Genomic DNA, 144,179 nt, shown 5'->3' with positions numbered 1-144,179 from the left:
ATAAGAGCGCTTCTGAGCCCGGGCAGCTTGCAATCCACATGCAGAGAAGGGAAGGGGGGGGGGGAACACACACTGTGGACCCCGAAACACTGGGGCACGAACGTGGGGATGTTGATTTTACCTCTGCATTCAAGTCTCTTCCAGCAACGGAGAGGGGGGCGTGGTGCCATTAAACTGGCTTCTCTTCCAGCATCCCTAACACGCCTGTACTATCTCTGCGAGCCAAAAGCGGGGCAAAATCCCCCTCTTCTTCCTGCACTACGACCACCCCCACCTAATCGGGGGTCCCCCTTTCACTCCGGCGGCCTCCCCGCATAATGCCGTGTTTCACAGGGGCTGCCGGACAAGGCGCACACATCTGTATGAGGAGCGGCAGAGGATAGAACAAGGGGCCGTTACATACATTCATTAAGTCAGGTACACACAATTACTGTCTAGACAGTCAACGGGGAAGAGGCTGCTGCCAGATCCCGCAGGGAAAAGACACTGCTGTCCTATATAGCTGCAACTCAGCCATGCAACGCCTGCTACAGCTCAACGCGACTCGCCCAGACACTGCCATCCCTCTCCGGGTTTTACGCTGCTGCGCCACGTGCTGTCACCAGTAAACACAGATACACTGCCTGCTCTCTAATTCACCAGATTGGCTCTCATTATTTATTAACATCATCCATTTACACAGCGGCGAGGCTGTGCAGTCACTTGCCGATGTCAGGCAGGCGGGTACAAGCTGTCACCGGCAGCCAGCGCGCTTGCCTGAAGATCATTCAGTCACAAAGGTATTTATAAAAGGCACTGACAATGGAATATCAGGGCCAGCCCGCTGAAAACGCAGGCGGCCAAGTGGCAAGCTGCCGCTTTATTTACCGAGTCTGAGGAACCTAACAATCATTGACAGAGGCGCAGTTCTTTTGTAGGAGCACCGATACGTCCAGTGCCACCCCCCCACCCCCACCCCGGGTGCGCCGAAACACACCCACATCTTGTTGTCGGGATCTGTCGCTGAATGATAAGCCTGCTCCATTGGCGGAAAGAGGGTAAAGCGTCGCTCTGGCGTCCTGCCCCCTGCCACTACGGGACCGCCCCGTTCATTCATATCACTCGTACGGTTTTATCCTGCAATACTGCACGTCATAGCCACGGTGATGCCTCCAATTAAAGCACGAGGCTGAGGAGACGATTGGACGGGTGGCACTTTGTGTGGTTGAATGTTTTGTCTTGTATCGGTCAACGTGCCCGACAAATGCATTCTCCTGTATGATCTATAGCAGAGGTTCTCAAACTCGGTCCTCGGGGGCACACACAGTGCATGTTTTGCAGGTAACCCAGCAGGTGCACAGGTGTATTAATTACTCACTGACACATTTTAAAAGGTCTACAGGTGGAGCTAATTATTTAACTTGCGATTCTGTGAGGAGACCTGCAAAACATGCACTGTGTGGGGTCCTGAGGACCGAGTTTGAGAACCTCTGATCTATAGATATAATGAAGTTGTAATTTGTGTTTGTCTGTTGGTTTCGGCATCATGCAGAAACCATGGGATGAATTTGGATGGCGTTTCCATTATTGTATAGCTTAGTGACTTAGTAACATCCACGCGAGTGAAGCCGCGGGAAAACGCTAGTGTCACATATATATATATATATATATACCATACTGTACCGTTAAAGCGGGGCACACACGGAATACACAGCTTCTGGGGCTGATTATAATCAGGTGAGATGCAGACTTGAAGTCAGCCAGCCACAATACCTGTGTAATGCGCCCCTGGATTGCATTGCTTTATCACTGCGTGACAGATGGCGGTATACGCCATTGCCAATAGTGCATAATTTCCGCCTTCTAAAAGCATAACCACGCTAAAGCATAATTCGGCGCACGTAAACCCAAGTGCCTAAATGTATACACCTGATAACGTAACCAAGGGCAGCTCCTGTGTAATGTATTATCTGCGGGAGGATCAGCTAATCCTGCACCGCCTGGGGCGGCACCAATGACCCGCACGGTGCGTGCATTAATAACAGTCTGCGGAAGGGTCGCTCGCCTCGGTGCCAGGAAAAGCCCTGACTTCTAAGGGTTAACTGAGAGTTTCATCGTTATTTTCCTCCAAGACGACAAGATTACAGCACAGTAGCGGGAAAGCAGATAATGAGTTTCCATAACGGGTTGAGAATTTTTATACTTAATTAGTTGGGGGGGGGGTACTGTATAGTAAGGGTGGTGCTGGGCTGATGAAGGGTCCGTTTCTGCTCCCGCTCGGAAAAGCATTAGGCAGGAGTGTAACGAGATACTCCGTATCATTACACGGTTACTGTCCTGGGAGGGGAGGGGGGGGAAGACACCTGCCAGGTTAATTTACTCTGACGCTGCTGGAATTCCCTGTGAGACAAGGAGGTGACAGGAGTCCTGGATAACATGGGGTCTCTGCGGAGATCCACGCTGTGCGCTAACAAACACAGGTGGAGTCTGGGTGTCTTAAGGTGGAATAACCGCGCCAGGGCTTAAAGTCTGTTTCCTTGTTATACACAAACCTAACAGGTCCCGGCGACGTAACGCAGCCTGAAAAACACCTGCACAAGGCTATATGGGGCTCCTGACGTCAATGAGCAGCTACAGAAAAACACAGTGGGCCTGATGTTGTGTCGCACCAAACGGGGTGGCAATTCCGTCCGCTTTGCGCCATCGAAGCCCCACTTGAACACCGCTGGTATTTAGAGTCAGAGGCATCTGTGCGGCCGCACCGGACCCTAGCCCAATGCTTGAGATCGCTGCATACGCAGAGCTCAGAATAACCCACGGCACATTTATACAGCGCCACATTGCCACCCAGTAACACCCATCCCGCCGCAAGCAAACAGCGGCCAGGTGCGTACCCCTCAGAATCGTTCAGAGGTCATTTAAGATGCGTCACCTGTGTAGATTGCTCCAGTCCATTTGGATTAAAGACCTATAGAAATAAAATGATTATTCTGTTTTATCACTGAGGTCACCTACTGCAAAACTACAGATGGAGCCATGCTCATCTTGGCCTCTTTGCTGCACCTAGGTGCACCAAGGTTTATTAGCATAAGCCTTTCATCTATTGTTCTCAGCTGCAATACAATACAGAGAGAACAATACAGCAGGGGATTAAGGGCGTCATTCCGAGTTGATCGCACGTAGCAATTTTTTGCTGCCCGTGCGATCAACTAGACGCCGCCTATGGGGGAGGGTTTTTTGGCATAGCAAGGCTGCAAACGCTTGTGCAGCTGTGCTATGCAAAAACATTTTGTGCAGTGTGTAGCTTTCAAGTTACTCACCCGCTGCGATGTTTTCAGCCTGTCCAGTACCGGAACTGACGCCAGACACCCGCCCTGCAAACGCCTGCGTTGGGACTCCCCACTCCCAGAAAACGGTAAGTTGACGCCCCCAGAACACCTTCCTCCTGTCAATCTTCTTGAGATCACTTTCTTCGTTCTTCTTGTTGCTGCCCAGCAACGAAGCGCCTGCGCACTGCGGCCGCCGCGCATGCGCAGAACTGACTCGTTCGCACCGCTGTGAAAAACAGCAGCGTGCGAACGGGTCGGAATGACCCCCCTAAATCAGTTAATCCTATTAAAGGCATTGGAGGGCTTCATCTGTATAGAACATTGGTGGCCGGTGGCCATCCCCAAGCTAGGCCACCATCAACAGTGGTACACAGAATGGTATTTGCTCAAATCCATTTGTTAGTCCATCACAGGTGCATGCATTGCACACTCCAAAGACCCAGGAAAAGAGACATACATCCTACATGAGAGTAGCATTGCAGAGATCTCAGATACATACATATGAATACATATGATAAGCCACCAGCCACAGCAAGGCGTCTCAGCTCAGGTGGTCTTACGCTACAAGATTATAACACCTGCTTGGGTCATACATTTATGTATTTCTAAATCGAGAGAAAAATCACCTAGAGACACCCCAAAATCCTCCAATATGGCACTACAAGTATCAGCATACACATTTTAATGACCTGTCTATGGGGGTCATTCCGAGTTGTTCGCTCGCAAGCTGCTTTTAGCAGCTTTGCACACGCTAAGCCGCCGCCTACTGGGAGTGAATCTTAGCATAGTAAAATTGCGAACGAAAGATTCGCAATATTGCGAAAAGACTTCTCTGTGCAGTTTCTGAGTAGCTCGAGACTTACTCTTCCAGTGCGATCAGTTCAGTGCTTGTCGTTCCTGGTTTGACGTCACAAACACACCCAGCGTTCGCCCAGACACTCCTCCGTTTCTCCAGCCACTCCCGCGTTTTTCCCAGAAACGGTAGCGTTTTTTCACACACTCCCATAAAACGGCCAGTTTCCGCCCAGAAACACCCACTTCCTGTCAATCACATTACGATCACCAGAACGAAGAAAAAACCTTGTAATGCCGTGAGTAAAATTCCTAACTGCATAGCAAATTTACTTGGCGCAGTCGCACTGCGGACATTGCGCATGCGCATTAGCGACTAATCGCTCCGTTGCGAGAAAAAAATAACGAGCGAACAACTCTGAATGACCCCCTATGTAAGGCGACTTCCTATACGTATTGTTCCTTCACAGGCAAAAATCTCTTTCCTAATTCTCAGCATGGTTTTGTTTGAGTGTATCTAATCCTGCAGACAGATAAGTAAATACGTGTGAGGGGAATAATACGGCGACCCCCGCAGGTCACATTACCATGAAAAATAAGAAAACTTTTTTTTCCTGATAGCGTGAATTCTAGTATTACTAAATAATATCAATAAAACATTCTCATATATAGCGTAAAAAAACCAAACAGGTGACAAAACAACAGTGCAGAACGCTACCACCTCTCCTGGGATTGGGTTCCGCGCGCCCACTACCCTCCCATTTGTTATAATTAAATTCTATACGGCTCCTGTGAGAACAAAGGTTTCTAATTTTATTTTATTTTTTATTTCTTTTTAAAATCTATTTAGCATTCAGCACAGACGGTGGACACGATGAGGAGACGGACGATGCCTCTATTTGCAGACGTGTTGTACATACTATTTAGTGCAGCCCTCCTTAGGATCCTGAAACAACTTTTAATCACACAGGCTGGAAAACAATGATTTCCTACGAGAGGAAACAGCATCTGCCGTACACAGTCACAGGAGAGAGGGCCCTGCGCCCCCCCCCCCCCCCCCCCCCATCCACCCTTTAACCCATCCGCTGCTGACAGGCAGATCACTGTGGGGACAAATCTTCTCATGCAGATTACGTAGAGTCCTGCGGGGGGGGGGGGGGGGGAGACAGAGCGGAACAAAGGACACAAGGGCCTGGTCCACAGGGGAGAGCCCGGGTGCAACTTAGCACTGCCTAGGCTTTGCTGTATACTGGTAGGCGGAATAGTTCAGTATACACAACTGATGCCATAGCCACAAACTGCATGGTGTGTGGGCGCAGAAAGAGCGCCGGATGCGACCAGAATCTAGTTGGGAACGCTCAGATGGCGTCCAGGACGGGAAAACAAGCAGGTGCGGTTACTTGGTGCAGCCATAGCACATACATCTGCGGTCTGTCTCCCTGACACCGGTACCGGCACAGTCCGTGTCCCCACTACTGGCAGCCATAGCACATACATCTGCAGTCTGTCTCCCTGACACCGGTACAGTCCGTGTTCCCACTACTGGCAGCCATAGCACATACATCTGCAGTCTGTCTCCCTGACACCGGTACCGGTACAGTCCGTGTTCCCACTACTGGCAGCCATAGCACATACATCTGCGGTCTGTCTCCCTGACACCGGTACCGGCACAGTCCGTGTCCCCACTACTGGCAGCCATAGCACATACATCTGCAGTCTGTCTCCCTGACACCGGTACCGGTACAGTCCGTGTTCCCACTACTGGCAGCCGTAGCACATACATCTGCGGTCTGTCTCCCTGACACCGGTACCGGCACAGTCCGTGTTCCCACTACTGGCAGCCATAGCACATACACCTGCAGTCTGTCTCCCTGACACCGGTACCGGAACAGTCCGTGTCCCCACTACTGGCAGCCATAGCACATACATCTGCAGTCTGTCTCCCTGACACCGGTACCGGTACAGTCCGTGTTCCCACTACTGGCAGCCATAGCACATACATCTGCGGTCTGTCTCCCTGACACCGGTACCGGCACAGTCCGTGTCCCCACTACTGGCAGCCATAGCACATACATCTGCAGTCTGTCTCCCTGACACCGGTACCGGTACAGTCCGTGTTCCCACTACTGGCAGCCGTAGCACATACATCTGCGGTCTGTCTCCCTGACACCGGTACCGGCACAGTCCGTGTCCCCACTACTGGCAGCCATAGCACATACATCTGCAGTCTGTCTCCCTGACACCGGTACCGGTACAGTCCGTGTCCCCACTACTGGCAGCCATAGCACATACATCTGCAGTCTGTCTCCCTGACACCGGTACCGGTACAGTCCGTGTTCCCACTACTGGCAGCCATAGCACATACACCTGCAGTCTGTCTCCCTGACACCGGTACCGGCACAGTCCGTGTCCCCACTACTGGCAGCCATAGCACATACATCTGCAGTCTGTCTCCCTGACACCGGTACCGGTACAGTCCGTGTTCCCACTACTGGCAGCCATAGCACATACATCTGCGGTCTGTCTCCCTGACACCGGTACCGGCACAGTCCGTGTCCCCACTACTGGCAGCCATAGCACATACATCTGCAGTCTGTCTCCCTGACACCGGTACCGGTACAGTCCGTGTCCCCACTACTGGCAGCCATAGCACATACATCTGCAGTCTGTCTCCCTGACACCGGTACCGGTACAGTCCGTGTTCCCACTACTGGCAGCCATAGCACATACATCTGCGGTCTGTCTCCCTGACACCGGTACCGGCACAGTCCGTGTCCCCACTACTGGCAGCCATAGCACATACATCTGCAGTCTGTCTCCCTGACACCGGTACCGGTACAGTCCGTGTTCCCACTACTGGCAGCCATAGCACATACATCTGCGGTCTGTCTCCCTGACACCGGTACCGGCACAGTCCGTGTCCCCACTACTGGCAGCCATAGCACATACATCTGCAGTCTGTCTCCCTGACACCGGTACCGGCACAGTCCGTGTCCCCACTACTGGCAGCCATAGCACATACATCTGCGGCCTGTCTCCCTGACACCCGTACCGGCACAGTCCGTGTTCCCACTACTGGCAGCCATAGCACATACATCTGCGGCCTGTCTCCCTGACACCCGTACCGGCACAGTCCGTGTTCCCACTACTGGCAGCCATAGCACATACATCTGCGGACTGTCTCCCTGACACCGGTACCGGTACAGTCCGTGTTCCCACTACTGGCAGCCATAGCACATACATCTGCGGCCTGTCTCCCTGACACCGGTACCGGCACAGTCCGTGTTCCCTCTACTGGCAGCCATAGCACATACACCTGCAGTCTGTCTCCCTGACACCGGTACCGGTACAGTCCGTGTTCCCACTACTGGCAGCCATAGCACATACATCTGCGGCCTGTCTCCCTGACACCGGTACCGGTACAGTCCGTGTTCCCACTACTGGCAGCCATAGCACATACATCTGCGGCCTGTCTCCCTGACACCCGTACCGGTACAGTCCGTGTTCCCACTACTGGCAGCAATAGCACATACATCTGCGGCCTGTCTCCCTGACACCGGTACCGGTACAGTCCGTGTTCCCACTACTGGCAGCCATAGCACATACACCTGCAGTCTGTCTCCCTGACACCGGTACCGGTACAGTCCGTGTTCCCACTACTGGCAGCCATAGCACATACACCTGCAGTCTGTCTCCCTGACACCGGTACCGGCACAGTCCGTGTTCCCACTACTGGCAGCCATAGCACACACATCTGCGGTCTGTCTCCCTGACACCGGTACCGGTACAGTCCGTGTTCCCACTACTGGCAGCCATAGCACATACACCTGCAGTCTGTCTCCCTGACACCGGTACCGGCACAGTCCGTGTTCCCACTACTGGCAGCCATAGCACACACATCTGCGGTCTGTCTCCCTGACACCGGTACCGGTACAGTCCGTGTTCCCATTACTGGCAGCCATAGCACATACACCTGCAGTCTGTCTCCCTGATACCGGTACAGTCCGTGTTCCCACTACTGGCAGCCATAGCACATACACCTGCAGTCTGTCTCCCTGACACCGGTACCGGCACAGTCCGTGTTCCCACTACTGGCAGCCATAGCACATACATCTGCGGTCTGTCTCCCTGACACCGGTACCGGTACAGTCCGTGTTCCCACTACTGGCAGCCATAGCACATACACCTGCAGTCTGTCTCCCTGACACCAGTACAGTCCGTGTTCCCACTACTGGCAGCCATAGCACATACATCTGCGGTCTGTCTCCCTGACACCGGTACCGGTACAGTCCGTGTTCCCACTACTGGCAGCCATAGCACATACACCTGCAGTCTGTCTCCCTGACACCGGTACCGGCACAGTCCGTGTTCCCACTACTGGCAGCCATAGCACATACATCTGCGGTATGTCTCCCTGACACCGATACCGGTACAGTCCGTGTTCCCACTACTGGCAGCCATAGCACATACACCTGCAGTCTGTCTCCCTGACACCAGTACAGTCCGTGTTCCCACTACTGGCAGCCATAGCACATACATCTGCGGTCTGTCTCCCTGACACCGGTACCGGTACAGTCCATGTTCCCACTACTGGCAGCCATAGCACATACACCTGCAGTCTGTCTCCCTGACACCGGTAACGGTACAGTCCGTGTTCCCACTACTTGCAGCCATAGCACATACATCTGCGGTCTGTCTCCCTGACACCGGTACAGTCCGTGCTCCCACTACTGGCAGCCATAGCACATACACCTGCAGTCTGTCTCCCTGACACCGGTACCGGCACAGTCCGTGTTCCCACTACTGGCAGCTATAGCACATACATCTGCGGTCTGTCTCCCTGACACCGGTACCGGTACAGTCCGTGTTCCCACTACTGGCAGCCATAGCACATACACCTGCAGTCTGTCTCCCTGACACCGGTACCGTCCGTGTTCCCACTACTTGCAGCCATAGCACATACATCTGCGGTCTGTCTCCCTGACACCGGTACCGGTACAGTCCGTGTTCCCACTACTGGCAGCCATAGCACATACACCTGCAGTCTGTCTCCCTGACACCGGTACCGGCACAGTCCGTGTTACCACTACTGGCAGCCATGGCACATACATCTGCGGTCTGTCTCCCTGACACCGGTACAGTCCGTGTTCCCACTACTGGCAGCCATAGCACATACACCTGCAGTCTGTCTCCCTGACACCGGTACCGGCACAGTCCGTGTTCCCACTACTGGCAGCCATAGCACATACATCTGCGGTCGGTCTCCCTGACACCGGTACCGGTACAGTCCGTGTTCCCACTACTGGCAGCCATAGCACATACACCTGCGGTCTGTCTCCCTGACACCGGTACCGGTACAGTCCATGTTCCCACTACTGGCAGCCATAGCACATACACCTGCAGTCTGTCTCCCTGACACCGGTACCTGCACAGTCCGTGTTCCCACTACTGGCAGCCATAGCACATACATCTGCGGTCTGTCTCCCTGACACCGGTACAGTCCGTGTTCCCACTACTGGCAGCCATAGCACATACATCTGCGGTCTGTCTCCCTGACACCGGTACCGGACTGTCCGTGTTCCCACTACTGGCAGCCATAGCACATACATCTGCGGCCTATCTCCCCGACACCCGTACCGGCACAGTCCGTGTTCCCACTACTGGCAGCCATAGCACATACATCTGCGGCCTGTCTCCCTGACACCAGTACCGGCACAGTCCGTGTTCCCACTACTGGCAGCCATAGCACATACATCTGCGGTCTGTCTCCCTGACACCGGTACCGGTACAGTCCGTGTTCCCACTACTGGCAGCCATAGCACATGCACCTGCAGTCTGTCTCCCTGACACCGGTACCGGTACAGTCCGTGTTCCCACTACTTGCAGCCATAGCACATACATCTGCGGTCTGTCTCCCTGACACCGGTACCGGTACAGTCCGTGTTCCCACTACTGGCAGCCATAGCACATACACCTGCAGTCTGTCTCCCTGACACCGGTACCGGCACAGTCCGTGTTCCCACTACTGGCAGCCATAGCACATACATCTGCGGTCTGTCTCCCTGACACCGGTACCGGTACAGTCCGTGTTCCCACTACTGGCAGCCATAGCACATACACCTGCAGTCTGTCTCCCTGACACCGGTACAGTCCGTGTTCCCACTACTGGCAGCCATAGCACATACATCTGCGGCCCGTCTCCCTGACACCGGTATCGGTACAGTCCGTGTTCCCACTACTGGCAGCCATAGCACATACATCTGCAGTCTGTCTCCCCGACACCCGTACCGGTACAGTCCGTGTTCCCACTACTGGCAGCCATAGCACATACACCTGCAGACTGTCTCCCTGACACCGGTACCGGTACAGTCCGTGTTCCCACTACTGGCAGCCATAGCACATACACCTGCTGTCTGTCTCCCTGACACCCGTACCGGTACAGTCCGTGTTCCCACTACTGGCAGCCATAGCACATACATCTGCGGCCTGTCTCCCTGACACCGGTACCGGTACAGTCCGTTTTCCCACTACTGGCAGCCATAGCACATACATCTGCGGCCTGTCTCCCTGACACCGGTACCGGTACAGTCCGTGTTCCCACTACTGGCAGCCATAGCACATACATCTGCGGTCTGTCTCCGACACCGGTACCGGTACAGTCCGTGTTCCCACTACTGGCAGCCAGAGCACATACACCTGCAGTCTGTCTCCCTGACACCGGTACCGGCACAGTCCGTGTTCCCACTACTGGCAGCCATAGCACATACATCTGCGGTCTGTCTCCCTGACACCGGTACCGGTACAGTCCGTGTTCCCACTACTGGCAGCCATAGCACATACACCTGCAGTCTGTCTCCCTGACACCCGTACCGGTACAGTCCGTGTTCCCACTACTTGCAGCCATAGCACATACACCTGCAGTCTGTCTCCCTGACACCGGTACCGGCACAGTCCGTGTTCCCACTACTGGCAGCCATAGCACATACATCTGCAGTCTGTCTCCCTGACACCGGTACAGTCCGTGTTCCCACTACTGGCAGCCATAGCACATACACCTGCAGTCTGTCTCCCTGACACCGGTACAGTCCGTGTTCCCACTACTGGCAGACATAGCACATACATCTGCGATCTCATCAATCGGTCTGATTTAGATATGTTCCCAATGCTTTAGCAGCTGAACGCTTATCAGCCTATGACGCACGTGTCTGAGTCTTACTGCGCATATGCCGACAGTCTTGCGTCAGTGGTCGTAGAGAAGTTTTATTTGCAAAGTGATTGAGAGCCTGGGACTGCTTGAGGGAGGTAGTGGGGAGTGGCGGCAATAACGCAGAGGTGCCACAACCGTTTCTCAGGGCGTGTCTCAGCCTGCGGCCCGCAACCGGGTGTCACCCACCGATGGGTGACACCAAAATGCTGACTCCTGCTCAGTGACAGCAGCCGAGTGAGGCACTGTTACATTATGTGCAGCACTCGGCTCCTGTCACTATGTAGGAGCCGGCACTGCCGAAAAAGCTCTCTGTGGGAGGCAGCACGCACCTCCCGAACCCCACCAGTGACGAAAAACGGGGGTCGGAAAGCGAAGCCCCACCTGCCCTCTCATGAAGCTCTGCCCCCTCTCGAGAAGCCCCACCCCTTTTTCTGGCAGCGCCGCTCCTGGTGTATAAGGCGTAAATGACGCCTCTGACTCAAAACAATGACACACTGACACCTGGGGACCCAGCACAATGACACACTGACACCTGGGGTCCCAAAACAATGACGCACCGGCACCTGGGGTCCCAGCACAATGACGCACCGACACCTGGGGTCCCAGCACAATGACACACCGACACCTGGGGTCCCAGCACAATGACACACTGACACCTGGGGTCCCAGCACAATGACACACTGACACCTGGGGTCCCAGCACAATGACACACTGACACCTGGGGTCCCAAAACAATGACGCACTGGCACCTGGGGTCCCAGCTCAATGACGCACTGACACCTGGGGTCCCAGGGCAATGACGCACCGACACCTGGGGTCCCAGCACAATGACGCACCGACACCTGGGATCCCAGCACAATGACGCACCGACACCTGGGATCCCAGCACAATGACGCACTGACACCTGGGGTCCCAGCACAATGACACACCGACACCTGGGGTCCCAGCACAATGACACACCGACACCTGGGGTCCCAGCACAATGACACACCGACACCTGGGGTCCCAGCACAATGACACACTGACACCTGGGGTCCCAGCACAATGACACACTGACACCTGGGGTCCCAGCACAATGACGCACTGACACCTGGGGACCCAGCACAATGACGCACTGACACCTGGGGTCCCAGCACACTGACGCCTGGATCTCAGGATAATGACGCTCTGACACCTGGGGTCCCAGCACAATGACGCACTGACAGCTGGGGTCCCAGCACAATGACGCACTGACAGCTGGGGTCCCAGCACAATGACGCACTGACAGCTGGGGTCCCAGCACAATGACGCACTGACACCTGGGCTCCTAGCACAATGACACACTGACACCTGGGGTCCCAGCACAATGACGCACTGACATCTGGGGTCCCAGCACAATGACGCACTGACACCTGGGCTCCTAGCACAATGACACACTGACACCTGGGGTCCCAGCACACTGACGCCTGGATCTCAGGATAATGACGCTCTGACACCTGGGGTCCCAGCACAATGACGCACTGACACCTGGGCTCCCAGCACAATGACGCACTGACACCTGGGGTCCCAGCACAATGAGAGAAAACTCCTATAACTACATTTCTAGTGTTCTCCCTGAAGCTGTGTAACCAGCTACCTCACTTATGAAACCAGTTGAATGCAGCTCAGTGTGTCTCCTCCTGGACACTTAGCACATCACCTGCAGGTAGGAGTCCGGAAAGCAGCACATGTTATGAATAGATAGGTAGTATGGTATACATTGCAGGAGCCAGCACCAGGGTGTGCAGGAGGCAATCTGCCAAGGTTACAAATATGGAGCCAATTACCACTGACAGCCTGTTTCCTCCGCTTGGACATAGAACATGGACGACCGTCACGTGACCAGAAAGCGAGCGCAATGCTCCATCCATTCCACCAGATCTCTGCTTTGCATGGCTACAAGTGCTGTCGCTATCTTCTGACCCGTTATCAGTAGGCTACTGTGCGGCCCACGGTGCCAGATCGGGTACAGCATAGTGGCTGAGACTGGAAACGTCTTCGTCGCTGGGGCTGGAGGGCGGGACTGGCCATACGTGATGCAGTAGCTGTTATCACTTCAGCGGGAGGGTGTAGATATTCTATAGGGAGCTAAAGGATTTGCAAGGTTGGTTTTGCCGTGCTAAAGATTGCCGCTTTAAAGACCAAGGGGGTGGGGACTTCTAGAGGGCGACACGAAAATGCTGGCTCCTCTGCAGTGCCCGGTAGTCGGGTGCTGCACTTTGACATTATCAGGCAGCGTCCGGATTGTCACTGACTCAGATACCATCACTGGTGGAGACCGGCATATAATACAAAATAGGATTTTACTTACTTTCCAGTAAATCCTTTTCTCGCAGTCCGTAGAGGATGCTGGGGTCCACATTAGTACCATGGGGTATAGGGGGTCATTCCGAGTTGGTCGCTCACTAGCAGTTTTTAGCAGTCGTGCAAACGCTAAGCCGCCGCCCACTGGGAGTGTATTTTAGCTTAGCAGAAGTGCGAACAAAAGGATCACAGAGCGCCTGCAAAAATAAAATTGTGCAGTTTTAGAGTAGCTCCAGACGTAGTCCTAGCTTGCGATCACTTCAGACAATTCAGTCCCAGATTTGACGCCACAAACATGGCCTGCGTTCGCCCAGCCACGCCTGCATTTTTCCTGGCACGCCTGCGTTTTTTCGAACACTCCCTGAAAACGGTCAGTTGACACCCAGAAACGCCCACTTCATGTCAATCACTCTGCGGTCAGCAGTGTGACTGAAATGCATAGCTAGACCCTGTGCAAAACTACATCGGCTGTTGTGAAAGTACTCGAGCGTGCATATTGCGCCACATGCGCAGAAGTGCCATTTTTTTGCTTCATCGCTGCGCAGCAAACATTTTCAGCTATTGATCAACTCGGAATGACCCCCATAGACCGGTCCACCAGGAACCATGTGCACTTTAAGAGTTTAATAGTGTGGGCTGGCTCCTCCCTCTATGCCCCTTCTACCAGACTCAGTCTAGAAACTGTGCCCGAGGAGACGGACATACTTCGAGAGAAGGAAATACACAGATAGTGGTGAGATTCATACCAGCTCACACATAACAAGGTAAACCAGGCCAACCAGCCTGAACAATCTCAGCAACAGCTGAACACAGCACTTAAACAAGTAACAACACAGTACTAAAACCAAGTAACAAGGCAGTACTGAACCAAAGAATAACTGCAGGATAAAGAAGCGCTGGGCGGGCGCCCAGCATCCTCTACGGACTACGAGAAAAGGATTTACCGGTAGGTAATTAAAATCCTATTTTCTCTTACGTCCTAGAGGATGCTGTGGTCCACATTAGTACCATGGGGATGTACCAAAGCTCCCAGTACGGGAGGGAGAGCGCGGAAGCTCCTGCAGAACCGATTGACCAAACTTTAGGTCCTCAGAGGCCAAAGTATCGAACTTGTAGAACTTAGCAAACATGTTCTATCCTGACCAAGTAGCCGCTCTGCAAAGTTGTAAAGCCGAGACACCCCGAGCCCAGGAAGAACCCACTTTACGAGTAGAGTGGGCCCTAACAGATTTTGGACACGGCAAGCCTGCCGTAGAATAAGCATGCTGGATAGTGAACCTGATCCAGCGAGAAATCGTCTGCTTAGAAGCAGGACACCCAATCTTGTTGGGATCATAGAGGACAAACAGAGAGTCTGACTTTCTGTATCGTGAAGTCCTCTTCACATAAATCCTCAAAGCCCTCACAACATCAAAGGACTTTGAGGTAATTGAGGAGTCAGTAGCCACTGGCACCACAATAGGTTTGTTGATATGAAAGGCCGACACAACCTTTGGAAGAAACTGCTGACGCGTCCTGAGCTCAGCTCTATCATCATTGAAAATCAAGTAGGGGCTCTTGCAGGACAATGCCCCCCATTCAGACACATGCCTAGCCGAAGCTAATGCCAACAGTGTGACCACCTTCCAAGTGAGAAACTTGACCTCAACCTCCTGTAGAGGTTCGAACCAATCCGACTGCAGGAACTGCAGCACCACGTTAAGATCCCAAGGTGCCGTAGGAGGCACAAAGGGATGCTGGATGTGCAGCACCCCTTTCAAGAAAGTCTGAACCACAGGGAGGGAAGCCAACTGCTTCTGGAAGAAAATGGACAAGGCCGAAATCTGGACTTTTAAGGAGCCCAAACGTAGGCCCACATCCACACCTGCCTGCAGGAAGAGGAGAAGTTGAAACTCCACCGTAGGAAACTTCTTGGATTCACACCAAGACACATACTTTTTCCAAATGCGATGGTAATGTTTAAATGTTACTCCTTTCCTAGCCTGTATCAGGGTAGGAATAACCTTTTTCGGAATGCCTTTCCGAGCTAAGATCTGGCCTTCAACCTCTATGCCATCAAACGTAGCTGTGATAAGTCTTGAAAAGCAAACGGCCCCTGCTGTAGAAGGTCCTCTCGAAGAGGAAGAGGCCTCGGATCTTCTAGTAGTAGCTCCAGAAGATCCGCGTACCAAGCCCTTCTTGGCCAGTCTGGAGCAATGAGGATAGCCTGAACTCTTGTTCTTTTGATCATTTTGAGAATCCTTGGGATGAGCGGAAGTGGAGGGAACACACACACTAACTTGAACACCCACGGAGTTACCAGGGAATCCACCGCCACTGCCTGTGGGTCCCTCGACCTGGAACAATACCTCCAAAGCTTCATGTTGAGGCGTGAGGACATCATGTCTATTTGAGGTACGCCCCAAAGACTTGTCACCTCTGCAAACACCTCTGGGCGGAGGCCCCATTCTCCCGGATGGAGATCGTGTCTGCTGAGGAAGTCCGCTTCCCAATTGTCTACTCCCGGAATGAAGATTGCTGACAGCACCACCGCGTGCTTTTCCACCCAGAGGATGATTCTTGTTACCTCAGACATCGCAGCTGTGCTCTTCGTTCCGCTATGTCGGTTTATGTAGGCCACTGTCGTTACATTGTCTGACTGAACTTGAATGGCCCAATCTTTTAGAAGATAAGCCGCCTGTTGAAGACTGTTGTACACGGCTCTTAGTTCCAGAATGTTTATTGGAAGGCTGGATTCCAGACTTGACCACCTTCCTTGGAAGTTTTCCCCCTGGGTGACTTCTCCCCAACCTCTGAGACTTGCATCCGTGGTTAGAAGGATCCAATTCTGAATCCAAAACCTGCGGCCCCCCAGTAGGTGAGAAGTTTGCAGCCACCAGAGGAGCGAGATTCTGGCTTTCGGTGACAGACCTATCCTCTGGTGCATGTGAAGATGAGACCCTGACCATTTGTCCAGGAGATCCAGCTGGAAAGACTGTGCATGAAATCTTCTGTACTGTAGAGCCTCGTAGGAGGCAACCATCTTCCCCAGAAGGTGAATGCACTGAAGAACCGATACTCGGACTGGCTTCTGGACATCCCGTACCATCGATTGGATCACCAATGCTTTCTTCACCGGCAGAAACACCCTCTGCACTTCCATGTCGATAATCATCCCCAGGAAGGACAGTCTTCTCGTCGGTTCCAAATGGGACTTTGGAAGATTCAGGATCCAACCATGATCCCAGAACAGTCAAGTTGTGAGAGCAATGGACTGCAACAACTTCTCCCTGGACGATGCTTTTATCAGCAGATCGTCCAGATATGGAATTATGTTCACACCCTGCTTGCGGAGTAGAAGCATCATTTGTGCCATTACTTTGGTGAACACCGTTGGTGCCATGGATAGGCCGAATAGCAGCACCTGGAACTGATAGTGACAGTCCAACAGCGCAAACCTGAGATAAGCCTGGTGTGGCGGCCAATAGGAATGTGAAGGTATGCATCCTTGATATCTAAGGATACCAGGAATTCCCCCTCCTCCAGACCTGAGATAACTGCTCTCAGAGATTCCATCTTGAACTTGAATTCCCTCAAATATGGATTTAACGATTTGAGGTTCAATATTGGTCTGACCGAACCGTCCGGTTTCGGCACCACATAAAGGTTTGAATAGTAACCCTTGTTTTCCAGGTGAGATGGAACTGGAACAATGACATTTGCCCTTTCTAATATTTGAATGGCTTCTTGTAAGATAGCCCTTTCTGTCAGCAAAGCTGGTAAGCCTGACCTGAAAAATCTGTGAGGTGGGAGCTCTTGAAACTCCAGTCTGTACCCCTGAGATACACTATCTTGTACCCAGGGGTCCAGGCCTGAGGACGCCCAGACCTGACTGAAATTTCGTAGACGTGCTCCCACCTGCCCTACCTCCAGGCTGGGAGGTCCACAGTCATGCTGAGGATTTTGAGGAAACAGAGCTGGGCTTCTGTTCCTGGGAACCCGTCGGTGCAGGTTTTCTGGATTTTCCTCGACCACCTCTGAAGAAGGTGGCAGGGGATTTGGACTCCTTAACCTTTGCAGTCCGAATTGTAGACGCAGAAAAGTATTTCTTTGGCGTCGGAGTGGCTGAGGGAAGAAAGGTTGACTTACCCGTGGTTGCCGTGGTGGTCCATGCATCCAAATCCTCCCCAAATAGAGCCTGACCTGTGTAGGGTCGGTTCTCCGCACTCTACTTGGATTCAGCATCTGCAAACCATTGGCGTAGCCAGTGGTCCCCTTCGTGCCGACAAAGCCATGGAAGACGTCCGTGCAGTCAGATTACCAAGGTCCTTCATGGCCTCCACCATGAAACCCGCAGAATCCTGATTGTGACGTAAAAACATTTCAATGTCACTTCTATCCATAGTATCTAATTCCTCTAGTAACGTGCCTGACAACTTTACTATGGCTTTAGAAATCCATGCACAAGCAATAGTGGGCCTAAGCACCACGCCTGAAGCAGTATATATGGATTTGAGCGTAGTCTCAACTTTGCGACCTGCCGGTTCTTTCAAAGCGGTAGACCCAGGGACAGGAAAAAACACCTTTTTAGACAATCTAGAAACAGAAGCGTCTACAATAGGAGGGTTTTCCCACTTTTTCCTATCCTCCTCAGGGAAAGGAAATGCAAACAGAACTCTCTTTGGGATCTGGATTTTTTGCTCTGGGTATCCCCAGGATTTTTCAAATATAGCGTTTAATTCCCTAGACGCAGGAAAGGTAAGGGAGACTTTCTTATTGTCAGTAAAATAAGCCTGCTCGACCTGTTCAGGAACTTTGTCAGTAAGGTGTAAATATTCTGTTTTCATGCGATAATACATGGGGTCAGGGATAAGTATCGGAAACCCATGTGTTTTTTCGGCTCTGAGAGCTGCTTATTGGGTATTGTGCCTGGGGCACCCCAAAGCATAATGAATACCTCCCGGCAATTCAATTAGCCTCAGTAAATTACCGCAGCTAATGGAATAGTGGCCCGTGTCCGAGTCTATCTCACCCACCCACTCTATCCGCTGCACCGCCCCACTCTGTCCCACCTAACCCGTTCTCTGCCTTCTGCTCTGTCCGGCTCAGCCCCCAGCTCTGTGTTGCCCCACCACCCTCTAATACCCTACCTCTGCTCAATCCTGCCCCCATGCTTACTGCATTCCCAGCAGCCTCACCTGCTAGGCTGGGCTCAGTCCCATCACCCTAGCCGCTGGACAGGCGGGCACGTGACCCGGCTCCCGCAGAACATGCATGCTGGAGATTAGACAGATTATAGCAGATTATTGTATAGACTAGTAAAGGGTCCATCCATTATACCCCCCCTTCCCCAGCATGCTCTCTGCCCGGCACCGCCCCTCTTTTTTGTCGTCTGCATTGGACCCACTTGCATGTTTGCCCTTACTGCCAAGTCCATGCCACCCCTAGGCATAAGTAGCCTCCTATACCATATGTAAGTGGGTAATCATTGCCTGTAGACGCTAATTGTTCATCCCCTATAGCTTAAACACCTCTCCGACTCCCTAAACACAGAGAAGCTCATTACTGGGGTATTAACGCAGCATGGTGGTAATTTAACCCTTGCACTGCTGTCCACAGTGCCTATTACACGGGGCGGCCATTAGTGAATGATGGTTACAATTTGCGTAGACAGTTAATTGAGAATGGCCAATCCCCAGTGGACGCCGTTACAGAACAGGCAGAAAGCGAGACTCAGCGGGTGGAAGGACGGACAGTTATTCCTGATGAAGCTGAATGGCGTTTATCACCTAAAAGGCTGATAGTTGTGCACTATGTCGAATAAAGTTGTGCGAATGCGAAGTCACACCGCGCACGCGTCCCAACTGTGTTAATACGGAGGGTCGTAACCGCAATATCAAACGCGCACGGAGACGGGTGTGGTATACAGTATTTAGGTCACGTTGACCTTAAGTCAACTTTTTGTACCTGTCGACCATATGGTGTCAACCTATCGATCAACTGTCGATCTATCATCCAGATACCAACGGAGACGTACCCTGAAACTGTGTGGCGCGTTCCTGTGCGGTGAGCAGGGAGTGCGTATCAGACGCACAGCGATGGTCCGTGTTCCGGGCGTGTTATTTGAGTGTCGCTGAAGCTTTTGCATACGCAGGCACTTAATTGCTCACATAGGACGCCATAATCAGGCAGAGACCCTACATCCTCCACAGGGCTGGCGCCAGGCTCCATGGCACAGCCGATAGTGGCGCCATAATCAAATGTCACATTTACTCTGCTCCTAAACCGCAGCTTGGTCTGCCCTGACTGACGGCTTAAATGAATCGTGTGAGAGAGAGGGGTTATTGGGGTATCTTTATTGGCTTGCCGTCAACATGACGACATTGAAAGAGTCGACAGTTATGTCAACACAGTTGAAATGTCTATATAAAACATGTCGACAACTGCAGAATGTCAGCGTGTTTACAATGTCAACGTCTGAACAGTCAACACGTGAAATGCCGACATTCTGCAGAATGCTGACATTAGGGTTAGGCTGTGGGGGGAGGGTAAAGGGCTAAGCTGCGGGCAGAGGGTTAGGGATTAGCAGTGTAAATACAGGAGACACAGGAAGGCAGTCGCATACAGGCGTCAGCCCTGAAAGGGGCACACCGACCTCCATTGCCCAGGTTCAACATGATTTTGTCATGTCGACCAATCATACGGAACCCTCTTTATTACGTACAACACTTTTCATGACATCACTGGGAGCACGCTTATAATGAGAGACCTCCAGCTCTCAGCTATATTATACGGGGGAGGGGGGGGCACAGATTAACCTTCTCCGCACTTTTGCTCTCCCGCTGTCCGACTCCCCCGCTCAAACCTCTGCCGCTGTCTCGCTCTATGATCCCACGGTAGGTCCAATGCAGCTATCGCACTGCACACTTACCACCAAAGTGCCTGATGATGTCACTGGCCCCATGGTAAATTGACATGCTGCCAACTCAGCTTTGGCAGCCGGCACTGCAGGCGGAGGGCTGGCATTGCCTGAAGGCCAGCCTAGACTGTAAGATGAGACAACATTGACTGGAAAAGGGGATTTCTGACAAAACTTCAGAGTGCAATGGCTACTGATGAGTAAGTGGCAGCAGTGTGCAGATGATGTCAGCGTGGAACTCTGAGGAGATGACTTCATCAGCGGAGGACAGCGGTGGACAAAAGCACATTATGAGATCAGCGCACTCATATCTAGTGCGAGGAAAGCAGAGCGGCGAGGGAATAACAATTAACTGTTTATCGTCAGAGTGTGCCTGGAGCTCTCGCACCGACTGCTCGGTGGCCTACATTGCCCAGGTGTCTCTGGCTTACGTCAGTCACATGGAGAATTAGTTGCCCCTTAGCGCACACAGGTTTACAAGCCTTGGCTGCGGGCCTGGTGCGGACACAGCCAATTTACGCACCTGGGTCCAGTAATAAGGTGGGGGAAAACTAAAAGGTCTGTAATTCTATTCATTTCATGAGGGCAGGAGGAGGTGCAACCATGCAGCCCAAACAAGCCCCTCAAATCCCATCCCACCCCTTATTCCTCCAATATCTGTAATCCCAGACACTGCTTCACCTCTGCTCTCCGATGTGCCCCGCGTTCCCCTGCACCCCGGCCCGCTGTGTCTCCCACAGGTGCACCCTGAGCCTGGATGTGCAGACGGAACGCAGAGCGTGCCTCCTGCACTGCAACCCCCCCACCTCTCCTCACTAGCTGACGCAGGACCTTCACCAAAGAGCAACAAGGACAGCGCGGTTGGTGCAGTGGTTAGCATTACTGCCTCACGGCACTGAAGCTTTGATTCCCGGGTGTGATACAGAAGACAGACGTTGTAAAGGACGACAGCATTAGGTCAAGAGTCAAATGGTTGACGGGGTCAAAAGGTCGACAGAAAAAGTCAAATTTTATGATATTTTGTGTTTTTAAACATATTTCACCCAAATTTGTGAAATGCGTCCCCTCGCGGCCTCGCCACAAAGTTACTGCGAGTAATAGTTTGTGACACGGATAGTGAACGCAGCAAAAGTTGTAATAACATTTTTTTTTTTTTAAATCTAAAAAACATGTGTTGACCATATGTGCGTCGACCTTTTTCATGTTGACCTTTTGACCCTGCCGACCTTGTAACTATCAACCGCCTCCCTCGATTCCTACTATGTTCCTATCTGTGTGGTGTTTGTATGTTCTCACCATGGTTACGTGGGTTTCCTCTGGGTACTCCGGTTTTCCTTCCACATTCCAAAAATATACTGGTAGGTTATTTGGCACGTGAAGCGCATGTGATGGGGAAAATAGATTGTAAGCTCCACTGGTGCAGGGACTGATGTTCTCTGTAAAGTGCTGCGGAATATATGATTGCTATACAAATAACTGGTAATAAAGTAGATAGATAAACGTGGATGACGGCTAGATAGAGTGGATAGCCTGACGTGCTTCATCTTACCCCCTTACCTTCTGCGGAGGCTTGCTTCCCCGTGAATTAAAGCGACCACCAAATTAGTTCTCATCCAGACGCTTCGCACAATGAATCTGCGGAACACCCCCTGTTGGGGGGTGGGGGGGGGGGCACAGAAACACAGCTGTGGGTCTCAGGAGACAGAGTGATACTACATGTACCAGGAATTAGACATGAGGCACCATAACGTGAGCTATGGAACTTCCAAACTGGCCCAATGCAAAAGGTTTCTCCAATCTGTACCGCTCCGTGGTAATACGGACGCAGGGCCTGACTCAATGCGTCTATACACCAACGTATCCTATGAGGTTCCACTGTCCCGGTCCTCCTTCATCATTATAATTACACCTCCCCCATGCCAGGTTCCGGAGATGCGGCTGAGTTTGGCGCCCGCTGTGTACTGATGCCGCCCAGTAACACCCATTCAGCTGTTGCGGAGAAGTGACTGAGATGTGTATGACTCTGAAGCGCTGGTATGTTCCTAAGGATGTGCATGTAGCCTCAGCCTTGCTATCAGTGACTGCATACTGCTGCATCCGGTCTTCTGTGCGACACACAATCAGGACCACAGGGTGCCCCAAGTCACCGCTCAACTCACACAGACAGGCAGCTCCGTCCCCTGGAATACAGGCGGTACTCTTACCCGAAGGGCTGTGCCCAGACAGCAAGAGGCTAACACCCCATTATCTCACCTGACGAAATCACCCAAACACAACACAGTGGCCCCTCATATTACACTATCTCTCCGCCCGCCGCACTATGCTTACACAGGACACCCCAAACTAGCTCTTATCTCGCAATTCTCCCTCATAGTATACACTTGGGCGCCAATCGCTCCCCCAAATCTGCATGCTAATTCCCCTATTACCTAACGTACATACTACATCTGCTTGTAGTACCACCATTATGTCACTTGTACTGTATGACGATCCTGGAGTGGTCACTTGGATGTGGTCAGTACTGTACAGCAGTCACTGAGATGCTATTTTACTGTACGGCGGTCAGTTGGATTCTCTTTGTACTGTAGAGCAATCACTGGAATACCCTTTGTACTGTATGGTGGTCAGAGAGAAGTTCTTTATACTGTCTGGCAGACACTGGGATGCTCTTTGTACTGTATGGCAGTCACTTGGATGCTCAAAATCCTGTATGGTGGTCACTAGGATGCTCAATGTCTCATATGGCAGTTACTTGGATGCTCTCTGTAAAGTATAGGCTAGTGCTAATTGTCTGCCCACCCCACATATATGGCCCCGCCTACAGATGAATTAGTCCTGCCTACATGGGACATATTTAGAAGATTTTCCAGGGTCACTTCAAACTCCTAATCTGCCACTATATCTTCAAACTAGTCTTCAGTTTTAGCAACTAACCTTTCCATACGTAACTCCCCCCAATTAACACCCTATCACCTCAAGTACTTTCGGCATCCATGTTTACTCATAATAAACTATCACACACAGACCCCTCCCCCATGTTACACCCAATCCCTCAAATACCACCAGCATCTATATAAACACCCTATTTAAATGAAACTACCCCACATTTTCCTAAAATACCGCATGTGACATAACATACCTTTCAGTGTACTTACCGGCCTCCAGGGGGTTGTGAGAGCTTCCGTGGAGGCAAGGTTGATTCTATATCGGAGTGGGAGAAGGGACCTTCTGACGTACCTAGGTGAGGAGACCCGTCACCAGGGGGAGGAGCTACGGCCGAACAAGGTACCCGAAAAGTACCCTCGCGGGCTCGCCACGCTTCGGGCACGGTGGCTCGCTTCGCTCGCCACCTAATTACTAAAGGTAATAGTTGGTGGCGTGGATACTAGAGCAACTGTCCCGCTGGCGTAGCTCCTCCCCCTTGTGTCGTGGCTCCTCCCCCTGATGGTAAAGGTCCCTTAGGCCACTTGGATCAAGCCTCAACCATGGAGGCAACTCCCGGCCAAATCTTCACTGGAGCTGCCATCTTGAATCTAAAGCCCCGTACACACTGGGTGAGCTCCCCTAATTAGCAATCAGCTCTATATCGCTGATCGTTAATTAGGGAAGACCACCAGAGCATACACACTGAACGATATCGATAAACGATATCGTACAGTGACGTCATCATCCTCCACTCTCCCAGAACACGCAGCTCAACGATGTAGTTAAAGCTGAGCTGCAAGTTCGGTAGATAACGCCTGAACGAGAACGATCCGCGGGTGCGAACTTCACTCAGGAATACACGCTAGACGATATGAACTATACATCTTTTATAAAAGACCATTATTGTTCATATCGTCTAAAGTGTCGCCCCGTGTGCACCAGCCTCCATGTATACCCTCACCTCATAATAATCTGCCCCATACACCCCTCATGTATTGCCCATCCCCTCACATACTGCCAGCCTCCATTGTTACCCCCAACACCCCTCATGTAACACCCCATGCCCTCACATACTGCCAACCTCCATAGTTACCCCCATCACCCCACACACCCCTCATGTGACACCCCATCCCCTCACATACTGCCAGCCTCCATTGTTACCTCCAACACCCCACATGTAACACCCCATCCACTCACATACTGCCAGCCTCCATAATTACCCCTATCACCCCACACACCCCTCATGTGACACCCCATCCACTCACATACTGCCAGCATCCATAGTTACCCCCATCCCCTCACATACTGCCAGCCTCCATAGTTACTCCCATTACCCCACACACCCCTCATGTAATGCCCCATCTCCTCACATACTGCCAGCCTCCATAGTTACCCCCATCACCCCACACATCCCTCATGTAATACCCCATCCTCTCACACACTGTCAGCCTCCATAGTTACCCCATCACCCCACACAGCCCTCATGTAATGCCCCATCCACTCACATACTACCAGCCTACATGTATACCCTCACTTCATAATAATCTGCCCCATACACCCCTCATGTAATGCCCCATCCACTCACATACTACCAGCCTCTATTGTTACCCCCAACACCCCCCATGTAACACCCCATGCCCTCACACACTGCCAACCTCCATAGTTACCCCCATCACCCCACACACCCCTCATGTGACACCCCATCCCCTCACATACTGCCAGCCTCCATTGTTACCACCAACACCCCTCATGTAACACCCCATGCCCTCACGTACTGGCAACCTCCATAGTTACCCCCATCACCCACACACCCCATCCCCTCACATTCTGCCAGCCTCCATAGTTACCCCCATCACCCCACACACCCCTCATGTGACACCCCATCCACTCACATACTGCCAACCTCTATAGTTACCCCCATCACCCCACACACCCCTCATGTGACACTCCATCCACTCACATACTGCCAGCCTCCATAGTTACCCCATCACCCCACACACCCCTCATGACACCCCATCCACTCACATACTGCCAACCTCCATAGTTACCCCCATTACCCCACACACCCCTCATGTAATGCCCCATCTCTCACATACTGCCAGCCTCCATAGTTACCCCCATTACCCCACACACCCCTCATGTAATACCCCATCCTCTCACATACTGCCAGCCTCCATTGTTACCCCCAACACCCCTCATGTAACACCCCATGGCCTCACATACTGCCAACATCCAGTTACCCCCATCACCCCACACACCCCTCGTGACACCCCATCATCTCACATACTGCCAGCCTCCATAGTTACCCCCATCTCCCCACACACCCCTCATGTGACACCCCATCCACTCAAATACTGCCAACCTCCATAGTTGCCCCCCATCACCCCTCATGTGACACCCCATCCCCACATACTGCCAGCCTCCATTGTTACCTCCAACACCCCACACACCCTTCATGTAACACCCCATGCCCTTACGTACTGGCAACCTCCATAGTTACCCCCATCCCCTCACATACTGCCAGCCTCCATAGTTACCCCCATCACCCCACCCACTCACATACTGCCAACCTCCATAGTTACCCCATCACCCCACACACCCCTCATGTGACACCCCATCCACTCACATACTGCCAGCCTCCAGTTACCCCCATTACCCACACACCCCTCATGTAATACCCCATCCTCTCACATACTGCCAGCCTCCATTGTTACCCCCAACACCCCTCATGTAACACCCCATGCCCTCACATACTGCCAACCTCCAGTTATCCCCATCACCCCAAACACCCCTCATGTGACACCCCATCCCCTCACATACTGCCAGCCTCCATAGTTACCCCCATCTCCCCACACACCCCTCATGTGACACCCCATCCACTCACATACTGCCAACCTCCATAGTTACCCCCATTACCCCACACACCCCTCATGTAATGCCCCATCTCTCACATACTGCCAGCCTCCATAGTTACCCCCATTACCCCACACACCCCTCATGTAATACCCCATCCTCTCACATACTGCCAGCCTCCATTGTTACCCCCAACACCCCTCATGTAACACCCCATGGCCTCACATACTGCCAACATCCAGTTACCCCCATCACCCCACACACCCCTCGTGACACCCCATCATCTCACATACTGCCAGCCTCCATAGTTACCCCCATCTCCCCACACACCCCTCATGTGACACCCCATCCACTCAAATACTGCCAACCTCCATAGTTGCCCCCCATCACCCCTCATGTGACACCCCATCCCCACATACTGCCAGCCTCCATTGTTACCTCCAACACCCCACACACCCTTCATGTAACACCCCATGCCCTTACGTACTGGCAACCTCCATAGTTACCCCCATCCCCTCACATACTGCCAGCCTCCATAGTTACCCCCATCACCCCACCCACTCACATACTGCCAACCTCCATAGTTACCCCATCACCCCACACACCCCTCATGTGACACCCCATCCACTCACATACTGCCAGCCTCCAGTTACCCCCATTACCCACACACCCCTCATGTAATACCCCATCCTCTCACATACTGCCAGCCTCCATTGTTACCCCCAACACCCCTCATGTAACACCCCATGCCCTCACATACTGCCAACCTCCAGTTATCCCCATCACCCCAAACACCCCTCATGTGACACCCCATCCCCTCACATACTGCCAGCCTCCATAGTTACCCCCATCTCCCCACACACCCCTCATGTGACACCCCATCCACTCACATACTGCCAACCTCCATAGTTACCCCATCACCCCACACACCCCTCATGTGACACCCCATCCACTCACATACTGCCAGCCTCGTTACCCCCATCACCCCTCATGTAATGCCCCATCCCATCACATACTGCCAGCCTCCATAGTTAACCCCATCACCCCACACACCCCTCTTGTGACACCCCATCCACTCACATACTGCCAGCCTCCAGTTACCCCCATCACCCCACACACCCCTCATGTAATGCCCCATCTCCTCACATACTGCCAGCCTCCATAGTTAACCCCATCACCCCACACACCCCTCATGTAATACCCCCTCCTCTCACATACTGCCAGCCTCCATAGTTACCCCATCACCCCACACAGCCCTCATGTAATGCCCCATCCCCTCACATACTGCCAGCCTCCATAGTTACCCCATCACCCCACACACCCCTCATGTAACACCCCAATCACTCACATACTGCCAGCCTCCATAGTTACCCCCATCACCCCACACACCCCTCATATGACACCCCATCCCCTCACATACTGCCAGCCTCCATAGTTACCCCATCCCCTCACATACTGCCAGCCTCCATAGTTACCCCATCACCCCTCATGTGACACCCCATCCCCTCACATACTGCCAGACTCCATAGTTACCCCCATCACCCCTCATGTGAAACCCAATCCCCTCACATACTGCCAGCCTCCATAGTTACCCCCATCACCCCTCATGTAACACCCCATCCCCTCACATACTGCCAGCCTCCATAGTTACCCCATCACCCCTCATGTGACACCCCATCCCCTCACATACTGCCAGACTCCATAGTTACCCCCATCACCCCTCATGTGAAACCCAATACCCTCACATACTGCCAGCCTCCATAGTTACCCCATCACCCCTCATGTGACACCCCATCCCCTCACATACTGCCAGCCTCCATAGTTACCCCATCACCCCTCATGTGACACCCCATCCCCTCACACACTGCCAGCCTCCATAGTTACCCCATCACCCCTCATGTGACACCCCATCCCCTCACATACTGCCAGACTCCATAGTTACCCCCATCACCCCTCATGTGAAACCCAATCCCCTCACATACTGCCAGCCTCCATAGTTACCCCATCACCCCACACAGCCCTCATGTAATGCCCCATCCCCTCACATACTGCCAGCCTCCATAGTTACCCCATCACCCCACACACCCCTCATGTAACACCCCAATCACTAACATACTGCCAGCCTCCATAGTTACCCCCATCACCCCTCATGACACCCCATCCCCTCACATACTGCCAGCCTCCATAGTTACCCCATCACCCCTCATGTGACACCCCATCCCCTCACATACTGCCAGACTCCATAGTTACCCCCATCACCCCTCATGTGAAACCCAATACCCTCACATACTGCCAGCCTCCATAGTTACCCCATCACCCCTCAAGTGACACCCCATCCCCTCACATACTGCCAGCCTCCATAGTTACCCCATCACCCCTCATGTGACACCCCATCCCCTCACATGCCAGCCTCCATAGTTACCCCATCACCCCTCATGTGACACCCCATCCCCTCACATACTGCCAGACTCCATAGTTACCCCCATCACCCCTCATGTGAAACCCAATCCCCTCACATACTGCCAGCCTCCATAGTTACCCCATCACCCCACACAGCCCTCATGTAATGCCCCATCCCCTCACATACTGCCAGCCTCCATAGTTACCCCCATCACCCCTCATGCGACACCCCATCCCCTCACATACTGCCAGCCTCCATAGTTAACCCCATCACCCCACACACCCCTCATGTAATACCCCCTCATCTCACATACTACCAGCCTCCATAGTTACCCCATCACCCCACACAGCCCTCATGTAATGCCCCATCCCCTCACATACTGCCAGCCTCCATAGTTACCCCATCACCCCACACACCCCTCATGTAACACCCCAATCACTCACATACTGCCAGCCTCGTTACCCCCATCACCCCACACACCCCTCATATGACACCCCATCCCCTCACATACTGCCAGCCTCCATAGTTACCCCCATCCCCTCACATACTGCCAGCCTCCATAGTTACCCCATCACCCCTCATGTGACACCCCATCCCCTCACATACTGCCAGCCTCCATAGTTACCCCCATCACCCCTCATGTGAAACCCAATCCCCTCACATACTGCCAGCCTCCATAGTTACCCCATCACCCCTCATGTGACACCCCATCCCCTCACATACTGCCAGCCTCCATAGTTACCCCATCACCCCTCATGTGACACCCCATCCCCTCACATACTGCCAGCCTCCATAGTTACCCCATCACCTCATGTGACACCCCATCCCCTCACATACTGCCAGACTCCATAGTTACCCCCATCACCCCTCATGTGAAACCCAATCCCCTCACATACTGCCAGCCTCCATAGTTACCCCATCACCCCTCATGTGACACCCCATCCCCTCACATACTGCCAGCCTCCATAGTTACCCCATCACCCCTCATGTGACACCCCATCCCCTCACATACTGCCAGCCTCCATAGTTACCCCATCACCCCTCATGTGACACCCAATCCCCTCACATACTGCCAGACTCCATAGTTACCCCCATCACCCCTCATGTGAAACCCAATCCCCTCACATACTGCCAGCCTCCATAGTTACCCCATCACCCCACACAGCCCTCATGTAATGCCCCATCCCCTCACATACTGCCAGCCTCCATAGTTACCCCATCACCCCTCATTTAACACCCCAATCACTCACATACTGCCAGCCTCCATAGTTACCCCCATCACCCCTCATGACACCCCATCCCCTCACATACTGCCAGCCTCCAGTTACCCCCATCACCCCACACACCCCTCATGTGACACCCCATCCCCTCACATACTGCCAGCCTCCATTGTTACCCCCATCACCCCTCATGTGACACCCCATCCCCTCACATACTGCCAGCCTCCATAGTTACCCCCATCACCCCTCATGTGACACCCCATCCCCTCACATACTGCCAGCCTCCATAGTTACCCCCATCACCCCTCATGTGAAACCCAATCCCCTCACATACTGCCAGCCTCCAGTTACCTCCATCACCCCTCATGTAACACCCCATCCCCTCACATACTGCCAGCCTCCATAGTTACCCCCATCACCACACACACCCCTCATGTGACACCCCATCCCCTCACATACTGCCAGCCTCCAGTTACCCTACACACTCCTCGTGTGACACCCCATCCCCTCACATACTGCCAGCCTCCATAGTTACCCCCATCACCCCTCATGTAACACCCCATCCCCTCACATACTGCCAGCCTCCATAGTTACCCCCATCACCCCTCATGTAACACCCCATCCCCTCACATACTGCCAGCCTCCATAGTTACCCTACACAGCCCTCATGTGACACCCCATCCACTCAGACACCCTGTCCCCCTATAAGAGTGTCCCCGGACAGCTACATCCCTCGCAGCACCTCAGCCTAGCAGTCTCACCCCACAAGCTAACCCCCCGCTCGGCCACCAGCTCCCCGGGAAGCCGCGCTGCCTCTTTCCCAACTTCTCCTCACTCCTCGCTGCGCCGCGGACCCTCCCGCACGCCCCCAGGACAGCCCCCGCCGCCGCCGCTGTCCGGAACTACAACTCCCGGCGTGCACCGCGCCGCAGGGGGATTTAAAACAAAAGAGCTTCCCTCCTCCTCCAGCCCCGCTGCCGCACGCCGGCTCGGGCCCAACCTCTGCCTGCTGGCCGGGCGTGGCCAGGGTGCCGGGGATCCGTCTGGAGATCGTGTTACAGAGGCAGAGAGGGGCCGGGAGGAGGTGGGCACAGGAGGAGGAGGAGGGCCGCCGCTGCTCCCCCCCATCCCTCCCTCTCTCCTCTCTGGTTCCGTCTCTCTTGCCCCTTCTTTGTTCCCTAGCCTTTGTTAGCCATGCCTAGCCTGGTGGTATCAGGGATGATGGAGCGGAATGGGGGCCTGGCAGATCTCACCAAGGAGCGGGTGCTGGAGGACGACAGAGCCCTGCAGATCGCCCTGGACCAACTCTGCCTGCTGGGGCTGGGGGAGACCGGCGAGGAGGACTCCAACAACAACAACACTGGGGGCAGCAGCACTGGGGGCAGCAGCGGGGGCAGCGGGCACCCACAGAAGGGCGAGAGCAAGCTGTGTGCCCTGTACAAAGAGGCAGAGCTCCGGCTGAAGAGTTCCAACACCACGGAGTGTGTGCCAGTGCCCAGCTCCGAGCACGTGGCTGAGATTGTGGGCAGACAAGGTGAGCAACCCCCCTACCCCTCCTCCCCCCCACCCCCACCCATGGGCACTGCCAGCATGCCATGCACCACCTGCCCCCTCCAACATGGCACCAGGGGGGCACCCCATGGGCACTGCCAGCATGTCATGCACTCCCCTTACCCTTGTCACCCACCCCCAGCATGGCACCAAGAGGGCACCCCATGGGCACTGCCAGCATGCCATACACCCACCTGCCTGGAGTGATTCTGGGGGTGCCCCCTTTGTCTCCTCGCCCACCTCCCCTCCATGCATGCACTTTTATAATAACAATACATTTGCACCGCCTGTGATACATTGTGTCCTGATTAATATTTCATAGATTGCCCTCTCGTTTCCTGCTGCATATCACAGAGGAGGAGGGGGGGGGGGGGGTCTTTGTTATGTACCCCCCCCCCCTCCTCCTCCTTATATGCACCCACTCCCCCCCACCAAAAAAACAACAACAAAGGGACACAATCAGGTCTGCCGGCTGCAGCAAACTTCAGAGCCCCCCAGAATAAGTGTGCCTCTGTGCAGCCCCTGCTACCTGCCCTGGCTCCTTTTGTTTGGGAAGATGGGACGTTGTCGCACACACCCCCTTCACCCCCACACTGATGCTGGGCAGCAGCGGGCTCGCACATGTGCCAGTCTTCCTTTGTGTTCCTCGGAGGGGATGTGCTGGGGGCTCTTAGGGTTGTCTTGGAGGGGGGGGGGGTGTTTTGGGGAGAATGTGTGTGCCTCGTGGAGCGGCCGCCGTGCTCCTTTTGTTGTCTCCAGCGCTGTGTTGTGTTCTCTGCTATTGTCTCCTGCATGTAGGCACTTCCTGGGGGATGATGCTGCTGCAGGAAAGTTTATGTGAGGATACCCTCTGCAATCTGTGGTTGCTCCTTCCCCTGCTGTAGGCTGTTTCGTTAATGCATAGTCTGTATTTACAGTCTGTGGAGGATTGCAGCCTATGCCCCTGTGCTGTGTGTCCCCAGTGCACCCCTTCGGAGTATGTTGGCGATATGCGGATGAGCACTGGCAGCTGATTGTTGTCTTTGTTTGGGTTGTGAGTCATGTGGGTGGGTGGGGGGGTCCTGGTGGTGTCCAGGAAGGGGATTCGGTCATGGATGGCTTTGGGTCCTGCAACAACTTCCTAGGGTATCATGTGATGTATCTGGGAAGAGTTGATGGGAAAAGTTGTGGTTGCATCGCACCGCTGCCCGGTGGTGATTTTGGAGCCAGGCTTTTGTTCTCGGCTGTAGGGATTAGGGGAGGACCCTGCAGGGGTAAAATGAGATACCACACCCACTTTCCTTGCACACCAGCGTTCCCGGAGATCAGTTTAGGGATGTATGTATGCTATTAGTATTGTACTTACTGTAAGGGGGCCACATTCATATCACCCCCCACCCCAAAAGACCCTCAGAGCTGGCTAGCTGTTGGGCAGCTGACAGATGATTTGAACAGGACATCAGCATTCTAAGGCAGAGTCTGTTCTTCAGAGCTTGCAATCTGTTATACCGGAGTGTGACGGTGACCTTAGGAACTGGTCCGTATGAACCCAGCCCTCAGGAGGACAGTGAGGTTGTAAAAATGCAGAGAGGTCTCTCCCGTGTGTGTCCACAGGTAACTGTGGACGAGCCTCCATCGGCAGGTCTGGCAAATAAGTTTTCAGGTGGGTGTGTGCGGGGCTGCTGTATCTGCAGCCTAAATGTGATCTATGGCTGGGGAAGGGGGACCTCTCGCTTACTCCAGACCCATCCCAAGTGTCACAAAGGAACACCTGCCCCGGCCGGAGAGAGCGAGAGGTCATGTCCAAGTTTAGGAGATGTTGTGGGCATGGGGCGTGCCAGATGGCTGAGTTGGTGTAATGTATATGGGTACTGCATGGGGGTATAGCTTGGAGTAGGGGGTGACATCTTGGCAGCTTCACAATAAAGTGAGGCTGCGCTGGTTTTTTTTTTTTTTTTTAAAGTAACCTTTGCCCTCTGCGGATGTCTGTAGGATGCGCGCTGGGGGCTGCAGTTGCGAGCGCTGGGTTTCTTACACCCCCAATTTCCGCCAATGAACTGCCCTGTGTGCGATGAGTGACATGACATCATCACTAATTTATTCGCATTGTCCTGAAATCGATTCTGTACAATTGGTGTATATGGGTGTTTAAAAATTGTGGGGTGGGGGGTTAAATTGGTGTTGGGGTCTTTGTGAGGCTCCGTCTTTGTGCTGATGCCTGGAATGCAGTTTTGATTTGAGACTTTATCTAGTGGTGCCCTTTGTAAAACCTCTGTCAACCCCCTTAAACCTCTGGTCCTTCATGACCCCCTCCCCGAGAAACTATAACGCAGAAGTCTAGTCCCTTATAGCTCCGTGTTTCAGCAATCCCCAGCGTTAGCTGCCTGAATTATAGCCCACAAGAACTGTCAACTTGGGTCTTTGTTCCGTGTGGCGCACGTGTAGGGCGCATTGTTGTGAATAAAGTGCGCTGGTTCATACGAGCCAGCCTAGCAGCAGCAGCAGGAGATGTTATGGCTAGACTGGTTATCTAGGTCCTCGGAAAGAGATATCCAATCATCGGGCTCGGTTACGGCAGGGAAGTAAGAGCTGCGGAGATGGCGCTGGGTACCAAAACACAGATTTATTGTCCCCAACATGTGCTGCACAAAGAGCCCCTTCCGTCAGCTCTTACAGTTTGTGTTTTCGGGTATTGTCGTACAGACAGCTTGTCAGGACGCAGTCGAGAGCTTGCTTGCATCCCTCGTGCGGAATGGCTGCGAGACAAGTCCGCGGGATGTGGCGGCGGAAAAGCTGAAAGAGACAATTGAGTTTGCTAAGATGGACTGTATGGGAAGACGGACGGTCTGTTGTCAGCAGACGCTGGTGACAGACGTGCCGAGCTGCCGTCTCCAATAATTTGCTGCTTTTATGTAAAGGGTAGGGGGGGGGGGGGGGACAGATATTCGCCCTAAAATCCCCAGCAGCACCTGTATATGTGAGGGGGAGAAGTGGAACTGCAGCCTGCTGTACTGCAGGAAGTGAGGTCTGTGCAGGCTCTTTGTCTGGAGGAATACAGACTTTCTCCTGCACATGTGCTAATGGGATGAAGAATTTTTTTTGTCCCAGCTTTTGTCTACAGCAACAAAACACACTCACGCTGCATATCTGTACACCGTCCATCCGCGGTGTCATCACGGTGGTGGTGGGGGGAGGGGGGGTTACTCAGAATTAGCAGTCCGGGGGCATTCTGCCAGCTAACGGTTCCCTAAATTTTTGAATAATTCATACCCCCCCAAAAATTAATATTTTTTTAAATGAACTCTGAGCTGTGTCCCCCCCCCTTCCCCCCTTCCTTACTTCAGACCCCCCAAAATAATGGTTTCTATATAGAGCCTAAACCATTCAACGTCTGAAACCAGGGGCAGGCATGGCTGCTTGTGCAGGAACAAAGGAGCTCCAGTGATACCTAATATCTGGAATACAAAAGTATGTAATGGGCTAAAAAAACTCCTGGAACTCCGCTGTTAACCCTTCGGCGCCCGCAGGGGTCCTAAAGTCAGGAGAAGGTTGGCTCCGTGTGAAATTATGATGCGTTTTTTTTAGAATTCTGTTTGACAGGGGGCTACTCCATTTTATTTTGATTTTAATTTAATTTCCCAATGCTGCATAGTGCGAAGGCCATGTATACATTTATTGTCATTGGGGGCTGCCATCTCCAGATTAGACAAAAGGCAGATTTTGCACCAAATATCCTACAGTATGTGTGGAAGGAGCCTGCGAAATGCGCAGGTTGTGGCGATAACAGTTAGGGGGGTGTGGTCCCTGTTTTACAGTGGCGAGGAGAACCATGCGTGTTTCTGCTATGGAGGCAGTGCCGAGAATAGGAACAGACGTTCTGGGGGGAAGGTGGGGGTACAGGGGGGCTCCCCCAGTCTTTTGGATGGCTATTGATTTGTCTTCTTTTAGAAAACGCTTTTTTTAATTTTAAGGTGTGATTATTTTTGAATATCTCGTGCTATGTTCTTTTGGGGTTTCTGTCTGGAAGACAAAGAGGGGACGGGGGTGGTTGTCTTATGCTGTTGAATTTAAAATGTTCTTTTCTTTAAAAAATATAATGGTCACAGTCCGCCGTGTAGATAATAGATATTTATCAAATGACGTGATACCTTTTATTTAAGAAACTCACCCCTGGGTGGGGAGCAGCTGCGCAGCACGGACCCCACAAAAAAAAAAGATGCCTTACGGGTGATGTACAGTTTTATGCAGACTCTCCGTCCTCAATAAATCACTGGCCAGCGTGACCCTCTGGCCAACCCCGAGAAGCAAGGGGCCCTGGATCAGCCAAAAATGGACTGCGTGGTCTTGTTATACTGTGCCGATAAGTGGGGCGTAACCCTTGGACTGTTGTGTTTCAATTTCAGCCAGAAGAGCTTACAATCTAAGCACGTTTTATTGTGCATATTTCAGGGTCCTCACATTGTGGTCTGCACGTGGCTGGGCGCTGCGTCTGTAGATTCCTAATGACTCTCTGCAGCCCCCCACCCCTTTCTCTTCTTCTTCCTTTTTTTTTTTTTATAAACCTTGTTTCCACCCAGTATATCTGTCATCTCGCTGATAGGCGGATGATGCCATTGGTGGCTTGGTCCGGGGTGGTGGCGTTTTTGGGGCGTGGCGTTTGTTGGCATCGGCAGACTCACGCGGTCCTCCGAGCAGGCGCAGTGTTGTGTTGATAAACACAAGGCACACTTATGGTGTGGAGCGAAATATCGGTGGGAAAGGGGTGTGACGCCTTTCTGCATTAGCTCTACATCTGTCCGCCTCGAATTTTCCACCGTTAAGGCGCAACAACCCCAAGTAATTAATTCACATTTCATGCCCAAAACAACAGAAAATCTCCAGTTATTTAAAACCAGATTCTTGTGAGCGGCAATATTGCAAAGTTAACCCTTTTTGTTACAAACAAGTCTTTATGGTTTGTTAAGTACGAGCTTGAATTTTGTGGCACGTAGCATGATTTAACGCTTAATTCCACTTTCCAGATGTGCAGATTGGAACCTTTACTATTCAGTGGTTGGGCCTTAAAAGTTTTTTCCGGAGTTGTATAAAGTTTTTGACATGAATCGGTAAAGGCCTCCACTCCTAGAATCCCGAACCGTGTCGCTCCTCTCCAGACTGCGTGCCAAATAACTTTTGGGGTTTAGCTAGCAAGTCTGAGTTTCGGTAACTTTTATTTATTCATTTTTTTGCTTTTTTTTTATTATTATTCCTACTGGAAATCCATTCTAATGTTTTACAAAACATAAACAGTATTTTTTATTTTATTCACATACATTTTTTTTTTTTTTTATTATTATTTTCCCAAACCGTTATTTACAGTTTTCGCTGACAGCCATACAGGCGAGAGCAGTTCTTGCTTGTATTGGCGTGCAGGATACCTGGTTAATACAACTCACCTCTCTGCTATACGAGAAGTATCCGCATCTGGTCCCCGTGTTATCTGTCCATCACATGGGATATAGTTACTTGGGAAAGATCAACAAACGCAGCTAGAAGGTTGAGCCTACCTGTGTGACAAGGGGGTTCTTGTTGACCCTTCCTATTGTTCTGCGAGAGAATATAAATATATAATATATATTGAGTTGGCCAATGAATAGGACGCTTGTTGCAAGTATATTGGGACTTTCAGGAAATAATCTAAAGAAGAGTCGTGTGCACAATTTGTCTTCCAGTAGATTTTGGTCTTCTGCTTTTGCCATCAAGGGTTGTTTTGGGGTGATATGAGACCCCTTGGTATTCAACGGGTGATAGTGAGAGCAAAGAAATTATATTTCCCATTAAAAGACGTTTAGACTATCTGAGAATTGCATCTTCGCCGGCCACTTGTTTTGGTGCAAAACTTCCATCCAGGACTCTGGATGGACCCAGAGGTGTCTACGTCCAAAGAGGCAGAGGTAGGGGGAAAGCTTGGCTTGCCAAGAGAAGACAACTGTGGAGGAAGGCTAGGATGCTTCTTTGTTGTGCATTGGTCAACCCCACCCATTCCCCCCCACCACCACACCACCAGGAGGGTGGTCCTCTCGTTGATCTTCTCTTGGCGTCTAGCCAACCCTTTGAGTCATTTTAAATGCTAAAATTGGCTTTACAAAGTGAAGTATTTGCAGCCTACATCAGTTAGAGAGTGTCAGACCACTTGCCACTTTCCTTGCCCCATGCATGCCCTCTGACTGATGTTCGGGCAAATTACAGCCCCAAACCAAATTGCCATGCCCGAGATTTATCTGCTCTATAGTAATCTGATATTTTGGAGGCATGTTTGTAAAAATCCGTCTGGAGGTTGCCAGGATAGGCCCGTGGTTGGCTAGATTTTACTGTGCCTCGTGCAGAGAGGATTAGCCAGTAGCTTTGTGATTTATCTTAAATTAGGTTTCTAACATATCTACTTGTGGGCTGGGTGCATCCATGTGTAGTGAAGATGGCGTGATACGTATTGTGATCTCTCTCTCTCCCCTACCCCTTTCTGTGCCTGCTATTCTACTTGGCTGAAGCAGTGTTATGTAGCTCAGATGACCCTTATTGCTGTAGAGAACGCCACAAGTATATAAGTAACTTAATTGGTTTTCTCCTTCAGAGAAATCTTCTGTCAGCATAAGCTGTGTGTACTGGTGTTTTAATTTGCATTATTATCAATTTGGTCCCAAATGCATCACTTGTCCATCAACACCACTACAGTAGGCAACGAGAAAATGTTTTTTTTTTTTTTTTTTTTTTTGTCTAAATGCACTATATAATTTTCCACCTTCGGATACACACATTTACATTTTTAGCCTGCTTCTGCTCTTTTCAGCCATTCCTTTACATCATCAGGAGCATTTATTTATTTCCAGTCCCCTTGTGATATGTTGACAACCTGTTTCTTGCCTACAGTTGTATACAGCGCAGGGAAGCTCTGTCACGTTGTCCAGAGTCTATGGAAACCAATAAATATGTCAACTGCTCTAAATACATGACTGAAAGGCACAGAAAAAAAACATAAAGGGGTTTTTTTTGGGGGGGTTAAAGCAGCCTGTATAGCAAAGTTTGCACATTGGTATGAAAAGTGAAACTCCTTAGTCATATGAAGGTAGAAATATCTATTGCTACAGTGATGTGAAAGTCAGAAAAGAGGGTGGTGATTAACTTTCGGCAGGTGCGGGGGAGTTGACGATTCAAGTAGACAATTATTTTCTCATCCTTCGAAGGCAGAGCTTGAAGGGGGGGGGGGGGGGGTCGGCATTCCCTTCCGAGATTACCCCCCACCTGGGGATGTCACCATAAGATACTAAGGTGGTCCTATAAGACTGTCTGCTAATTGGGGCAAACGATAGGTGGCATATGTTGTACGCAGTGCTTTCGGCACACGCAATATACTCACAGTCGCAGAGGTGACGGTGTGCTGCGTTTCAGGCCTGTCCCAATGTACAGGCCCAGTGAAATCCTTTGTGGCAGCCGCTGGCCCTCTCTCGCCCTCCTTGGAGAATGAGGCCTTTTCACAAGGGATTATTTCAGCCTCCCAGCGGCAAGTGGGATTCCCAAACCATCACATTTAACTTGTTACTCGCCAGGCGTCCTACACTTTGCAGGGTAACGCCAGGCCTAAGCTGATGAGACTGGGAGGAGGGGGAGGGTGGTGGGTTTTAAGAGCAAAGAGGGCTTAACAGTTTCTGATTTATTTTTTTTTCAACATATGCAGTCTTGTTCTGAAGTCCTGCACATCGGGTCCCTGAAATGTACTAAGATGATGTCACTTTGTACATGAGAATAGTTGTCATTGCACGGATTGGCTGCAGTCTCGTGAAACAGTGGTGCCACCCACAAAATGGCTGCCTCCGCAGCGAGGAGCCGATGTGCATGTCGTCGTTTCCCTTACATCCACTCGCTTCGCACCTTGGCAGTGACGAATCGGGTTTCGTTATGTGGTTCGCATTTAACATCTATTGAGTGAAATGCCTGGCAAGAATAGTGCGTATTATGTTGTCATTTAATGACGCTTGCCAAAGGAGCTTACACTCTAATGGTTTATTGGGTGATGGAGTCATCCGTGCTTAAAAATCTAGTTGTTTATTGGGTGATGCTATCATCGGAGCTTGCAATCTAATGGTTAATAGATACTGTCTTCAACTTACACTCTACATTCTAGTGGTGTATTCTGATCTCTTAACCCCCGGAGCTTGCAATCTGATTATTTAAGATACTGTACTCTGGAGTCAGCGATCCAGTGGCTTATTTATGGAAGTGGTTTAAAACAGTCGTTAAACAGAAATAAGAGCTCGATCGCTACTTAAACAATTGCGCAGGAAGATGCTCTCCGGTCCGCACGTCTTGTAGAATATGCAGTTTTGGCAACTAATTGTCAAGCTGTTTACTCCAGGTCAAAGCTTACGTCCCAGCGACACGCGTTTCGCTGTGTAATGATTTTCCAATGGTATGAATGCTGTATTTTAGAAAAGAGTTTATGAGGCTGATTTTATGAGAGTACGAGGACAGCCCCACCACACACACACCCCACCGACTCTCAACAGCTGGGGGGATTGTGACCACCCTTACAATAAAAACCTCAAGTCTTTTAGTGGACTATTAAAGCAGACTTCATTTCCTAGAGTGCAGAGACCCTCGTGAGAATGCCAACAATAGAATCTTTGTTTGCTCTCGGAGACCTAGGCAGTGTTCTGGGTAAGGGGAGGGGTGATGGCAGATTAATAGCCCCCCCATAGGCTGGGTTCTTGCGTACACCTATTTGTTAACCTCTGTTCTCCCAGGTACGGCTCGTGCGTCCCTGTTTTGTAATGCATGGACGCATTCGCAGTGACGTCTGTTCCGTCCTTCGTATAAAGAAGTGGAACACGGTAGAGCACTTATTATCCACCTCTATCACACTACAATCCTATCTGATGTGTATCAGTCCCATCTAACCCTAATTTTGTCTCCAGTGCTCCTTCTGTTTATTTTTGTCTAGTTTGCCCAGTACTATTTTCCTGTCCTGTCCGTTGCGCCAATTGTTCTTCGTTAGTAACGTAAATGAAAGAGCATAATCGTAACGTACTTAATTGACTTTTAAACCTATATTTCAAGTTTCCGTACCTTGACCGAACCTGATATGTCAGACATGTTACTTTAGAATTGTTTTGTATCTGACTGCAAGGCGCTGTCTCTGAGTACTAACTGTCGCTATTCTTCAATAGACTTACACACAGGAAGACTGTCGTGCATAAGAGTGAAATTTTCCCCCTTGGCACTGCTTTATATCCGATATCTCCAGTTGACCTAGCTGCCTACTTTCCAATATTGTTGTTATTAGCACTTTTAATCTATTCTGACTAATTTTTATTGTCTTTTTCATTTTTCTTCTCAGGTTGCAAAATTAAAGCATTACGGGCCAAGACAAACACATACATCAAGACGCCAGTACGAGGGGAGGAGCCGGTGTTTATGGTGACAGGACGCAGGGAGGACGTGGCCATGGCGAGGCGGGAGATTATTTCAGCCGCCGAACACTTCTCCATGATCAGAGCGTCCCGCAACAAAGCCGGCACCGCTTTCGGGAGCGCCCCGACTCTACCCGGCCAAGTCACCATCCGCGTCAGAGTCCCGTACAGAGTGGTCGGTTTAGTGGTTGGGCCCAAGGGTGCCACCATCAAGAGGATTCAGCAGCAGACAAACACTTACATAATCACACCGAGCCGCGACAGAGACCCGGTGTTTGAGATCACCGGGGCACCGGGAAACGTGGAGCGAGCAAGAGAAGAAATAGAGACTCACATTGCAGTGCGCACCGGCAAAATCCTGGAATACAACAACGAGAATGACTTTCTGTCCAGTAGCCCTGATTCCGGCATGGAAAGCCGATACCCGGAGAGCTGGAGGGTGCATGGAACAGTGGCCGGTTGCAAACCTCTATCCACCTTCCGACAGAACAGCTTGGGCTGCATTGGCGACTGCTCGGCAGAGCCCGTCTATGAGACGCCGCGACTGAATGATCAAAACGAATTTAATTACGGCTACTTGTTCCCCAACTACAAGCAAGAAGTGTATTATGGGGTGGCCGAAACGGGGGGACCAATGTGGGGCGGACAAGAGAATAACAGCCCAACGCCGAGTATCTTCACAAAACAGCAGCGTTCGGGGAGCAGTGGCGCCATCCAGACAAACGCCACACAGCGGTCTCCTGAATCCAGCCTTACTAGCTTACCAAGGAGGAGCCAAGGGGATGCGTTGCAAGGCTTCACCAAGCTCAGTGCCACTCGGAACTCTGTTTCGGGGAGCCGGGAGTGCATGGTGTGTTTTGAAAGCGAGGTCACCGCTGCACTGGTACCCTGCGGGCACAACCTTTTCTGTATGGAGTGTGCTGTGCGCATCTGTGAACGGAATGAGCCGGAGTGCCCAGTGTGCCATGCGTCTGCCACTCAGGCCATCAGAATATTTTCTTAAGAGAGACACGGGGGGAAAAGGGGGGAGGGGTCCTGGACTTATGGTGCATAGAGGTCAAGAAACAATATTTAAACTTCATAGTAAATTCTTAACTATAATCAGAATATTGCATCAAGATATCTGAGGCCTGCAAGAAGATCCTCTTACCAAGAACTATGACGAATAGTTGTTTTCTGGCTATGAGGGGGTCACGTGACCACCCTTTCCACCAGTCGCAGCTGATTTTTCGGGGACACCAGTGCCCATAAGAAACCAACTTCTAATACCAGGTGTACGTTTTTAATATTTTTTTATTATATTTTATTTGGTTTTTCATTTATTTTTTTGTTTGTAAGCAAGAGAGCTTTCTAAAAGCAAGTTTATCCATGCGATGATAACTTCACCGAGATGGACAGTAAAAATGTTTTATTTTGTATTTGGTGCCGTCTAACCCCGATGCACCATTTTTATTTTATTTTTTTGGCGGTTGTTGGCTACACAGCTGAAAAGTCAGTTTTTGTTGTTTGTTTATCTCTACAACGGCGGGTCCAGCTGGAGTCAGAACTCTCTTCGTTCCCTGTTTCCGGTCTGCGCTGCGGGAGACGCACCTCTCGGAAGTCAAAGCGGGCAGCGTTTGCAGAAGGGCTAAATCAAAGAGGGATGGGCGCAGTTTGGTGGGCGCTCAGGGGTACTACTAGTCATTTGCAGTCCCCTCCTACTGCGCCTTAGTGATGCCTCTTTATTTTTGCCTGATAATATACTGGGAATATATATTTCATCTTAACTAGCAAAAAATAAAAAACACAAACTGTACTTATCAATCTCTGGGAACCTGCAACATTGAGGACACAACAATTACCTCACGCTCAACAAGATGCAGCTCAGTCTACCGTTTTATTGTCATTTTGCTGTATTATTATTTTTTTATTTTCTTTTTTCTGATGAAACTTACTGCCGGGATTACATTTTTACAACCACAAAAAAAAAGAAAGAAACACAACCTAGCGATCAGGACTTTATATGCATGGGAGTTCTTGCCTTTTTCTTTTTTCTTTTTTTTTAGTAAATAAAACTAAATAAATGACAAAAAACTTTATTTTTTACTGTGCACTGAAGCTGGGGCGCCAGGATTTCTGGTCCTCCTTAACTCGGACAACTGCCGCTAAGTCTGTGAGGCGCCGACGGCTATCACGACAACACGAAAAATAATCCTAACTTTTTAAAAGCGGGAGCACTGGCGTTGTGAGACGGAGGAACGCTCAACTTCCATTTGGGACTATGGACCTTTGTTTTGTTTTTCATTTTTGTTGTTCTCTTCCTCATGAATGCAAAGAAAATGAATAACGCTATAATGCGTTATTTTCTTCCTCTTAACTGGACCAGACGGAACATTTTAATGATAAATGCAGATACGTTGGACCAAAGGTTTATGTGCTGGGGAAAAAAACAAACAAAGTTTTAGAGGGTGCCGTGTTTTAATCTTCAGCCTTGGTGAAGATGTCTTAGACCACTTATTGAGTTAGGGTCTCCTGTTCCCCTTTGGACCAGAGTAATGGGGAGGCAGTCTAACCAAGGGGGTGTGATATAAAAAAGACTGCTTCATTTATCTACCACTTCATATATTCCAACCCCCAATGCCCCTCCGACCCCCTCCCTTTTTTTTTTTTTTTTTTTTTTTTCAATTGATGCAGGGTTAGTCTATCCCAATTTTTGGTGCTTCCTTAATACCAGTCCCCCTTGTTTATATCATGTTTTTGGGACTAGATTGATGCTAAATCACCGTATTAACTAATGGAAAGGAGGAACTGTTTTTCATTTACCGAACTATAAAATATCCATGTTTAAATATCCTGAACTATACATTGAAAAACCACCTCCTTGCCATTATTGGCTTGGGACGTGTTCCATTAAATCTCTTCCCCGCCAGGAGGTCCTGTCCTTCGCTTCACCTCGGGTCGTAGAGACAGGCTCCTCTCCTCACTGGTGGTAGACTCTCATCATGTATCTCACCGTAGCACTATTTCACGTCAAGTGCATCAAATTGTTGGCGCAAGGGATGTAGCAACAATTGTTCCAACACCCCTCCAAAAAAAAAAATTAATCACACTACATCATTCTTCAGGACTATTTGGAGTGCGGTGGCAGGGGGGGAGGGAATGACCCAAAAGTTTGGAAATTCAAAATGTTCAACATTTTTTTTTAATATATTTTTTTTTTAATATATATATTTTATTCTCCAAAATTTATGTTTAAACTTTATGTAGCAGTCTTTTATAGCTTGTTACAGATTAGCAGTATTTCATTTACTTTTTTTTGTTTAACATATGTAGCAATTTTCTTTCAAAAAGGGACCTTTCGGAGGATTTGGTGTGGGGGGAAATATTTCAGGTCAATTTCGGAGGGCACTGCTAAGTCAGGTCTCAAGGACAGGATAGGCTCACGATGGGACTGTTTTATGAAATGAGTCTACGATGTCATGCGCGCAGTTGAATATTTTATTCCACTGTCAAAAAGCTCTAAGATCTTTATACAAAAAAAAAAAAAGTATCCGGTGAGAATGTATCCGCTGCACTGGAGTACTAACCTTTCTTTACAGTCTTAGTAGTTCTCGCTATAGCTTTAGGTAAAGCTTCCCTGCTCGTCCATTAACACATAAATCCACCTGGAAATTTCAAGTACTGGCGGCAGTTCTCTCAAACTCCCTTCTTAGGGTTTTCAGATTGCATGCAAAACAAAAAGGCACTTTTGATTAATGGTCTGCATGGAATAAGACTTCGGATAGAGTTTGAATTTTTCTTATAACTTGTTAAATCATGGACACAATTAAATGGGGCAGCAGCCTTTTTTTTGCCCTCTGTGTTGCAAGATCAATTAACAGCCAGGCACTACATAGATAAGTTTTAACCCCTCCACTAGAGGGCGGCTGTTTATTGCGTCATAAAAAAAACCTCCAGTGTATATTGCAATATCTTGCTTGATTAGTTTATTGGAGATCGTTGTACGGTTTTTAAAAGTTGCAACCTCACCTAGGAATTCAGTTTTGTGTTTTGTTAAAGGTCTTGATCAGACTTAAGAGTCATGGATGGCCATGAGAAAGTAGCCAAACACTACGATTTCAAAAATTGAGGATTAAAACGGACTCTCTGCACATGACGGGCCAAGCCAATATTTGTGAATGCAGCCAGAACGAGGACTGGGGTCTCTGTGGTGATGTTGGTGAATTTGCAGGCTGCAGTCTCGTTAATTTTAACTCTATCACTGTGTTTAAGTTACCAGTTGACTTTAGTCATCTTTGAGCTGCAAATTAGTCTACACAGCATCACATTAGGCACAAGACCTTGGCGCTTACACTGCATATTCAAAAGGAGTCCTTTGTGGTTATTTAATCATGTTGTTTACAACTACACTGTAACCCATAGCAACCGCTCATGTTTCCTTTCAATGGCTGGAGTTCTGGCTGGTTGCTATGAGTTACAGTGCATGTGCACATATTGCACGGTCATTGGATTCAGCCCACTTTTTTACAGTACAGGTTGAGTATCCCATATCCAAATATTCCGAAATACGGAATATTCCGAAATACGGACTTTTTTGAGTGAGAGTGAGATAGTGAAACCTTTGTTTTTTGATGGCTCAATGTACACAAACTTTGTTTAATACACACAGTTATTAAAAATATTGTATTAAATGACCTTCAGGCTGTGTGTATAAGGTGTATATGAAACATAAATGCATTCTGTGCTTATATTTAGGTCCCATCGCCATGATATCTCATTATGGTATGCAATTATTCCAAAATACGGAAAAATCCGATATCCAAAATACTTCTTGTCCCAAGCATTTTGGATAAGGGATACTCAACCTGTATATGCCAGTAGGGCTACAAATATGGCACTTCTGGGCATCTACTACTGTACGGCCCTAGAGCCACAGGATTTTGAGTCTGTGTATGAGGAAGGTTCTTATACTGTTAACTAGATGGAACTAATGGTTGATGGTAACAAATCTGGGTTGGGTAAAGCTTTCTTGTTTTCATTTTGTAGTGCACTTGTCACCTATACACATTGGACATTGGAGGTCCTGGAGGACGGGTGCAGAAGGAAATGATACAATTTTAAAATTATCTGGCCCCGCCCCCTGCTGTGCAAGGTCATGATTAGCAACTGATTTTGCCATCAAGGCCACGCCTTCTTAACGAGGGAAGTTGGTGGGAACCAGAGGTTGGCCTACTCTCCTAAGTTAAGGAGCCTCTCAGCCATTCTGGGAGAGTAAGCGAATATGCAGTGGAGACAGCCATTTTGTGGACCCAGTATGCAGCCTAATGGTTCACTGAGAACTAGTGACATAACTGGGACACAGTGATGGTAGCCATATTTGAATTGAAACAGAGGTGCAGCACATCTGTTCACTATCCAGATGTGTATCATTAAGGTTTTGCTGGTGACTGCCCCCACCCCCCACTTGCACCAGCCATTTTGTCACTGATTCCTAGTGTACTGATAGTTGGCCACATATAACGGTTCAGACCAAAAAATGGCCACCTTAACCGTGGTGCACAAGCCATTACAGATAACAACATATCTTATTTGTTGCCAAATATAGGCCCCCTTTTTGTAAAAGCTGATGTGGCCCCCATATGGTGTCACCCCGAGTTGTGTATTTCTATGTGAATAATTTTAATTGAAATATTGGCTTCAAGAATGTGGTGCCAAATGCATACCAATAGCTGCGATTGGTACGTCGCAAGTTATGTTAAAAGAGGCTGATATCCAATTAGTGGCTCTGGGGTAAAGAGCAATATGGTTGGGTCAACAGATAGGCGTTTAGGGTTGGAAGGAGGCCAGCCTCTACGACAACCCAACACGCTTTTGGGAGTCTCTGATGACTGGGAACCTTGGTACAATAAACTTACTTTTTCTTAATAAACTGTTAGGAGCCTACAACTGCAATGTGTGGGAAATTAACCACAGTTGGTCAGATATTCTATATTTCATTTCAGTGCAAAAAGGAAAGAGGGTCCATTCCCAAACCAGGCTCCATGTGGCTTATTAAGAAACACCACATACTCCCTTTAAATCCAAGTTTTTATCCATCTCCATTAAGAATGTAGGACTACACAACTATAAACACTAGAGAGAGATATAGAACAATATACATAATGACACAAAAATATACTGTGATATGATCATCAAAAATTATATAGATATATGTATGTTTTATTCTACACAAAGACCAAATTTTGTTTATATTTAAGGACACAGCATAAAAAAAAATAGTTTTAACTTGGCCCAAAATTTAAAGTAAAAAAGTTGTATTTTAAAAAATATTTGGAGGGGAGAGGGTTTTTTTTTCCTTCCTTTAAATTATTTAAAAGTCTATTTCCGACCCATGAGGAGGCCATGACTGTTAATAGATCTGTAACTATTTCATTTGTAATCAAAAAAGTAAAATCAAAAAAATAATAAATAGAGGCAAAAAATAATTTACACTGCTTAAAAAATTAGATCATTTCTTTATAATTTAATATTCTATTTTAATAAATGCATTTATTATGTGTAAATGTAGGCAGGACACATGCTCTGAAGAAAAAAAATACTTTTTATTGGGTAATTTATTAAAATAAAGGATTTTATTTTATGATAAAGTAATCCTTAAGCTTTCGAAACATAGATATGTAGACAGGAAAATAAAAAATTTAAACTTTTTGTAGCCAGATACTTAAGTATTTCTTTTTTAAATAAATAAATGAAAAAAAAGTTAACTTTTTGTGTGTTGGACATTTTTGCTGTTGATGAAGAATTAGCGATAATTGCCTTGTCTAGTGATTTATCACATCATTGTGTTTTAGAGTATTGAACAATTAATGCCTTTACGCCTAAATAAAACTCCCTAGAATGGTTTTGGTTCTTTTACTGATTTAACAGGGTCCACTGAGAGCTGCAAAGCAGTGGGTCATGGACCCATCCAGCCATTAATGGGTTAGTTTGACCAATCAACGTCAAAGGGGCTTTAATACACAGCGTGCTGTTTTAGTGATGTAAATGCAATATTTTGTAGCTGGGGATTTTAGAAGCTTATACAGTGACTTAGCTAGTTCATCGTACGCTTCATTATTTTGGGGTAGACCAGCAAAAACGCTGTTGCTTTAACGGTTCTGAAATGCCACAATTTCTGTATTGATATTATTATGAGTAATATTTTTGTTTTTCAATTTTTTTTTAATTTTGTAAATGCATATATTTTTGGTTGTGTTGGAGTATCCAATCATGGTTCTTTGTTATCTTGAAGGCTAACAATTTGACGATTAATTTAAGTTGGTTCAATAGTAGAATATGTGCATAAATGTTTTCATCTCTTGCTGACTTGGGTGCAATGTGTCTCTGAGATTGGGAGGGATGGAACAGTTTAAGAGTTTTACAGGCTCTTAGAACAATTAGCGCTAGGTTCCAGAGGCAACACACAATCACAAGCAAACAAAAAAAACAACAGGTCAATCTGTTACAAATGTATCCAAGATGTAGTAAGGGCCTTGGACAGATCAAAAGTATACTGGGGTCATTTTAAAAGTGAATAATCATCCCATACCAATATCTCCACTAAAAATTAAAAATTTGAAAGTTTTTTTTGTTTTGTTTGGTTTTGTTTTTCTTAACTTTTAAAACAAAACCATTGCTAGAACCGGTTAATAAACCACCCTAGCCACCCCATTATACAGATTTGGCATACTGTTGAAGCTATGGGTCTGATTTAAGGGCATCCACTCCTATTTATGATTGTAGGGATTCAGGATCCAGTGCATTAAAAATATAGTATAGCATATTAACCCTTTACTTTCAAACCGACCTATATATTCACTTATATTAGGGGGTCATAGAGAGGCAATAGGCTTAACCCTCAGATCACAGAAGAGAATTATAGAACCATTGGGTTCTTCTGCCCTCTGCAGGGAAAGGGATGAAAATAGACCCATTAAAACAAAATATCCTATTAAGATTATTTTTTTTTCTCATTTGTTTGTATTTTTTTATAACTAAGTTACCAAAATGTAATTTTTTTAATATAAATCATGTATATATACATTTTAAGTAAAAAGACAAAAAATATTTTATTTGATTTTTAATCTGCAATGCTGTTTATAACATTAAACAAAAAGAAAAATGACAGCCCAGCAATAAATTGTGCACTAAAGGAGATAAAAAGCTAGCAGACTTGTAGCCAAATGTCGATTATGGGGTTATTTTAAACCCCCTATTATTTCAGGGGGATACGTTGCAGAGCAAGTCCCAACAGAGGGGTAAACGTTTTGCTTACATTTTTATTGAAGGACTTATAAATAATAAAAATATAGCTTTTCTTTACTTTTTTTTTTAAGTGTGGTTGGTATTTAAAGTGAAACTTGTACTATTTAGGAGTGCAGGGATTATAGTCCAAATGTAATTTTCCCTCCTCACCCCTCACAAGTCCTTTTTTTTTTTTTTATTTTAATCTGCAAAACCAAAAAATAAAATATTTTTTAAGTTTTTATAATTCCATAATTTTTTGTTTTTAGTTTGTTTCTCTTTTGTTTCACATTGTAAACAAAACAAAATGGTTCCTACTATAGCACTTAATATATTGGGAAAAACAGAGGGCAAGTTGGGATGTGTAATTTGGCCAGGCTTGCCCCACCATAACATTTCACAAATAGCTTTAACATTTAGGGCCCAGAAAACAAAAAGCAATCTGAGCCAAAATGTATAAGCGGAAAATGAAACTGTAGGAAAAGATGTTTTTTTGGGTTTTTTTTTAATATAACAAAACAAAAAAAGTTTTATATAGAGGATAATACAAACCAGGATGGCTATTTAATATTCATATGAAAGGACATGTCTGTGTAGTTACATATTTTTTTTTTTTTCGCTTCAGATTTTTATTTTTTACCTCATTTTACCATGTTTGCAGATGGGTTTTTTGCCACAATATCTGCATTGTGTATTTTTATATATTATTTTTTTTTTTTTTTTTTACTTGAACAAAACTGACTGAAATTCTGTCTTGAGATATATAATCACACTCCATGCACTTTATATTCTTTTTTTCCTTCAAAATGTATTTTTTTTTCTTTATTTTTCTTAATACATTTCATTAAAAATATATGGGAAGAGACAAAAAGGGGTGGGACTCAAACTATATGCATAAAATATATACAGCGCTGTTTTCTATCTCGTAGAAACGAGAAGAAAGATTAAGTAAGTCGTGTTCTTCCGCCTAATTTTGTTTTTTTTTCCTCTGGTCGGACTAAAGTGGAATAATGGAAAAAAAGACACCTGATTTGTCACCAGAACAAATTACAATGAATTTATATGTATGCTTTTAACGCAACTGGTGCTTTATAATGTAACAGGTTCCCTCTTCCATAAGATTGACAATTGCATAGTGTCTAGGTGTAATCTCTCCAGTTAGATCATTGCTTTTTGTTTTTCTTCTCAACAGTCCTCATTAAGCTTTCTGCTATCTTTTTGTTTTTTCAAGATGGCGCCAATTACTTGGGGGCTTTCTTATGGTTGAGATGTTTAAAAATTTGCCATCAATATGTTGATACGTGGAGATAGGTGTGTCCAGCCTGTCTCTGCTATCGAACATCCATATCCCATCCTAAAAACACATGAGCCGTTTGCAGAACCTAGAACTAGTCCTGTTTTATGGATGTTTTCTATTTTATTTTATTTTATTTTTTGTTTTTTTTATTTTTAAAGCAGATAGTTAAAGCATACATGATGTTGCACAACTTGTAGAAAACAAAGAAGGGAAGGGTTAATGTATTAAATGTGCTGAATTGACATCAAGAACTTAATTTTATTAAAGTATTATTACTTAAACAATGACTCTGTCTTATTTTTTTGTTGGGGGGGGGGGGGCAGCACACTATTATTGTATGACAGTCTGATGTGTTTACAAAAATGATGTTTAACTTTAACTGTCGCCAGTGCTACATATCATATTCTCTTGTTCCACATGTGTACTAAAAAGTCCTTCAATGAAGGTCTGTTAATTATGGTGATGCTCTGCCTGGTGCAAAACCTCAATGGAGCAGATGTATTACGCCTGGAGAAGTAATAAAGTAGTGATAAGTGGAAGCTGATAACGCACCAGCTCCGAACTGTCATTTTCAAACTAATGCTTGGCTGGTGCGTTATCACTTCTCCAGGCTTAATACATCTGCACCAATGTTTGCAAGCCGCAGGGAAAAGGTATCCGACCCACAGTATCCTACCAGACTATCTGCTGACTCTTTATTGGATGAGTGTGCTGACCATTCTAGCCATGAGTGGTATTCTTTATCTCTAAGCCAGAGGTTCTAAAACGGGTTCCTCAAGGCACCACAATGGTCCAGGTTTAAGTTTATCCATGCTTAACCACAGGTGATTTAATTAGCACCTCAGTCAATTTGATGTAACCATCTGCTGAGCCATGGATATTCTTAATACCTGGACCGTTGGGTGTCTTGAGGACCACGTTTGAGAATCTCTGACCTAAGCTTTTCATTTGAGTTATCCACTAAGAATTGAGGCCCAAATTTGTTAAACCTTAAAAAGTGATAAAGTGGAGACTGATAAAGAGAGAGAAAGTAGCAGCCAATCAGCTTCCTGCCATGTTACAGGCTGTGTTTGAAAAATGAAAGGAGCTGGATGGTTGATACTTCTATCACTCTTGGGGGGTATTCAATGCGGGCAATTGAGTCACCGGGGGGCTATTCAATTAACCCTGATAAGCCGGCGCGAGACGCAGCTCATCTAGGATTTAGTTTCACCTGCCTCAGATGAAGCAAAATCACAGAAAACACACAGGTTTCACTGAACCTGTGTGTTTTCGGGTGAAAATTATTATATTCTAATTGGTGGCTCCCCCCCGGGATCTGGATTGAAAGTCGACAGTAACTAGGTCGACAATGTCTAGGTCGACCACTGTTGGTCGACAGTAACTAGGTCGACAGGGTCTTTAGGTCGACAGGTCAAAAGGTCGACATGAGTTTTTCACAATTTTTTTCTTTTTTTTGAACTTTTTCATACTTAACGATCCACGTGGACTACGATTGGAGCGGTAATCTGTACCGAGGGAAGCGGTAGCGGAGCGAAGGCACCATGCCCGAAGCATGGCGAGCGAAGCGAGCCATGCACTAATTGGGGTTCCCAGTCACTCTACGAAGAAAACAACACCAAAATAACATTAAAAACTCATGTTGACCTGTCGACCTAGAACATGTCGACCTAAAGACCCTGTCGACCTAGTTACTGTCGACCAATAGTGGTCGACCTAGACATTGTCGACCTAGTTACTGTCGACTTTCAATACCACACCCCACCCCAAAAAAAAAAGTATATAGAAGAAACCTCAGGAAAAATCACAGAAAACGTATTTATTTTATTTAGCTCCCAATGTTTCTTCGCAGGTAATTGAATACCCCCCTTTATCTGTCTCCACTTTATCACTTTTTAAAGCTTAATACAATTAGGCCTGAGTACTGGTGGGACAACCGTACCGTAGGATCACTTAGGACTCCCGAAAGTGGAATTTATTTATTATATTTATCATTTTCCAATTAACAGACAAAGTTTAAATGAATTTGATATATACATACACACAAACACACGCACAGATGTGTCGTACAGTATTGCTGAAGTTGCGCCAAACATTCCGCCTCTGCATCAGTTCCGGTGCGCCTGACCTTGCTCTGAGCGTCTGTTACGTATTTTTCTCTCTGATGTGCATCTAATTTGATAAGACTGCGCTGATTCATTTGATAGGCAGCACGTATACATCTGTGTGCCACTGAGTCTGAATCTTTATACAGAGTGCTATAACGCAGCGGTTGCCGCATCTTCACTTCCATTGCTGAAGACACACAACTCTACCTCTCATCTCATCTCCTGATCTGTCCCCCTCTGTCCTCTCTCAGGTTTCCAGCTGCCTCTCCGCAATCTCCTCCTGGATGTCTGAACGCTCTCTAAAGCTCAACATGGACAAAACTGAACTCATCATCTTCCCCCCATCCAGAGCAACACCCCCGACCAATATCTCCATCATTGTTGACAACACCACCATCTCCCCCATTCCCCTACTCCGCTGCTTGGGCGTCACTCTTGACTCCTCCCTCTCCTTTGCACCCCACATCCAAGTTCTGGCACAATCCTGTCGGTTCCAACTACGCAACATTGCTCGTATCAGGCCATATCTCTCCCAGAGTGCAACTAAACTCATCATCCACTCACTGGTCATCTCACGACTTGACTACTGCAACGTCGTCCTCACTGGCCTCGCTTGCTCCCCTCCAATCTGTCCTGAACTCCGCAGCTAGGCTTATCTTCCTCTCCTGCCGCACCACATCTGCCACTCCCCTTCGACAAAATCTACACTGGCTCCCATTCCCCTACAGAATCCTCTTCAAACTCCTCACCCTCACATACAAGGCCATCTCTAATTCCACTGCTCCCTACATCTCCAACCTCCTTTCCCTTCATACTCCCTACGGTCGACTAATGACCGTCGCCTCTCCACTGCCCTGGTCACTGCTTCCCATGCACGAGTTCAGGATTTTGCCCGTGCTGCACCCCTTCAGTGGAACGCACTCCCCCGCTCCATTCGACTCTCCCCGACCTTGCAAAGCTTCAAACGGGCACTAAAAACCCACCTATTCATCAAAGCATACCCTCCCGATGCATAACCCAGTGCTGAAGCCACGCCTCCACCCCCCTGCCTCATGCCGTGAACATCTCAGCTTTGCTTGCATACTGCCATCAGGCTACCTCCCACTTGCCTGCACCTCTTGTCATCTGTCTGTCGCCCCTCCCCAATAGATTGTTAAGCTCTTCAGAGCAGGGCCCTCTTTCCTCTTGTTATCTAAGCCCTCGTCTCGACACATTTCACTCGCAGCTCTCCCCTACTCAACGACCATCTTTATCCTGCTAGTAAAGGCTCATCTCCATCTATGGCCATCAGCCTCTAGTAGTACGATGATCACTCCATCAATACTTACATCTTAGCTGTATTATGTCTTGAGAATGTGTGGTGCTCTGTTACCTGTACTCTATTTCTGTTATTTATTTACTGTAATGCTATGTTTTGTCCCCTGTACTGTCCTTTGTACGGCGCTGCGAAACACATGTGGCGCCTTATAAATAAAATGTAATAATAATAATAATTGTGCTCGTATACAGATTCAGACTCTTTTGCACACCAAATTAGTCGGTGCAGTCTCATGAAGCGGTTTTCGTACAATTGACACTAAAACGCACATTCGAGTGAAACAGATGCTACACCGCTTGGCCGGCCTTAGTCGTGTTGCGTGCTGGTATATAAGAACATACCTGTAATTGCACAAAGTCATGATCAGACTGGATGGGTTCTTATCTACCATCGCATTCTGTGTTTCTGTGTTTGTTTAGGTTGCCAAAAAAAGTCTTAAACATGGAGTATAACTCTTGTCTGTTCATTTGTAATATCCAAACCCACAGTTTATAGTCAACGAGTAAAAACATATGGAGCTGGTAAGTCTCTGTGGGTACCCCAATTTATACAAAGTATTTAATTTACAGAACATATTAATGTTCAGATGTGGGTTTATGCTACTTAATTGCCTCAATAAATATATCTGCTGGGAATTGTAGTGCCACGTACAAAATACTGGATAGAAAACACAAACGCATATTTGTTGCTCTTGGGGCTGAGGAGAGGAGGAGCCTGGGGACAGCAAGCCTTCGGGAGATGAGGGGTCTATTCAGGAAGCAGTGAAAAGTGTGGAGAAGTGAGTCAGTGGAGAAGTTGTCCATGGCAACCAATCAGCACTGAAGTAACGTTAATCATTTGCATAATATACAATTGTACGGAGCAGCTGATTGGTTGCCATGGGCAACTTCTCCACTCTTTTCACTGCTTCATGAATAGACCCCTTAGAGTGGCGGGGTATGCGTAGTAGCTTCCTCGGCCATTCTGTATACCAGCGGTTATCAAATTGTGTGCCTAGACATCCTAGGGTGCCACGGGTTGGTGGTCCAGGATCAAATCAAATGATGGTCAAAGTGGTAGGCAAAACCAGTGCTTGTGGCTAGCAAACCTAAAACCTGGACAATCAGACGCACAGCTGTACACCAACACATACCTGACCCTAAGGATGACCGGTAGGTACAGTGGGGGTCATTCTGACCTGAATGTTCGCTGCAGTTCTTCGCAGCGCAGCTTTCAGGTCAGAACTGCGCCGGCGCATGGCTGACAGCCGACGGCTGTCGGAGCCTAGCGATCGCCTCTGCCTGATTGACAGGCCAAGGTGGGAAGGGGCGGCAGGGCAGCGTTTGGCCGTCGTTTTGTGGGCGCAGTCTGGCCAACGCAGGCGTGGCCGGACCGCACGGGGGGTGGGCCGCATTGGCTGCGCAGGCCCGGAGCTACTCCTGAAGTACAAAAGCATTGCCGCTGTGCGATGCTTTTGTACTTCAGCGACAGGGCAGGGACTGACATGCGGGGCGGGCTAGCCCTGTGCTGAGCGTCCCCCCGCATGTCTGTGTTCCTGATCGTAGCTGTGCTAAATTTAGCACAGCTATGATCAAGTTGGAATCACCCCCTATGTACTTCATGTAATATACTTATTTATTTTCAAAATTTATCAATAAAAAACTTTCATCTTAGGGGTCCTGTGATTCAAGAACCACTGCTGTATACTGTACAGTCGGAGAGCCCTGCCAAACAGCGTGAAAGTATATAACCTTTCATAATAATGTATGGTAGTATCTGGGTAAGTACAAATAAATCCAGAGCATAGCGGTAGAACAAATATAGGTTGAAACTGATAGACAATTGTCTTATTTCAACCTTGACAACTATGTTACTATGTAGCTCAGACCACGCTGTACTCTGCCAGTGTAAGGCAAAGATGAAGAGGTCTCTGCTTCATAAAATGGTCTGTCAGAGACATCGCTCCCTTTCTGGGCGGAATGCAATTGTTTTTCTGCGGACAGCCACTAGATGGCGCACAAACGGAGCTATGCAATTGTAGCACCGTTCGTGCGCGCTGGCTCCCGTCGTCTGCATTTCAGCTTGCACTCCGCTGGGGGTAGTGAGCTGAAATGCACAAAAAGTGACACGTTTGGGCGCCATACTTTGGTCAGACTTTATGCGACTAATCACGACCTCTATGGACGCGATCAGCGCGAAAGCTACACACAATTCAAAATCACCCCCGTAATCTCCCGTCACTTTAGACAGGAGACTGTTTGCGATAATCAATTGAATACCGCCCCCTGTGTCCTATATACAGTGATATCGCTCCCTCTCTGTGTCCTGGGGATCCAGTGTATAGTGCTGATCACTATACTGTAGGTGATATTACAGGTGATGTATACAGTGATATCGCTCCCTCTCTGTGTCCTGGGGATCCGGTGTATAGCGCTGATCACTGTACTGTAGGTGATATTACAGGTGATGTATACAGTGATATCTCTCCCTCTCTGTGTCCTGGGGATCCGGTGTATAGCGCTGATCACTGTACTGTAGGTGATATTACAGGTGATGTATACAGTGATATCGCTCCCTCTCTGTGTCCTGGGGATCCGGTGTATAGCGCTGATCACTGTACTGTAGGTGATATTACAGGTGATGTATACAGTGATATCTCTCCCTGTCTGTGTCCTGGGGATCCGGTGTATAGCGCTGATCACTGTACTGTAGGTGATATTACAGGTGATGTATACAGTGATATCGCTCCCTCTCTGTGTCCTGGGGATCCGGTGTATAGCGCTGATCACTGTACTGTAGGTGATATTACAGGTGGTGTATACAGTGATATCGCTCCCTCTCTGTGTCCTGGGGATCCGGTGTATAGTGCTGATCACTGTACTGTAGGTGATATTACAGGTTGTGTATACAGTGATATCGCTCCCTCTCTGTGTCCTGGGGATCCAGTGTATAGTGCTGATCACTATACTGTAGGTGATATTACAGGTGATGTATACAGTGATATCGCTCCCTCTCTGTGTCCTGGGGATCCGGTGTATAGCGCTGATCACTGTACTGTAGGTGATATTACAGGTGATGTATACAGTGATATCTCTCCCTCTCTGTGTCCTGGGGATCCGGTGTATAGCGCTGATCACTGTACTGTAGGTGATATTACAGGTGATGTATACAGTGATATCGCTCCCTCTCTGTGTCCTGGGGATCCGGTGTATAGCGCTGATCACTGTACTGTAGGTGATATTACAGGTGATGTATACAGTGATATCTCTCCCTGTCTGTGTCCTGGGGATCCGGTGTATAGCGCTGATCACTGTACTGTAGGTGATATTACAGGTGATGTATACAGTGATATCGCTCCCTCTCTGTGTCCTGGGGATCCGGTGTATAGCGCTGATCACTGTACTGTAGGTGATATTACAGGTGGTGTATACAGTGATATCGCTCCCTCTCTGTGTCCTGGGGATCCGGTGTATAGTGCTGATCACTGTACTGTAGGTGATATTACAGGTTGTGTATACAGTGATATCGCTCCCTCTCTGTGTCCTGGGGATCCGGTGTATAGCGCTGATCACTGTACTGTAGGTGATATTACAGGTGATGTATACAGTGATATCGCTCCCTCTCTGTGTCCTGGGGATCCGGTGTATAGCGCTGATCACTGTACTGTAGGTGATATTACAGGTGATGTATACAGTGATATCGCTCCCTCTCTGTGTCCTGGGGATCCGGTGTATAGCGCTGATCACTGTACTGTAGGTGATATTACAGGTGATGTATACAGTGATATCGCTCCCTCTCTGTGTCCTGGGGATCCGGTGTATAGCGCTGATCACTGTACTGTAGGTGATATTACAGGTGATGTATACAGTGATATCTCTCCCTCTCTGTGTCCTGGGGATCCGGTGTATAGCGCTGATCACTGTACTGTAGGTGATATTACAGGTGATGTATACAGTGATATCACTCCCTCTCTGTGTCCTGGGGATCCGGTGTATAGCGCTGATCACTGTACTGTAGGTGATATTACAGGTGATGTATACAGTGATATCGCTCCCTCTCTGTGTCCTGGGGATCCGGTGTATATCGCTGATCACTGTACTGTAGGTGATATTACAGGTGATGTATACAGTGATATCGCTCCCTCTCTGTGTCCTGGGGATCCGGTGTATAGCGCTGATCACTGTACTGTAGGTGATATTACAGGTGATGTATACAGTGATATCGCTCCCTCTCTGTGTACTGGGGATCCGGTGTATAGCGCTGATCACTGTACTGTAGGTGATATTACAGGTGATGTATACAGTGATATCGCTCCCTCTCTGTGTCCTGGGGATCCGGTGTATAGCGCTGATCACTGTACTGTAGGTGATATTACAGGTGATGTATACAGTGATATCGCTCCCTCTCTGTGTCCTGGGGATCCGGTGTATAGCGCTGATCACTGTACTGTAGGTGATATTACAGGTGATGTATACAGTGATATCGCTCCCTCTCTGTGTCCTGGGGATCCGGTGTATAGCGCTGATCACTGTACTGTAGGTGATATTACAGGTGATGTATACAGTGATATCGCTCCCTCTCTGTGTCCTGGGGATCCGGTGTATAGCGCTGATCACTGTACTGTAGGTGATATTACAGGTGATGTATACAGTGATATCGCTCCCTCTCTGTGTCCTGGGGATCCGGTGTATAGTGCTGATCACTGTACTGTAAGTGATATTACAGGTGATGTATACAGTGATATCGCTCCCTCTCTGTGTCCTGGGGATCCGGTGTATACTGCTGATCACTGTACTGTAGGTGATATTACAGGTGATGTATACAGTGATATCGCTCCCTCTCTGTGTCCTGGGGATCCGGTGTATAGCGCTGATCACTGTACTGTAGGTGATATTACAGGTGATGTATACAGTGATATCGCTCCCTCTCTGTGTCCTGGGGATCCGGTGTATAGCGCTGATCACTGTACTGTAGGTGATATTACAGGTGATGTATACAGTGATATCGCTCCCTCTCTGTGTCTTGGGGATCCGGTGTATAGCGCTGATCACTGTACTGTAGGTGATATTACAGGTGATGTATACAGTGATATCGCTCCCTCTCTGTGTCCTGGGGATCCGGTGTATAGTGCTGATCACTGTACTGTAGGTGATATTACAGGTGATGTATACAGTGATATCGCTCCCTCTCTGTATCCTGGGGATCCGGTGTATAGCGCTGATCACTGTACTGTAGGAGATATTACAGGTGATGTATACAGTGATATCGCTCCCTCTCTGTGTCCTGGGGATCCGGTGTATAGTGCTGATCACTGTACTGTAGGTGATATTACAGGTGATGTATACAGTGATATCGCTCCCTCTCTGTGTCCTGGGGATCCGGTGTATAGCGCTGATCACTGTACTGTAGGTGATATTACAGGTGATGTATACAGTGATATCGCTCCCTCTCTGTGTCCTGGGGATCCGGTGTATACTGCTGATCACTGTACTGTAGGTGATATTACAGGTGATGTATACAGTGATATCGCTCCCTCTCTGTATCCTGGGGATCCGGTGTATAGCGCTGATCACTGTACTGTAGGTGATATTACAGGTGATGTATACAGTGATATCGCTCCCTCTCTGTGTCCTGGGGATCCGGTGTATAGCGCTGATCACTGTACTGTAGGTGATATTACTAGTGATGTATACAGTGATATCGCTCCCTCTCTGTGTCCTGGGGATCCGGTGTATAGCGCTGATCACTGTACTGTAGGTGATATTACAGGTGATGTATACAGTGATATCGCTCCCTCTCTGTGTCCTGGGGATCCGGTGTATAGCGCTGATCACTGTACTGTAGGTGATATTACAGGTGATGTATACAGTGATATCGCTCCCTCTCTGTATCCTGGGGATCCGGTGTATAGCGCTGATCACTGTACTGTAGGTGATATTACAGGTGATGTATACAGTGATATCGCTCCCTCTCTGTGTCCTGGGGATCCGGTGTATAGCGCTGATCACTGTACTGTAGGTGATATTACAGGTGATGTATACAGTGATATCGCTCCCTCTCTGTGTCCTGGGGATCCGGTGTATAGAGCTGATCACTGTACTGTAGGTGATATTACAGGTGATGTATACAATGATATCGCTCCCTCTCTGTGTCCTGGGGATCCGGTGTATAGCGCTGATCACTGTACTGTAGGTGATATTACAGGTGATGTATACAGTGATATCGCTCCCTCTCTGTGTCCTGGGGATCCGGTGTATAGCGCTGATCACTGTACTGTAGGTGATATTACAGGTGATGTATACAGTGATATCGCTCCCTCTCTGTGTCCTGGGGATCCGGTGTATAGTGCTGATCACTGTACTGTAGGTGATATTACAGGTGATTATACAGTGATATCGCTCCCTCTCTGTGTCCTGGGGATCCGGTGTATAGTGCTGATCACTGTACTGTAGGTGATATTACAGGTGATGTATACAGTGATATCGCTCCCTCTCTGTGTCCTGGGGATCCGGTGTATAGTGCTGATCACTGTACTGTAGGTGATATTACAGGTGATGTATACAGTGATATCGCTCCCTCTCTGTGTCCTGGGGATCCGGTGTATAGTGCTGATCACTGTACTGTAGGTGATATTACAGGTGATGTATACAGTGATATCTCTCCCTCTCTGTGTCCTGGGGATCCGGTGTATAGCGCTGATCACTGTACTGTAGGTGATATTACAGGTGATGTATACAGTGATATCGCTCCCTCTCTGTGTCCTGGGGATCCGGTGTATAGCGCTGATCACTGTACTGTAGGTGATATTACAGGTGATGTATACAGTGATATCGCTCCCTCTCTGTGTCCTGGGGATCCGGTGTATAGTGCTGATCACTGTACTGTAGGTGATATTACAGGTGATGTATACAGTGATATCGCTCCCTCTCTGTGTCCTGGGGATCCGGTGTATAGCGCTGATCATTGTACTGTAGGTGATATTACAGGTGATGTATACAGTGATATCGCTCCCTCTCTGTGTCCTGGGGATCCGGTGTATAGCGCTGATCACTGTACTGTAGGTGATATTACAGGTGATGTATACAGTGATATCGCTCCCTCTCTGTGTCCTGGGGATCCGGTGTATAGCGCTGATCACTGTACTGTAGGTGATATTACAGGTGATGTATACAGTGATATCGCTCCCTCTCTGTGTCCTGGGGATCTGGTGTATAGCGCTGATCACTGTACTGTAGAAGATATTACAGGTGATGTATACAGTGATATCGCTCCCTCTCTGTGTCCTGGGGATCCGGTGTATAGCGCTGATCACTGTACTGTAGGTGATATTACAGGTGATGTATACAGTGATATCGCTCCCTCTCTGTGTCCTGGGGATCCGGTGTATAGCGCTGATCACTGTACTGTAGGTGATATTACAGGTGATGTATACAGTGATATCGCTCCCTCTCTGTGTCCTGGGGATCCGGTGTATAGCGCTGATCACTGTACTGTAGGTGATATTACAGGTGATGTATACAGTGATATCGCTCCCTCTCTGTGTCCTGGGGATCCGGTGTATAGCGCTGATCACTGTACTGTAGGTGATATTACAGGTGATGTATACAGTGATATCGCTCCCTCTCTGTGTCCTGGGGATCCGGTGTATAGCGCTGATCACTGTACTGTAGGTGATATTACAGGTGATGTATACAGTGATATCGCTCCCTCTCTGTGTCCTGGGGATCCGGTGTATAGCGCTGATCACTGTACTGTAGGTGATATTACAGGTGATGTATACAGTGATATCGCTCCCTCTCTGTGTCCTGGGGATCCGGTGTATAGCGCTGATCACTGTACTGTAGGTGATATTACAGGTGATGTATACAGTGATATCGCTCCCTCTCTGTGTCCTGGGGATCTGGTGTATAGCGCTGATCACTGTACTGTAGGTGATATTACAGGTGATGTATACAGTGATATCGCTCCCTCTCTGTGTCCTGGGGATCCGGTGTATACTGCTGATCACTGTACTGTAGGTGATATTACAGGTGATGTATAGAGTGATATCGCTCCCACTCTGTGTCCTGGGGATCCGGTGTATAGCGCTGATCACTGTACTGTAGGTGATATTACCGGTGATGTATACAGTGATATCGCTCCCTCTCTGTGTCCTGGGGATCCGGTGTATAGCGCTGATCACTGTACTGTAGGTGATATTACAGGTGATGTATACAGTGATATCGCTCCCTCTCTGTGTCCTGGGGATCCGGTGTATAGCGCTGATCACTGTACTGTAGGTGATATTACAGGTGATGTATACAGTGATATCGCTCCCTCTCTGTGTCCTGGGGATCCGGTGTATAGCGCTGATCACTGTACTGTAGGTGATATTACAGGTGATGTATACAGTGATATCGCTCCCTCTCTGTGTCCTGGGGATCCGGTGTATAGCGCTGATCACTGTACTGTAGGTGATATTACAGGTGATGTATACAGTGATATCGCTCCCTCTCTGTGTCCTGGGGATCCGGTGTATAGCGCTGATCACTGTACTGTAGGTGATATTACAGGTGATGTATACAGTGATATCGCTCCCTCTCTGTGTCCTGGGATCCGGTGTATAGCGCTGATCACTGTACTGTAGATGATATTACAGGTGATGTATACAGTGATATCGCTCCCTCTCTGTGTCCTGGGGATCCGGTGTATAGCGCTGATCACTGTACTGTAGGTGATATTACAGGTGATGTATACAGTGATATCGCTCCCTCTCTGTGTCCTGGGGATCCGGTGTATAGCGCTGATCACTGTACTGTAGGTGATATTACAGGTGATGTATACAGTGATATCGCTCCCTGTGTCCTGGGGATCCGGTGTATAGCGCTGATCATTGTACTGTAGGTGATATTACAGGTGATGTATACAGTGATATCGCTCCCTCTCTGTGTCCTGGGGATCCGGTGTATAGCGCTGATCACTGTACTGTAGGTGATATTACAGGTGATGTATACAGTGATATCGCTCCCTCTCTGTGTCCTGGGGATCCGGTGTATAGTGCTGATCACTGTACTGTAGGTGATATTACAGGTGATGTATACAGTGATATCGCTCCCTCTCTGTGTCCTGGGGATCCGGTGTATAGCGCTGATCACTGTACTGTAGGTGATATTACTAGTGATGTATACAGTGATATCGCTCCCTCTCTGTGTCCTGGGGATCCGGTGTATAGCGCTGATCACTGTACTGTAGGTGATATTACAGGTGATGTATACAGTGATATCGCTCCCTCTCTGTGTCCTGGGGATCCGGTGTATAGCGCTGATCACTGTACTGTAGGTGATATTACAGGTGATGTATACAGTGATATCGCTCCCTCTCTGTGTCCTGGGGATAAGGTGTATAGTGCTGATCACTGTACTGTAGGTGATATTACAGGTGATGTATACAGTGATATCTCTCCCTCTCTGTGTCCTGGGGATCCGGTGTATAGCGCTGATCACTGTACTGTAGGTGATATTACAGGTGATGTATACAGTGATATCGCTCCCTCTCTGTGTCCTGGGGATCCGGTGTATAGCGCTGATCACTGTACTGTAGGTGATATTACAGGTGATGTATACAGTGATATCGCTCCCTCTCTGTGTCCTGGGGATCCGGTGTATAGTGCTGATCACTGTAGTGTAGGTGATATTACAGGTGATGTATACAGTGATATCGCTCCCTCTCTGTGTCCTGGGGATCCGGTGTATAGCGCTGATCACTGTACTGTAGGTGATATTACAGGTGATGTATACAGTGATATCGCTCCCTCTCTGTGTCCTGGGGATCCGGTGTATATCGCTGATCACTGTACTGTAGGTGATATTACAGGTGATGTATACAGTGATATCGCTCCCTCTCTGTGTCCTGGGGATCCGGTGTATAGCGCTGATCACTGTACTGTAGGTGATATTACAGGTGATGTATACAGTGATATCGCTCCCTCTCTGTGTCCTGGGGATCCGGTGTATAGTGCTGATCACTGTACTGTAGGTGATATTACAGGTGATGTATACAGTGATATCTCTCCCTCTCTGTGTCCTGGGGATCCGGTGTATAGCGCTGATCACTGTACTGTAGGTGATATTACAGGTGATGTATACAGTGATATCGCTCCCTCTCTGTGTCCTGGGGATCCGGTGTATAGCGCTGATCACTGTACTGTAGGTGATATTACAGGTGATGTATACAGTGATATCGCTCCCTCTCTGTGTCCTGGGGATCCGGTGTATAGCGCTGATCACTGTACTGTAGGTGATATTACAGGTGATGTATACAGTGATATCGCTCCCTCTCTGTGTCCTGGGGATCCGGTGTATAGCGCTGATCACTGTACTGTAGGTGATATTACAGGTGATGTATACAGTGATATCGCTCCCTCTCTGTGTCCTGGGGATCCGGTGTATAGTGCTGATCACTGTACTGTAGGTGATATTACAGGTGATGTATACAGTGATATCGCTCCCTCTCTGTGTCCTGGGGATCTGGTGTATAGCGCTGATCACTGTACTGTAGGTGATATTACAGGTGATGTATACAGTGATATTGCTCCCTCTCTGTGTCCTGGGGATCCGGTGTATAGCGCTGATCACTGTACTGTAGGTGATATTACAGGTAATGTATACAGTGATATCGCTCCCTCTCTGTGTCCTGGGGATCCGGTGTATAGTGCTGATCACTGTACTGTAGGTGATATTACAGGTGATGTATACAGTGATATCGCTCCCTCTCTGTGTCCTGGGGATCCGGTGTATAGCGCTGATCACTGTACTGTAGGTGAGATATTACAGGTGATGTATACAGTGATATCGCTCCCTCTCTGTGTCCTGGGGATCCGGTGTATAGCGCTGATCACTGTACTGTAGGTGATATTACAGGTGATGTATACAGTGATATCGCTCCCTCTCTGTGTCCTGGGGATCCGGTGTATAGCGCTGATCACTGTACTGTAGGTGATATTACAGGTGATGTATACAGTGATATCGCTCCCTCTCTGTGTCCTGGGGATCCGGTGTATAGCGCTGATCACTGTACTGTAGGTGATATTACAGGTGATGTATACAGTGATATCGCTCCCTCTCTGTGTCCTGGGGATCCGGTGTATAGCGCTGATCACTGTACTGTAGGTGATATTACAGGTGATGTATACAGTGATATCGCTCCCTCTCTGTGTCCTGGGGATCCGGTGTATAGCGCTGATCACTGTACTGTAGGTGATATTACAGGTGATGTATACAGTGATATCGCTCCCTCTCTGTGTCCTGGGGATCCGGTGTATAGCGCTGATCACTGTACTGTAGGTGATATTACAGGTGATGTATACAGTGATATCGCTCCCTCTCTGTGTCCTGGGGATCCGGTGTATAGCGCTGATCACTGTACTGTAGGTGATATTACAGGTGATGTATACAGTGATATCGCTCCCTCTCTGTGTCCTGGGGATCCGGTGTATAGCGCTGATCACTGTACTGTAGGTGATATTACAGGTGATGTATACAGTGATATCGCTCCCTCTCTGTGTCCTGGGGATCCGGTGTATAGCGCTGATCACTGTACTGTAGGTGATATTACAGGTGATGTATACAGTGATATCTCTCCCTCTCTGTGTCCTGGGGATACAGTGTATAGCGCTGATCACTGTACTGTAGGTGATATTACAGGTGATGTATACAGTGATATCGCTCCCTCTCTGTGTCCTGGGGATCCGGTGTATAGTGCTGATCACTGTACTGTAGGTGATATTACAGGTGATGTATACAGTGATATCGCTCCCTCTCTGTGTCCTGGGGATCCGGTGTATACTGCTGATCACTGTACTGTAGGTGATATTACAGGTGATGTATACAGTGATATCTCTCCCTCTCTGTGTCCTGGGGATCCGGTGTATAGCGCTGATCACTGTACTGTAGGTGATATTACAGGTGATGTATACAGTGATATCGCTCCCTCTCTGTATCCTGGGGATCCGGTGTATAGTGCTGATCACTGTACTGTAGGTGATATTACAGGTGATGTATACAGTGATATCGCTCCCTCTCTGTGTCCTGGGGATCCGGTGTATAGCGCTGATCACTGTACTGTAGGTGATATTACAGGTGATGTATACAGTGATATCGCTCCCTCTCTGTGTCCTGGGGATAAGGTGTATAGTGCTGATCACTGTACTGTAGGTGATATTACAGGTGATGTATACAGTGATATCGCTCCCTCTCTGTGTCCTGGGGATCCGGTGTATAGCGCTGATCACTGTACTGTAGGTGATATTACAGGTGATGTATACAGTGATATCGCTCCCTCTCTGTGTCCTGGGGATCCGGTGTATAGCGCTGATCACTGTACTGTAGGTGATATTACAGGTGATGTATACAGTGATATCGCTCCCTCTCTGTATCCTGGGGATCCGGTGTATAGCGCTGATCACTGTACTGTAGGTGATATTACAGGTGATGTATACAGTGATATCGCTCCCTCTCTGTATCCTGGGGATCCGGTGTATAGCACTGATCACTGTACTGTAGGTGATATTACAGGTGATGTATACAGTGATATCGCTCCCTCTCTGTGTCCTGGGGATCCGGTGTATAGCGCTGATCACTGTACTGTAGGAGATATTACAGGTGATGTATACAGTGATATCACTCCCTCTCTGTATCCTGGGGATCCGGTGTATAGCGCTGATCACTGTACTGTAGGTGATATTACAGGTGATGTATACAGTGATATCGCTCCCTCTCTGTATCCTGGGGATCCGGTGTATAGCGCTGATCACTGTACTGTAGGTGATATTACAGGTGATGTATACAGTGATATCGCTCCCTCTCTGTGCCCTGGGGATCCGGTGTATACTGCTGATCACTGTACTGTAGGTGATATTACAGGTGATGTATACAGTGATATCTCTCCCTCTCTGTGCCCTGGGGATCCGGTGTATAGCGCTGATCACTGTACTGTAGGTGATATTACAGGTGATGTATACAGTGATATCGCTCCCTCTCTGTGTCCTGGGGATCCGGTGTATAGTGCTGATCACTGTACTGTAGGTGATATTACAGGTGATGTATACAGTGATATCGCTCCCTCTCTGTGTCCTGGGGATCCGGTGTATAGTGCTGATCACTGTACTGTATGTGATATTACAGGTGATGTATACAGTGATATCGCTCCCTCTCTGTGTCCTGGGGATCCGGTGTATAGCGCTGATCACTGTACTGTAGGTGATATTACAGGTGATGTATACAGTGATATCGCTCCCTCTCGGTGTCCTGGGGATCCGGTGTATAGTGCTGATCACTGTACTGTAGGTGATATTACAGGTGATGTATACAGTGATATCACTCCCTCTCTGTGTCCTGGGGATACGGTGTATAGCGCTGATCACTGTACTGTAGGTGATATTACAGGTGATGTATACAGTGATATCGCTCCCTCTCTGTGTCCTGGGGATCCGGTGTATAGCGCTGATCACTGTACTGTAGGTGATATTACAGGTGATGTATACAGTGATATCGCTCCCTCTCTGTGTCCTGGGGATCCGGTGTATAGCGCTGATCACTGTACTGTAGGTGATATTACAGGTGATGTATACAGTGATATCGCTCCCTCTCTGTGTCCTGGGGATCCGGTGTATAGCGCTGATCACTGTACTGTAGGTGATATTACAGGTGATGTATACAGTAATATCGCTCCCTCTCTGTGTCCTGGGGATCCGGTGTATAGCGCTGATCACTGTACTGTAGGTGATATTACAGGTGATGTATACAGTGATATCGCTCCCTCTCTGTGTCCTGGGGATCCGGTGTATAGCGCTGATCACTGTACTGTAGGTGATATTACAGGTGATGTATACAGTGATATCGCTCCCTCTCTGTGTCCTGGGGATCCGGTGTATAGCGCTGATCACTGTACTGTAGGTGATATTACAGGTGATGTATACAGTGATATCGCTCCCTCTCTGTGTCCTGGGGATCCGGTGTATAGCGCTGATCACTGTACTGTAGGTGATATTACAGGTGATGTATACAGTGATATCACTCCCTCTCTGTGTCCTGGGGATCCGGTGTATAGTGCTGATCACTGTACTGTAGGTGATATTACAGGTGATGTATACAGTGATATCGCTCCCTCTCTGTGTCCTGGGGATACGGTGTATAGCGCTGATCACTGTACTGTAGGTGATATTACAGGTAATGTATACGTGATATCGCTCCCTCTCTGTATCCTGGGGATACGGTGTATAGCGCTGATCACTGTACTGTAGGTATTACAGGTGATGTATACAGTGATATCGCTCCCTCTCTGTGTCCTGGGGATCCGGTGTATAGCGCTGATCACTGTACTGTAGGTGATATTACAGGTGATGTATACAGTGATATCGCTCCCTCTCTGTGTCCTGGGGATCCGGTGTATAGCGCTGATCACTGTACTGTAGGTGATATTACAGGTGATGTATACAGTGATATCACTCCCTCTCTGTGTCCTGGGGATCCGGTGTATAGTGCTGATCACTGTACTGTAGGTGATATTACAGGTGATGTATACAGTGATATCGCTCCCTCTCTGTGTCCTGGGGATCCGGTGTATAGAGCTGATCACTGTACTGTAGGTGATATTACAGGTGATGTATACAGTGATATCGCTCCCTCTCTGTGTCCTGGGGATCCGGTGTATAGCGCTGATCACTGTACTGTAGGTGATATTACAGGTGATGTATACAGTGATATCGCTCCCTCTCTGTATCCTGGGGATCCGGTGTATAGCGCTGATCACTGTACTGTAGGTGATATTACAGGTGATGTATACAGTGATATCGCTCCCTCTCTGTGTCCTGGGGATCCGGTGTATAGCGCTGATCACTGTACTGTAGGTGATATTACAGGTGATGTATACAGTGATATCGCTCCCTCTCTGTATCCTGGGGATCCGGTGTATAGCGCTGATCACTGTACTGTAGGTGATATTACAGGTGATGTATACAGTGATATCGCTCCCTCTCTGTGTCCTGGGGATCCGGTGTATAGTGCTGATCACTGTACTGTAGGTGATATTACAGGTGATGTATACAGTGATATCGCTCCCTCTCTGTGTCCTGGGGATCCGGTGTATAGCGCTGATCATTGTACTGTAGGGGATATTACAGGTGATGTATACAGTGATATCGCTCCCTCTCTGTGTCCTGGGGATCCGGTGTATAGCGCTGATCATTGTACTGTAGGGGATATTACAGGTGATGTATACAGTGATATCGCTCCCTCTGTGTCCTGGGGATCCGGTGTATAGCGCTGATCATTGTACTGTAGGTGATATTACCGGTGATGTATACAGTGATATCTCTCCCTCTCTGTATCCTGGGGATCCGGTGTATAGCGCTGATCACTGTACTGTAGGTGATATTACAGGTGATGTATACAGTGATATCGCTCCCTCTCTGTGTCCTGGGGATCCGGTGTATAGCGCTGATCACTGTACTGTAGGTGATATTACAGGTGATGTATACAGTGATATCACTCCCTCTCTGTGTCCTGGGGATACGGTGTATAGTGCTGATCACTGTACTGTAGGTGATATTACAGGTGATGTATACAGTGATATCGCTCCCTCTCTGTGTCCTGGGGATCCGGTGTATAGCGCTGATCACTGTACTGTAGGTGATATTACAGGTGATGTATACAGTGATATCTCTCCCTCTCTGTGTCCTGGGGATCCGGTGTATAGCGCTGATCACTGTACTGTAGGTGATATTACAGGTGATGTATACAGTGATATCGCTCCCTCTCTGTGTCCTGGGGATCCGGTGTATAGCGCTGATCACTGTACTGTAGGTGATATTACAGGTGATGTATACAGTGATATCGCTCCCTCTCTGTGTCCTGGGGATCCGGTGTATAGCGCTGATCACTGTACTGTAGGTGATATTACAGGTGATGTATACAGTGATATCACTCCCTCTCTGTGTCCTGGGGATCCGGTGTATAGCGCTGATCACTGTACTGTAGGTGATATTACAGGTGATGTATACAGTGATATCGCTCCCTCTCTGTGTCCTGGGGATCCGGTGTATAGTGCTGATCACTGTACTGTAGGTGATATTACAGGTGATGTATACAGTGATATCGCTCCCTCTCTGTGTCCTGGGGATCCGGTGTATAGCGCTGATCACTGTACTGTAGGTGATATTACAGGTGATGTATACAGTGATATCGCTCCCTCTCTGTGTCCTGGGGATCCGGTGTATAGCGCTGATCACTGTACTGTAGGTGATATTACAGGTGATGTATACAGTGATATCGCTCCCTCTCTGTGTCCTGGGGATCCGGTGTATAGCGCTGATCACTGTACTGTAGGTGATATTACAGGTGATGTATACAGTGATATCTCTCCCTCTCTGTGTCCTGGGGATCCGGTGTATAGCGCTGATCACTGTACTGTAGGTGATATTACAGGTGATGTATACAGTGATATCGCTCCCTCTCTGTGTCCTGGGGATCCGGTGTATAGCGCTGATCACTGTACTGTAGGTGATATTACTGGTGATGTATACAGTGATATCGCTCCCTCTCTGTGTCCTGGGGATCCGGTATATAGCGCTGATCACTGTACTGTAGGTGATATTACAGGTGATGTATACAGTGATATCGCTCCCTCTCTGTATCCTGGGGATCCGGTGTATAGCGCTGATCACTGTACTGTAGGAGATATTACAGGTGATGTATACAGTGATATCGCTCCCTCTCTGTGTCCTGGGGATCCGGTGTATAGCGCTGATCACTGTACTGTAGGTGATATTACAGGTGATGTATACAGTGATATCGCTCCCTCTCTGTGTCCTGGGGATCCGGTGTATAGCGCTGATCACTGTACTGTAGGTGATATTACAGGTGATGTATACAGTGATATCGCTCCCTCTCTGTGTCCTGGGGATCCGGTGTATAGCACTGATCACTGTACTGTAGGTGATATTACAGGTGATGTATACAGTGATATCGCTCCCTCTCTGTGTCCTGGGGATCCGGTGTATAGCGCTGATCACTGTACTGTAGGTGATATTACAGGTGATGTATACAGTGATATCGCTCCCTCTCTGTGTCCTGGGGATCCGGTGTATAGCGCTGATCACTGTACTGTAGGTGATATTACAGGTGATGTATACAGTGATATCGCTCCCTCTCTGTGTCCTGGGGATCTGGTGTATAGCGCTGATCACTGTACTGTAGGTGATATTACAGGTGATGTATACAGTGATATCGCTCCCTCTCTGTGTCCTGGGGATCCGGTGTATAGCGCTGATCACTGTACTGTAGGTGATATTACAGGTGATGTATACAGTGATATCACTCCCTCTCTGTGTCCTGGGGATCCGGTGTATAGCGCTGATCACTGTACTGTAGGTGATATTACAGGTGATGTATACAGTGATATCGCTCCCTCTCTGTGTCCTGGGGATACGGTGTATAGCGCTGATCACTGTACTGTAGGTGATATTACAGGTGATGTATACAGTGATATCTCTCCCTCTCTGTGTCCTGGGGATCCGGTGTATAGCGCTGATCACTGTACTGTAGGTGATATTACAGGTGATGTATACAGTGATATCGCTCCCTCTCTGTGTCCTGGGGATCCGGTGTATAGCGCTGATCACTGTACTGTAGGTGATATTACAGGTGATGTATACAGTGATATCGCTCCCTCTCTGTGTCCTGGGGATCCGGTGTATAGCGCTGATCACTGTACTGTAGGTGATATTACAGGTGATGTATACAGTGATATCGCTCCCTCTCTGTGTCCTGGGGATCCGGTGTATAGCGCTGATCACTGTACTGTAGGTGATATTACAGGTGATGTATACAGTGATATCGCTCCCTCTCTGTGTCCTGGGGATCCGGTGTATAGCGCTGATCACTGTACTGTAGGTGATATTACAGGTGATGTATACAGTGATATCGCTCCCTCTCTGTGTCCTGGGGATCCGGTGTATAGCGCTGATCACTGTACTGTAGGTGATATTACAGGTGATGTATACAGTGATATCGCTCCCTCTCTGTGTCCTGGGGATCCGGTGTATAGCGCTGATCACTGTACTGTAGGTGATATTACAGATGATGTATACAGTGATATCGCTCCCTCTCTGTATCCTGGGGATCCGGTGTATAGCGCTGATCACTGTACTGTAGGTGATATTACAGGTGATGTATACAGTGATATCGCTCCCTCTCTGTGTCCTGGGGATCCGGTGTATAGCGCTGATCACTGTACTGTAGGTGATATTACAGGTGATGTATACAGTGATATCGCTCCCTCTCTGTGTCCTGGGGATCCGGTGTATAGCGCTGATCACTGTACTGTAGGTGATATTACAGGTGATGTATACAGTGATATCGCTCCCTCTCTGTGTCCTGGGGATCCGGTGTATAGCGCTGATCACTGTACTGTAGGTGATATTACAGGTGATGTATACAGTGATATCGCTCCCTCTCTGTGTCCTGGGGATCCGGTGTATAGTGCTGATCACTGTACTGTAGGTGATATTACAGGTGATGTATACAGTGATATCACTCCCTCTCTGTGTACTGGGGATCCGGTGTATAGTGCTGATCACTGTACTGTAGGTGATATTACAGGTGATGTATACAGTGATATCGCTCCCTCTCTGTGTCCTGGGGATCCGGTGTATATCGCTGATCACTGTACTGTAGGTGATATTACAGGTGATGTATACAGTGATATCGCTCCCTCTCTGTGTCCTGGGGATCCGGTGTATAGCGCTGATCACTGTACTGTAGGTGATATTACAGGTGATGTATACAGTGATATCTCTCCCTCTCTGTGTCCTGGGGATCCGGTGTATAGCGCTGATCACTGTACTGTAGGTGATATTACAGGTGATGTATACAGTGATATCGCTCCTACTCTGTGTCCTGGGGATCCGGTGTATAGCGCTGATCACTGTACTGTAGGTGATATTACAGGTGATGTATACAGTGATATCGCTCCCTCTCTGTGTCCTGGGGATCCGGTGTATAGCGCTGATCACTGTACTGTAGGTGATATTACAGGTGATGTATACAGTGATATCGCTCCCTCTCTGTGTCCTGGGGATCCGGTGTATAGCGCTGATCACTGTACTGTAGGTGATATTACAGGTGATGTATACAGTGATATCACTCCCTCTCTGTGTCCAGGGGATCCGGTGTATAGCGCTGATCACTGTACTGTAGGTGATATTACAGGTGATGTATACAGTGATATCTCTCCCTCTCTGTGTCCTGGGGATCCGGTGTATAGTGCTGATCACTGTACTGTAGGTGATATTACAGGTGATGTATACAGTGATATCGCTCCCTCTCTGTGTCCTGGGGATCCGGTGTATAACGCTGATCACTGTACTGTAGGTGATATTACAGGTGATGTATACAGTGATATCGCTCCCTCTCTGTGTCCTGGGGATCCGGTGTATAGCGCTGATCACTGTACTGTAGGTGATATTACAGGTGATGTATACAGTGATATCGCTCCCTCTCTGTGTCCTGGGGATCCGGTGTATACTGCTGATCACTGTACTGTAGGTGATATTACAGGTGATGTATACAGTGATATCGCTACCTCTCTGTGTCCTGGGGATCCGGTGTATAGCGCTGATCACTGTACTGTAGGTGAGATATTACAGGTGATGTATACAGTGATATCGCTCCCTCTCTGTGTCCTGGGGATCCGGTGTATAGTGCTGATCACTGTACTGTAGGTGATATTACAGGTGATGTATACAGTGATATCGCTCCCTCTCTGTGTCCTGGGGATCCGGTGTATAGTGCTGATCACTGTACTGTAGGTGATATTACAGGTGATGTATACAGTGATATCACTCCCTCTCTGTGTCCTGGGGATCCGGTGTATAGCGCTGATCACTGTACTGTAGGTGATATTACAGGTGATGTATACAGTGATATCGCTCCCTCTCTGTGTCCTGGGGATCCGGTGTATAGCGCTGATCACTGTACTGTAGGTGATATTACAGGTGATGTATACAGTGATATCGCTCCCTCTCTGTGTCCTGGGGATCCGGTGTATAGCGCTGATCACTGTACTGTAGGTGATATTACAGGTGATGTATACAGTGATATCACTCCCTCTCTGTGTCCTGGGGATCCGGTGTATAGCGCTGATCACTGTACTGTAGGTGATATTACAGGTGATGTATACAGTGATATCTCTCCCTCTCTGTGTCCTGGGGATCCGGTGTATAGCGCTGATCACTGTACTGTAGGTGATATTACAGGTGATGTATACAGTGATATCACTCCCTCTCTGTGTCCTGGGGATCCGGTGTATAGCGCTGATCACTGTACTGTAGGTGATATTACAGGTGATGTATACAGTGATATCACTCCCTCTCTGTGTCCTGGGGATCCGGTGTATAGTGCTGATCACTGTACTGTAGGTGATATTACAGGTGATGTATACAGTGATATCTCTCCCTCTCTGTGTCCTGGGGATCCGGTGTATAGCGCTGATCACTGTACTGTAGGTGATATTACAGGTGATGTATACAGTGATATCGCTCCCTCTCTGTATCCTGGGGATCCGGTGTATAGCGCTGATCACTGTACTGTAGGTGATATTACAGGTGATGTATACAGTGATATCGCTCCCTCTCTGTGTCCTGGGGATCCGGTGTATAGCGCTGATCACTGTACTGTAGGTGATATTACAGGTGATGTATACATTGATATCACTCCCTCTCTGTGTCCTGGGGATCCGGTGTATAGAGCTGATCACTGTACTGTAGGAGATATTACAGGTGATGTATACAGTGATATCTCTCCCTCTCTGTGTCCTGGGGATCCGGTGTATAGCGCTGATCACTGTACTGTAGGTGATATTACAGGTGATGTATACATTGATATCACTCCCTCTCTGTGTCCTGGGGATCCGGTGTATAGCGCTGATCACTGTACTGTAGGAGATATTACAGGTGATGTATACAGTGATATCGCTCCCTCTCTGTGTCCTGGGGATCCGGTGTATAGCGCTGATCACTCTACTGTAGGTGATATTACAGGTGATGTATACAGTGATATCGCTCCCTCTCTGTGTCCTGGGGATCCGGTGTATAGCGCTGATCACTGTACTGTAGGTGATATTACAGGTGATGTATACAGTGATATCGCTCCCTCTCTGTGTCCTGGGGATCCGGTGTATAGCGCTGATCACTGTACTGTAGGTGATATTACAGGTGATGTATACAGTGATATCGCTCCCTCTCTGTATCCTGGGGATCCGGTGTATAGCGCTGATCACTGTACTGTAGGTGATATTACAGGTGATGTATACAGTGATATCGCTCCCTCTCTGTGTCCTGGGGATCCGGTGTATAGCGCTGATCACTGTACTGTAGGTGATATTACAGGTTGTGTATACAGTGATATCGCTCCCTCTCTGTGTCCTGGGGATCCGGTGTATAGCGCTGATCACTGTACTGTAGGTGATATTACAGGTGATGTATACAGTGATATCACTCCCTCTCTGTGTCCTGGGGATCCGGTGTATAGCGCTGATCACTGTACTGTAGGTGATATTACAGGTGATGTATACAGTGATATCGCTCCCTCTCTGTGTCCTGGGGATCCGGTGTATAGCGCTGATCACTGTACTGTAGGTGATATTACAGGTGATGTATACAGTGATATCGCTCCCTCTCTGTGTCCTGGGGATCCGGTGTATAGCGCTGATCACTGTACTGTAGGTGATATTACAGGTGATGTATACAGTGATATCGCTCCCTCTCTGTGTCCTGGGGATCCGGTGTATAGTGCTGATCACTGTACTGTAGGTGATATTACAGGTGATGTATACAGTGATATCGCTCCCTCTCTGTGTCCTGGGGATCCGGTGTATAGCGCTGATCACTGTACTGTAGGTGATATTACAGGTGATGTATACAGTGATATCTCTCCCTCTCTGTGTCCTGGGGATCCGGTGTATAGCGCTGATCACTGTACTGTAGGTGAGATATTACAGGTGATGTATACAGTGATATCTCTCCCTCTCTGTGTCCTGGGGATCCGGTGTATAGCGCTGATCACTGTACTGTAGGTGATATTACAGGTGATGTATACAGTGATATCGCTCCCTCTCTGTGTCCTGGGGATCCGGTGTATAGTGCTGATCACTGTACTGTAGGTGATATTACAGGTGATGTATACAGTGATATCGCTCCCTCTCTGTGTCCTGGGGATCCGGTGTATAGTGCTGATCACTGTACTGTAGGTGATATTACAGGTGATGTATACAGTGATATCGCTCCCTCTCTGTGTCCTGGGGATCCGGTGTATAGCGCTGATCACTGTACTGTAGGTGATATTACAGGTGATGTATACAGTGATATCGCTCCCTCTCTGTGTCCTGGGGATCCGGTGTATAGCGCTGATCACTGTACTGTAGGTGATATTACAGGTGATGTATACAGTGATATCGCTCCCTCTCTGTGTCCTGGGGATCCGGTGTATAGCGCTGATCACTGTACTGTAGGTGATATTACAGGTGATGTATACAGTGATATCACTCCCTCTCTGTGTCCTGGGGATCCGGAGTATAGCGCTGATCACTGTACTGTAGGTGATGTATACAGTGATATCGCTCCCTCTCTGGTTAGTTGTCTACCAGTAAGTCACTAGTTGAGGGCACAGACTTTGCCATGTAAATTGCTGCATACAGCTGGCTGGAAGCAGCGTCGCCTACTTGGCAATCTCCGGTCTGTAGCAGTTGGTGGCTGGCATGACATCAGTGCTTGGCGTGGCCACAGGGCAGGCAGATGGTGGTTAGAATAACACAATCCTCTCGTCATTGTGATTCACGCAGCCCCATAATCGCAGATACTTAGCACCAGATAGGAGCAATTGTTCAGCCCCCTGCCGTGTTTTCATTGTCCGGCTCGTGCTGGATCCTCTGAAAGCCAGCTCCAGTGGGGAGGGGCGGGGGCAGACAGGCGGTGACCACCTATTTACACTACGAGGACAGAAGCAGCGGGTGTTTGCCCTGCCATCACGCCTATTTCTTCTCATTGGCAGACGGCGACCCCGCAGCCATGTGTCGCTCTATTTGAAACAGTCCGTTCAAGCGAGCCAGGAAAGCGGGTAATGATCTCTGGCGCCTTCGCTTTGTACAGTTCTGCCTGAAGCTACGGCATTTCCTTGTTATCCCAGATTACTGGTAAACGGGCGCAAGTTTGTATGGTAAACCTACAGTCAGCGCGGCAGCTGGGTGCTAGAACGGATAACCTGGTGTCAATATATATATTTTTGGATAAAAATGTCATTTTGGAAAAGTAGATGTATTAACCTGAAGAAGGCATAAGGAAGGGATAAACCAGTGATAAGTGTGATGTGATAAACGCACCAGCCAATCGGCTCCAATATGTAAATGAACAGGTAAGAGCTGATTGGCTGGTGCGTTTATCACCTTGCACTTATCACTGGTTTATCACTTCCTTATGCCGTCTCCAGGCTGAATACATCTGCCCCCATGTGTTATTTTATTGTTGGGAAAACATATTATTCTTGTGGGATATATGTATTCATGGTTCACACTTTTATCTGTCCGCGTCAGCCAGAAACGGCGTGTAGAAATGGTCGTGAGCACTCGGACATTGTTGATACAGGAGTCTTGGTAGCGGGAAGCGTATCAAGCCTTGGAGGGAGATAAAGTGGAGGAGTTGCCCAAAGCAGCCAATCAGCATCTAACTGTCACTTTAGCGCTCTCCGAGGTGTAAGTCTACTAGCGTCTCTAAAAATGAAAAAAAAAAAAATCTGTACATTTGTGTATCTTCTCCGACGCACTGCGTACGATGAGGCAGCGGCAGCGGATCTGTGAATCCGGCAGCGGGCATCTGTTTGCACAGGACGCCATCTGCGGCATAGACACTAAGATTCGCTGCTACAGCAGACGCAGCACCGACCAGGACTGAGTGCGCTTCTGAATCCCCCCCACAGTGTTACTGTCACCATTGCGCTTTTCCTGGCATTGTAACAAATGTCAATGGTGGCATATCCAGAATCGCCCTACTGCCGCATTACCATATTAGTGCTCGCGCAGACGCTTTCATCAGCCATAGTTACTCCATACATTTTTGTGAGGCGTGTCACAGAAAGGACTTATATCCGAATGTAACTGAGCCCCGGAGCAGTCCGTAAGACGCGGATACTTTCAGGGCTCGCTCGTGTATTGTAAGTGGCCACGCGGAACCTTATTGCATCTGGCCACAGGGATCTGTGGGGCAGATTTATTAAGCCTGGTGAAGTGATCATGGGGGGTCATTCCGAGTTGATCGCTAGATAAAAATGTTCGCTGTGCAGCGTTGATGCAAAAAAGCGGCACTTCTGCGCATGTGTATGCGGCGCAGTGCGCACGCGCGATGTACTTGCACAACAGCCGATGTAGTTTTACACAAGGTCTAGCGATGCATTTCAGTCGCACTGCTGGCCGCAGAGTGATTGACAGGAAGTGGGCGTTTCTGGGTGTCAACTGACCGTTTTCAAGGAGTGTTCGGAAAAACGCAGGCGTGCCAGGAAAAACGCAGGCGTGGCTAGGCGAACGTGGGGCGTGTTTGTGACGTCAAAACAGGAACTGAACATTCTGAAGTGATCGGAAGCGCTGAGTAGGTCTGGAGCTACTCTGAAACTGCACAATTTTTTTTTGTAGCCGCTCTGCGATCCTTTCGTTCGCACTTCTGCTAAGCTAAAATACACTCCCAGAGGGCGGCGGCTTAGCGTTTGCACGGCTACTAAAAACAGCTAGCGAGCGATCAACTCGGAATGACCCCCCAAATGGAAGGTGATAACGCACCAGCCAATCAGCTCCTAACTGCCATGTCACACGCTGGGTTTGAAAAATGACAGTTAGGAGCTGACTGGCTGGTCCTTTATCACCTTCCACTTTATCACTTCACCGGGCTTAATAAATCTGCCCCGTTGTGCCTTATAACCATGCAGGGAAATGGCACTGATGAGCCCATTTGAATGTATACTGTATATCTCTGATTTTGTTTCTCCGCAAAGTATATAACAGCTACATAATAGGGATAATGTGCGATCAGGGAGATTGCCAGACTCTTCAGGGAGTTGGGGAGATTGCTAATACTTCAGGGAGTCTCCCTGACAATCAGGGAGAGTTGGCAAGCATGAGTTACTCCAACCACATCTAAATCAGGACACCTGTGCGCTAGGGATGGCAATCGGTGGGCTGTCCACCAATGTTTGCCATCGGTGATAGCCATCAATGGCACATGAACCATCTATGGCGAACCATCGATGGTTTGCATCACTCGATGGCCACCGCTGACAGGTGCTGGCCGGGCCGCGGGCCAATCAAAAGTGGGGGTGGGGCTTAGCTCCATGCCTGGAGGGAAAAATAAAACTATTCAGTTCCACTCAGCCTTTGATGGCATAGATTACACAGGTTCTCAAACTCAGTCCTCAGGACCCCACACGGTTCATGTTTTGCAGGTCACCTGTAGATTTTTAAAATGTGGCAGTTGGTGATACACAGTGCAGCTGCTGGGTGACATGGAAAACGTGAACCGTGTGGGGTCCTGAGGACTGAGTTTGAGAACCACTGATCTAGAACCATTGTCTCTCGATGGTCGATCACTACCCCTACTATGCGCATCTCCCCCTCTTGCGCCAATGTATGCGCCAGGCAGATTTTGGCACTGAGCCAGAGTCTACAATCATGCGCCTATGTCTGGGAATTATCAGTAACATATGATGGGTCTGCTGTAGTGAGTGTTTGGAAGTGATGCTCTGTTGAATGCTGTAATGCGTATTGTTGCAATGCTCTGCGCCTCCTGCCACACGGACGACGCATTCTCCCAATCACTTTGTCCGCATTACTTTTCATGTATATAACAACAGCCAATGTTTCCCCGATGATGAGGGCGCCCTGGAAACATTGGCGGTAATATATTAAATGATAATGGGAAGAAATGAGATTGCGGCTGGGTGAGGGGACATTTCATCTTCACGGCATCAGATTGTCATTTGGAGCCTATGAGAGAACATTCTATGTAAATATTAAGGAGCACAATTCAAACAGCAGATCATTGTGCAAAGTTTAGGAGAAATGGCACGGAGGCTGGATGGGGTTTCCGAAAAGTGGGGGAGGGGGTGCGTCTCCAGGGGCGATGGCGGATTGAGGCGTCTGCTGTAATCACTCGGTGACATCTCCAGCCTCCTTCCTAATGGCAATCTACATTTCATTTAAATGCTGCCAGCAGTCGAGATAAATTAGGAGTATCTGCTGCATGCTGCCACATTTCTGGGAAAGTCAGTCACTTGTCTTCGCTGTGACTGATTAGGAGCGGACATGATGATCCATCTCAGGGTGAAGCCGGCTGTGATCACCAGCGGAGCCCTCTGGTCCGCTCCTTGGCATTGCTTCCTAAGGGGTCGGTGTATGTGGCGAGCTCCTCTGCCCCATACATACCTACTTCCAGTCACCAAGCAGACGGGGAAAGGTGTACGATGCCGCAAATCGCAGCACCACCCCTCCTACATGCGCCGTAATCAGGGAGGGAGATATGGCTGCTACTGCTAGAGACCCAGGAGGTCTCCCTATAATCTGAGGGCCTCAGCCCTGGTCTGGGCCTGCCTGTGGTAATCATGGGCAGAGATATTATCGGGAAGAGCCCTAGTGTGTGGGACCTGTGACCGCACATTGCAGTACCATCCTATGGGCCCACACAGTCACATGATCCTTCCCAGGCTGACCTCTGCCCCAGCGCATCTGCCCCGTGCCTCTTTCTGCCTCACCCAGCTACGTTATCTCCTAACGGTATACTTATCGCTTTACCACGTGTCTACACAATTCTACACCACGCGGTTCTCTTTCTATACATGCATGCTATACATATACAGTCATATCAACATAAAGCTATACATTCAAGTAACCAGATTCTCAGATTCTAGTTATCACCTTATGGAACGTACTAGATAAATGAAAGGTAGGCGCCGATTGGTTGCTATGGGAAACACCTCTAGTTGTGCTCTATAGAAGGATTACTAAATCTCCCCCTAAGCATCTTCCGTCATCTGTAGCTGCTGGTGGTGAGACAGCGGCGCCTGCGCTGGAGAAAGGGGCGTGGCAACACACGCTGAACTTTGCCCTGCCCCGTTTCTTAAGGGCCCTACACATTTGTCGATCCGCCCCCGAGCTGCCCGACGGCGGATACGGCTGACGGACGACCCGGCGGCGGGGGGGCAGTGACGGAGGGAGTGAAGTTTCTTCACTCCCCTGTCACCCGGCTCCATAGCAATGCAGGCAAATATGGAGGAGATCGTCCATATTGGCCTGCATGCACAAGCGACGGGGCACCAGCGATGAACAAGCTCGGGGCCGCGCATCGTTCATCACTGGTGCCTCCACACTGAAAGATATGAACGGTATCTCGTTCATTAATTAACAAGCTCGTTCATGTCTTTTAGTATTCTCGCCCAGTGTGTAGGGTCCTTTAGTTGCAGACTGTGTGGCTGCCCCCTCCTGGGGGGTGGGTGGATGGGGGCACAAGTCAAAGGAGGCCGTACTATGGGTGTGGTTTCCACACTGGCGTCATCATGGCCACACCCCCACTGTATAATGGCCGAGATTACCAGCATTGCACAGCGGGGGGCTTGGCTATGATGACGCGATTCAGCGTGACTCGCGTCATCGCCGGGATAAGTGGTGGGGCCAGCCAGGTTCCGAAAGACTTGTCCACTTTTCCGGGCAGCCGGGAGGGTCACCTGGTTTTCAGGTTCTGGGGAGAAGACAATGTGACAGTGCGGATCTGGAGCATACGCAGATCAAATCAGAGGTTTACGTGAATATCGAATTTAGAGAAATCTCAAAATCAAATCCTCTCGGCTGGAATGGCGGACATTTGGGAAGTATGCAGTAGGCTCTCAGTGGGCGGTCTCACTGTCCCGACTGAAACCAGCGGCAATGATATTCTGTAGGGTTGTAGTGAGAGGGAGAACAAGTGACAATAGCAGTAGTGTGGATGGATATTGGTCTTCCCCAGGGACGTAACTAGCGAAAGTGTGCCCGGTGCTGCTGCCCCGTCTCTGGATGGCGGGGTGCCCAGCTTCCTGCTCCATCTTCTGCAACCTCACGGCGTCACATGTTCTGGAAACGGAGGCCAGCGGCGAGTATGGAAGTGCCCTGCTATGCCTCTGGTCCTCCAACTCACATCCTGGTGCTGGAGCTATTTTAAAGTGTTAACAGAAACGTCATCACATTGGATGGTAATGTAGCTTTAGAAGGATTGGGCAGCCGTGCTTTAAAGCAGTATTTATCTGTCCTCAGGACCCCTGACAGCTCACCTTTCCAAACCATCTGTGTCCAGGTACTATTGGGGGCATAGCCTAATGTAACGCGGCATGGCCACGCCTCCTTACAAACACCCCTCGCCCCCACAAAAAAGCAGTATTTGCGGCGTACCTTCAGATTTTACAGGGTGGCGGAATTATACCCCTCAGCCAGCAGCAGATCAGGGGAAGGCGGAGGAGACTGCACGTTAAAGTAGCTGACAGTAAATGGGTGAGCATGGGATCTGGGCCCCTTTATCAGGCCTGGGTAATTAGTACCCCCCCCCCCCCTTCCTCTTGGCGCTAATGCTTGTGGATTATCAGAATGTGTCAGTAGGGAATGAATGCACCTGTACCAAGGCTCCCTTGTGGGGTGCTGCCATCTTCCTACTGCACCAGCGTCGTGGGTGCTGGCACAGAGCACATAGGCAATGTGTGTCAGCACTGGTAAGAAAACCGCTGGTGCACTAACTAGGCGGTCTGGAAAACGTGAACTGTTAAGGGCCCCATACACTACAGCAACTTGTCGGAGGCTAAAGTCGGATGCGATTCCCCTTGAACCGCCCGGCAGTTTCCCGGGCGCCAGGATCTCATACGATACATCGTATGCAAAAGGACCGCATACGATGTATCGTATGCGATCCCAGCCATGCCTGCGGGATCTGACATATCACGAGTGCATCACTAACGACCTAGGGGCTCCGATCCGATGGTCACGGGAACGCGAATCGGATCGGATCAGATGTAAAACACGTCCGATTTACCGGCCCGAAAGGTCGAAATCGGATTCAATCGGGCATTATCATTCTAGTATATGGGGCCCTTAAGCCAGCATGAGTTTGGGAAAGAGGTAAAGGTTGCTATCTACTGGTGACTAGTGGTACTGCAGAAATAGCTCACTTTTTTTTAATTTATTTTTTATTTCATCCTCTCCAGCCCAGTATGATATCGCCGCTTTATATAATACCCCAAGTTATCAACATTTCCTGCACTTGTTATTTATGTGAGAACGTCTCTCCTAGAGGCCGACCCATAGCATGAAAGGTCAGCTAATGGGAGGAGTCAGCATGCCGGCGTTGAGGATCCCGACGGTCAGGATGTCCGCGGCAGAATCCCGACACCTGTTGGAATGCCGTGCTGGATTTCCAACCGTTGTGATCCGGGGGGACAGTTAGGTTTAGGCTGCAGGAGGGGAGGGTTAGGTTTAGGCTGCGCGTTGGCTCAATTCATGGCATTGCGTGATGGAGGGTGTGGCCATGTTGACACAATTTGCATTTTCCACTGGCCAACTGGATTTCATTCTCAGTGTCTGCTTCTAAAATACATGTAGTGCACAGTACCACTTCTCACCCCTTGCATGTCGGCTGTAATTCTCAGTTTACTCTGTTTAAACAAATGCACAGTATCACTACATTTTGGGGCCTAATTCAGATCTGATCGCTGCGTTTTTTGCTGTCCTGCGATCAGATAGTCGCCGTCTCCAGGGGGAGTGTATATTCGCTATGTGTACGCCGAGCTGCTCATAATCAGTGTGTGCGGTCTCTGCGCAGCCCAGGACTTACTCCTCCAGTGCGATAGAAACAGGCTGATCGGGGCCGGAGCTGACGTCAGACACCCACCCTGAAAACGCTTGGACACGCCTGCTTTTTCCGGACACTCCCTGAAAACGGTCAGTTGCCACCCACAAATGTCCTCTTCCTGTCAGTCACCTTGCGAATGCCCGTGCGAATAGATCCTTCGCACCATCCCGTCGCTGACCGCCGATGCCCGTTGCAGCTGTCCGACACGCCTGTGAATTGCGGTGCATACATATGCGCAGTTCGGATCTGATCGCCCGCTGAGTGAAAACGCTCAGCAGCGATCCGATCTGAATTAGGCTCTTATTCGGTATGCTGAGTGTAATTCTCAGTGTCTTTATAATCCAGTGCACAGTATCACTACTCCTACTCTATATACTTGGTGTAATTCTTGTTGGTATGAGCGAGTGCTACTGCGCATACTCTAACATGGCTCGTCCAGGGATGCTTCATTCCCTTACCAAGATGACCGCTGGAGGTAGTACTGTGCACGCGTGGCACCACCTTGTTACTGTGTAGAGTGATGTAGCTGGGAGACGGACGTTTTTCCCTGCATTACCTTGCCTTATACCGCTATCCCAGCGTCCTACCCACCACCCGTGTATTGTGTAGTCACCGGAACCACAGCGAGTACTCTGTACCTACTGCTCCCAGTAACGCACACTACTGGCCTGTCACAGCACGTTTCCAGCAATTCTCAGTGTTTGCATACAAATAATTGCACAGTATCACTTATTCTGTATGCTGGGTGTGATTCTCAATATTTGTCTCCTGTCTGTATAAACAATTTCACTGTATCCCATTGGCTGGGTACACACTATGACGACTGATCAGCCGACATAGGGGCCTATTTGGTAAGCATACACACAAACCAATTGGCCGCTCTATATGTCGGTGCTGAGCTGTGATGTCAGTCCCTGCAGCCAGAGTACGGGCGGTCGGTGGTCGCTAGTACACACAACCAGACATGCCGATATATCGGCGTCAGCAGCCCTAGAGGCCCAATGCGATGTGTCTGTAAACGACTACATTCACAGACCTATCTGGTGTACACACCCTCCATTACACTACAGATATATTGCCCATCCAAAGTAACGGCCTATATATCTATTACTCTGTACCCAGCTTTACTCTTGTACTGTTTGCTATGTGTAATTCTCAGTATCTGTCTGTATATACAATTACACAGTATCACTATTCTTATTCTATATACTGGGTTTAACTCTCTGTCTTTATTCTGCCTGTTTACACAAATGCACAGCATCACTGCACTGTATGCTGGGTGCAATCTTTCAGTGTATTTATTCTGCCTGTATACACAAATGCACAGTATCACTGCTCTGTATGCTGGGTGTAATTCTCTGTGTATATATACAATTACACAGTATCACTACACTTATTGTATGCTGGGTGTAATTCTCTGTCCATATATACAATTACACAGTATCACTACACTTCTATATGCTGGGTGTAATTCTCTGTCTTTATATACAATTACACAGTATCACTACACTTACTGTATGCTGGGTGTAATTCTCTTCTTTATGTACAATTACACAGTATCACTACACTGCTGTATGCTGGGTGTAATTCTCTGTCTTTATATACAATTACACAGTATAACTATACTTCTGTATGCTGGGTGTAATTATCTGTCTTTATATACACTTACACAGTATAACTACACTTGTGTATGCTGGGTGTAATTATCTGTCTTTATATACAATTGCCCAGTATCACTACACTTATTGTATGCTGGGTGTAATTCTCTGTCCATATATACAATTACACAGTATCACTACACTGCTGTATGCTGGGTGCAATTCTCTGTCTTTATATCCAATTGCACAGTATCACTACACTACCCAGCCCTCACCCGTAGTCCTTTGGGCTCTCACTTGCCGCCTTCCTATCATATTATACTGTTATCATATATAGTAATTATACTGTATTAGTACATAATGATATAACTTATACTGTATTATCATTCTATAGTATTATAGGTACTATCATATTAGATACCATATTATACTCTGTCATCTATTATATTTTATACTGTACTATCATATATACTGTAATAACATCTATAATATAGGTTACTGTACTATATAGCATAATACACTACTATAATGCACAGCATACTGTACTGTATGATCCCTATAAGTTATTATACTGGCTTTGTGTGTTATATAACGCTGATTATTAGACATGACGGTTTATAGTGGAATATGTGCATACACTACAGGGGAACTGCACCTGTTGATGACAGACATGAATGCTGTGACTAGTAGTACTCCAGCCCCTAGGCCGCCGGTCTCAGTCAGGGTCTTCTGTCTACCTCTGTAATAATGAGGCACAGTGATATTTACAATATTATACATTTCTTCAGCTCTTCCCACTGACTGAATAGACAACAATGATTCAGAGATTGATGAAAAGTGCGACATGTCATGGTGTCTACACACGCGCATTTACGGTGAAAACACAGCGTGTGATAAATGGAGGTAGAACCGTCCATGTGCCCCCCAAGAGCTGCACACTGAGGGTCTCACTCTGGTTTAGGAATAAAGTAAAGTAGAGCCAGTAACTTAGCACCTGGGTAACACCATGCTGCACTGCAGGGGACAGATGTAACAGGTGCAGAGAGGGAGACGTGGGAGGGGTGTGTCCTAGCTCAGAGCCAGTAACTGTGCACCTGGGTAGCTGCACTGCGGGGGCGGGCAGATGTAACAGGTGCAGAGAGGGGGAGATGTGGGAGGGGTGTACCCTAGCTCAGAGCCAGTAACTGAGCACCTGGGTAGCTGCACTGCGGGGGCGGGCAGATGTAACAGGTGCAGAGACAGGTAGATGTAGGAGGGGCGTGTCCTAGCTCAGAGCCAGTAACTGAGCACCTGGGTAACACCATGCTGCACTGCAGGGGGGCAGATGTAACAGGTGCAGAGAGAGGTAGATGTGGGAGGGGCGAGTCCTAGCTCAGAGCCAGTAACTGAGCACCTGGGTAACACCGTGCAGCGCTGCAGGGGGCAGATGTAAACAGGTGCAGAGAGAGGGAGATGTGGGAGTGGTGTGTCCTAGCTCAGAGCCAGTAACTGAGCACCTGGGTAACACTGTGCTGCACTGCAGGGGGGCAGATGTAACAGGTGCAGAGAGAGGTAGATGTGGGAGGGGTGTGTCCTAGCTTAGAGCCAGTAACTGAGCACCTGGGTAACACTGTGCTGCACTGCAGAGGCATACCTCCCAACTGTCCCGATTTTCGCGGGACAGTCCCGTTTTTTGGGGACTGTCCCGCTGTCCCACCCGCGGGCCGCAGTGTCCCGCGGTGGGGGGGCAGTTGGGAGGCTCTGTCTCTCGCTGCCCTGCTTAGCAGAGCAGCGGTGAATAGACGCTGTGCGCATGTGCACAGCGTCTATTCATTGGAGACAGAGGGAGACGGGGCATGCCAGCAGCTCACAGAGCGCTGGGCATGCCCCTTCAGTGACTAAAACGGGGGCTCGCGATCGCGGGTCCTCCCGCGAAGCCACGCCCCCTTTTCGTAGGCCACGCCCCTTTTCGGGAGCGCGCGCGACTTCGCCGTGCGGGTGTCCCTCTTTCAAGAAGGCAAAAGTTGGGAGGTATGCTGCAGAGGGCAGATGTAACAGGTGCAGAGAGAGGTAGATGTGGGAGGGGCGTGTCCTAGCTCAGAGCCAGTAACTGAGCACCTGGGTAACACCGTGCTGCACTGCAGGGGCAGATGTAACAGGTGCAGAGAGAGGTAGATGTAGGAGGGGGCATGTCCTAGCTCAGAGCCAGTAACTGTGCACCTGGGTAACACCATGCTGCACTGCAGGGGGCAGATGTAACAGGTGCAGAGAGGTAGATGTAGGAGGGGCGAGTCCTAGCTCAGAGCCAGTAACTGAGCACCTGGGTAACACCATGCTGCACTGCAGGGGGCAGATGTAACAGGTGCAGATAGGTAGATGTAGGAGGGGCGAGTCCTAGCTCAGAGCCAGTAACTGAGCACCTGGGTAACACCACGCTGCACTGCAGGGGGCAGATGTAACAGGTGCAGAGAGAGGTAGATGTGGGAGGGGCGAGTCCTAGCTCAGAGCCAGTAACTGTGCACCTGGGTAACACCGTGCTGCACTGCAGGGGGCACATGTAACAGGTGCAGAGAGAGGGAGATGTGGGAGGGGCGTGTCCTAGCTCAGAGCCAGTAACTGCGCACCTGGGTAACACCACGCTGCACTGCAGGGGGCACATGTAACAGGTGCAGGGAGAGGTAGATGTGGGAGGGGGCGTGTCCTAGCTCAGAGCCAGTAACTGAGCACCTGGGTAACACCATGCTGCACTGCAGGGGGGCAGATGTAACAGGTGCAGAGAGGTAGATCTGAGTGTGGTGCGTCCAAAGTGAAATTTAGATTGCAGTGCAAAAATAAAGCTAACGTGAGGACTACATGCAAAAGCTGCCAGTATTTACCCTGCATGTAATAGTAATAATAATATGGTTTGTCCAGGTACACAGTTACTTGGTCTTTCTTATGTAATAAGCCTTGGACAGAGATAAAGCACCAGCCAATCAGCTCTTAACTGTCATATTTCAAACACACGTGGCTAGGAGCTGCTTGGCTGGTACTGTATCTCTCTCTGAGGCTTAGTACATAGACCCCTTTATTCCTAAATCACAATAGGGCTCTGGGTACAGCTACCATAGGCTTGCCTGTCAATGAACATGCTCCAACACTGCCACCCAGTGGTTGTAAAACAATGGTACCTGCATTAACAAAGTGACAAAGGCGCCGCAAAAAGGGTTCATCGTAACGGTTTGTTTGTTTTGCTCCATACATTAACATTGCGTTTATAACGTCTATCAAGTGAAAACAATATGTAATGTCTTTTGTATTTGCAAGTACGTTACATTCTATAGTGAGTGCCCTATCCTAAAAGAGCTTACACTCTAATGGTATTGCGTGTTCTCACTGTGTATGTGTGGCTTTCATGCGGGGGGCTCTGGTTTTCTCCCACGTGACAAGATATGGACCCTGGCACATCTGTTAGTGTAATGGGGAAATGAGAGCTCTGGATGTAGGGACTGATGGGAATGATATGTGCAGGGCAATAAGCTGACACTCTAGGGGTGTATAGGGAAGGGGGGCAGTAGGGGGTGTATACAGGGCCGTTTCTAGCCAATTTGTCTCCCAGTGCGAGATTTAAAAATGCGCCACCCCCCCATATTCACATAAGAAAAAATGCCCCCCCCCCCCCCATAGATATAGAGGAAAACCATGCAAGTGGGCGTGGCCTCGTTAAAATGGGTATGGCTTCAAGATGGGCGTGGCCTCATCTGATCTCATCATCACGGCCACCACAGAATAAAAAAAATAAAAAAAGGCCTCATTTTACACATTACAGCAGGCACGCGACCCCATTTTACACAGCACGGCAGGCAGGTGTCCCCATTTTACACATTGCAGCAGGAAAGTGTCCTCATTTTACACATTGCGGCAGGAAAGTGTCCCCATTTTACACAGTACGGCAGGCAAGTGTCCCCATTTTACACATTGCGGCAGGCAAGTGTCCCCATTTTACACATTGCGGCAGGCAAGTGTCCCCATTTTACACATTGCGGCAGGCACATGTCCCCATTTTACACAGTACGGCAGGCAAGTGTCCCCATTTTACACATTGCGGCAGGCACGTGCCCCCATTTTACACAGTACGGCAGGAAAGTGTCCCCATTTTACACATTGCGGCAGGAAAGTGTCCCCATTTTACACAGTACGGCAGGAAAGTGTCCCCATTTTACACATTACGGCAGGAAAGTGTCCCCATTTTACACATTGCGGCAGGAAAGTGTCCCCATTTTACGCAGTACGGCAGGCAAGTGTCCCCATTTTACGCAGTACGGCAGGAAAGTGTCCCCATTTTACACAGTACGGCAGGAAAGTGTCCCCATTTTACACATTACGGCAGGAAAGTGTCCCCATTTTACACATTGCGGCAGGAAAGTGTCCCCATTTTACACATTACGGCAGGTAAGTGTCCCCATTTTACACATTGCGGCAGGCAAGTGTCCCCATTTTACACAGTACGGCAGGTAAGTGTCCCCATTTTACACATTGCGGCAGGAAAGTGCCCCCATTTTACACAGTACGGCAGGAAAGTGTCCCCATTTTACACAGTACGGCAGGAAAGTGTCCCCATTTTACACAGTACGGCAGGAAAGTGTCCCCATTTTACACATTGCGGCAGGCACGTGTCCCCATTTTACACATCACGGCAGGCAAGAGTCCCCAATTTACACATTCCGGCAGACTGCGTCCCCATTTTACACATTCCGGCAGACTGCGTCCCCATTTTACACATTCCGGCAGGCAAGTGTCCCCATTTTACACATTCCGAAGACAGGTGTCCCCAATTTACACAATACGGCAGGTGGTGGTGGTGAGGAAGAGGGGGAGAGAGAGAGAGAGAGGGAGAGAGGGAGAGAGAGAGGGGCTGACTTACATTTGAAGCGGTTCTTCCCGCTCTTCAGCCGCCTCTCCCTCGTCTGCGTGGCGCCGGCCGGCTTGGCTCCCCCTTCTCCCTCCTCCCGAGCGCCCAGCTGGGGGGCGGGATTTCGCGGAATGACGCGATTGTGTCGTGACGTCACAACGCAAACGCGTCATTCCGCGAAACCCCGCCCCACGAGCTGGGCACTCGGGAGGAGAGGGGAGGGGGGATTTAGTGCCGAAGAAGTGCCGCGGCGGGCGCCCCGTGCGGTTGCACGGCTCGCCCGCCGCAAGAAACGGCACTGGGTATATAAGGAAAGGGGGATACACAGAAGGGGTGTATAGGGAAGGGGGGATACACAGAGGAGGTGTATAGTGTAGGGGGGGCACAGACGGGTTGTATAGGGAAGGGGATACACACAGAGAGGGGGGTGTAGGGAAGGAGGGGGTGTAGGGAAGGAGGGGGTGTAGGGAAGGGGGGGGAGACACAGAGGGGGGGTGTAGGGAAGGGGGGTGGAGACACAGAGGGGGTGTGTACGGAAGGAGGGGGACACACAGAGGGGGGGTGTAGGGAAGGGGGGGACACAGAAAGGGTGTGTAGGGAAGGGGGGAGACACAGAAAGGGTGTGTAGGGAAGGGGGGAGACACAGACGGGGTGTGTAAGGAAGGAAGGGACACACAGAGGGTGTGTGTAGGGAAGGGGGGGGAGACACGGGGTGTGTAGGGAAGGGGGAGACACGGGGTGTGTAGGGAAGGGGGAGACACAGAGGGTGTGTGTACGGAAGGAGGGGGACACACAGAGGGTGTGTGTAGGGAAGAGGGGGACACACAGAGGGTGTGTGTAGGGAAGGGGGGACACAGAGGGGTGTGTGTAGGGAAGGGGGGACACAAAGGAGTGTGTGTAGGGAAGGGGGGACACACAGGTAGTGTATAGGGAAAGGCGGGGGACACAGAGGGGTGTGTGTAGGGAAGGGGGGACACAGAGGGGGTGTATAGAAAAGGGACACACACACAGATTGGGTGTATAGGGAAGGGGGACACGGGGGGTGTATAGGGAAGGGGGGGCGCACAGAGGGGGAGTGTAGGGCAGGGGGTCGCACAGAGGGTGGTGTAGGGAAGGGGGGGCACACAGAGGGGGGTATAGTGTACGGGGGGGGGGGTGTATAGGGAAGGGGAGACACACAGAGGGGGTATAGTGTAGGGGGGTGTATAGGGAAGGGGGGCACAGAGGGTGGTGTAGGGAAGGGGGGGCACACAGAGGGGGGTATAGTGTAGGGGGGGTGTATAGGGAAGGGGAGACACACAGAGGGGGTATAGTGTAGGGGGGGTGTATAGGGAAGGGGGGGACACACAGAGGAGGGGTGTAGGGAAGGGGGGGCACACAGAGGGGGTGTATAGGGAAGGGGGGGACACAGAGGAGGGGTGTATAAGGAAGGGGGGATACACAGAGGGGGTATAGTGTAGGGGGGGGGAGTATAGGGAAGGGGGGACACACAGAGGAGGGGTGTAGGGAAGGGGGGCACACAGAGGGGGTATAGTGTAGGGGGGGTGTATAGGGAAGGGGGACACACAGAGGGGTGTAGGGAAGGGGGGGCACACAGAGGGGGTGTATAGGGAAGGGGGATACACAGAGGAGGGGTGTAGGGAAGGGGGGCACACAGAGGGGGTATAGTGTAGGGGGGGTGTATAGGGAAGGGGGACACACAGAGGGGGTGTATAGGGAAGGGGGGATACACAGAGGAGGGGTGTAGGGAAGGGGGACACAAGGATTGTGATAGACAGGAACAGGGTGGAGTACCACGGAGCAGAGCCAGGAGGAGGCCCCTATACTGCGGTTGCTATGGTGACGGGGCGGGGTTGCCATGGACGTTGTGCGCAGGCTCAGTGAGGCCGGTGTCAGGTGAGTACAGCAGGAATCAGTGACACAGTGCTGGGAGCTCCGTGGTGATCACAGGCGTCTGAGTGCGGACTGCTGAGTGACTGAGTGCTAGGTGAGTGTGTCTCAGATCGCTGGGTGGGTGTGTCTCAGATCGCTGGGTGGGTGTGTCTCAGTAGGGATCGCTGGGTGAGTGTGTATCAATAGGGATCTCTGGGTGAGTGTGTATCAGTGGGGATCTCTGGGTGAGTGTGTCTCAGTAGGGATCGCTGGGTGAGTGTGTATCAATAGGGATCTCTGGGTGAGTGTGTATCAGTGGGGATCTCTGGGTGAGTGTGTCTCAGTGGGGATCGCTGGGTGAGTGTGTCTCAGTGGGGATCTCTGGGTGAGTGTGTCTCAGTGGGGATCGCTGGGTGAGTGTGTCTCAGTAGGGATCTCTGGGTGAGTGTGTCTCAGTAGGGATCGCTGGGTGAGTGTGTCTCAGCAGGGATCTCTGGATGAGTGTGTCTCAGTAGGGATCTCTGGATGAGTGTGTATCAATAGGGATCTCTGGGTGAGTGTGTATCAGTGGGGATCTCTGGGTGAGTGTGTCTCAGTGGGGATCGCTGGGTGAGTGTGTCTCAGTGGGGATCGCTGGGTGAGTGTGTCTCAGTGGGGATCGCTGGGTGAGTGTGTCTCAGTAGGGATCTCTGGGTGAGTGTGTCTTAGTAGGGATCGCTGGGTGGGTGTGTCTCAGTAGGGATTGCTGGGTGAGTGTGTATCAATAGGGATCTCTGGGTGAGTGTGTATCAGTGGGGATCTCTGGGTGAGTGTGTCTCAGTAGGGATCGCTGGGTGAGTGTGTATCAATAGGGATCTCTGGGTGAGTGTGTATCAGTGGGGATCTCTGGGTGAGTGTGTCTCAGTGGGGATCGCTGGGTGAGTGTGTCTCAGTGGGGATCTCTGGGTGAGTGTGTCTCAGTGGGGATCGCTGGGTGAGTGTGTCTCAGTAGGGATCTCTGGGTGAGTGTGTCTCAGTAGGGATCGCTGGGTGAGTGTGTCTCAGCAGGGATCTCTGGATGAGTGTGTCTCAGTAGGGATCTCTGGATGAGTGTGTATCAATAGGGATCTCTGGGTGAGTGTGTATCAGTGGGGATCTCTGGGTGAGTGTGTCTCAGTGGGGATCGCTGGGTGAGTGTGTCTCAGTGGGGATCGCTGGGTGAGTGTGTCTCAGTGGGGATCGCTGGGTGAGTGTGTCTCAGTAGGGATCTCTGGGTGAGTGTGTCTCAGTAGGGATCGCTGGGTGAGTGTGTCTCAGTAGGGATCTCTGGATGAGTGTGTCTCAGTAGGGATCTCTGGATGAGTGTGTCTTAGTAGGGATCGCTGGGTGAGTGTGTCTCAGTAGGGATCTCTGGGTGAGTGTGTCTCAGTAGGGATTGCTGGGTGGGTGTGTCTCAGTAGGGATCGCTGGGTGAGTGTGTCTCAGTAGGGATTGCTGGATGGGTGTGTCTCAGTGGGATCTCTGGGTGAGTGTGTCTCAGTAGGGATTGCTGGGTGGGTGTGTCTCAGTAGGGATCGCTGGGTGAGTGTGTCTCAGTAGGGATTGCTGGGTGGGTGTGTCTCAGTGGGATCTCTGGGTGGGTGTGTCTTAGTAGGGATCTCTGGGTGAGTGTGTCTTAGTAGGGATCTCTGGGTGAGTGTGTCTCAGTAGGGATTGCTGGGTGGGTGTGTCTCAGTAGGGATCGCTGGGTGAGTGTGTCTCAGTAGGGATCGCTGGGTGAGTGTGTCTCAGTAGGGATTGCTGGATGGGTGTGTCTCAGTGGGATCTCTGGGTGAGTGTGTCTCAGTAGGGATTGCTGGGTGGGTGTGTCTCAGTAGGGATCGCTGGGTGAGTGTGTCTCAGTAGGGATTGCTGGGTGGGTGTGTCTCAGTGGGATCTCTGGGTGGGTGTGTCTTAGTAGGGATCGCTGGGTGAGTGTGTATCAGTGGGGATCTCTGGGTGAGTGTGTCTCAGTGGGGATCGCTGGGTGAGTGTGTCTCAGTAGGGATCTCTGGGTGAGTGTGTCTCAGTAGGGATCGCTGGGTGAGTGTGTCTCAGTAGGGATCTCTGGATGAGTGTGTCTCAGTAGGGATCTCTGGATGAGTGTGTCTTAGTAGGGATCGCTGGGTGAGTGTGTCTCAGTAGGGATCGCTGGGTGAGTGTGTCTCAGTAGGGATTGCTGGGTGGGTGTGTCTCAGTAGGGATCGCTGGGTGAGTGTGTCTCAGTAGGGATTGCTGGGTGGGTGTGTCTCAGTGGGATCTCTGGGTGGGTGTGTCTTAGTAGGGATCTCTGGGTGAGTGTGTCTTAGTAGGGATCTCTGGGTGAGTGTGTCTCAGTAGGGATTGCTGGGTGGGTGTGTATCAATAGGGATCTCTGGGTGAGTGTGTATCAGTGGGGATCTCTGGGTGAGTGTGTCTCAGTAGGGATCGCTGGGTGGGTGTGTATCAATAGGGATCTCTGGGTGAGTGTGTATCAGTGGGGATCTCTGGGTGAGTGTGTCTCAGTAGGGATCGCTGGGTGAGTGTGTATCAATAGGGATCTCTGGGTGAGTGTGTATCAGTGGGGATCTCTGGGTGAGTGTGTCTCAGTAGGGATCGCTGGGTGAGTGTGTATCAATAGGGATCTCTGGGTGAGTGTGTATCAGTGGGGATCTCTGGGTGAGTGTGTCTCAGTGGGGATCGCTGGGTGAGTGTGTCTCAGTGGGGATCTCTGGGTGAGTGTGTCTCAGTGGGGATCGCTGGGTGAGTGTGTCTCAGTAGGGATCTCTGGGTGAGTGTGTCTCAGTAGGGATCGCTGGGTGAGTGTGTCTCAGTAGGGATCTCTGGATGAGTGTGTCTCAGTAGGGATCTCTGGATGAGTGTGTATCAATAGGGATCTCTGGGTGAGTGTGTCTCAGTGGGGATCGCTGGGTGAGTGTGTCTCAGTGGGGATCGCTGGGTGAGTGTGTCTCAGTAGGGATCTCTGGGTGAGTGTGTCTCAGTAGGGATCGCTGGGTGAGTGTGTCTCAGTAGGGATCTCTGGATGAGTGTGTCTCAGTAGGGATCTCTGGATGAGTGTGTCTCAGTAGGGATCGCTGGGTGAGTGTGTCTCAGTAGGGATCTCTGGGTGAGTGTGTCTCAGTAGGGATTGCTGGGTGGGTGTGTCTCAGTAGGGATCGCTGGGTGAGTGTGTCTCAGTAGGGATTGCTGGGTGGGTGTGTCTCAGTGGGATCTCTGGGTGGGTGTGTCTTAGTAGGGATCTCTGGGTGAGTGTGTCTTAGTAGGGATCTCTGGGTGAGTGTGTCTCAGTAGGGATTGCTGGGTGGGTGTGTCTCAGTAGGGATCGCTGGGTGAGTGTGTCTCAGTAGGGATTGCTGGATGGGTGTGTCTCAGTGGGATCTCTGGGTGAGTGTGTCTCAGTAGGGATTGCTGGGTGGGTGTGTCTCAGTAGGGATCGCTGGGTGAGTGTGTCTCAGTAGGGATCGCTGGGTGGGTGTGTCTCAGTGGGATCTCTGGGTGGGTGTGTCTTAGTAGGGATCGCTGGGTGAGTGTGTATCAGTGGGGATCTCTGGGTGAGCGTGTCTCAGTGGGGATCGCTGGGTGGGTGTGTCTCAGTGGGATCTCTGGGTGGGTGTGTCTTAGTAGGGATCTCTGGGTGAGTGTGTCTCAGTAGGGATCGCTGGGTGAGTGTGTCTCAGTAGGGATCTCTGGATGAGTGTGTCTCAGTAGGGATCTCTGGATGAGTGTGTCTCAGTAGGGATCGCTGGGTGAGTGTGTCTCAGTAGGGATCTCTGGGTGAGTGTGTCTCAGTAGGGATTGCTGGGTGGGTGTGTCTCAGTAGGGATCGCTGGGTGAGTGTGTCTCAGTAGGGATTGCTGGGTGGGTGTGTCTCAGTGGGATCTCTGGGTGGGTGTGTCTTAGTAGGGATCTCTGGGTGAGTGTGTCTTAGTAGGGATCTCTGGGTGAGTGTGTCTCAGTAGGGATCGCTGGGTGGGTGTGTCTCAGTAGGGATCGCTGGGTGAGTGTGTCTCAGTAGGGATTGCTGGGTGGGTGTGTCTCAGTGGGATCTCTGGGTGGGTGTGTCTTAGTAGGGATCGCTGGGTGAGTGTGTATCAGTGGGGATCTCTGGGTGAGCGTGTCTCAGTGGGGATCGCTGGGTGGGTGTGTCTCAGTGGGATCTCTGGGTGGGTGTGTCTTAGTAGGGATCTCTGGGTGAGTGTGTCTTAGTAGGGATCTCTGGGTGAGTGTGTCTTAGTAGGGATCTCTGGGTGAGTGTGTCTCAGTAGGGATCGCTGGGTGGGTGTGTCTCAGTAGGGATCGCTGGGTGAGTGTGTCTCAGTAGGGATTGCTGGGTGGGTGTGTCTCAGTGGGATCTCTGGGTGAGTGTGTCTTAGTAGGGATCTCTGGGTGAGTGTGTCTCAGTAGGGATTGCTGGGTGGGTGTGTCTCAGTAGGGATTGCTGGGTGGGTGTGTCTCAGTGGGATCTCTGGGTGGGTGTGTCTTAGTAGGGATCTCTGGGTGAGTGTGTATCAGTAGGGATCTCTGGGTGAGTGTGTCTCAGTAGGGATCGCTGGGTGAGTGTGTATCAATAGGGATCTCTGGGTGAGTGTGTCTCAGTAGGGATCGCTGGGTGAGTGTGTATCAGTGGGGATCTCTGGGTGAGTGTGTCTCAGTGGGGATCGCTGGGTGAGTGTGTCTTAGTAGGGATCTCTGGGTGAGTGTGTCTTAGTAGGGATCACTGGGTGAGTGTGTCTCAGTAGGGATCTCTGGATGAGTGTATCAGTGGGGATTGCCAGGTGAGTGTGTATCAGTGGGGATCGCTGGGTGAGTGTGTCTCAGTAGGGATCGCTGGGTGGGTGTGTCTCAATAGGGATCGCTGGGTGGGTGTGTCTCAATAGGGATCGCTGGGTGAGCGTGTCTCAGTGGGGATCGCTGGGTGAGCGTGTCTCAGTGGGGATCGCTGGGTGAGCGTGTCTCAGTGGGGATCGCTGGGTGAGCGTGTCTCAGTGGGGATCGCTGGGTGAGCGTGTCTCAGTGGGGATCGCTGGGTGAGCGTGTCTCAGTGGGGATCGCTGGGTGGGCGTGTCTCAGTGGGGATCGCTGGGTGGGCGTGTCTCAGTGGGGATCGCTGGGTGGGCGTGTCTCAGTGGGGATCGCTGGGTGGGTGTGTCTCAGTGGGGATGGCTGGGTGTGTCTCAGTAGGGTTCGCTGGGTGGGTGTGTCACAGTAGGGATCGCTGGGTGGGTGTCACAGTAGGGATCGCTGGGTGGGTGTCACAGTAGGGATCGCTGGGTGGGTGTGTCTCAGTAGGGATCTCTGAGTGTAGTGATCGGCATTGGCACCTGACGGGGCTGTCAGTTTCTATATGTAGTTTGTATGTTCTCACAGTAAGTGTGTGGTAGACAATTAGAGTGTAAGCTCTGCTGATCAGACACCCTCACATGAAATGACATGTGTCCTATCTGTCTCCAGGCAGTGGTCATGGCAGGCGCCCGGTGGACGTGGACTCCCGTGGCACGCGATGAGCGGTTTGCCCGAGCACACCATACATGTACACCAGTACGGGGGAAGCTCTATCTGTTCGGTGGTGTTACGTCAGGGGATTCCAGAGTGCCCCCTCTCGGAGACGTGGTGACCTTTCAGCCGGACCAGAACACGACAGAGTGCGGTGCTCCGCAGAGTGCCTTCAGGAGGAGTCACCACGATACCACCCTGCTGGGGGAGAGATGGCTGTGTTCTGTGGGGGGCTGGGACGGCTCACGGCGGGTGTCTTCAGTCCTCAGCTATGACACGGAGTTGGGGGCGTGGGCGCTGTGGACGGAGGGTCAGCCCAGTAGCTCTCCGGTGGGGCTGAGCAGTCACACGTGCACCAGACTATCCGACCATGAGCTGTGTGTGGTGGGCAGGGAGGGCGGACTGCGCACGCAGAGACGTTACGCCAGCGTGTACACCCTGCGGGTCAACGCCAGCACCAAGACTTACTGGCGAGTAGCCCTCTCACACTCAGGGCCTGACGCTGTGTATATTACTAGTGCTCCCCGCCACCAGCCTGTACTAGGTTCCGCTAATTGTGAACACATTAATTACACAGGTTCTGTGGCTGAGTAAAACCAGGTGAGATGGAGTCTTGAAGTCAGCCAGCCACAGAACCTGTGTAATTAATATGTGTCCAGAATTAAAGGGATGAGGTGGCAACCCTAGGTACCGGAGTGCCGGCTGACACAAAGCCTAGCCCGTGGTTCCAGCGACACACCCCCTACTCACATTTACCTGTGCGTCCACGGGCAGTTACACTTCTGCAGGTGGAGGGGGAGATCCAATGCCTATACATCGCTAGCACTCGCACCCGCACTGCGAACACACAGGACACGCCCCGCAGACAGGCGTACATCCAGCTCAGCGTCAGGCCCTGCCTTCCTAACCTCTCTGAGGTTACCCTGTACTTAGGGTAATATACAGTGCATCCGGAAAGTATTCACAGCGCTTCACTTTTTCCACACAATATCCCATAATGACAACATGAAAAAAGTTTTTTGTGATTTTTGAAAATAAAAAATAAAAAACTAAGAAATCACATGTACATAAGTATTCACAGCCTTTGCCATGAAGCTCAAAATTGAGCTCAGGTGCATCCTGTTTCCACTGATCATCCTTGAGATGTTCCACCGGTGGTAAATTCAGTTGATTGGACATGATATTTGTAAAGGTACACACCTATATAAGGTCCCACACTTGACAGTGCATGTCTGAGCACAAACCAAGCATGAAGTCAAAGGAATTGTGTGGCCGGAGTGACCCCCTCCAGCCACATGTGTAATGGCAGCCGTGGCACTGAAGGGGTTAATCCTTACCTGCCCAGCGCCATTATGTGGACAATAGGCTCTTGGCACTACTTTTAAATGTATACCGGCGCTAGGCGCCATCTTTAAAATGTGTGGGCACTAGGCGCCGATGGTGTAATTTTTTTTTTTAAATGTATGTGGTGTGTGTGCCGTGGTCCCGGACCTCTCCGGCGACCGCGGCAGTGAGTACAACCCCCCGGCGCGCACAAACAGGTCAGAAAGGAGAGCCGCTGCAGCCAGGAGATCAGCTCCCGCTGCAGCGCTCAGATTGTGCCACCGCTGGGGGCCTCAGCACAATGGTGGTGGCCAGCTGCTGCAGCCGGGACGAGCGTTCCGGGCTGCTGAGCTGCAAGGGGGGGGTGCCGCTCACTGGCGACCGGGCTAGCCGGTTTCCTGTATGGCGGAAGTGAATAGGATGTTGAGTGCTGGGGTCTGGGAGCTATGCTCCTGGCGCTACAGGGAGACACTGAGCCACGGCGGCTGGGACAAGCTTGTCCCGGGCTGACAGTCTACAGAAGGGGGGTACGCCGTACACTGCGACGAGGCAGCAAGTTGAGCCACACTGGACGACGGGGGCGCCGCAGCGGGGCAGGGAACAGTTAGCCCCTGCTGCAGCCAGCTCCCCCCCAGTGCACCCTGCTGACCCTTGGGAGAGCCCAGCAATCCTCCAGGCGGCAAGGCTAAGGTAGCCCAGCGCTGGGCAAAAACAAAGCAATGTTTTAAAACAAAATAATATATATATTGTGATGTGAAGCACTGAGCTGGGGATAGCAGATCCCCCAGCTGCAGTGCCTGGGTATGTGGAGCCTATGCAGGGCACAAGCTCAGTGTATATTTAAAGATACATGTAGTGTATTTAAATGTACTTTAAAGGAAAATGCACTTACTGGTTGTTGTGTCCCAGGAGGGTGGAATCCATGGCTGTGCAGGCTGTTGGATTCCTCCAGACCTTTCCCCCAAAAAACGGAATGCCTTCTCCTCTAGCCTTTCACATAAAAGTATCATGGAGAGAGAGAGGAGAAGATCAGCTTCCCAACAAGCTGAGTGGTTTTCTGGAGCTCCATAGGGATCACCCTCGGTGAGCAGGAAACCCTGACCGGGGATCTAGGCTGCCCAGCGCTGGAGCCCGAATCCAGGCTGCAGATAGTGAGCTAGGTCCCAGGCAGATTTCTGGAAGTAAGTTTAGGCGCGAAAACTTCCCCCAGCCTATACTGAACATCACCGGGGCGGATACCGATCCTCCAGGATGGGACGGTCAAAGGAGAGTGACCACTCCCCACTGTTCATAGTGGACAATGTTCGCTGTGCATGTGACCAAGGCATGCACAGCACATGGGTAAACATTGATTGGTTGTAAACAACAGGGTGGGTTTACCCGCAGTGGTATTGTGTATTGGAGTAGGATAAAAGGAGGACAGCTGCCCCATGAAAAGTGTATTCTACCAACTACTTTCTGCTGTAACATCTGCTGTATTGCTGAGTTCTTTTCAGAACTATTTTTGGGCAAATAAAACATCTGCCTCAAGACGACCGCTTCATCTTGTGACCTGCAGGGGTAGGCGAAACCTAGCTCCGTTCTCCGGCTGTCCAGGGTGCACCCAGCGTCTCCAAGCTCCGCCTCCAGCCAGCTACCGGGTAGAGGCCTAGTCAAGCGACTAGTGGGGATTCATCAACACCACACAGGTGTAGTAAGACAGCGTGTCGACGCATACAGAGCAGAACTGTGGTACCAGATGGCAGGGTAGGAGTCTGGTGGTGGCAGCGTAGTACCCGCCTGCGGCGCAGTGGGTGGAGTCAGTAACAGGCGGTTACTGACTGTAAGCGGGAATCCCATAATTGGCCAGGTCCTGTGTGACCTAAAACTCCATTCTATGACTGGAGGTGGGACGCGAGGCGATCAAGGGGGATGGTACGGGACCGTCCTGTCACAAATTGTCTGTATACCTCCGAGACAGGATTGTCTCAAGGCACAAATCTGGGGAAGGGTACAGAAAAATATCTGCTGCTTTGAAGGTCCCAATGGGCACAGTGGCCTCCACCATCCGTAAATGGAAGAAGTTCGGAACCACCAGAACTCTTCCTAGAGCTGGCCGGCTGTTTAAACGATCAGGGGAGAAGGGCCCTAGTCAGGGAGGTGACCAAGAATCCAATGGTCACTCTGTCAGAGCTACAGCATTCCTCTGTGGAGAGAGGAGAACCTTCCAGAAGGACAGCCATCTCTGCAGCAATCCACCAATCAGGCCTATATGGTAGAGTAGCCAAACAGAAGCCACTCCTTCGTAAAAAGCACATGGCAGCATGCCTGGAGTTTGCCATAATGCACCTGAAGGACTTTCAGATCATGATAAACAAAATTCTCTGGTCTGATGAGACAAAGATTTAACTCTTTGGCGTGAATGCCAGGCGTCATGTTTGGAGGAAACCAGGCACCGCTCATTACCAGGCCAATACCATCCCTACAGTGAAACATGGTGGTGGCATCATCATGCTGTGGAGATTTTTTTCAGCGGCAGGAACTGGGAGACTAGTCAGGATAGACTTGATAGTGGCAGGAACTGGGAGACTGGTCGGGATAGAGGGAAAGATGAATGCAGCAATATACAGAGACATCCTGGATGAAAACCTGCTCCAGAGAGCTCTTGACCTCAGACTGGGGCGACGATTCATCTTTCAGCAGGACAACGACCCTAAGCACACAGCCAAGGAGTGGCTTCAGGACAACTCTGTGAATGTCCTTGAGTGGCCCAGCCAGAGCCCAGACTTGAATCTGATTGAACATCTCTGGAAAGATCTGAAAATGTCTGTGCACCGACGCTTCCCATCCAACCTGATGGAGCTTGAGAGGTGCTGCAAAGAGGAATGGGCGAAACTGCCCAAAGATAGGTGTGCCAAGCTTGTGGCATCATATTCAAAAAGACTTGAGGCTGTAATTGCTGCCAAAGGTGCGTCAACAAAGTATTGAGCAAAGGCTGTGAATACTTATGTATATGTGATTTCTTAGGTTTTTTTATTTTTAATACATTTTCAAAAATCTCAAAAACACTTTGTTCACGTTGTCATTGTTGTATATTGTGTGTACCTTTTTGAGTGAAAAATGAATTTATTCCATTTTGAAATAAGGCTGTAACATAAAATGTGGAAAAAGTGAAGCGCTGTGAATACATTCCGGATGCACTGTGAATACCGAATGCTAATTACAACTTAATTGTACAATCACATTGACAAGTCTGCTGCCAGCTATATTGTACAGACCTATTTCCAGTACTTTTCTAGTTATGTCTTTTCCGCCAATGTAATATTGCTGCACACCTCCAATATAATTCTGGAAAAACCCTAACTCCATGCCAGCGTGTGTGCCCTGCTGCCATAACTGCCCCGCCAGCGTTTCAGCTCTGCTGCCCTAACTCCCCCGCCAGCGTGTGTGCCCTGCTGCCCTAACTCCCCACCAGCGTGTGTGCCCTGCTGCCCTAACTCCCCACCAGCGTGTGTGCCCTGCTGCCCTAACTCCCCCGCCAGCGTGTGTGCCCTGCTGCCCTAACTCCCCCGCCAGCGTCTGTGCCCTGCTGCCCTAACTCCCCCGCCACCGTGTGTGCGCCCTGATGCTCTAATTTCCCCGCCAGTGTGTGCTCTGCTGCCCTAACTGCCTTCCAGTGTGTGTGCCCGGCTGCCCACTCCCAGATACACCTCCGATGACAGCAGCCACTATGTTAAGGATTGCACTGTATTCACCACTATCCTAAGCGGCAGCAAGATTAGACTCTGAGTGTGCGGATTGTGCTGCAGACAGGAAGACAGCTGTGCTTAAGACTAAAGTCAATTCCCCATTTGTACACATTGTGAATGTTATCTGTGTGTTCTTAATGTCACTTAGAGAATGTTTATGTATAGCAAATGACATTTAGTGGGTCCGTTCAGTTATGGGCGATTAATTGAGGGTGACGTCTGTGAAGTGCACCCACACCCTAAATTGCCTGTTTCTTTGTAAACTGCCTCCCATTGGATTGCGCATTGTAGTTGACAGCACCATGAGGTGTGTATTACAGTACGCAATATATCGGCTACCATTAGGGGAATACATCACCAGCCTCACCTAATTGATTATAGGACCTCCTCAGTGGGAGTACCGGTGTTATTACAGTACATTTCTGCCTCCAGGTGCAAAGAGGAGGAGTCTCGCACAGCATCTCGCTCAGGGCACGCAGCCGTCCTCCTGCAGACCGACACTGGACATGGTAGGAGGTCGGCCTACTCCCTCTATGTCTTCGGAGGCCGAGACTCCGCTACAGCCGACTGGGCCGGGCTGTGGAGCAAAGACAAAATCCAGGTGGGCTGCAGTTATTAACACAACTGCTGGTGTGGGACTACAGGTCCCAGCAAACATTGCAGCACATACTGATGCTAGAATATATACTTAGTCTGTGAAAATAAATGAACCCTGAATTGTTCCGCCTCTGTAACCCAGGAAAACACAGACCCCAGCCCCCTGCTCATGGAGCAGCTGTCTCGGCTTGTGGCTACGCCAAACGCTAAACGCGCCGCCCCCAAGAGCCTGAAGCACCATTCCTGCTCCACGGTCGGCCCATTCGTGGTGGCGTTTGGTGGAGAGACGCTCTGTAAGGGCCGGGACGCCGTCTGCAATGATCTCTACATCTGTGACACGCGTACGTATTCCGCTTCTCGGTCAATGTAAATACTCTACCATTGCTCATAAATCCAAGATATTATAGGGACTCCCGCCATCAGCTAATTTCCTGGTCTACCCAGGCCCTGCTGCAAACTGTCCTGAATATGTATTGTTTCCCAGATTCTGGGTTTTTCATCAAATACTTTATATCATCTTGACAGCATGTTGTTGATTTTTGCCTGGGACAGTAGACACATTTGCTCTCGGAGAGCTTCCTTCTAAGTGTCAGCTCCTCTGCCCGGCTGTGAGGTGTCAGTTTTGCAGCTCAAGGCCATATTGTAGAGATTACTTGTGGCAGTTCATATATCAACCCCGCGCTTTGTAAGGTTGTCCTGCACTAATAATAATTTCCCTGTATTATAGGCTGTAACCCAGTACGCTGGTTCCACTTCCCTGGGTCTGATCCTCACCATAAGAGAGTGGGCCACCGGACCTGCCTGCTTAATGATCGCCTCTACTTGGTGGGTGGCTTCGGTGCAGACGGACAGACACCGTGTCCAGATATCTGCGTCCTGGATATTCTGTAAAAACTGCGTGTTCCAGAGAGAAGGGCTCGTCCGCTACCACACAAGCTGAGCTCAGAGTTTATGGAAATAGAGGATGTGAGCACAGTACAACGTGGCTGTCTATACTGATCGTATTGGGTAATAAATTCAGTACAAGCAATATACAGAACACACAATACTATGGTCTTAGCGCCTGCTGACTGGGAGCGGCCATGATGGCACCTGTGTGTGATATATAATGAGACAACAGACCTGCATTATTCCAAGAGTGTTATGTAAACAGATAAGAGGTAATAAAGTCTGTACTGTATACTGTTACTGACTGGACAGTTAATGTGATGGCATTTCACAGATATATGGGAGTGTCCCCTGAGCAACTAGCATTCTGCTTCTACAGGGCTATTCTGAAGTCTACAGTGTTGACACTTCCTCTACCAAATGTGTTTCCACTGCAGACGTACCAGCCTCACAGTGATCCAGTTTCCCGGCATTGCTAGTGTCTTCTTCTTACAGCACATTGAGGGATATTTATAGAAACTGGCGCTCTGGAAAAAGGTACTGTACTCCACAACCACTACACTCGCATTTCTACAAGGGTTATCAGACGACTATTGATGGTTTAAAAACCACTTATAACATGATCGATGTTACCCATCGATTGCTGTTGTGGGCTCCTTTTTAGTCCCGTCCCAGAGCTGGCTCTTACCCATACAGTGTGCTCCCATCCACCACCTGATATGACACGCTCAGGTCAGAAAACGGTCGATTTGGTGCCGCACAGGACTAAAAACAGTCTCTTTGTAATGGGCTCTTATAAAATGTGTCCCTTGTAACCAACAGTGCATATGCATAAGAGATGCCTGAAATCGGTATCCAAGGAGTTATTGTTGTTTGTGGTGCACCCAGAGTCAATATTTCAAAAGAGAAAAGAGAGACTCTGTGTTGGGGCACGCTTAAAAATAAAACTTTACTTTAATTAGAATATGAAAAGATTATGGTACACAGACAAACACACATATAATACTTTAAGAGAAGGTCATAAGGAATTTTTAACCTCTCTCCACTTGTATTTTGAATCTGAAGACAGATTCTCTATTATCAATGAGAAAAAAAGGATAGATATGAATAGAAGTATCAATTCTCCAATTTATATCGGTATTTAAGGTGACAGTGATACCAAGATGAAAGTATCAGAAATTCAATTTCAATATAACAGAAAAAAATTCCAACATATAGCACATAGGCATTTGATATAACAATTTAGACTATGAATTTGGTCCATTTAACTAATGCCTATTGTGATGATGTATCCTGGTAGGGGTGAAACTGCTATTGCTAAGTTTCTGTCTGCATGTATAAGAGAGTCTAGGATCAGACAAATTGAAAAAGGAATATAGATGTGAAATCGGTAAGGGTCAAAGGTTGCTCCAACACTTCTGCTTTTCACATGAGGACAGAGGTATTAATTACTGCACCTAATATTCCCTAGCGGTCTCCCATCTAGGTACTAATCAGGCTCATCACTGCTTAGCTTCCGAGATTGGGCGTAACCAGTGAGATATGGCAGTAATGTCACATGGGTTGTGAATGAGAGGGTGTATGGTTATTGGCACATACCAGAAAGGGTACTTCTGCGGTCCATTATTGTGCACAGTCTCTCTGTTACTTTCGCATTGCAGAGAAATTGTATGACTGGCATCTGGATGAGAGAGTACTGAAAGAGCAAGATACAGGAAACATATAGGTTCAGGGTCCGCCTTCTACTGTCCACTGTCATATAAAGATATAGCGGACAGTGGATGAGAGGGGCGGGTTACCTGGGCCTATTGAAAATTAGTGTGGAATTACACAGGTATCTTAAAGTTTCCTAAAACACATCCAAATTCAAAAATTTGCTATTGGCGATGCCCCTAGGGTACAACAGTAGGGAACAAAATTCGCTATTGGAGATATCCCATAGTCATATGTGATCAAAAAGATTTTTTTTAACAATATGTTATGGTTTGTAGATATAAATTAACCATCTACATAACAAAATTGAAATTTGCAATGTAAGAATAAGACTAAATAGCATTCACAGAAAACGTTAGATATTTAGCATTGTAGTTGGATAGAAAAATAGCAGATTACCAGATATTAGATAACCAAAATTACGTCAATTATACGATACCAGGAGGTGGGTGGGCTGAACCGTGCACTGTTCAGCGCCACTAAACACAGACGGCCGTTTCACCTGAAGGTGGCTTGTTCACTGTGTGAGGTAGTGGTGAGAGACTGTCTATTTAAGGCCAATATGGGGGAGTGGTCTCATTGTAAGGGCCAATCATAGAGGGGAAAGAATGAATCATATGATGTTCATGAGGTGTTCAGTACCTCACTTCCGGTTTCAAATGACGGAAGTGGTGTCAAATCGCATCATATCGAAAACCTTTGTATAGCTATAGGGGCTTTGAGTTGAGCTAGAATGGGTATCTGTGGAGAGAAATGAATGTTTTGGCCTGGATGCTAGGGCCACGATCGGGGCAAGGGTTCCGTGACCGGAAGTCTTTAGGTCAAAGGACTACTTTGTGACGCGTCACTTCCGGTTTCAAAACCCGGAAGTGGTGCGGGACCCTTCGCGTCCAAATTATATATGCAGCTAGGTTAAGGTTTGAGGTGGGCTACGATTAACTGAATGAACGTTAGGAGGAATGGACGGTTACATGCTTTGTGGCCAGGATGATAAGGCCGCAATCGGAGCATTTGCTCCGTGACCGGAAGTAGCGTCATATGACAGTGGACAGTAGAAGGCGGGCCCTGAACCTATATGTTTCCTGTATCTTGCTCTTTCAGTACTCTCTCATCCAGATGCCAGTCATACAATTTCTCTGCAATGCGAAAGTAACAGAGAGACTGTGCACAATAATGGACAGCAGAAGTACCCTTTCTGGTATGTGCCAATAACCATACACCCTCTCATTCACAACCCATGTGACATTACTGCCATATCTCACTGGTTACGCCCAATCTCGCCCGATCTTGGAAGCTAAGCAGTGATGAGCCTGATTAGTACCTAGATGGGAGACCGCTAGGGAATATTAGGTGCAGTAATTAATACCTCTGTCCTCATGTGAAAAGCAGAAGTGTTGGAGCAACCTTTGACCCTTACCGATATCACATCTATATTCCTTTTTCAATTTGTCTGATCCTAGACTCTCTTAGAGTTTTTTCTTTCACTGTACATGCAGACAGAAACTTAGCAATAGCAGTTTCACCCCTACCAGGATACATCATCACAATAGGCATTAGTTAAATGGACCAAATTCATAGTCTAAATTGTTATATCAAATGCCTATGTGCTATATGTTGGAATTTTTTTCTGTTATATTGAAATTGAATTTCTGATACTTTCATCTTGGTATCACTGTCACCTTAAATACCGATATAAATTGGAGAATTGATACTCCTATTCATATCTATCCTTTTTTTCTCAGTGATAATAGAGAATCTGTCTTCAGATTCAAAAATACAAGTGGAGAGAGGTTAAAAATTCCTTATGACCTTCTCTTAAAGTATTATATGTGTTTTTGTCTGTGTACCAGAATCTTATCATATTCTAATTAAAAGTTAAGTTTTATTTTTAAGCGTGCCCCAACACAGAGGCTCTCTTTTCTCTTTTGAAATAATGACAAGCTCAGATGTCAGCAGCTCCACCTATCACACTCAGCCAGTGGCCCCTCGTTCCTCCCTCTCCCTACACTAAATGACACACTGATTGGGCAGCACTGTAGCTGCAGGGGTGACAGTCCCCAAATCCTGAGTCCGGAAGAGCAGCCGTGCAAGGCAGAAGCCACCCATCTCTTCATTGTATGTGCTAAACATAACACAGTTCCATATCATCGATGGTTCTTACAGTACTCACCCTCGATGGCGGGCATACCGATGACCATCCCTAGTTTCTAGTACCGTTTACAGCATCTATTCCGCAGGTACCTGTGCACCAGTTTTTATAAACATCCCTGTACGTGTCCCTTATTACAGGTTTCTGGATGCCAGTATGGGCAGGAATTATATGCTTGCTATCCCCTATGAAATATAATGAGACATCAGGAGTCACAGGGCGACCCACCAGCCTGCCACCGCAACACCTGTGCTGCCCGCCCAGCAGTACTGCTGCACGTGCTCCGGATGCCCACTCAATCTAAGTCTCGTCATAGGTAAGAAAAACTGCTCATTTGGTATATGGCAGGGTATGCTGGGTCTTGTGGTGTCCCAGCGGCTGGAGAGTAACAAACTCATACTAAGCCACATGGCAGGAAAGAATGATTTACAGTATAGGCAAATTCCTTATTACATACTAATAAATCAGAAATGGTTAATACACAGTGTAAATCCCAACGGAGAGATATTATAAACTCCAGGAGCAAATGCTGAAACAGCCTAGCGAGTGTCAGCTCCGCAGTGCAGTGTGTCTGTAAGATCAGAAGCCCCCAGAACCGGTACAACAAGCATACTTTATTTACCAACGACAACAAGAGTAACCTGAAGCACGCAATCATCGCAACCCTCACGCGTGGTGACCCTGGCGTCACGCCCGCTGTGACACACAGTACCACAACGTCTGCAGTGTGGAGCTCTCAGGTGTGAGGTGGGGGCTGAACTGGAGCAACGACAGGGAAACGATCAGGACACCAGAACCCCCGCGGTGCTCTGCTTGGAACCAGAGCCGTCTCCGTTCTCCTTGGGCGTGTGCTTCTCCTCCTCCCCCATGAGGCGGATGTTGTGTTTCTCCCGGAACTCGTTCAGTTCGCGCCCTTTGTCCCGCAGCTGCGTGCTGAGCGACTGAATGATTTTATTAATCTGTGGAGGGAGGATGCACAATTATATGCCAGGCCGGACATTTCCTAACCACCGCCTACTAATTGCCTTTTGCTAGCGGAACGTCAACAGACAATGACTTTTCTATAGAGCTGGCCAGCCCCTGCGGAACTACAAGTGCCAGCAGGCCTTAACAATTTTAGCGTGACCTGTTACCTAACTGCTGGACCTGCTGCGGTCTCCTTCCACTGCTACAAATGTACAGGGATACTTGCGGTTCAATCAGCAGATAAGGAGTGGGGGCCATCACTGAGATAACAGTCTATAGTGCTCACCTGCTCCTTGTTGTTCTCCAGAGCCGGTAACACTTCCTTAACAGTCCGCTCCACCAGGACCCCCCCAACCATGCGGTAACATTTCCTGCTCGGGTCCACGTCTTTCAGGGTCTCAATGACCAACCTGCACCGGGGACAATAGATTAAAGTAGATCAGCTAGTACACAAATCCCTTATACATTAATCTACTGTGTGCGGACTGCTTTACAGTTACTGGAGTGCACCTGTAACCTACACACAGCCGAGCGGAACAATGTATGGAATTCATTCATAACAATGCAGCCTATCCAGTCACTAGGAGCCAGTGACATCACTGAGAGTGCAGCCTATCCAGTCACTAGGAGCCAGTGACATCACTGAGAGTGCAGCCTATCCAGTCACTAGAAGACAGTGACATCACTGAGAGAGCAGCCTATCCAGTCACCATGAGCCAGTGACATCACTGAGAGTGCAGCCTATCCAGTCACTAGGAGCCAGTGACATCAGTGAGAGAGCAGAGCCAGTGACATCACTAAGAGTGCAGCCTATCCAGTCACTAGGAGCCAGTGACATCACTGAGAGCGCGGCCTATCCAGTCGCTAGGAGGCAGTGACATCACTAAGAGTGCAGCCTATCCAGTCACTAGGAGCCAGTGACATCACTGAGAGTGCAGCCTAGCTAGTCACCATGAGGCAGTGACATCACCAAGAGTGCAGCCTATCCAGTCACTATGAGGCAGTGACAACACTGAGTGCAGCCTATCCAGTCACTATGTATCAGTGACAACACGGAGAGTGCAGCCTATCCAGTCACTAGGAGCCAGTGACATCACTGAGAGTGCAGCCTATCCAGTCACTAGGAGCCAGTGACATCACGGAGAGTGCAGCCTATCCAGTCACTAGGAGCCAGTGACATCACTGAGAGTGCAGCCTATCCAGTCACTAGAGACTGGGGTATATTTACTGAACAGTGTGTTTAAACCTGCAGTTGCACTAAATACACAGGGCTAATTTTGCATTTATTACTATTGCAATTTTGAATTCAGCGGTCACTGACAATTGTTTGCCTTGGAAACATGCTGTTTAGAAAGTACACCCTCAAATCTGATATGCAAAAAGCTCCTTCAGTGCCAAAATTAGTGCTCACTCTAGGTTCCAAGTGCTGAGCAGTGAGGGGACATATTTACATTTTGGAGAACAAAATTTTATATGCGAGGTATCACTTCAGCTACTTTAGCAGTTGCTAAAGTCGTTTCACGGCCTTTTGGCTAAGATCAAGTGTAGTACCTGCTGGAGGGAAACACTTGGTGGAGTACCTGTTCTTACACTAGGAGCGTGAGAGGTTCCTAGTGTGGAATGGAGAAACACCTTGTGGAGTACCATGCCGGGGTGTGGCAATGCCTCTGGTCGAGAGTGGAGAAAAATTGGGCTTAGTATCCGCTACCTTCTTAGGGATTGAAATAGGACCCCTTACGTGGAGCGGGAACGGCCTGGTCTAGTATCTTCTCTCGTACTGGGGGTTGACCCTGGCACAGAGTGGGTATGAAGCTTGGTCTGGCTGAGAGGTCGGGAGCAGCTAGAAGCTCGAGGTGTTTTGTGCCCCTGGAACTGGAAGGGACAGGGGTGCCGGAAATGCACTGGGGATTTGGACCACCAATGCACTTTACACTTCAACCCTTCCTGTCTGAACCCACTTTCCTTTGCCCTGGCCTTTTGGCTACGGCAAGGATAATTTTGGGGATACACAAGGGTCCCTCTGCACTTCGGCAAGGGGGGAACCACAGTCCCTTTTTCCCCTCAGTAGACCTTTTGGCTCAGAGGGGTAGGGGAGTAACAGGGTCCTTCTCCTTTCGGAGAGGGTCCAAGAACCTACGCCCCCAGCACGTTTGGTCACAGACACTGGGTGATGAAGCCACGCACCTCGGGCTTCAAAAATAACAAATAAAAAAAAAGTGTGATACCTCACGTCTACAGTTTTGCCCTTAAAAATTTAAATACGCCCCCTCACTGATCAGCACTTAAAGGGGGTACACACATAGTGATTTTTGCTTAATTTCTAAGCAATCTGACTATATTGTTTAGAAATGAAGCACACATCGCTCCGTGTGTATACCCCATAGCGATAGCGGTCGCTGGCTCTAGATTGGTCTACATGCAGGCAAAAATAAGATTTTACTTACCGATAAATCTATTTCTCGGAGTCCGTAGTGGATGCTGGGGTTCCTGAAAGGACCATGGGGAATAGCGGCTCCGCAGGAGACAGGGCACAAAAAGTAAAGCTTTTTCCGATCAGGTGGTGTGCACTGGCTCCTCCCCCTATGACCCTCCTCCAGACTCCAGTTAGGTACTGTGCCCGGACGAGCGTACACAATAAGGGAGGATTTTGAATCCCGGGTAAGACTCATACCAGCCACACCAATCACACCGTACAACTTGTGATCTAAACCCAGTTAACAGTATGATAACAGCGGAGCCTCTGAAAGATGGCTTCCTACAACAATAACCCGAATAAGTTAACAATAACTATGTACAATTTATGCAGATAATCCGCACTTGGGATGGGCGCCCAGCATCCACTACGGACTCCGAGAAATAGATTTATCGGTAAGTAAAATCTTATTTTCTCTATCGTCCTAGTGGATGCTGGGGTTCCTGAAAGGACCATGGGGATTATACCAAAGCTCCCAAACGGGCGGGAGAGTGCGGATGACTCTGCAGCACCGAATGAGAGAACTCCAGGTCCTCCTTAGCCAGAGTATCAAATTTGTAAAATTTTACAAACGTGTTCTCCCCTGACCACGTAGCTGCTCGGCAAAGTTGTAATGCCGAGACCCCTCGGGCAGCCGCCCAAGATGAGCCCACCTTCCTTGTGGAGTGGGCCTTTACAGATTTAGGCTGTGGCAGGCCTGCCACAGAATGTGCCAGTTGGATTGTGCTACAGATCCAACGAGCAATCGTCTGCTTAGACGCAGGAGCACCCATCTTGTTGGGTGCATACAATATAAACAACGAGTCAGATTTTCTGACTCCAGCTGTTCTTGCAATATATATTTTTAATGCTCTGACAACGTCCAGTAACTTGGAGTCCTCCAAGTCACTTGTAGCCGCAGGCACTACAATAGGCTGGTTCAGATGAAATGCTGACACCACCTTAGGGAGAAAATGCGGACGAGTCCGCAGTTCTGCCCTGTCCGAATGGAAAATCAGATATGGGCTTTTGTAAGATAAAGCTGCCAATTCTGACACTCTCCTGGCAGAAGCCAGGGCTAGAAGCATGGTCACTTTCCAAGTGAGATATTTCAAATCCACCTTATTTAGTGGTTCAAACCAATGAGATTTTAGAAAATCCAAAACTACATTGAGATCCCACGGTGCCACTGGAGGCACCACAGGAGGCTGTATATGCAGCACTCCCTTCACAAAGGTCTGGACTTCAGGGACTGAAGCCAATTCTTTTTGAAAGAAAATCGACAGGGCCGAAATTTGAACCTTAATAGATCCCAATTTGAGACCCATAGACAATCCTGATTGCAGGAAATGTAGGAATCGACCCAGTTGAAATTCCTCCGTCGGAGCACTCCGATCTTCGCACCACGCAACATATTTTCGCCAAATTCGGTGATAATGTTGCACGGTTACTTCTTTCCTTGCTTTAATCAAAGTAGGAATGACTTCTTCCGGCATGCCTTTTTCCATTAGGATCCGGCGTTCAACCGCCATGCCGTCAAACGCAGCCGCGGTAAGTCTTGAAACAGACAGGGACCCTGCTGAAGCAAGTCCCTCCTTAGAGGTAGAGGCCACGGATCTTCCGTGATCATCTCTTGAAGTTCCGGGTACCAAGTCCTTCTTGGCCAATCCGGAACCACTAGTATCGTTCTTACGCCTCTTTGCCGTATAATTCTCAATACTTTTGGTATGAGAGGCAGAGGAGGAAACACATACACCGACTGGTACACCCAAGGCGTTACCAGCGCGTCCACAGCTATTGCCTGCGGATCTCTTGACCTGGCGCAATACCTGTCCAGTTTTTTGTTGAGGCGAGACGCCATCATGTCCACCATTGGTCTTTCCCAACGGGTTACCAGCATGTGGAAGACTTCTGGATGAAGTCCCCACTCTCCCGGGTGAAGATCGTGTCTGCTGAGGAAGTCTGCTTCCCAGTTGTCCACTCCCGGGATGAACACTGCTGATAGCGCTATCACATGATTCTCTGCCCAGCGAAGAATCCTTGCAGCTTCTGCCATTGCACTCCTGCTTCTTGTGCCGCCCTGTCTGTTCACATGGGCGACTGCCGTGATGTTGTCCGACTGGATCAACACCGGTTTTCCCTGAAGCAGAGGTTCTGCCTGGCTTAGAGCATTGTATATTGCTCTTAGTTCCAGAATGTTTATGTGAAGAGACGTTTCCAGGCTCGTCCATACTCCCTGGAAGTTTCTTCCTTGTGTGACTGCTCCCCAGCCTCTCAGGCTGGCGTCCGTGGTCACCAGGATCCAATCCTGTATGCCGAATCTGCGGCCCTCCAATAGATGAGGACTCTGCAACCACCACAGAAGAGACACCCTTGTCCTTGGAGACAGGGTTATCCGTAGGTGCATCTGAAGATGCGACCCTGACCATTTGTCCAACAGATCCCTTTGGAAAATTCTTGCGTGGAATCTGCCGAATGGAATTGCTTCGTAAGAAGCTACCATTTTTCCCAGGACTCTTGTGCATTGATGTACAGACACCTTTCCTGGTTTTAGGAGGTTCCTGACAAGCTCGGATAACTCCTTGGCTTTTTCCTCCGGGAGAAAAACCTTTTTCTGAACCGTGTCCAGAATCATCCCTAGGAACAGCAGACGAGTTGTCGGCATTAACTGGGATTTTGGAATATTCAGAATCCACCCGTGCTGTTTTAGCACTTCTTGAGACAGTGCTAATCCCATCTCTAGCTGTTCTCTGGACCTCGCCCTTATTAGGAGATCGTCCAAGTATGGGATAATTAATACGCCTTTTCTTCGAAGAAGAATCATCATCTCGGCCATTACCTTTGTAAAGATCCGAGGTGCCGTGGACAATCCGAACGGCAGCGTCTGAAACTGATAGTGACAGTTTTGTACAACGAACCTGAGGTACCCCTGGTGTGAGGGGTAAATTGGAACGTGGAGATACGCATCCTTGATGTCCAAGGATACCATAAAGTCCCCCTCTTCCAGGTTCGCTATCACTGCTCTGAGTGACTCCATTTTGAACTTGAACTTCTTTATGTACAGGTTCAAGGACTTCAGATTTAGAATAGGCCTTACCGAGCCATCCGGCTTCGGTACCACAAAAAGAGTGGAATAATACCCCTTCCCTTGTTGTAGAAGAGGTACCTTGACTATCACCTGCTGAGAGTACAGCTTGTGAATGGCTTCCAAAACCGTCTCCCTTTCGGAGGGGGACGTTGGTAAAGCAGACTTCAGGAAACGGCGAGGTGGATCCGTCTCTAATTCCAACCTGTACCCTTGAGATATTATCTGCAGGATCCAGGGATCTACCTGCGAGTGAGCCCACTGCGCGCTGTAATTTTTGAGACGACCGCCCACCATCCCCGAGTCCGCTTGAGGAGCCCCAGCGTCATGCTGAGGCTTTTGTAGAAGCCGGAGAGGGCTTCTGTTCCTGGGAAGGAGCTGCGTGTTGCTGTCTCTTCCCTCGACCTTTGCCTCGTGGCAGATATGAATAGCCCTTTGCTCTCTTATTTTTAAAGGAACGAAAGGGCTGCGGTTGAAAAGTCGGTGCCTTTTTCTGTGGGGGAGTGACTTGAGGTAGAAAGGTGGATTTCCCGGCTGTAGCCGTGGCCACCAAATCGGATAGACCGACTCCAAATAACTCCTCCCCTTTATACGGCAAAACTTCCATATGCCGTTTTGAATCCGCATCACCTGACCACTGTCGCGTCCATAAAGCTCTTCTGGCCGAAATGGACATAGCACTTACCCGTGATGCCAGTGTGCAGATATCCCTCTGTGCATCACGCATATAAAGAAATGCATCCTTTATTTGTTCTAACGACAGTAAAATATTGTCCCTGTCCAGGGTATCAATATTTTCAATCAGGGACTCTGACCAAACTACCCCAGCACTGCCCATCCAGGCAGTCGCTACAGCTGGTCGTAGTATAACACCTGCATGTGTGTATATACTTTTTTGGATATTTTCCATCCTCCTATCTGATGGATCTTTAAGTGCGGCCGTCTCAGGAGAGGGTAACGCCACTTGTTTAGATAAGCGTGTTAGCGCCTTGTCCACCCTAGGAGGTGTTTCCCAGCGCTCCCTAACCTCTGGCGGGAAAGGGTATAATGCCAATAATTTCTTTGAAATTATCAGTTTTTTATCAGGGGCAACCCACGCTTCATTACACACGTCATTTAATTCTTCTGATTCAGGAAAAACTATAGGTAGTTTTTTCATACCCCACATAATACCCTGTTTAGTGGTACCTGTAGTATCAGCTAAATGTAACGCCTCCTTCATTGCCAAAATCATATAACGTGTGGCCCTACTGGAAAATACGGTTGATTCGTCACCGTCACCACTGGAGTCATCGCCTGTGTCTGGGTCTGTGTCGACCGACTGAGGCAAAGGGCGTTTCACAGCCCCTGACGGTGTTTGAGTCGCCTGGACAGGCACTAATTGATTGTCCGGCCGCCTCATGTCGTCAAACGACTGCTTTAGCGTGTTGACACTATCCCGTAGTTCCATAAATAAAGGCATCCATTCCGGTGTCGACTCCCTAGGGGGTGACATCCTCATATTTGGCAATTGCTCCGCCTCCACACCAATATCGTCCTCATACATGTCGACACACACGTACCGACACACAGCAGACACACAGGGAATGCTCCTAACGAAGACAGGACCCACTAGCCCTTTGGGGAGACAGAGGGAGAGTTTGCCAGCACACACCAAAAGCGCTATATATATATCAGGGATAGCCTTATAATAAGTGCTCCCTTATAGCTGCTTTGTTATATCAAATTATCGCCATAAATGTGCCCCCCCCTCTCTGTTTTACCCTGTTTCTGTAGTGCAGTGCAGGGGAGAGACTTGGGAGCCGTCCTGACCAGCGGAACTGTGAGAGGAAATGGCGCCGTGTGCTGAGGAGATAGGCCCCGCCCCTTTTCTGGCGGGCTCGTCTCCCGCTATTTAGAGAAATTAGGCAGGGGTTAAATATCTCCATATAGCCTCTAGGGCTATATGTGAGGTATTTTTAGCCTTTATAGGTAATCATTTTGCCTCCCAGGGCGCCCCCCTCCCAGCGCCCTGCACCCTCAGTGACTGCCGTGTGAAGTGTGCTGAGAGGAAAATGGCGCACAGCTGCAGTGCTGTGCGCTACCTTTTGAAGACTGCAGGAGTCTTCAGCCGCCGATTCTGGACCTCTTCTGTCTTCAGCATCTGCAAGGGGGCCGGCGGCGTGGCTCCGGTGACCATCCAGGCTGTACCCGTGATCGTCCCTCTGGAGCTTGATGTCCAGTAGCCAAGAAGCCAATCCATCCTGCACGCAGGTGAGTTGACTCCTTCTCCCCTCAGTCCCTCGCTGCAGTGATCCTGTTGCCAGCAGGAATCACTGTAAAATAAAAAACCTAGCTAAACTTTTTCTAAGCAGCTCTTTAGGAGAGCCACCTAGATTGCACCCTTCTCGGCCGGGCACAAAATCTAACTGGAGTCTGGAGGAGGGTCATAGGGGGAGGAGCCAGTGCACACCACCTGATCGGAAAAAGCTTTACTTTTTGTGCCCTGTCTCCTGCGGAGCCGCTATTCCCCATGGTCCTTTCAGGAACCCCAGCATCCACTAGGACGATAGAGAAATCTAGTTAGATCGCACGTCTCTCATGGCGCTGAGCCCGAATCTCTACGTGTGTACCCCCCTATAGAGTGACCACTACCAAAATTATCCCCATTCCCCATCCTGCACTCTCATACATTACCCTGCAATCTAGCAGACCATAAAAGAGCTAAACCTCATCTACTAGATAAGCGTCTTTCTCCTGTCTCCCAGTGGTTTGTGTAGCCCCATAATAACCCAACGGGATGTAGTCAGGCTCCCGACACCAGAATCCTGACACAACGCTGACAGATGCCCAAGGTGAGTATTAAGGTTAGGCTGTAGAAGGGGACAGTTAGGGATCCATTGGCATTCTGAGCATCAGGACCCTGACCGCCAGGATTTCATACCCAATACTAATCTACCAATCCAGCCACTTGTGTGATCCCTACAGAACCTCCTCCTAGTTATACTGTCAGAAGAAGAGCATCCTCCTGCCCTGGATGAATGACCGACATCACCCGGTGCTACTATGTGTCATCATGGTGGGGAATAACACACGGACATTACACGCATGTGCTGCCGGTCCATTCATCAGACTCACGTGTGTTCATTTAGCTCCATCTCAAGTTCTGCTTCTTTGGAAGCCAAGCTCCTCTGTTCCTGTCTCAGCCGATTGAACCCGGCCACCACCTGCAGCGGAGAGAGCGCAGGAATTATACCTCCAGCTCCATACCCTAACACTGACGTGATGACATCACAACTGACTGCTTACATCACATGCAATATATTACAGCGTGCGCACTGCGGGCTAAATCGTCACACAGCGCATGCATCTGAGATTATGTGTATTGTTAGCCACGACGTCACACAGAGCGCGCGCCACATGACACAACGTCACACAGAGTGCGCACATGCTACAGGCCACGACGTCACACAGAGTGCGCACATGCTACAGGCCACGACGTCACACAGCCCGCGCACATGCTACAGGCCACGACGTCACACAGAGCGCGCGCACATGCTACAGGCCACAACGTCACACAGAGCGCGCGCCACATGACAACGTCACACAGTGCGCACATGCTACAGGCCACGACGTCACACAGAGTGCGCACATGCTACAGGCCACGACGTCACACAGCCCGCGCACATGCTACAGGCCACGACGTCACACAGAGCGCGCGCACATGCTACAGGCCACGACGTCACACAGAGCGCGCGCCACAGGACACAACGTCACACAGTGCGCACATGCTACAGGCCACGATGTCACACAGAGCGCGCGCAATGCTACAGGCCACGATGTCACACAGAGCGCGCACAATGCTACAGGCCACGACGTCGCACAGAGCGCGCGCACATGCTACAGGCCACGACGTCACACAGAGCGCGCGCTACAGGACACAACGTCACACAGAGCGCGCACCACAGGACACAACGTCACACAGAGTGCGCACCACAGGACACAACGTCACACAGAGTGCGCACCACAGGACACAACGTCACACAGAGTGCGCACATGCTACAGGCCACGACGTTACACAGAGCGCGCGCACATGCTACAGGCCACGACGTCGCACAAAGTGAACGCGCATGCTACAGGCCACGACGTTGCACAGAGCGCCCGCGCATGCTACAGGCCACGACGTTGCACAGAGCGCCCGCGCATGCTACAGGCCACGACGTTACACAGAGCGCGCGCACATGCTACAGGCCACGACGTCGCACAAAGTGCGCACGCATGCTACAGGCCACGACGTTGCACAGAGCGCCCGCACATGCTACAGGCCACGACGTCGCACAGAGCGCGCGCCACAGGCCACGACATCTCAGAGCGCCTGCTACAAGCCATGACAAAACACACAGCACGGGCCACGACGCCACAAAGTGTGCTTGCATTCCACAGGCCACGACGTCATACAGAGCGCGCACCACAGGCCACGACGTCATACAGAGCGCGCACCACAGGCCACAACGTCACACAGAGCGCACAATAGGCAATGACGTCACAATGCACGCTACAAGCCATGACAAGATGGTCACTATACTGAATTAGTTACAGACACCATGTGTGTACTATATATGGATAGACCCTTTGGTACAGGGTGTGGGGGAGCACTATAGGAGGCACGTGTCTCTTGTCACCCGCAGAGGGGGAGTGTGTAGCACATTAAGACAATATGACACACGTGTGTGTGTGTGTGTGGATATATATATATATATATATATATATATATATATATACACAGTACAGTACAGTACGGGGCCGCGCAGCTGATATAAGAGACAGCAGCCATAGTAACAAGACACATGTGTAACACAATGAGGCACCTGCTCCGCCGCTATCTGCTTCGCCGCCGCAGACGCCATCTTGTCTCCCAGATACACACTGACTGACTGCCGCTGCGCTCTCCGCCCGGGTGTGGGAACTGTGGGCAGCAGTTTGTCAGCGCACCGGAAGCCGCACCACACTTCCGCCCTCACGCCCGCCGCCATCTTGAGTCAGGGCACGGGCTGGATGACTGGCGGCGGGCGGCGGTTGGGAAGCGCGGTTGGCGTCGCCGCCTGGCGCTGGTGAGTGACGTCACCGGTGATCTCTCCTCTCCCATGTCCCATCTCCTGCTGCAAGTCACAGAATGAGCTGGCATGGCTTGCTGGGATCTGTTGTTCACTAGAAGGCTCCCCATAGTGGGGGGATGTACTAAGGCTTGGGGGACCATTTGGTTGAGGCTTATTCCTTCTTTCTGTGGGGTGTTGGCTGCAAATGTTTACTATCACCCTAATGTATGTAGGAGGGTTCATATATCTCCAACACCCGCTGCAGCCCACGTAGGTTTCTATGGGGAATGCGATACTGCCAGATTTACCTGTATCCGGAATGTGAAGCGTTCCCAATATGGCCTCCGCAGCTACGGCTGTCTGAAGATGGCGGTAGCCCGCTGTAGCCTATGGGTCACACTTTACATAAGTGCCCGGGAGACGGTCCCCCCAGAACCCTCTCCAGCAATGGCCGCCACACATGCGCAGTATACCTGGCACTGACGCGGGCACATTGCAGGGACGGGCACCTTTCGGAGCTCCTGCCGTTGCTGCTTATTCCATCCAGGGAACATGTATCCGTTTCCTGCAGTGCGATCTATGGCGCTGATTCTGCGACCAGATCACATTGTAAATGCAATGATTGGTAAATGGCCATATTTATTGGTAAGTGATAAAGTGGAGAGAGATAAAGGAGTCTATGTACTGAGCATTGGAGAGAGATAAAGTGGGTGGAGATAAAGTAGCAGCCAATCAGCTCCTAACTGTAATGTTACAGCCTGTGTTTATACAGTGACAGGATCTGATTGGCTGGTACCTTATCTCTTTCCAAGGCTTAGTAGATCTGCTCCAGTGGGTGTAAGTGGCTTCTGCCACTGGTGTGGGCACCTGTCCCCAAACTGTAGATGAGCTGGAAGTTATGGAGGATATTATGTGGGGATGTATCATATATATATATATATATATATATATATATAGGCAATCACGAGACCGCCTGTCAGTCACAATGCCAACGCCAAAATCCTGACAGGCGGTGAAATGCCATAGCCGGAAAAACAAGGGTGTCGGGGTTGAGAAGACATCACGCTGTGCCCAATGTCAGCAATTAGCAGGGGCTCCCTCTATCACAGGCAGGGTCCCAGGGCGAGGATGACCAGACAGATATAGGACAGGTAGGTTGGGAGATCATGCAGAGAGGGACTAGGTTTCGGACACAACAGGTGGGGATAATAGGCATGATATAATGTTCTGGCTTTACCTGGTTTCTACATTGCTGCTAGTCTGTGTGCAGAGGTCACCACTTAGTACAGATGCCATTGCTTCCCTTCTGTTCCCAATTACCCCAGCTCTCCTGTCTTATGGAGCACTGATAAAGCCCTCACTGTACAATAGCATGGCCAAGTGGCATGAAACAGACGTACAATACATCAGAGATGACAGTCGTGGCAGACGCACCCCCTGACTTTCCACCTGATATTGTCTCTAGAGCAGTGGTTCTCAAACTCGGTCCTCAGGACCCCACACAGTGCATGTTTTGCAGGTAACCAGCAGGTGCACAGGTGTATTAATTACTCACTGACACATTGTAAAAGGTCTACAGGTGGAGCTAATTATTTCACTTGTGATTCTGTGAGGAGACCTGGAAAACATGCACCGTGTGGGGTCCTGAGGACCGAGTTTGAGAACCTGTGTTCTAGAGTATACATGTACCTGTGCTGTGCTGGTCTTATTCCAGCAACATGCATTCATTAGACCAATTACCACAGGCGCTAAGAGAAGCCAGCCATAAAGCTGAGGCTGGGGTGAATTGGGGGTATGTCAGGAGCATGTATGAGTCTCTTGTGTGTAACTGGTTGGAGCTGTCTATCTTCTCACACAGTATCAGGAACATGTCCGCCGCGCAGGCTCCTCCCAGGCCTCTGATCGCAGTCTGTCAGATGACTTCAACGTCCAACAAGGAGAAGAACTTGTCCACGTGCTCGCAGCTTATCCGGGAAGCCGCCTCTCGGAGCGCCTGTATGGTCTTCCTGCCGGAGGCTTGTGATTACATCGGCAGCAACACGGAGGAGACCCTCAGCCTGGCGGAGCCTCTAGACGGGGATCTTATGCAGCGATACGCAGACCTCGCCAGGTGAGGCCTGACACCAAATGTTATCTAAGAGCTGATGGGATTATTACTTTACCTTGATGAGAATTGTGTTAGGAATCTGTAACGAGGGGGCACGTAACCATATCTGCTTTTCGCTACCATCCTTTGGGGGACACTGGAAATACGATTGGGTATAGATAGAATACAGTGACAGCATCTTGTGCACTTTACATTTGCAAAGCAAGAATCCCAAGCTCCTCCCCCACTATACCGCATTGGCGACAGGGCAGCCGGTTTGTCACAGTGCCCGCCGGGGCTGGGTGCTCAGTTTATGGCTGCTGGTAGCGCCCTTCTTATGTCTCTTACAGGACTTTTTATTTTATTCTGTTCTATAGTTATTTCTTTTCACCGCCAAGAACTTGGGATGCCTGAGACGCACAGCAGTTGCGGCTGTTTCTTCAGGGCAGTCTGGCCCAGATTTATCAAGTCTTGGAGAGTGATAAGTAGCATGGTGAAAAGTGCCAACCAATCAGCTCCTAACTGTAATTTTTTTCACACACGGCCTGTGACATGACAGTTAGGAGCTGATTGGTTGTTACTTTATGACTATGCAATGTATTACTCTCCACGGCGTGACAAACCTGGGCCTCTGTAGGTGTTTGAAGGCTCAGATCTCAGCCTTTCCATGCGGCCTCCACGCACTATTCCTGTAGCTCCTTGAGATCTCATTCTGGTGCGTACAGCCGTACAGCACCAGTGGATTCCGTATAGTTTAGTTTCCTTACCTGGAAGTCTACCTTCCCATCAGCTATTGCCACAGCTAATAGAAGTAATAAACCAAGCGCTTCCAAATATGGACGTCAGTAGTTGTCTCACAAAGAGGTTCCTCATCCTTCTCTGGCCGTTGTTATGGAGTCAGGACTTGTCCGTCACGGATAACCTATCGAATCTATACAAGGTCTACCAGAGAAGCTGAACCGCATGTGCACACACCACTGCCAGGTCGATTACCCCACTAATTCGCCAGGCTTACCTTGAGACACGTCTGCCCATTTATGAAATTATCAAGACGCATTGCACCTGATGGGTGGGTGCCCTCTGGGCTGCACCATTGTTCTGTCGGCAAGCCATGTGGTCTTCCGTCTGTGGTCTCACAAACCAAGGTTTAATATGTTGGCATCAAAAGCTGTCAGTTTTAGATGCAGGTAAATGAAAAGTGCTAAAGCTCCCGTCACCGCATTCTGTACCCCATTGTAACCAGAGTCTTCCATTGGACTTTACCGTAACAACAGAAATCCTATTATTGACATTTTCCTCAGTGTATCGTTATTTCTCTATCGTCCTAGTGGATGCTGGGGTTCCTGAAAGGACCATGGGGAATAGCGGCTCCGCAGGAGACAGGGCACAAAAAGTAAAGCTTTACGATCAGGTGGTGTGTACTGGCTCCTCCCCCTATGACCCTCCTCCAAGCCTCAGTTAGATTTTTGTGCCCGGCCGAGAAGGGTGCAATCTAGGTGGCTCTCCTAAAGAGCTGCTTAGGTTTTTTATTTTACAGTGAGTCCTGCTGGCAACAGGATCACTGCAACGAGGGACTTAGGGGAGAAGAAGTGAACTCACCTGCGTGCAGGATGGATTGGCTTCTTGGCTACTGGACATCAGCTCCAGAGGGACGATCACAGGTACAGCCTGGATGGTCACCGGAGCCTTGCCGCCGGCCCCCTTGCAGATGCTGAAGTAAGAAGAGGTCCAGAATCGGCGGCAGAAGACTCCTCAGTCTTCTAAAGGTAGCGCACAGCACTGCAGCTGTGCGCCATTTTCCTCTCAGCACACTTCACACGGCAGTCACTGAGGGTGCAGGGCGCTGGGAGGGGGGCGCCCTGGGAGGCAAATGAAAACCTATTTTGGCTAAAAATACCTCACATATAGCCTCCGGAGGCTATATGGAGATATTTAACCCCTGCCAGAATCCGTTAAGAGCGGGAGACGAGGCCGCCGAAAAAGGGGCGGGGCCTATCTCCTCAGCACACAGCGCCATTTTCCCTCACAGAAAGGCTGGAGGGAAGGCTCCCAGGCTCTCCCCTGCACTGCACTACAGAAACAGGGTTAAAACAGAGAGGGGGGGCACTAATTTGGCGTTAGAAATATATAAAAAAGATGCTATAAGGGAAAACACTTATATAAGGTTGTCCCTATATAATTATAGCGTTTTTGGTGTGTGCTGGCAAACTCTCCCTCTGTCTCTCCAAAGGGCTAGTGGGTCCTGTCCTCTATCAGAGCATTCCCTGTGTGTGTGCTGTGTGTCGGTACGTGTGTGTCGACATGTATGAGGACGATGTTGGTGAGGAGGCGGAGCAATTGCCTGTAATGGTGATGTCACTCTCTAGGGAGTCGACACCGGAATGGATGGCTTATTTAGGGAATTACGTGATAATGTCAACACGCTGCAAGGTCGGTTGACGACATGAGACGGCCGACAAACAATTAGTACCGGTCCAGACGTCTCAAAAACACCGTCAGGGGTTTTAAAACGCCCGTTTACTTTAGTCGGTCGACACAGACACAGACAGGGACACTGAATTCAGTGTCGACGGTGAATAAACAAACGTATTCCTTATTAGGGCCACACGTTAAAGGCAATGAAGGAGGTGTTACATATTTCTGATACTACAAGTACCACAAAAGAGGGTATTATGTGGGATGTGAAAAAACTACCGTAGTTTTTCCTGAATCAGATAAATTAAATAAAGTGTGTGATGATGCGTGGGTTCCCCCCGATAGAAAATTATGGGCGGTATACCCTTTCCCGCCAGAAGTTAGGGCGCGTTGGGAAACACCCCTTAGGGTGGATAAGGCGCTCACACGCTTATCAAAACAAGTGGCGGTACCGTCTATAGATAGGGCCGTCCTCAAGGACCAGCTGACAGGAGGCTGGAAAATATCATAAAAAGTATATACACACATACTGGTGTTATACTGCGACCAGCGATCGCCTCAGCCTGGATGTGCAGAGCTGGGGTGGCTTGGTCGGATTCCCTGACTAAAAATATTGATACCCTTGACAGGGACAGTATTTTATTGACTATAGAGCATTTGAAGGATGCATTTCTATATATGCAAGATGCACAGAGGGATATTTGCACTCTGGCATCAAGAGTAAATGCGATGTCCATATCTGCCAGAAGATGTTATGGACACGACAGTGGTCAGGTGATGCAGATTCCAAACGGCACAAAGGTGTATTGCCGTATAAAGGAAGAGGAGTTATTTGGGGTCGGTCCATCGGACCTGGTGGCCACGGCAACTGCTGGAAAATCCACCGTTTTTACCCTAAGTCACATCTCTGCAGAAAAAGACACCGTCTTTTCAGCCTCAGTCCTTTCGTCCCTATAAGATCATATCTGCCCAGGGATAGAGGAAAGGGAAGAAGACTGCAGCAGGCAGCCCATTCCCAGGAACAGAAGCGTTCCACCGCTTCTGACAAGTTCTCAGCATGGCGCTGAGACTGTACAGGACCCCTGGATCCTACAAGTAGTATCCCAGGGGTACAGATTGGAATGTCGAGACGTTTCCCCTTCGCAGGCTCCTGAAGTCTGCTTTACCAAGGTCTCCCTCCGACAAGGAGGCAGTATGGGAAAAAATTCACAAGCTGTATTCCCAGCAGGTGATAATTAAATTACCCCTCCTACTACAAGAAAAGGGGTATTATTCCACACTATATTGTGGTACTGAAGCCAGAAGGCTAGGTGAGACTTATTCTAAAAAAATTTTTGAACACTTACAAAGGTTCAAATCAAGATGGAGTCACTCAGAGCAGTGATAACGAACCAGGAAGAAGGGGACTATATAGTGTCCCGGGACATCAGGGATGCTTACCTCTATGTCCCAAATTTGCCCTTCTCACTAAGGGTACCTCAGGTTCGTGGTGCAGAACTGTCACTATCAGTTTCAGACGCTGCCGTTTGGATTGTCCACGGCACCCCGGGTCTTTACCAAGGTAATGGCCGAAATGATGATTCTTCTTCGAAGAAAAGGCGTCTTAATTATCCCTTACTTGGACGATCTCCTGTTAAGGGCATAGTCCAGGGAACAGTTGGAGGTCGGAGTAGCACTATCTCGGATACTGCTACAACAGCACGGGTGGATTCTAAATATTCCAAAATCGCAGCTGATCCCGACGACACGTCTGCTGTGCCTAGGGATGATTCTGGACACAGTCCAGAAAAAGGTGTTTCTCCCGGAAGAGAAAGCCAGGGAGTTATCCGAGCTAGTCAGGAACCTCCTAAAAACAGTGCATCATTGCACAAGGGTCCTGGTAAAAATGGTGGCTTCCTACGAAGCAATTCCATTCGGCAGATTTCACGCAAGAACTGTTCAGTGGGATCTGCTGGACAAATGGTCCGGATCGCATCTTCAGATGCATCAGCGGATAACCCTATATCCAAGGACAAGGGTGTCTCTCCTGTGGTGGTTATAGAGTGCTCATCTTCTAGAGGGCCGCAGATTCGGCATTCAGGATTGGATGCTGGTGACCACGGAGCCCAGCCCGAGAGGCTGGGGAGCAGTCACACAAGGAAAAAATTTCCAGGGAGTGTGATCAAGTCTGGAGACTTTTCTCCACATAAATATACTGGAGCTAAGGGTAAATTTATAATGCTCTAAGCTTAGCAAGACCTCTGCTTCAAGGTCAGCCGGTATTGATCCAAAAAACATCACGGCAGTCGCCCACGTAAACAGACAGGGCGACACAAGAAGCAGGAGGGCAATGGCAAAAACTGCAAGGACTTTTCGCTGGGCGGAAAATCATGTGATAGCACTGTCAGCAGTGTTTCATCCCGGGAATGGAAACTGGGAAGCAGACTTCCTCAGCAGGCACGACCTCCACCCGGGAGAGTGGAAACTTCATCGGGAAGTTTTTTCCACATGATTGTAAACCGTTGGGAAATACCAAAGGTGGACATGATGGCGTCCCGTCTGAACAAAAAACGGGACAGGTATTGCGCCAGGTCAAGAGACCCTCAGGCAATAGCTGTGGACGTTCTGGTAACACCGTGGGTGTACCAGTCGGTGTATGTGTTCCCTCCTCTGCTTCTCATACCTAAGGTGCTGAGAATTATAAGACGTAGAGGAGTAAGAACTATACTCATGGCTCCGGATTGGCCAAGAAGGACTTGGTACCCGGAACTTCAAGAGATGCTTACAGAGGTCTTATGGCCTCTGCCGCTAAGAAGGGACTTGCTTCAGCAAGTACCATGTCTGTTCCAAGACTTACCGCAGCTGCGTTTGTCGGCATGGCGGTGGAACGCCGGATCCTAAGGGAAAAAGGCATTCCGGAAGAGGTCATTCCTACCCTGGTCAAAGCCAGAAAGGAGGTGACCGCACAACATTATCACCACATGTGGCGAAAATATGTTGCGTGGTGTGAGGCCAGGAAGGCCCCACAAAGAAATTTCAACTCGGTCGTTTCCTGCATTTCCTGCAAACAGGAGTGTCTATGGGCCTCAAATTGGGGTCCATTAAGGTTCAAATTTCGGCCCTGTCGATTTTCTTCCAGAAAGAATTGGCTTCAGTTCCTGAAGTCCAGAAGTTTGTCAAGGGAGTATTGCATATACAACCCCCTTTTGTGCCTCCAGTGGCACTGTGGGATCTCAACGTAGTTCTGGGATTCCTCAAATCACATTGGTTTAAAACCAGTCAAATCTGTGGATTTGAAGCATCTCACATGAAAAGTGACCATGCTCTTGGCCCTGGCCTGGACCAGGCGAGTGTCAAATTGGTGTTTTTTTCTCAAAAAAGCCCATATCTGTTTGTCCATTCGGACAGGGCAGAGCTGCGGACTCGTCCCCAGTTCTCTCCCTAAGGTGGTGTCAGTGTTTCACCTGAACCAGCTTATTGTGGTGCCTTGCACCTACTAGGGACTTGGAGGACTCCAAGTTGCTAGATGTTGTCAGGGCCCTGAAAATATGTTCCAGGACGGCTGGAGTCAGGAAAACTGACTTGCTGTTATCCTGTATGCACCCAACAAACTGGGTGCTCTTGCTTCTAAGCAGACTATTGCTAGTTGGATGTGTAATACAATTCAGCTTGCACATTCTGTGGCAGGCCTGCCACAGCCAAAATATGTAAATGCCCATTCCGCAAGGAAGGTGGGCTCATCTTGGGCGGCTGCCCGAGGGGTCTCGGCTTTACAACTTTGCCGAGCGGTTATTTAGTCAGGGGCAAACACGTTTGTAAAATCCTACAAATTTGATACCCTGGCTAAGGAGGACCTGGAGTTCTCTCATTCGGTGCTGCAGAGTCATCCGCACTCTCCCGCCCGTTTGGGAGCTTTCAGGAACCCCAGCATCCACTAGGACGATAGAGAAAATAAGAATTTACTTACCGATAATTCTATTTCTCGGAGTCCGTAGTGGATGCTGGGCGCCCATCCCAAGTGCGGATTGTCTGCAATACTTGTACATAGTTACAAAAATCGGGTTATTATTGTTGTGAGCCATCTTTTCAGAGGCTCCGCTGTTATCATACTGTTAACTGGGTTCAGATCACAGGTTGTACAGTGTGATTGGTGTGGCTGGTATGAGTCTTACCCGGGATTCAAAATCCTTCCTTATTGTGTACGCTCGTCCGGGCACAGTACCTAACTGAGGCTTGGAGGAGGGTCATAGGGGGAGGAGCCAGTACACACCACCTGATCGTAAAGCTTTACTTTTTGTGCCCTGTCTCCTGCGGAGCCGCTATTCCCCATGGTCCTTTCAGGAACCCCAGCATCCACTACGGACTCCGAGAAATAGAATTATCGGTAAGTAAATTCTTATTTTTTTTAAAGTTTTCTCTCTAAACCTATCTCTCTATTCACCTGTCAGGGAATGCGGGGTCTGGCTGTCTCTCGGGGGCTTTCATGAGAAAGGAGCCAGCTGGGATAGGGATCGGAGGATCTCCAACGCTCACGTGATTCTAGATGATACAGGTAGAGCCAGAGATATGGGCACAGAATGCAACCCTTGTTAAATCTACCATTCCTCGATCATGGCTGTATAGCTTAGTACGGAATACCATGTCGTTTGCAAATCTATACCCATAATCCCACATTACGGCCATTTAATCCTCTTTTATCCAACTCACTGAAGTCAGTATTACTGATGTTTAATACGTAAGTGGATTTACGCCTTCAGGCAACCGTTACTTAATGCCCTGCCTTTAGCTTTCTGGTTGACTTCAGCATTGTTCAGTCACACATTTATGGCACCAGGAAGTATCGGGTATTTCCATTGCAGTTTGATATGACATAGGGGGTCATTCCGACCTGATCGCACGCTAGCTATTATTTGCAGCGCTGCGATCAGATAGTCGCCGCCTATAGGGGAGTGTATTTTCACTTTGCAAGTGTGCGAACGCTTGTGCAGCCGAGCAGTACTAAAAAAGTTTTGTGCAGTTTCTGAGTAGGTCTGAACTTACTCAGCCGCTGCGATCACTTCAGACTGTTCGGGGCCGGAATTGACGTCAGACACCCGCCCTGCATACACTTGGACACGCCTGCGTTTTTCCAACCACTCCCTGAAAACGGTCAGTTGCCACCCACAAACGCCCTCTTCCTGTCAATCTCCTTGCGATTGGCTGTGCGAATAGATTCTTCGTTAAATCCATTGCCCAGCACCATTCCACTTTGTACCCGTACGACGCACCTGCGCATTGCGGTGCATACGAATGCGCAGTAGTGACCTGATCGCAGCACTACAAAAATAGCGTGCGATCAGGTCGGACTGACCACCCCCATAGTCCCACTCTGTCTGAGGCCCAAATGTATCTGAAGAGCAGCTCTGTGCCAAACCAAAGGTGTCAATGGAAATAAATATCTCTAGTTATATCATGGCCTGGCTGAAGAACAGGAGAAAGTTAGGATGAAAAAAACTATGTAGTAAAAGTTACAGGAGCTGTCTGAAGTCCTAAGTAATCCCTACTAATCCCTTCCCCTCTGATTAGAAAGAAAGGGCCTGTACAATCAGCAGAACATGGGAATAGTTCTAGATAATCTGCAATAACACGTGAGAAAACGGCATGATTTATATGTTCTGTGCAGGACACGTGGTATCTGTGTACCGTAAAACCCACCTGTTTGACGTGGACCTGCAGAGTGGGGTGTCCCTGAAGGAGAGCAGTTTTACTATCCCTGGAGCTGAGCTTGTTGCACCAGTCAGTACCCCAGCGGGAAAGGTATGGAGGGGTTCTGTGGTTAGTGGCGGCCATTGCTGGGTTCGGTCAAGCTAGCCACATTCTGCTGACATAACCACAACCCTCTCCTTTGTAGGTTGGCCTTGCAGTTTGCTACGACCTGCGTTTTCCAGAGATGTCTTTGGCATTATCCCGGGAAGGAGCAGAGATTCTCACCTACCCCTCGGCCTTTACCGTCACTACAGGACTGGCACACTGGGAGGTCAGTCCCCGGTTTTGCATATAACTGTTTGATTAGCCGGCTCTGCCTGTACAACCTATGAAATGTTCTGCAGTCCTGATACTGAGCGTCCTTTCTGTCCTCCAGGTGCTGCTGAGATCCCGCGCTATAGAGAACCAGTGTTACGTGGTGGCAGCGGCACAGACCGGCGCTCACAACCAGCGGAGGACTTCGTTCGGCCACGCCATGGTGGTAGATCCATGGGGCGTGGTCATAGCTCAGTGCCAGGATGGGGTGGGTCTGTGCTACGCCGAGATCAACTTGCCATATCTACACCGCGTGCGGCAGGAAATGCCAGTTCGGTGCCACCGGAGGGCTGATCTGTACGGCGATGTCACCAGAGAGACCCCAGGCTGACGTACGCACACAGATGGGTGCAACAAATGCGCAACAGCATCAGGGATAACGAATAATGCAATTCATTGATTGTGTCACATTCTGATCAATAAATGCAATATTGCTAATCGAGGTCAGTTATGGCGCAGAATGTAATATAAAATAATAATATAATCCAGCGTGAGATCAATACAGATTACAACAGTGTCAATTCTTTGAATAAAATAAATGGAATTTCTGTTAATTTATCTCAGTTTATTTTGTCTTTTCTCTTTGGGACTAATTTGCCTTGACCATGTGTATGTATATACTATAGAGGGGCTGACCGGTGACAATCTGAAGGCCAACACAGTGAGTCAAAAGTTACGTCAGTGCCCGCGCCCCTTCTCCACTCTCCCCGTACATTTTTCTCCTGCCAGGTTGGCGAACAGCTACGTGATCTGTCTCCCAACTTCATGGAGCCAAATTCCACTCATTGGAGGCTCCAGTCCTCATGGACTGATAAGGAGGTGAGAGATAGTCTAACCACCCACAGGCCTGCACCGTGTCGGACTGGGGGGGTCATTCAGCTGCTGTGCGTTTTCGCACAGCGGGCGATCACATCAGAACTGCACCGCAATGCGCAGGCGCGTCGGACAGCTACAACGGGCATTGGCGGGATGGTGCAAAGGATCCATTCGCACGGGCGTACGCAAGGTGATTGACAGGAAGAGGCCGTTTGTGGGTGGCAACTGAGCGTTTTCAGGGAGTGTTCAGGAAAACGCAGGCGTGCCAAAGCGTTTTCAGGGAGGGTGTCTGACGTCAGCTCCGGTCCCGATCAGAAGGATTCAATCGCACTGGAAGAGTAAGTCCTGGGCTGCGCAGAGACCGCACAAGCAGCTCAGCTACACATGCAATCGCACACTTGCACAGCTAAAATACACTCCCCTGTAGGCGGCGACTATCTGATCGCAGGGCATCAAAAAACCCATCCCAGCGATCAGAACTGAATTAGGCCCTTGGGTATGAAGGGCCCATCTGGGAATGCAGTACTAGGGGGCCATGTTTAGGGGTGTGGCCAGACACCATATTGATTTGCCTAACAATCTGAGAGTGCATGGACTGGGCCCCTTGATAAATATATACAGTAAATACTGCTAGAGCATCCATGATAATGTACTAAATATATAACAGAAATGCACTGCAGAAAATACACAATAGTCATGTGCAGTATAAGGTAACGTGTATAATATATAAATCAAGTGCACAGTCTAGAACATGACACATAGAGAAGGAAGTGAGCCCACAGGCAGTGCGGCCTACCGGAGGTTTCCTCTGTACCCGTGTGCCAGTCCAACCCTGGGCCTGTATGGAAAATGGTATAAAAGGAGACCTAGCACCCTATATAAGGCTGTACTATTATGCAATTAGAACAGCTCTTAGAAGAAGTAATTGTTCCTGTGACTGGCGGAGGGAAGCGCCCACCTTCATCCACCCATTGCTTGCAGTTTCACGCTCTAAAATGCAAAATTATGCACTTGGGTCTCAAAAATCCAAAGGCTAAATATTGTATTAATCACTTGCCTGGCATGGTCGCATGGAGACAGTAGCAGCCTCTGAGTAAATGCAGATTGACCCCCCAATCCCCCCCTGTGTTCCTAGTGGCTGTCCTGGCTTTAAAAAATTAGTCACAGGGGGCGTGGCCTGGAGGCTGAGTGAGTAGGCAGCAATTCTTGTGAGCTCTCAGGGATCTGGGAGCTAACTACATAATAACACCCTCCTTACGTCCCAAATTAGACCCTGTGCTACTCAGCTGCGGTGCTGGATCAGTGACAGAGCGGGGAAGTGAAGCTGCGGAGTCGGGGAGCCGGTTTTCTGGCTCCCGCGGATTGCGGCCCACTCCCTGCCCAGAAGCCGGGACCTCAATTTTAGGGTTCAGCCGTCGGCTGGGCGGCTGCCTTGCCGGGACGTCTGGAGGAACCGCTTGACCCCTGCTCCCTTAGAGAATCCCCTGCAAACCCACCAGTGCCCCTCATCGGGAGACGGGGGGATCGAGACCCGGATCGGAGCCGCACGACGAGCTCCGCTACACGAGCGGCGGGCATCTTAGATGCCGGGAACTGGAGAGGAGATCCGGCTGCAGCTAGGAGGAGACGGCTGACGACCCCCCGGGTGAGTGAGACCTACAGACCCGGCTCGGACGAGCGGACGGCGGGCCTCTCCTCCCTCCCCGTAAACTTTGGCCGGGCACCCGCCTGGTGCCGCTGCGGGCGCCCTCCCTCCCTCTGACATAGGCCTGGCTGGGGGCCCAGCACGACGACGCTTGCAGCAGGTGCACTCCCTGCAATTAATAAAACCTGCCTGTTCCATCTGGAGTGAGTGCTGCCCTTGGTAGGTGGTGGAGAGTCCCCCCCCCCCCCTCCCCCCCGCAGATACCCTTATCCACGATGAGCTTATCCACGATGAGCTCTGGGGCACCCCTGCTTTCCGGAGTGGCCTCCCACGGCCGTGGGTGGCTGGCCGGAGGGGCCTGAGGATCAGATTGACCTAACACACCACGACAGGAAAGAGGTCATTAAAAAAGAAGCGACTCCCGTCCCTACCGTTACCATTTCATACCTACCTGGTCGGAATCTTTCCTGGCGAGGGGGATACACCCCCTGACCCTGCTCCTGGGATGGCCAGGAATTCATTGTTTGCAGTGAGGGCGACTAGTTCAATGGCCCTGCCTACGCCGCTCATACCGATGTAAACCAAGAGATTTCTCCCACCTCTGCCACTATCCACGTGATGTCTTGTTAGCTTCTGGAAAAGTGGAGCCTCCTGGTTTCTCCATCCTCAGTGTTTGGATATATTAAGCTATCTTCATCTGGGCTTTACCATGCCCACTAGGCGTGGCAAACCGGCAAAACCTGCACAGCAGCTTTCATTTTTCAAATCATCCCCGAAAATGTCTGGCCCTAAAGCCACCGGGCCCTCTACAGCAGGGGCAGCTCCCCAGACCCCTCCGTCACTGGAGGTGCATCCGTCGGCCACGACCTTGGATAAGGTTGGAGACGGGGAGGCCCTCACGGTGGGCACCATGAAGTTGCTTTTGACCCGTTTTAAAGAGGAAGTGGCAGCTGAGTTCCGTACCACCTTAACGGCATGCCAACAATCTATAGATGATCTGGGTGGCCGTACGGACCACTTGGAAACTAAAATGGAAGAAGTCGTGGGGTCTCATAACAACCTACTGGACTCTCATGATGCATTAGAAGCAGAGGTGAAGCTTTTACGGGACAAGGTCACGGATCTGGAAGATAGATCGCGACGCAGCAATCTTAAACTACGCGGAGTCCCCGAGTCGGTGTCACGATTACGCGGTGACCATCTTTAAGGCCTTGCTGCCTCGGTTTACATCTACAGACCTCATAATTGACCGAATACACCGGCTACCGAAGGCCAGAGCGGCCCCAGGAGATGCACCGAGAGACGTCCTCATGAAGATGCACTACTTTCATGTTAAAGAGGCCTTACTGAAAGCATCCAGACCGACGTCTGATACATCTTCAGCCCTACAAGGACTTCAACTCTTTGGGGATCTATCTGCAGCCACTCTCTACAAACGGCGATCATTTCATCAGATCACTACGGCCCTCAGAAAGGCTGATATCCCATATAGATGGGGTTTCCCCACCAAGCTGCTGATCCACCGGGATGGCTCTACTGTCTCTATCTCTACTGCAGATGAAGGAGAAAAGCTGCTTAAATCATGGAATATCACGGAACCCACGGCGGGCTCCTCCCCCCGACGTCTTCAGCAGGACTGGTCGTCGGTGAAGTGATGACGCTGGCTCTGTGACGGATACCTTACCGTTATGGTAACAATGTTACGACTCCAGTGACTCTTCAGATAAAGGCTTTATCCCATGCATAAAGGGCCAAAGTCTGTCGAGACGGGGGGCGCTAGGTATAGTGAAAGTAATGTCTCTGTTTTGAAGCATTTCATTGATTCCCTGCTAGGCTCAATTAGTTGCTTTTTTTCTTTTTGGGAAGCTGTGCCTGACATCCCCCCGGACATGATTGTTTATATTACGATGGCCTGTGGGATTAGTTTTAAAGCTTGGTAAGCTATATGAGCCGCTGGACTAGTTCTAATGTTAAAAGTAATAGTTCTGTTTTTTTTTTATGTTGGAGCACCTGTGCTCCGCCGTATTTGCTCTCCAGGTTCCGTGTGCACAGAAGTGCATGCATCTGTTATTATGTTATCCACATCTGTTATTATGTTATCAAGATGTCCTTATATTCTTCAGTTTAAAGTGAATAAGTATGGCAGCGGGTGGGAGTTATGCCGCTAACCCCTCCCTTAGCCTACACAGTCGCCTTATTATGGCGACTGGATGTGATCTCACGAGAGATCAATTTAGTTTAGTTTTGTCTTGTATCTTATGTTTGTCTTCCCACATGTACTCCTATATGTTTCCCCCTCCCTATCAGGTATACCGGTCTCAGCACAGATATTGGTCATCAGAGATATCAGTCCCTTCTGTAATTGAAAATGGTGAAGATAGTTTCCATTAATGCCAAAGGGCTTAACTCTCCTCAAAAACGTAGAGTAGCCTTGAACTATTTTTATAAGCTAAAGGCACACGTAGTAGCTGTTCAGGAAACCCATTTTCAGAGTCAAAATCCTCCCCTCTTCACTAATTCACGTTACCCCCTTTGCTATACTGCAAATGGCCCCACCAAGAAAGCCGGCGTAGCCCTTCTCATAGCACAACACTGCCCGTTTGTCCTGTCCTCTAAATATGAAGACCCTGACGGGAGATATTTAATTTTAGTAGGTCGACTAGATAATGTGGAGACCACTCTAGTCTCCTGCTATGCCCCTAATACCAAACAAATAAAATTCTTTAGAACCTTTTGTAGAACTCTTCAAGAGCATACGAAAGGTGCCCTGTTGATCCTTGGAGATTTCAACATGGTGCTGGACCCCAATATAGATCGCTCGCGTCCAACCCGAACTTTTCGTAGCAGTCCGACCCAGGATCCCTCAGGCAGATTCGGTCAATTGTTAGCTGAATATTCGCTGTATGATGCATGGAGAGCCAAACACCCTGCAGAACGTGATTACACCTTCTTTTCCCACGTCCATAGTTCGTACTCTAGAATAGACTTGGCGTTAGTTGATAAGTGGACGTTAGCTGCCATTAGCAAGGTGGACATATTACCTATGTCTTGGTCAGATCATTCACCACTTGTTATGATCTGGGAAGCCGATAAGAGAGAGGTCCCCCATGGCCCCTGGAGACTGGGCCTGTACCTTCTATCCCGCCCTGAGGCCCGCCAGGCCATTCAGCAATCTTTAGACCTATACTTAGCTACTAACTGCCCCAAGGACACAAACGTCTTCAACCATTGGTGTTCTCTGAAAGCAGTGGTTAGAGGCTCGGCAATCCAAATAGCAGCTAGACTTAAACGTGAGTATAAAAGTAGACAGGCCTCGGCTGAACGGGAGGCTGCTCGTCTGGAAACTGCACATAAAAGTGACCCCAATAATAAAGCCCTCTTTAAGGAACTCCTTGCTGCCCGCGACAAAGTGAATGCATTTGCCCTATCGGAGGTACATCGCAATCTGCAGCGACTCAATCAACAATATTATAGGCTTGGTAACAGAGCGGGACGCTTGCTGGCGCGTAAACTAAGGGGACGTAGAGCTAAAGAACGCATACATGCTGTACATACTGCATCGGGAGTTAAAGTAACCGATCCGGGAGAGATAGCCAATGCGTTTGCTGAATACTATTCACAGTTGTACAACCTTAGAGATGATCCCGATACCCCTCAGCCTTCCTTGGTGGACATTGCTGGTTTCTTGGAGGGGCTGTCCCTTCCCACTATTGACCCTCAGACCCTTGAATCCCTTAGTTCGCCCTGGGTGAATGAGGAAGTCGTGGCAGCTATTGAATCCTGCCCAGTAAACAAGGCCCCGGGCCCAGATGGATACCCCGCCAATTTCTATAAAACCTTTAAATCTACTCTCGCCCCGCTTTTAGTGTCAGTTTTCAACGAAGCCTCAGACTCCACATGCTTCCCGAAAGAGATGTTGGAGGCCCGTATAGTTACCATCCCTAAGGCGGGTAAATCTCCTGCGGTGGTCTAGAACTACCGCCCGATAGCACTGTTAAACACGGATCTTAAACTGTTCGCTAAGTTGGTTGCAAATAGGATATCCCCACTCTTACCCAGTCTGATTAACCCTGACCAGGTAGGTTTTGTTCTTGGACGGCAAGCATCTGACAACACACGGAGGGTTATTAATTTGATTGAACGCTGCCAAACCCGAGACGAGCCTCTCTTGCTTCTCTCTTTGGATGCAGAGAAGGCATTTGATAGGCTACACTGGGACTATCTACGGGCCACCCTGGACTGCTTTGGATTTGCAGGTAGGATACTCGACTCCATCCTGGCCCTGTACTCCTCCCCATCGGCCTCGGTGTTCACCAATGGTTGTAATTCATATACATTCAATATCACGAATGGGACCCGCCAAGGTTGCCCCCTTTCACCCCTCATTTTTGTGCTGGCTATTGAGCCCTTGGCGGAGCGGATCAGGACACTAGACTCCATTGTTGGCCCAGTGGTGGAAGGAACGCACCATAAAATATGTCTTTTTGCTGACGATATCTTAGTATGCCTTAGCGACCCTGAATCGTCATTACCGCATTTACACTCTCTCTTAGACTCTTATGCAGCGATCTCCTACTATAAGCTAAATACCACTAAGACCGAGGCCCTCCCTCTGAATATTTCAGATGACGCTCTTAGGCGTCTAAAGACGGCCTACAAATACGCATGGCAACTCAGGTCACTTAAATATCTGGGTGTGCAAATTTCCAGAGGGCGAGATTTAATGGGATGTAACTATGACCCCCTCTTTAGAACATTTGAGCTATTTATTAAAGACTGGATGATGCAGGAGGTTTCATGGGTCGGACGAGTAGCAGCTGCGAAGATGGTGCTCTTACCCAAACTGATGTACCTTTTCCGTACCATTCCTAGGACCTTCCCTAAAGATATTTGCAATAGATTTAACCGTTTACTATCAAACTATGTGTGGGGGGGCTCAAAACCGAGGATAGCAAAATCCACCCTAGTTGCGCGGAAGTGTGACGGGGGAGTGGCCTACCCAGATTTAGAGAGATACCACAATGCTTGTTTACTCGCTCAGGCCAGAGACTGGTTCACTCAAGACACCCCTAAACCGTGGGTGGCACTGGAACGGAGTGCCGTCTCCCCCTTCGCACTATCCGACTTGTTTTGGCTGCCTACAGCTTCTATCCCTCCAGAGGGGGTGAGAAACGCGGCGGTTCAGGCAACGTTGTTAGCATGGAAAACCGTACTTAAATCCCTCCCCGTCGGAGCCCTTCCCTCCCCCCAATTGTCTCTCCACACCATAGCCACATTGATCCCAGACCTTCATTTACACCATTGGCGAGACAGGGGCCTTTCCACCTTGAAGGATGTCCTTCGGGACGGTGTGTTAGTCCCATTTTCCTTACTTCAGGAACAATTCCAGGTACCTAAACAAGATTTTCACAGATACCTGCAATTGAGGCATAGGCTTCAAAGTATTTCTCCTAACCGAGTCCCCCATATTGGCCCCCCTAAATTGCTGATGTCACTCCTGTTGCCTGTCGGTAATAAAGGCGGCATCTCCAGATGGTACCAATATCTTGTGACTGGGGCCCGGCGTGGGGTATTTCCCTCACAGACCAAATGGGAAAAAGACCTCCCTGCGGTCTTCACCGAGGATATTTGGAAAACTATTTTTCAATCCTGCTTTAAAATTTCTAAATGTATAAATCATTGTGAAATGTACTACAAATTGGTCCATAGGGTGTACTTTACGCCGGAACGCTTGCACAAGATTTGGCCTGATGTCTCTGCTAGTTGCTGGAGGAACTGTGGGATGGTGGGGGATATCCTTCACATTTTCTGGCTATGCCCAGCAATCCGGTCACTTTGGAGAGATGTTTCTTTTTATATCACTTGTCCTGGGGGTATCCCTTACACCTGACCCCCTATTAGCACTATTTCACTACTACCGGGGTGAGATGTCCAACTGCGACAGATATCTCTTAGGTCATATCCTCATAGCAACTAAGGCCGCCATTGCCTCCAAATGGAAGTCGGTGGTCGTTCCCACGCTATCAATGATAGAACAAAAAGTTCACCAACATTATGTGTTTGAAACGTCGGAGGGCGGATTTTCCCCCGGGATTCCCAATATGAGTAGGAAATGGGATAAGTGGTTCCTATATAGAGAGAAATTGGGCCAAAGTAGTTTATCCGGTACAATGATTGCTCTACCTGACCCTTCTGAGCTTAACTCCCCAAACCAAGATGGCCCCTAATTCAATTCAATACGGGTTTCAGATCTCACCGCTTTCATTATGTTTATATTCTGATTTTATTGTTATTCACAGATGTCCCTGATACCTAACCTTCCTTCCCCTTGTCTTAATTAGTTCTGTTATGTACTTGTCTTCTCCCCCTATTTCTGTTTTATTTCTCATGTACAAATTCAAATGTAACTATAATTTGTACAAAATTTCAATAAAAATCTAATATTAAAAAAAAAAAAAATTAGTCACAATAGTTTTGATGTCCCGATTGTGTCAACTGATGTTTAAAAAAATCTATTTTTTTTTTACAAATATAAAATCATTCTGGATAAGATTAAATACATGTTCTTCACCTAATTCACTCATAAAAAAAGACAATTTCTGAGTGGTTGATGGCGCTATACTGGAGACTACTGAAGAGGTAAGGGATCTAGGAGTCACTATTTCAGGTGCCATAAAGGATAATTATAGTATTAATGGCGCTATACTGGAAACTACTGAGGAGGAAAATGATCTAGGAGTCACTATTTCAGGTGACATAAAGGCTAAATATAGTATTAATGGCACTATACTGGAAACTACTGAGGAGGAAAGGGATCTAGGAGTCACTATTTCAGGTGACATAAAGAATAAATATAGTATTAATGGCGCTATACTGGACACTACTGAGGAGGAAAGGGATCTAGGAGTCACTATTTCAGGTGCCATAAAGGATAATTATAGTATTAATGGCGCTATACTGGAAACTACTGAGGAGGAAAGGGATCTAGGAGTCACTATCTCAGGTGACAAAGGATTTATATAGTATTAATGGCACTATACTGGAGACTACTGAGGAGGAAAGGGATCTAGGAGTCACTATTTCAGGTGACATAAAGGATAAATATAGTATTAATGGCACTATACTGGAAACTACTGAGGAGGAAAGGGATCTAGTAGTCACTATTACAGGTGACATAAAGGATAAATATAGTATTAATGGCACTATACTGGGAACTACTGAGGAGGAAAGGGTTCTAGGAGTCACTATTTCAGGTGACATAAAGGCTAAATATAGTATTAATGGCTCTATACTGGAAACTACTGAGGAGGAAAGGGATCTAGGAGTCACTATTTCAGGTGACATAAAGGATAAATATAGTATTAATGGCACTATACTGGGAACTACTGAGGAGGAAAGGGTTCTAGGAGTCACTATTTCAGGTGACATAAAGGCTAAATATAGTATTAATGGCTCTATACTGGAAACTACTGAGGAGGAAAGGGATCTAGGAGTCACTATTTCAGGTGACATAAAGGATAAATATAGTATTAATGGCACTATACTGGGAACTACGGAGGAGGAAAGGGATCTAGGAGTCACTATTTCAGGTGACATAAAGGATAAATATAGTATTAATGGCACTATACTGGAACTACTGAGGAGGAAAGGGATCTAGTAGTCACTATTTCAGGTGACAAAGGATAAATATAGTATTAATGGCACTATACTGGAACTACTGTGGAGGAAAGGGATCTAGTAGTCACTATTACAGGTGACATAAAGGATAATTATAGTATTAATGGCGCTATACTGGAAACTACTGAGGAAAGGGTTCTAGGAGTCACTATTTCAGGTGACAAAGGATAAATATAGTATTAATGGCACTATACTGGAACTACTGAGGAGGAAAGGGATCTAGTAGTCACTATTACAGGTGACATAAAGGATAATTATAGTATTAATGGCACTATTCTGGAAACTACTGAGGAGGAAAGGGATCTAGGAGTCACTATTTCAGGTGACAAAGGATAAATATAGTATTAATGGCACTATTCTGGAAACTACTGAGGAGGAAAGGGATCTAGGATTCACTATTTCAGGTGACATAAAGGATAAATATAGTATTAATGGCGCTATACTGGGAGCTACTGAGGAGGAAAGGGATCTAGGAGTCACTATTTCAGGTGACATAAAGGATAAATATAGTATTAATGGCACTATACTGGAAACTACTGAGGAGGAAAGGGATCTAGGAGTCACTATTTCAGGTGACAAAGGATAATTATAGTATTAATGGCACTATTCTGGAAACTACTGAGGAGGAAAGGGATCTAGGAGTCACTATTTCAGGTGACATAAAGGATAAATATAGTATTAATGGCACTATTCTGGAAACTACTGAGGAGGAAAGGGATCTAGGAGTCACTATTTCAGGTGACATAAAAGATAATTATAGTATTAATGGCTCTATACTGGAAACTACTGAGGAGGAAAGGGATCTAGGAGTCACTATTTCAGGTGACAAAGGATAATTATAGTATTAATGGCTCTATACTGGAAACTACTGAGGAGGAAAGGGATCTAGGAGTCACTATTTCAGGTGACAAAGGATAAATATAGTATTAAAGGCACTATACTGGGAACTACTGAGGAGGAAAGGGATCTAGGAGTCACTATTTCAGGTGACAAAGGATAATTATAGATTTAATGGCTCTATACTGGAAACTACTGAGGAGGAAAGGGATCTAGGAGTCACTATTTCAGGTGACAAAGGATAAATATAGTATTAATGGCACTATTCTGGAAACTACTGAGGAGGAAAGGGATCTAGGAGTCACTATTTCAGGTGACAAAGGATAAAATAAGAATTTACTTACCGATAATTCTATTTCTCATAGTCCGTAGTGGATGCTGGGACTCCGTCAGGACCATGGGGAATAGCGGGCTCCGCAGGAGACAGGGCACATCTAAAAAAGCTTTTAGGTCACATGGTGCGTACTGGCTCCTCCCCCTATGACCCTCCTCCAAGCCTCAGTTAGGTACTGTGCCCGGACGAGCGTACACAATAAGGAAGGATCTTGAATCCCGGGTAAGACTCATACCAGCCACACCAATCACACCGTACAACTTGTGATCTGAACCCAGTTAACAGTATGATAACACAAACGAAGTAGCCTCTGAACAGATGGCTCACAACAACAGTAATAACCCGATTTTTGTAACAATAACTATGTACAAGCATTGCAGACAATCCACACTTGGGATGGGCGCCCAGCATCCACTACGGACTATGAGAAATAGAATTATCGGTAAGTAAATTCTTATTTTCTCTAACGTCCTAGTGGATGCTGGGACTCCGTCAGGACCATGGGGATTATACCAAAGCTCCCAAACGGGCGGGAGAGTGCGGATGACTCTGCAGCACCGAATGAGAGAACTCCAGGTCCTCTTTAGCCAGAGTATCAAATTTGTAAAATTTTACAAACGTGTTCTCCCCTGACCACGTAGCTGCTCGGCAAAGTTGTAATGCCGAGACTCCTCGGGCAGCCGCCCAGGATGAGCCCACTTTCCTTGTGGAATGGGCCTTTACAGATTTAGGCTGTGGCAGGCCTGCCACAGAATGTGCAAGTTGGATTGTACTACATATCCAACGTGCAATCGTCTGTTTAGACGCAGGAGCACCCAACTTGTTGGGTGCATACAATGTAAACAACGAGTCAGATTTTCTGACTCCAGCTGTCCTTGAAATATATATTTTTAATGCTCTGACAACGTCCAGTAACTTGGAGTCCTCCAAGTCGCTAGTAGCCGCAGGCACCACAATAGGCTGGTTCAAGTGAAATGCCGAAACCACCTTAGGGAGAAATTGAGGACGTGTCCTCAATTCTGCCCTGTCCGAATGGAATATCAGATATGGGCTTTTGTATGACAAAGCTGCCAACTCCGAAACTCTCCTGGCTGAAGCCAGGGCCAACAGCATGGTTACCTTCCATGTAAGGTATTTTAAATCTACCGATTTTAAAGGCTCAAACCAATGAGATTTGAGAAAATTTAGAACCACGTTCAAATCCCACGGTGCCACTGGAGGCACTATTGGGGGTTGTATATGTAGTACACCTTTGACAAAAGTTTGTACTTCAGGCACTGACGCCAATTCCTTCTGGAAGAAAATTGATAAGGCCGAAATTTGAACTTTAATGGACCCCAATTTGAGGCCCATAGACAATCCTGCTTGCAGGAAATGTAAGAATCGACCCAATTGAAATTCTTCCGTTGGAGCCTTCTTGGCCTCACACCACGCAACATATTTTCTCCAAATGCGGTGATAATGTTGTGCGGTCACTTCTTTCCTGGCTTTAATTAAAGTAGGAATAACTTCCTCAGGAATGCCCTTCTCTTTTAGAATCCGGCGTTCAACCGCCATGCCGTCAAACGCAGCCGCGGTAAGTCTTGGAACATACAAGGTCCCTGCTGAAGCAGATCCCTTCTTAGAGGTAGAGGCCACGGATCCTCCGTGAGCATCTCTTGAAGTTCCGGATACCAAGTTCTTCTTGGCCAGTCCGGAGCTACCAGTATTGTTCTTACTCCTCTTTTCCGTATAATTCTCAGTACCTTTGGTATGAGAGGCAGAGGAGGGAACACATACACTGACTGGTACACCCACGGTGTTACCAGAGCGTCCACAGCTATTGCCTGAGGGTCTCTTGACCTGGCGCAATACCTGTCCAATTTTTTGTTGAGGCGAGACGCCATCATGTCCACCTTTGGTTTTTCCCAACGGTTCACAATCATGTGGAAAACTTCTGGATGAAGTCCCCACTCTCCCGGGTGAAGGTCGTGTCTGCTGAGGAAATCTGCTTCCCAGTTGTCCACTCCCGGGATGAACACTGCTGACAGTGCTACGACATGATTCTCCGCCCAGCGCAGAATCCTTGCAGCTTCTGCCATTGCACTCCTGCTTCTCGTGACGCCTTGTCGGTTTACGTGGGCGACTGCCGTGATGTTGTCGGACTGGATCAACACCGGCTGACCCTGAAGCAGCGATTTTGCCAGGCTTAGAGCATTGTAGATCGCTCTTAGCTCCAGTATATTTATGTGAAGAGACGTCTCCAGGTTTGACCACACGCCCTGGAAGTTTCTTCCCTTTGTGACTGCTCCCCAACCTCGTAGGCTGGCATCCGTAGTCACCAGGACCCAGTCCTGTATGCCGAATCTGCGGCCCACTAACAGATGGGCAGTCTGCAACCACCACAGGAGAGACAACCTTGTTCTCGGTGACAGTGTTATCCGCTGATGCATGTGCAGATGCGATCCGGACCATTTGTCCAGCAGATCCCACTGAAATGTTCGTGCATGGAATCTGCCGAATGGAATCGCTTCGTACGAAGCCACCATCTTTCCCAGGACTCTTGTGCATTGATGTATTGACACAGTTCCTGGTTTTAGGAGGTTCTTGACAAGTTCGGATAACTCCCTTGCTTTCTCTTCCGGGAGAAATACCTTTTTCTGAACCGTGTCCAGAATCATGCCCAGGAACAGCAGATGTGTCGTCGGGGTCAATTGAGATTTTGGAAG

General features: G+C 49.2%; 4 protein-coding genes, 1 long non-coding RNA gene and 2 pseudogenes across 8 annotated transcripts; 4 read left to right on the top strand and 3 right to left on the bottom strand.

Annotated features, from left to right (window-relative positions):
• Positions 1 to 30,911: 30,911 nt before the first annotated feature.
• MEX3A (mex-3 RNA binding family member A) lies at positions 30,912 to 47,779 on the top strand. The gene is made up of 2 exons (XM_063946823.1): positions 30,912 to 31,460; positions 40,827 to 47,779. The coding sequence occupies exons 1-2, from the start codon at positions 31,121 to 31,123 to the stop codon at positions 41,900 to 41,902; spliced, it is 1,416 nt and encodes a 471-aa protein (XP_063802893.1). The 5' UTR covers positions 30,912 to 31,120; the 3' UTR covers positions 41,903 to 47,779.
• LOC134980137 (uncharacterized) lies at positions 43,234 to 90,395 on the bottom strand. The gene is made up of 4 exons (XR_010190336.1): positions 90,276 to 90,395; positions 86,049 to 86,132; positions 44,466 to 44,586; positions 43,234 to 43,315 (listed from the first exon to the last, which is right to left on the bottom strand). It is a non-coding gene; the product is annotated as an uncharacterized LOC134980137 (long non-coding RNA).
• A 1,690-nt stretch (positions 90,396 to 92,085) lies between these two features.
• Positions 92,086 to 104,482, top strand: KLHDC9 (kelch domain containing 9). Of its 2 annotated transcripts, none has more exons than XM_063946817.1 (5): positions 92,086 to 92,159; positions 97,605 to 98,116; positions 103,130 to 103,298; positions 103,437 to 103,635; positions 104,022 to 104,482. In XM_063946817.1, exons 2-5 carry the CDS (start codon positions 97,614 to 97,616, stop codon positions 104,183 to 104,185), a joined length of 1,035 nt encoding a protein of 344 aa, XP_063802887.1. In that variant the 5' UTR covers positions 92,086 to 92,159; positions 97,605 to 97,613; the 3' UTR covers positions 104,186 to 104,482. The 2 variants fall into 2 exon arrangements, with proteins under 2 accessions (XP_063802887.1, XP_063802886.1); XM_063946816.1 differs by lacking the exon at positions 92,086 to 92,159 and adding an exon at positions 92,166 to 92,250.
• Positions 104,483 to 105,627: 1,145 nt separating this feature from the next.
• On the bottom strand, positions 105,628 to 105,736 carry LOC134981778 (5S ribosomal RNA; annotated as a pseudogene).
• Positions 105,737 to 107,138: 1,402 nt separating this feature from the next.
• LOC134981826 (5S ribosomal RNA) lies at positions 107,139 to 107,257 on the top strand (annotated as a pseudogene).
• A 1,381-nt stretch (positions 107,258 to 108,638) lies between these two features.
• On the bottom strand, positions 108,639 to 119,559 carry PFDN2 (prefoldin subunit 2). Its single transcript, XM_063946821.1, has 4 exons — positions 119,395 to 119,559; positions 117,665 to 117,753; positions 109,297 to 109,420; positions 108,639 to 109,003 (listed from the first exon to the last, which is right to left on the bottom strand). The coding sequence occupies exons 1-4, from the start codon at positions 119,557 to 119,559 to the stop codon at positions 108,827 to 108,829; spliced, it is 555 nt and encodes a 184-aa protein (XP_063802891.1). The 3' UTR covers positions 108,639 to 108,826.
• Positions 119,554 to 130,720, top strand: NIT1 (nitrilase 1). 3 transcript variants are annotated; one of them, XM_063946819.1, is made up of 6 exons: positions 119,554 to 119,637; positions 121,481 to 121,732; positions 128,551 to 128,654; positions 129,765 to 129,898; positions 129,993 to 130,118; positions 130,224 to 130,720. In XM_063946819.1, the coding sequence occupies exons 1-6, from the start codon at positions 119,582 to 119,584 to the stop codon at positions 130,491 to 130,493; spliced, it is 942 nt and encodes a 313-aa protein (XP_063802889.1). In that variant the 5' UTR covers positions 119,554 to 119,581; the 3' UTR covers positions 130,494 to 130,720. The 3 variants fall into 3 exon arrangements, with proteins under 3 accessions (XP_063802889.1, XP_063802888.1, XP_063802890.1); XM_063946818.1 differs by lacking the exon at positions 119,554 to 119,637 and adding an exon at positions 119,660 to 119,892; XM_063946820.1 differs by lacking the exon at positions 119,554 to 119,637 and adding an exon at positions 119,662 to 120,267.
• Positions 130,721 to 144,179: the final 13,459 nt, after the last annotated feature.

Source organism: Pseudophryne corroboree, chromosome 12 (assembly GCF_028390025.1).
Source record: "Pseudophryne corroboree isolate aPseCor3 chromosome 12, aPseCor3.hap2, whole genome shotgun sequence".
Taxonomy (NCBI): domain Eukaryota; kingdom Metazoa; phylum Chordata; class Amphibia; order Anura; family Myobatrachidae; genus Pseudophryne; species Pseudophryne corroboree.
This window is presented reverse-complemented; position numbering and strand designations above follow the sequence as displayed.

What these genes read in the sequence shown, in the direction of transcription:
- MEX3A (XM_063946823.1), top strand. Translation starts at nt 31,121, where the DNA reads ATGCCTAGCCTGGTGGTATCAGGGATGATGGAGCGGAATGGGGGCCTG. An exon ending in TGAGATTGTGGGCAGACAAG is followed by an intron (nt 31,461 to 40,826) that starts GTGAGCAACCCC and finishes TTTTCTTCTCAG; the next exon opens with GTTGCAAAATTAAAGCATTA.
- NIT1 (XM_063946818.1), top strand. Translation starts at nt 119,828, where the DNA reads ATGTTTACTATCACCCTAATGTATGTAGGAGGGTTCATATATCTCCAA. An exon ending in CGATACGCAGACCTCGCCAG is followed by an intron (nt 121,733 to 128,550) that starts GTGAGGCCTGAC and finishes TTCACCTGTCAG; the next exon opens with GGAATGCGGGGTCTGGCTGT. An exon ending in CAGGACTGGCACACTGGGAG is followed by an intron (nt 130,119 to 130,223) that starts GTCAGTCCCCGG and finishes TCTGTCCTCCAG; the next exon opens with GTGCTGCTGAGATCCCGCGC.
- KLHDC9 (XM_063946817.1), top strand. Translation starts at nt 97,614, where the DNA reads ATGGCAGGCGCCCGGTGGACGTGGACTCCCGTGGCACGCGATGAGCGG. An exon ending in GGAGCAAAGACAAAATCCAG is followed by an intron (nt 103,299 to 103,436) that starts GTGGGCTGCAGT and finishes TCTGTAACCCAG; the next exon opens with GAAAACACAGACCCCAGCCC. An exon ending in TCTCTACATCTGTGACACGC is followed by an intron (nt 103,636 to 104,021) that starts GTACGTATTCCG and finishes CCTGTATTATAG; the next exon opens with GCTGTAACCCAGTACGCTGG.
- PFDN2 (XM_063946821.1), bottom strand. Translation starts at nt 119,559, where the DNA reads ATGGCGGCGGGCGTGAGGGCGGAAGTGTGGTGCGGCTTCCGGTGCGCT. An exon ending in AGCAGATAGCGGCGGAGCAG is followed by an intron (nt 117,754 to 119,394) that starts GTGCCTCATTGT and finishes TCTCCGCTGCAG; the next exon opens with GTGGTGGCCGGGTTCAATCG. An exon ending in TGGAGAACAACAAGGAGCAG is followed by an intron (nt 109,004 to 109,296) that starts GTGAGCACTATA and finishes CTCCCTCCACAG; the next exon opens with ATTAATAAAATCATTCAGTC.